General features: G+C 38.5%; 1 protein-coding gene across 3 annotated transcripts; it reads right to left on the bottom strand.

The window, feature by feature from the left end:
* Positions 1-46,991: 46,991 nt before the first annotated feature.
* On the bottom strand, positions 46,992-84,528 carry NMNAT3 (nicotinamide nucleotide adenylyltransferase 3). 3 transcript variants are annotated; one of them, XM_083364332.1, is made up of 7 exons: positions 84,490-84,528; positions 77,656-77,720; positions 71,428-71,605; positions 71,207-71,349; positions 59,666-59,849; positions 56,294-56,403; positions 46,992-47,354 (listed from the first exon to the last, which is right to left on the bottom strand). In XM_083364332.1, the coding sequence occupies exons 4-7, from the start codon at positions 71,313-71,315 to the stop codon at positions 47,014-47,016; spliced, it is 744 nt and encodes a 247-aa protein (XP_083220458.1). In that variant the 5' UTR covers positions 71,316-71,349; positions 71,428-71,605; positions 77,656-77,720; positions 84,490-84,528; the 3' UTR covers positions 46,992-47,013. The 3 variants fall into 3 exon arrangements, with proteins under 3 accessions (XP_083220458.1, XP_083220457.1, XP_083220459.1); XM_083364331.1 differs by having other exon boundaries at positions 71,207-71,605; XM_083364333.1 differs by lacking the exon at positions 77,656-77,720 and having other exon boundaries at positions 71,207-71,605; positions 84,438-84,501.
* Between the last annotated feature and the right edge of the window lie 59,651 nt (positions 84,529-144,179).

Raw genomic sequence — 144,179 nt, 5'->3', positions numbered from 1 at the left:
TCACTCATGCCCTGGATTACTGTAACGTCCTCTACTTTTATAAGAGGGCTTCCCTTGAAGAGTATCCAGAAGCATAAACTCATGTAAAATGCGGTGGCACAGACCGTTATGTCTTCTCTCAGAAGAGCACATATAATTCCCCAGCTCTGTGAATTGCATCTGCTGCCACTTTGATTCTGGAACTGGGTTGTCTGAGAAACTACCACCTCTCCCCAGCCTGCCCCATTTGACACAGAAATCATGTTGTGGGTACCATCTACCGAGACCTATATTTGGTGGGTCTCAGGAGGTGGATCATTTCTGCTGTGATATCCACTCCATCTCTCCCCTCTCCAAAGTTAGGTTAACTCCATCCCTGTTATCATTCTGGAAGTCCCTCAAGGCCTAATTATATCCAGGCCCATCTGAGCCTGGGCTTTCCAGGAAACGAAAAAATGTTCTCAGATGGCTCCATGTGGCTGATCTTTTTCCATGTGGTTTATATACTTTATATTTTATAGGGTTTTTCATTTTTAATAAAGACTTATTAAATAATATTGTACAATCATTGTTTTATATATTTGTTGCTTTAATTGATTATTGTATGCCACCCAGAATCAATTTTTGTGAAATGAGCAGCCACAGACAGACAGACAGACAGACAGACAGACAGACAGACAGACAGACACAGACATAGAGACAGAGACAGAGAGACAGAGACAGAGACAGAGACAGAGACAGAGACAGAGAGAGTAAGTGAGAGTGAGAGAAGGAGAGAGAGAGGAAACTTTTCTTTGTATTTTTTTCTGATTTCTAGGAGAGACTTTAAGGCAGAGAGAGCAAACAAGTTCAATTCAAAGGACACACAAACACACACATACTCAGGAATGGTGTCATATCAAGATTTCTTATTTAAAGGTAGAGTTATACTAGACATCCAGCAAAAGGACCTTTTTGTCTTCATGTACTCTTTCTGGCAGGCATTGGCAGGCATTGGCAGCCTAGATTTACATTATTTTTTGTTTCTTATCCAGCCCTTCAAATCTAGGATCGCCATATTTTGTAAATTACATCTTATCATTTCTATGGTGAAATTTGAAAGGTATGTTGTTATCAAAGGTAGCTTATGCTTTTGAAAATAAAGATATATCGGAAAAGTAATGCAATTGAAAAAAATTGTCTTGCAGTTAGTTTTTTGCTATAATTTTTGTCACAGATGCCAAGAACATTGGAACAGTTGTTATATCTTTCTTTTTGGTCCATTTGTCTTCTTATCCAATTGCTTGTATCCTCCTTTGCCAGTTCCGACATCAAGTATCCCTACTAAGAAACACATGAAACTAATCACACAAATCAGTCTGGAAATGCCCTTAGCAGATACCATATTAAAGTCCTATACCATAACACTACTTCTTAGTAAGTAGTTATATTTATTTTATATGGGTAGTCCTTGAGTTATGACCACAATTAAGCCCCACATTTGTGTTGCTAAGTGAAACATTTGTTAAGTGCGTTTGCCCCATTTTACGATTTTTCTTGCTGCACTTTCTTGTTAAGTGAATCATTGCAGTTGTTAAGTTAGTAACACAATTGTTAAGTGGATTCCCCATTGACTGCTTGTCAGAAGGTCACAAAAGTTGAGCACATGGCCCTGGGACCATCATAAATATGAATCACTGGCCAAGCATCTGAATTTTCATCATGGGACCATGGGGATGCTGAATGAATAAACCTTTATTGTCAAAGTACAACCACGTATACATTGAGATTAGCTGAGCCTCCCTTTGTGCTGCAACGGTTGTAAGTGTGAAAAACAGTCATAAGTCACTTTTTTCAGTGCCATTGTAACTTTGAACAGTCACTAAATGAACCATTGTAAATCAAGGACTATCTGTATAAAGGAACAATGCCTTTCTATTCTTACTTGACCATCCTATATTTTGAATTATATATAGATCACCAGATACACTATTTGATCTCTCTCCCAGCTTGGAGAAGTTTTAGATTAAGTCCCCTCTGTTTTTCTTAACTCATGAACTTTGTGCAGTGTAGCCCATTCTTCCTGTCTTGCTGCTGCTTCTGCTTACCAAAATGACTGTATGTTACAGACTTTCTAGTAAAAAAACTGATAGGAACTAAAAGATACTGTATATACAGTCAAAGCTTTGGATAGGGCTGCAGTTCACTGACAGAACATTTGCTTTTAATGCAAAGTGCCAGCTTCAATTGCTGGTATTTCTATACACTGTTAAGATGTTCTAATGGTCTGATTTGAGGCATGGCAAATACTTTTATTTTATGGACAGAAAAATTCAAGTCAAGGAGGTGACTTGATAGCTTTCAATGCCAAGCATTCTATCATTGGATACTGACAAAATAGAACAAGTATGGTATCATCAATGTAAATTTTTTTTACTAACCAGGTCAGAGTGTTAAAAAAAAGTGTTTTATTGCAAAGTTTCTGGGCAAAAGAATTTTCCTTTGATTATGACAGTTAAGTTTTTATTTTTTATTTTTTAAAAACCATAATAATAACAGTCACATTAGCAAGCACCCTCAAATGAAATTTAAATAGTCCCCTGTGATCAGGCTGTATGGACAACATATTATATTCAATTGAATAAATATGTATTAAAGTTTCTGCTCCTTTTTTGGCCAAAACCCCTTGTTTTCCATCACAATCGTATCTTGTCCAACTTTACTTGTCAGTACCTAATTTATATTTCCTGGTATTATATACTTTTTCCATAATATGTTTCTTCTCCTGTCAGATATCATTCTGTAATAAAGCTCAACATATTCAATATCCTGTTGATATTAGCTACCATAATCTCCAATACAGCAAGTCTACTGTATACTTGCTAAAGAAAGTGGGAATTTTAGCTAAATTCACTTGAGTAGCTGATGGGAAAATCTCTTCTAAAGTTTAAACTCATGGTTGATGCTTGGATCAGCTGAGTTTACCTAAGTCTTAATAACACCCAGTAATTCTAAATTGTTCATAAGTGCAATGAGGTAGTTCTCATCTTACAACCACAACGGAATCCAAAATTTATGTTGTTAAGTGAGACATTCATTAAGTGAGTTTTGCTCCATTTTATGACCTTTCTTGTCACAATTGTTAAATGAATCATTGTGGTTGTTAAGTTAGTAATATGATTGTTGAGTGAATCTGGTTTCTCCCTTGACTTTGCTTGTCAGAAGTTTGCAAAAAAGGAGCAGGTGATCCCAGGACACTGAACTGTCATATGTATGAGTCAGTTGCCAAGTGTCTGAATTTTGATCATGTGACCATAGGAATGCTGCAATGGTCATAGTGTAAAAAATGGTCATGTTACTTTTTTCAGTGATGTTGTAACTTTGAACAATCACTAAATGAACTGTTGTAAGTCAAAGATTACTTGTACTAAATTTTGCTTAATTAAATATGGCAGCTAATTAAAACAGAAAAATCTTTAAGAAAATTGTTTAAGAACAATTAACTAATGGCTAATAACGTTTTGTTTCTTTCAGCTTCCATGACAGTCCAAAGGCTGAATTGTTGCTTTTTCTCTCCTCATTTAACAGGTTGAAAGTTTAGGTTGAGAAATGTTCTTTATATCTTTATCTATTGCTCACATATTTCTTCCGGATGAAAATAAATTTTATAAACGGAACATGTGGAACATGTTCTTGGTATTTGCTGCAGAACTTTATTTTTACAGCACTAAAAACTGTCTAATCAGTTTATTGTCAAATATTATATTTTTCTTTTTTAAATGTCATATGTTTAAAGCAACTTATCAAACATAAAATCTCTCACACCTAAAGCAGTTTATATATTAAAAACCTAAGTTTATCTACAACCTTTTTTTACTTTTTTTCATCAAGGCTTAAGTGCTTCTCTTTTAAATACCCCCCCCCGTAATTTACTCTACTGTAATGCTAATCTTGCCCTGTGTTAAATGTCCCCAAGAGAAAAATATTTGGATCTAATTATAGTGGTAACACAATTCCCAACAATTTGTTTTACTTGGCTACTTGTTAATTTAACTACTTAAGACCGTTTCACAGAACAATTTTAAAGTAAAACATAAGATTGACAATTTACAGCCTGATGCTTTCACCACTATACCACACTTGCTCTGCATAACTCTAATTTCTTGCAGTGTCTTGAGACTAAGAAGGAATTCTATTGTTAAATCCAACACAATAGATAAATCCAAATGAAGCTAAGGGTCATTATTGATGAATATTTTTGAATGAGTCAGATGAGCAGCTTTGTATTACTGAATATAGAAAATGAAGCTGTTGATTACTTGATGCAAATAAAGGCTGTAATCTAGATGTCAACGCTGTGACAATTAAGAAATTGCAGCCATTTTACCTTTTGCTTTCTTTGTGCTTTTTTGTTGTTTGGGATTCTCAGATGTAGAAGGGGGGAAGGGGGAAATGCTTGAGCTTTTTCAGTTAGCTTAAACAATTGCAGCTGGGTGAGCTTCAAGGTCAATTCTAGATAAAGTTTTGGTGGGCTGAAAAGTAGGCAGGAGAGGCCCCCCCCATTAGATTAATTGGGGAATGTGATTTATGACAGCCTTTCTTGGGTGGGAATTGCAACTTGTTACATTGTATCAGAGGGGAGAGAATCTTAGTCTTGGGTTCAACTAAGTAAGTGCCGATACTTTGTTTCCTGAATAAAATGTTCTTTAAGGAAGAAATCTTTGCCTTGAAGTTCTTTTAAATGGCTTCATCTATCGGAACCATGACACTATCACTACATGTTGAGAAATAAATTATGGAATACATAGTAAAATACAATATGTAGATTAGTTTCTCTCGTTTGTTTCTGATCAAATATAAGAACACAGAAGGAATTTTATAGAGTACCATGTACATTTGGTAAATTTGATGACTGTCAGATAAATATGAAAACCAGCATGTAATCATTACTTTAGTCAGTAGTCTCATGCTTGTTAGGACAAAGTAGGGTTGTCTTCTACCAGTTCGTAGTTAGTTTGACTAGAGGTTGTACTGCTAAAAACAGTGCAAGAGAATGCAACCTAGTGTAGCTATATTGGTTGGGTTGCAGAATTAGGAGTTGTATGGGTTTTCCTAAATAACAAAGAGGACATGTTTGGACTTAATCAGTTATCAGTAGACTATCTCCTATGTTCCTAATGTTTCTACTTCCGGAGTTTGCTGTTTTCAGTTTTTGCTGTTATATTTTTTTCATATTCCCAGTCTTCCTTCTACCTATTTTTTCTCTTTTCCTAATACAACCCCTGGTATTTTTTCCCCTAGAACTGCCCTGCCTTTTCTTTGTGTTTCTTTTTTCATATGCAATCAACTTTCAAGCAAGTATAAGGCTCATGATTAAATTTAGTAAATGTTAATAAAACTTAAACCTATTCTGGCTGCTTATTGAGGTATCTTGTATTGTTTGTTTTAGACGCTGAGATGATATTGGTGATCCCAAAAAAAAAAAAGCAATCAGCAGTCAGAGTTAGAATAAAAACATTTCAGTGCAAATAGCCAGTGTTCTCATGGATGGCTGAGTTCTTGCTTGGATTATCTCAACAATAGCTTTAAAAAAACAAATAACTCTTGTAAACTGAATCCTTAAAGAAAAATGCTAGTGAATACTTAGGTATTCCATTTCTGTTAGTATCAAGGGACAGTTTCAATGTTAGCCATGATCTATAGTCAAAATTCTGTTGGGGTCAGTGATAATACTGAAGTTAGCTTCAGCTGTTCCTTAGGAATAATCTCTTTGGAACTACTGCAAAGTAAATATCAATCAGCTTGGGTCTTCATGGTCCAAGTGAACTTCACTCCTGCTGATGTTTTAGCTAAAGGCTTCTAATTAGTGCTAAATTACCAACTGTATCCAGTACATTAACACAGTGTCAATTAATTAGCATAAGATTAACATACATTTACTTTTCAATGAAATATGATTGCAAAAGAGCAAACTGTTTAGCAAAATTGAAGGCACCTGTGCTACTTTCTTTCCCTGCCATTGAAGCCTTCTCTCCAGCTGAGCACAGCAGAGGTGCCAATAAAGCTGCAGCCTTCATACTAGCGTGGCAGGTGATATGTGTTTCGGAGCTATAAAGCCAACAGCAAATTATCCCTACACTAGCCTAGGGGTATCCAACCTTGGCAACTTTACGACACGTGGATTTTAACTTCCTGAATTCTCCAACTAGCATTCTGGGAATTGAAGTCCACAGATCTTCAAGTTGCCAATGTTGGACACTCTTGCAATAGCCAAAGAAAAGTATGTGTTTTTCCCCTTCAGAAGAAGCAAATGGACCAAAAGATATGAAAAGGAGTATAGCAGCCCAGTAAGACAAAGCACAACAGAAAAAAGATGCAAGAACTCTACATGCTGGCAGTTAACAAAAAAAAAGAAGAAATCTCAGAGACTTAAGACAGAACAGGTTTAAGAAAGAAATATTGATGCATAATAGTAACAAGTATAAAACTAAGTATATAGGTAATTGGACTTCTGGTCCTGCATGCAGCACAGCAGTTGAGGGGTTCGGGACTCCGTGCCCTCCAGCTGGGTTTCTTCCTGTTAGGGGACCCTGAATGGGCCAGAGCTGCCCCAGAGAGGTGGCAATGAAGCAAGGAAGTCCCAGGGACCTTGGAGAGATGGTGGTTGACCCAATTGGTCCAGGAGAAGCCTTCCAGAAACCAACAGGAGAAAGGCTAGCCTAACTCCAGAGTCTAGCCCAAGCTGTGAGCAACTGAAGTCGAAAGCACTATTTTCAGCTGATCATAAACAGTGTGCTTGAATCTGGGTAAGAACATTGATTTTCTCTAAACTACCTATCAACTTTCCTGAAGGAGAGAAGTTCCCAAGAAGAAAACAAAAAAAAAACACAAAAAAACCCTCAGAGTGAAGGAAACAGTGAATTGAACCTTTCATGGAGGAATAAAATCTGAAAAATGAACCAGTGCTGACACCTACTGGTGGATGAGGATTATGGCAGTCATGGTAAATCTGGGGGAAAAAACCTAATCTCTACTTGTGACCTTCAAAGCTTTAACAATAGAGAACAGCTGTGTAGATAAAGTGAGACTTACAAACCTGAGGGAACAAAAAAAAACCTTTTCTGAACTCTCTGAACTATAAGTATTTATTCAACTCTGACACCAAGCTATTTCCGGTGTGTGTGTGTAGATTGTTATTGTTGTATAAAATATGTTGACATTATTCTCAGTGTCTATGGAGCTATAATTCCCTACAGGTAGTTGTCACTTAGTGACTTTTTCGGATATTGATTATTCAGTTGCAACAGTGCTGAAAAAGTTACTTTGTGACCAATGTCCATATTTACAACCTTCACAATGTCTCTGTCTGTATCTCTCAGTCTCATGTTATCCTTTGTAAAATTGTAAGCCAGTTGTGGTTGTATGATTTTTTTACTTAGCAAGTGCTTCACTTAAGGACTGAGTTGCCAGTCTCATCTACAGTCACTAAACAAAAACTGTGCAGCAAATATGAAATTATGGCAAAGTATTTAACTGTTCCATAAAAGTGGATTGTTTAATGTTGTGGCTGTACACCCACGAATTCAAACTAAATCAAATCTGAATTGGTTTCATAGTTGAATTCCCTGTGGACAGTTCTAGTATGTATTTAAATTTAGTATCCATCATATCAAATGTTATAATCAATAGAACATATATGTTTACATGCAGTAAGTTTCATCAACTTTAATGTGAATTTATATATTTCAGTTGAGAAAATTAGATGCAAGTTGATGTGGGCCATGGCTTCTTTTCTAGGTGTTACTGAAGAATATTTGTACACCACAGTATCTGTAGAGGTGGCAGCAGGCTCATTCATGCTGTCTGAACTTCTTGATCCCTGTGGTTAGTCTTAGCACTGTACCTTCTTAAATATTTGCTTACACTTGACACCACAAGCTCTAATTTCCTGAAAAGGAAATTTCGTTTTTAGCTGCTATTTATTCAGGTCTATACATTTCTCGTGCAAAACCTTTGCTCTCTGAGCTTGGTTATTTTCTTGCAGATGTTTCATTACCTAATCTATGGTGCTAGAAGTGACTACTAATGCTAGTAGTGATTGCTAGCACTAATAATGTTACCTAGTTTTGATAATAAAATGCCTGCAACCAAGTTCAGAGAGCACCAAGCAACCTTCATTTCAACCCTAAGCTACAAATTTTTTCCTCTATGTGTGACATTTCTTGTTTCAGTCCAACTCACCTTTCAGGATTGCTGTGAAGATACAATGAATATGTAAAACAAATGAAGTAAACTGGCTCAAATTCTTTCTTTCCCAAACATAGACATTTTACATGTAAGATTACGTATTTCAATTAGACATCATCTATTAAATGCCCTTGTGTGCAGCAATGGATTCAATTTTGCTGGATCACTTTTATTGCAAAATAATTTTGTAACATAGAATCACTTTTGAAATATCAAGTGCTATTTTTTGGAGATTTTAGAATTCCCTATTTACACTTAACATCAGCAGTCAGTAGCTTCAATGATACTTAAACAAAAAGTATCCAGGGACAAAGCATCAATAATTTTTTAAAAACCACAGTCCAGCAGACTTCTAGGTTAAGCATCTGTGCCCATTTGCAGCAGTGAGGAAGGAAAATTATTTGAACCCCTCTTGTCTTGATATTTTAAGTTACTTAACTATCCATTAAAATAACCCTTAACAAATAATTACAAGTATGTGGTTGTATTGCCAGCATGGTTATGCATTCTACTGAGTGGATTGAAATAGCAGCATCCGGCCTCAGTTATAATGTCTTGAGAATAAATTCACAGGTAGGAGGATGTCATTCCAAAGAAAAGGATCTTAGAATCTAGTCCTTGAAGAATGAACAGGTATCTTGTCACACCAAGAATGTACTTTTGGTTTGCGATGGTTGCTATTAGTTGGGTTTGGACTATTAGAGGAACACATAGATGGATAGGATGAAAATAGTAGACATTACACACTGTTCAGTTTATTTTATTTTATTTATTTTTATTTAATTTAATTTTTATACCGCCCTTCTCCCGAAGGACTCAGGGCGGTGTACAGGGCAATACAATAAAATACAATATATAAAAATTAAAAAAATATTAAATACAATAGTCCAATTTAATAAATTACCAAACGTTAAAATACCCCTAAACCCATCAGACCAGGCCGACTTGTTCAAAAAAATATGTTTTTAGGTCACGTTGGAAGGAGCGAAGGTCAGGAGCCGTCCGGAGCTCCACTGGTAAACGGTTCCACAGGTCTGGCGCACCCACAGAGAATGGGTATTTCTTGGAGGAATGGGTATTTCTTGGAGGAATGAGTAATCAGGATGACACTGGATGTTCCATTTATGTTGTTAAGCAGTTGGTTTAAATTAGGATGCCACAATGGATTTCTCATATCTTTCCCACAGACAGAGCTGAATAAGGCAGAGCTGAATAGTCTCAGTGCATTGATGAGGCAATAGAAAGGTTTTAGATTTATGAATTTATTGAAATACTTCAAGGACAAGGCAGGTCTGTAGAAAATGGATAAGCTACACTTAAACCAGAAGTGTACAAGGCAGGTGGACACATAAAATGAAAAAGGGGAAGAACCATTTTTAAATTGATCCCAGGAGAAAGCTGGCAGGATGGAAAGAGCTGATTTTGGAAAAAAAATATTCCCAGAAGAAGAGGATGACTTTTTGTGGAAAATGTTTAGAGCAGGGCTTTTCAACCTTTTCACCCATTGTACCACTTTTAGGATATGACAGTATCCGAATACCATCTGTCATCTAGCAAAGTGTCAAAAACTTGATGACCAAAAAAAAGAAGGAAAAAAGTGATGAAGTACAGGTAGTCCTCGACTTACAACAGTTCGTTTAGTGACTGTTCGAAGTTACAATGGAACTGAAAAAAGTGCCCCCCAAGCCACAGCCGCCAGAAATATGAATCAGTTGCCAAGCATCTGAATGTAAATCACAAGACCCTGGAGATGCTGCAACATTCCAGCTGATCGGCGCTTCTTCTGGGCTCAGCAGAAGTGCCCAGATCAGCGCTGAGCTCCAGCTGGAGCCTGGCGCTGATTCTGGCACTTCCACTGACAGCCCTGCAGCTCCAGCCATCTCTCGCTCAGGCTTGTGTGGTGCTACCACCAGTTGAGGTCATTCCCCTCCCCGCTACCACTTTTCTAGGATGGTCGCGTACTACCTGTCAGGTGCCAATGTTCCACAAGTGGCACCCGTACTACTGGTTGAAAAGCCGTGGATTTGAGAAATCAGTGCAGTCAAAGTCAAATCTGAGAAGGAATGTGCCACAGGAAATCCAAAAGGTCCTTATATGCCAATGCTAGGATTCTCCAAGCTCAAATGGAAGATTTGGAGTCCCTGAGCATAAAAACAAGTCTTGTAGAAATCTCCTGGAATGGAAACAATTTTGAAGAAAAAAAAAGCAAGAAGAAAGCTTTTAACTTTGCTGAAAAGAAACCAGCAGGGCTTCTCTAAAGCTAAACCTAGTCTCTTTAAGCTACCTTTTTCTGATGGTGTCAACAAGACTGCAAATCTAATAGATAGTGTATGCTTAGTTTTTCAAATAACAGAACATTTGATAATTCTGTCATCAAAGGTTCTGGGAGAAAATCCAGGCATTGGATGAAAGCACAGGTGGTCTCATCGTTTAGAAAATGATTAAAATACAGAAAGTAGAAATAAATGGATAGCTCCCTTTTTAAACTGTCTGTTTGGAATCACCCACTGTGGCATCCTGTACCTGTTAGGACTGGAAAATTTCTATTTGTACATATATAAAATGAAAACTATGGAATAAACAAGCCTTGTTTGTTTAAGATGGCAAAATAAAAATAAGATTGTGAAAGAAATTCACCACATTAAATAAATTGGCTAATGTAGTTCTGGGTAAACAAATGCACTTTAGCACAAATAATAACTAGGACAGATTTCTAGGTCCCTGGCTAGAACTTGAATAACCCAAGAATACCGGGCTAAGATGTGATTATTTTTTACTTGTTTTTCATACTTATTATTCAATGATGATGATGATAATCACATCAACAGATTCAGAATTTCCTCTTGTACATTAATTTGATCTGATTTGGTGCTGAAGGATCCTGGGAATTACAGTAAACCTGATAAAATGCAGGATGCAATTGCTCTAAAGAAAGGCAAATTCCATACTTTGTATTATTAGGAAGGGAACTGAAAACAGAACTGCAAATAACCTCCTTGCACAAATTCATACCTTGGGAGCAGTGTATATAGTTCTGGACACAAACCTTATAAATTGTAGACAATGAAAATAATTAGGGGACTGGAGCAACTTCTTTTGATGAAAGGTTGTGGCAACCGGGTCTCTTTAGGGGCCAATGTGAGAGGTAATGGAATAAGGACAGAGTTATATAAAATCATGCATGGCATCACTATGATGATATAAATACAAGTTTTTCTTTCTCACTCAGAAGTGTAGAAGTGAAATGTAATGCAGGACATTCAGGATTAACAGAAGCAAATCTTGCTTTTTCTCATAAAGACAAGAATTGGGGAATTCATTGCGCCAGCAGTAATGGAAGCTCATTTGGATGCTTTTAAAAAGCGACCAGAGATATTTATGGAGAATTATAGAATATCAATGGCTACTAATTCTGATGACTGTTTACTACCTCTTGAATCACGGCACTGTGCCTTAAATACTTGTTGCTAGAAGCAATAGAGGAAGGATTACTGCTGTCAAATCAAGGTTTCTGAACTTCTGAAATGCACCTGTGTCCTAGAATGCTAGATTGGATAGGCTTATACTCTGATTCAGCAGGATGCTTTTCATGTTATTTTCTCATGTCTTTGATTTAACACAAAAAAAATCAGACTTGTATCTCTATAGGAGAGACTTTAGACAATGGTACCAATATATTTTAAGAGATAAATTAGCTGGACGCTCTGAACATAATTTTCTCAGTCAAAATTGGAGCTTTTGATGTAACTTCTCAGAGAATAAAAACATTTCTGGGGTGAAGGACTTAAAGGGAATATGTGATCTGAATGGAATTTGAACAGGAAGGAGAGGAGCACTTTGGATTTAAAAATGGGTCAGCTGGAATGGAACTAGTTCAACAAAATAAAAAAAAGTAGAATGTCATGTATTGCTCTCTGTCATATCAAATGAATTCAGTTACAAAATAAATGCAGTTTGGATGTAAGACACTGCAGAGCAACACAGAAAAGGCTATCTATAGAAGAGAAAAATAGGCATTCAGTTAAAAAAAGTTATGAATAACCATGCTTGAAAAGAACAGAGAAATGAAATCTAGAATGCTATGGAAATTAACCTAAGAAAAATGTGTGCATTAATTGACTTGAAAATGCTGACTTGAAACTGAACTGCCTGGAAATAATCATAAACAAACCTCTCAAGCTTATGGCAGATCATTTGATAGACATTGCAAAAGGATTAATTAACATTTGGAATAGTGCCTGGCATTCAAGAAGACATAAAAATATTATTAGTGAAGCATCTTGGAATAATTCTTGTGTCAACTAGATGTTTTGCACATGAAAAGATTTTTTTCAAAAATACGAGATTTTTTTTCAAAAATACGAGTGTAGAGCAGACATTAAAATATATTAGTAAAAAAAGCATTCACATATTTGAAAGGTACAAGGAAAGAGAAATATAAATTTCAGAAGCAGTTTAGAGAAGTGATAATGCAAGCCTTACTAAGTATACTGAAAATACAACCAAGTGCAGTTTAAGACATAGAAGAGGTTATGGATACGACAAGTCCAAATTACATAGGGAATCTCAATTTTATTTGGATATGGTGAAGCATTAAAAGCTGAAATCTGACTATTTAAAGGATGATATTCTCTATTCTCAGCTACTAATGATTTTAAGTTCTGTGGTCCTTTTCTCCATCCCAACACATCATAATGACTTTCACAGTAGTGGGGTCCTACTCATGGAATGGCTGCCCCATGGAGCCATGGCTTGCTGTCATTTTGGTGCCAGCTTAACATGTTACTTGTTATATTTGGATTGGTTATTTTTTAAAATACGAAGTCTCTTCATATTTGAGGCTTTAGCATCTTCCTCTCTGTTGGCTTAAATATTTAGCTACCAATCCAATTTAAATACCTAAAGGTTCACCTGGATGCTTATGCATTTATTATCCTGACCTAATAAGGAAATGCATTTTATAAGCAGCAAGTTCTGAAAGTTAGTTTTGTAAGCTCTTGTGGGGAAGAGATCTTTCAATGCTATAAACAACTACCTGAGAAAGAAATAATACAGTTTATTAGGTGCTAGTAACTAGGATTGTCAGAGATAATGGCTGGAAAGAAAATGATGCTTTCAAAAGTGAATTGCTCACTTTCATTTCCAAAGCTATAAATAATTTTGATCTTAAGGGGAAAAAAGGAAGATTAAAAAGAACAGCTGCTCTTCCTACATTACGCACACACATTGTTTATGATGTACTGTTTATAGTATAAAAATAACTCCAATTCAAATTTTCTTTATATCACAACTGGTGTTAGGAATGTTCCTATTACATGCTTTCACTGATACAGAAAGATTGATACACCAGGAAAAAATGGACGATTTAATAGAATGCATTCTTCTATCTAGAACAGGGGTGTCAAACTCAATTTCATTGAGGGCCGCATCAGCATTGCGGTTGCCCTCAAGGGGCCGGGTGGGCGTGGCCTACTGGGTGGGTGTGGCCAGAGTGCATATGGCCTACTGGGTGGGCGTGGCCAGCTCTACATCGTTTGCATCAAGGGTTCCTATGGGGGCCTGGGCAGGAGTGGGACAGATCTGAGGGTCTCTGGCAGGAGGAGGGTCTCTGGGCCAGGGCCAAGGCAAGGGGGGGCGTTCCCTCACTGTTTCCAGGATGGCTTCACGGGCCACATGAAGCCACTTCGCGGGCCGGATCTGGCCCCCGGGCCTTGTGTTTGAAATGTCTGATCTAGAACAATGCTGTTTATGAAAGAATATAGAAAACTGTTGGTATTGCTGAGAAACATTTCAAATATCCACCTGTGCTTAATTACTCAGGAAGTCAGCACGATATTGATTATTGCATTCAGTAAATAAAGGAAAAGGATGGGAAAGAGAAGAAGAGAAGAAAAGATGGAATTACATTTTAAATAATTTCATATCTGTGCTACTGGGGTGAAAATGGTAAACTAAAAATGGCTCCACTAAAAGCAGAGCTGATGATTGTGAGTTGTCCAGCTTTTCATAATTACTAGCTGGACATGGAGAAGACTTGAGATCACCCACAAGTGCTCCAAAGAGTTGCTCCTTAAGGCAGCACTCTCCCACTGGCTTAGAGAAAGCCACCTTTGCTTGAATATGAACAGTGTCTTTATGGATATCGGGTTTACATACTTCCTTTTCTAATCATTTGTGGAAATTGCTTGTTAATTGCTTTTCAGCTTTTAGGAATCTGTGGACTGATAAATTTCAGACAGCATTCCTTCAATACCAAAAGAATTGATTCAAAAAGTACAACACATTTTAAATATAAATTTAAGTGCTTCAGATAAATAGGTATTACCTTGGTGGAAAAATTACAGGAACATGAAAAGAACCCTATAGAGGGCAGTGCTCATCTCCATTTCAAGGTGATTGAGCCAAAGCTGTCCAAAGACGTTTCCACAGTCATGTGAGCAGCATGAGATCATGGAGCAATGTTACCTTTCCATCTTAATAGTACCTATTTATCTACTTATGTGTGCATGCTTTTGAACTGCTAAGTTGGCAGGAGTTGGGGTGAGGATGGGAACTCAGCTTATCATGGGCACTCAGGTCTGGAACATGGGCTGCTGGCTTTCCAGCCAACAAGCCCAGGGTCTTAACCACTGAGCCACTGTGCCACCCCTTTAGAAACTAGAGAAACCAGAAAAAACTAAAGATTACAATTAAAGAATACTTACACTTGACTTACTGATACAGAACGGAGCCAAAAATGTTAATATTTGACGTACTGACAGGTATTTTTGAATAATGAACCCAGAAGTTAATTGTAAAAGAAACTCAAAGAGAGTCATTAGAGATAGATCAAATTTGAAAGATGTCATGGAACATGTTTTACTGGATAAAACAGAAACTGATCTGAAAGTGGATGTAAAAAAGATAGACCACAAGAATGATACGGAAAAAGATGCTGTATTGTGTATACAAATGAAATTGGGATATTAATAATAATTAAAAAGGATATACAAGTAGATCAAAAGAGTGATAATTTTCCTATATTGGATTTAAAAAAGAGATTTCTGAAAGATTCAAAGACTTTTGAGAACAGAAATAAAGAAAAAATGAAATCAAGAAAGACATTATCTGAAGCTTTTATTTACATTTTTATTTCTTGATTGTTATTTCAAATTGTTATTTCAATATTGTTAAAAGTAAAAGGAAAAATATAAAGTTGGCTTATTTTATCAAGGTTAAATTAGATGTTAAAATAGATTAGGACTGAATGACAAGAAGGCTTTAAGCATCTGTTTATAGATAAGAGATGATATATCAGAAGATGTTTGTCAGTTGTTATATTCTTATTTTCTTTCTTTTCTGTTTTCTTTTTATTCTTTCTTAGTTTTTACCTTTAATGGTAAAGTTTAATAACATTATAAAAAAATAATCATATCCTTACTAAGTGTATTTCATTTCCTTCAATCCATTGGCTCTAACCACGGTCTTCTTTTTCTCCTTTCTGCACTCAAAGAAATTTATCTCCATCCCATGTCACACATGTCTAATTAAAAACCAACCAACAAAAATAAACTGTAAAATATATTATTCTCACCCTTCCTTAAGTACTTTCAGGAAATAAAATTCAATATTTAATTTTAGGAGTTACAGCATCTTTAATAAAGATTGTATTAAAAATGAAAACTCTTTTCCCAACAGGATTATTGTTCTAAGATATATAAACTTCCCTTAATCCCATAAAAAATATAAAAAAATAAAAAAGTATTCAAATTAGATATTATTGAGTATAGCTTTTAATACTTTTCTTATATACATGTAACACCTCCCTTACTTAAAAATGATAAAAAATAAGACTTGGTGAACTGTTGTTTCCTGCATATACAGGAAATAGGCAGGCAATGGGAGATTATTTCTTGGTATCTGAAATTTAATTTGGTCTAAGTAATTAAAAATCATTTAAATTGAATTAAAATTTAAAAAAACTTAATATGTCATGTCAATCATGTGATTAATTAATATTCCATTTCTACTCCATAAAAATTACAAACTGATAATAATTTTGGGGAATATTCAGAAGTTGTACTTATGCATTTTTAGGCTCATACATCTGCAGTAATCCAAGATTATTTCAAAATGTTAACAAGTGTGTGGGGATGTTATACTATATATTCCACCTTTATATACTACATTTTTATTTCAGTTTCTGACACAACTACAGAAGTCATGGATTTTGCACAATAATTTCATGAAACATGTTTTATCTTTTTACACCCAAAGTGTACCACACATGTGTACTACAAGTTAGACAAATATCTCTGGCAAAATACTTCTTTCTTTTTTTAAAAAAAACACATTTAGAAAATATTTTTCTGCACTCTCTAAAATAAATCTAAATCAAAGTCACACAAGGCATGGCCCATGGAAACTAGATAAAAAATGCTTGAGTGTCAAGAATTTTAAGGTACATTGCTCTGAAACCTTTGAAACAGTATCAAAGAATATGTGAAAAAACAAATACATACATTAGGACAACATGCTACATTCATAAACTAATTATACATTTTAATTTATCCTACTAAATCCAGAAGAAGCTATTTCATTTTAGCATATATGCCCTGTATAAAATAAGATGGCATGGATTTGAAAGGAGGCTGCTTACTTTAGAAAGTTTGAACATGTTACATTTGCACATTTACTAATAATCTTCAGTGTTTTAAAACTCTGAAATGTTTCTTAAGATTTTATAGTATTCTCTATAGTAAACATAAAAGAGTCAGAACAATCAACAGCACATTTCTTTTCATCTAGGTTACCTAAATTATTATTTCCAAATCAGGTGAGAATAAAATTTCCTATAGATCCATTTAACCTATTATTAAAAAAGGACATTCTTTCAGTAGAGAGTTCCCTAATATGTTGGATGGATTACTTTATGAAATTAGCAAAATAATCCATATGATAGTCTAAGGGTCACAAAAGTATCTCTTAAATGCCTTTTTAAAAGAAAAAAAGGAACTCAAATTGCAATTCTGTTGCAGGCCAGTGCCAATGAAATATCTCGATCCCTGTATTTTTCAAAGACAGCTTTTCTCACATTCAGTAGACAGTCATCAACTAATAAATTATTTCATGAAAATGAAATGAATAACATTTTAGCTAAGTATTTATATTTTAAAGGCAGCAGTGGTGTTCTCTTTCCATGCTGATGTCTTAACTACAAGACAAATTAACCTTTTACAATGTTATTCTTGAGCTGTTAAGAATTAAGGATATGGAAAAGTGTTATATCTTCTTTTAATAGGCTGATGAGGGAATTATTTTAAATGATTTATGATGTTTAAATTAGATTTGGTTTTAATCTGTTTGCAAAAAGTGCATTTAAAAACAATAATCCTGAAAGTGGAAAAAATAATTTATTTTTATTTTCAAGCTGCCATATGTGAAATAAAAATAAAATAGCATTACATCAATAATCCATAATGCCATATGAGTTGATTACTTTATTTTAGGTACTAAAACTATTATCTGAGCACTCCCCACTTTTTTTTTACTGAAGCTATTTCTGAAAAATAGCTTTTTAGAGAGTCACATAGTACAGATTTAGTGCAGTAAATCCATGGGGGGGGGAGGGAGAGAGAGAGAGATATTCAACAATGCCTGTTTAATGTATGGATTTCATCAGTGGATCCGTCAGGCTTTCTACCAGTAGAGGGAACTCACATCCAGTATTTGCAAATTGAATAGAGCACCAGTTGACCCTGAAAAACTACAACAATTTTGATGGTTCTGTTTCATTAGTTCTTCCTTTTTAACAATTTAATATGGCTTTGGAAAAACAGAAATTCTAACCTATGATGCATTTTATTCTGTTAATACTATGTTGGTCCCAATGGATCAGTGCCACCAAGTTTCAACAGTGGCTAAAATCTGTTCCCTCCACTGAGTGTACAAAACCTAAGAAACGCTTCCAAAATAAAATATTACTTTAATTCTCCAATAATTTGGTTTCAAACATAGAATCAGATGATGTCTTTCATTTATATTCTCTCCATATATGATTCCACTGCCTTTCCCACATTATTTTTTTAATCTGTGAAGAAGAGGTATACAATGTGTTTTGATAATTCATAAATAATTCATTAATAAAATTCAGCCCTCTGTCCTAAGCATTTTTGTTCTACCAGCAGTTGTAGATCTGGTTTGAAGGTGAGATTCTCCTACAGAAAAGTCCATGCTGTCTTCTCCTTAAAACTTAAATTGTCAATGCTGAACATGCTAAGATCAATGAATGATGTCCTTTGGAAAAGAACTTTCATAGGGTTAGAGTCAAAAGAAATGGAATTGAATGGAGTTGGATTGCTTGGTTTATTCTGGTTTATCACTAATTTCCAAAGTTCCTATAAATCACAGAAATGTTAGCTTCTATTTTGCCCAACTGACCAGCCAACTTAGATTCTTCTTGCATTGGCGTATGTTCATACAGAACAAAGTACAAACAATATTTTAGACATACCCAAATATTTCTTTTTGCTGACAAAGAGTTAAATGGGAGACTAAGAAAGCTACGTTGAGCTTCTTTGCTCTCATCAGCTAGCCATACCCTTTGTGGGATTTGAACCTAGGCAGCCTGCAGTTGTATTAACTTCTAGGCCACCAGCTTTCCTCTCCTCTTTGTCAGCCAGACCAAGGGGATATATGTGTAAGTTTTTTCCCAGGTCAGACCAGTTTTATGCACCTTTGGTTTTTGAACTTGCTATACTGCAGCTCTATTATTGTGATTTCACACACACACACACACACACACACAGAGAGAGAGAGAGAGAGAGAGAGAGAGAGAGAGAGAGTCTCAGAGAGATGACTTTTTTCCATAAAGTTCTTCATGGCAAACTTTTCTTGTTTACATACTTCCATATGTTCAGGGAATGTATTTAGTGTGATATTCTGATAAATACAAGTTTTCATTGCATGAGACTACATACACAAGGGTTCACTAAGCAAATGTACACCTCAATAATCATTATCATTGATAGTTTCACCATAGGTAGAGTAATAAAAATAGTTATGTGCTTAAGTGTTTGTAGTGCTTTGCTAAAAAGCGTAATACCAGTGTATCATGGTTGCACTCTTTTTTTTATTGAAAAGTTTTAACATACAATTTTCCTTTAAAAATCCCCCCTTCCCCCTTCCTCCTCCCCCCCCTACCTCCCCCCCCTCCCCCCTCCCCCCCGACTTCCCAGAGCTAAATACAAGGTATATATATAAAAAGCAATCATAAACAATCATATACTAACAACTATAAACTCTAAAATCCATCACTCTCTAGCTTATATAGGATAAAACAAGCCTTAGTAATATTGAATATATATAAAAAGAAACTAAAATAAGAAAAGAAAAAAAAACGAAAGAAGACTTATTCAAATGCTACATAAAACTTCTTAACCCTATACTTGTTCTGGATAAACTCAATCCATTTTCTCCATTCCATAATATAGCGTTCTTGCGAATGATCTTTCAAATAGGCCGAAATCTTCGCCATCTCTGCCAGGTCGGAAACCTTTAAAGTCCACTCTTCTATGGTCGGCAGTTCCTCTTTCTTCCAATATTGGCCTATCAAAAGTCTTGCTGCCGTAAATCATGGTTGCACTCTTAATCATACATTCTTTTTTGGTATCAGTGAGGTTGTTTCACAATATATAGATTTAGAATTCAAATATAGACCAATTCTGTGTAAGTTTGTGGACCAGTTTAGATGTCAAATGTATGTCACATCCTCTGATTGTACCATTGTATTACTTTCTGCATACTCCATGGCATTATTACTTGCTTTTCCCCATTTACAGTCCTGCCTTCATAGGAATTTGAGAAATCAAGTGTTCTCCTGGCCTCTAATTCTTTCCAAACCCTTTCCTTAAAATGCATATAAAGCAATCATAGCGGTGTCAGCTCATTTTAAAACAAATGTAATTCTATTACTGGCAAATACTTTTAACTGACAAAATGACACAAATGAAAGTAAAAATGTTGTAGTTACAGTATCTAAACTCTTCCTTAGACACAATAGCAGTAAATTAAGAAATGGGGAAATAGTAGGAAATAAAAGCAAATACGCAAAAGCCTTGGCTATAGAACTCCAAAGGTTCCATCATTTTGGCTGAACTCATTAATGGTGTTGCTCAGCTACAAAGTTTGTATTTTCAAGGCAGTCTGTAACTCCACCCACAGCTGTGTAACATATAAATATAAGAAGCAAAATACATACTTTGTACATTATAATTTAAGTAGAAAAAAGAGGAAAATATATATGAAATCAAGCCATTTTCAATGCCCCAAATACATTGGAAAAAATAATATAATATGTGATTTAAGTGTATTAATTAATTCATAAACATTGGCATTTAGGATTAAGTATGGTTAAACAAAAATCATTATTCCTTTCTTTTACAATGCACATTTCAAGAAGGTTTAATCAGAAACAAGCCTTTTGGGATATATTCTGAGAGAGTAAAACTAATACTTAAAGAACTTCATTATTTTTTGTTAACTAGAATTTTGTTGTTGTTTAGAGACTCCTAGCCAGAAAATGTACATTTTCTTTAAAATGTAATTTAGCTTCATAACTTTTAGAATTAATATTGCTGCTTCCATTTTCAATTGGGCATGAAACATACTAAATCTTCCCTGCTGTCTTCCATCCCTTAAAATAAACATTGCTTTTAAAAATTATGATTGTAAGTATTTCCCATGATACTCAGCACTGCCAATAGGAGAGAGTAAAAATTGTCTATGAGAAAAATAAATAGGCAAGGTGGATACAGAGAATTTCTTAGAAGGTGGCATGTGTTTACCCTGGAGATAATACTTGCTTTGAAAAATACCAAACTTGAATATTTTCTGAACTTCAAGTGTATAGGGTCTCCTTTTGTTAGAGCATGTTACTTTAGAAAAAAAAAACCACAATATTTTTTAAGGAAAACATACTCAGACTTACTGTGATCAAGATGCTCAATAGATTCTTTTATAGGAAACTGTTCTTGGAATCCTTCTGGTTACTTTATGCTTTCTGGTGGTGCTACCTATTGCTTTATCACTTGAACCAGATATGTCCCAAGTGCCAACATCTATTAGCATAGTTTATGCTGGCTTAGGAAATATCTGGAAAACCAAAGATATTCAGTTTTTGTCTCAGGACAGCTACAACACAATTTTGGGATGGAGGGGCATTAATCTCTGTTGTCATGATCATACCTCTTCCCCATTGCTTTTGAGTTAACCACTGCCATCAATTTCTGCAGAGAAGGTGAATCTACTTGACCAGTTCAACCTTAGGAGTCTAATGAATGTACTCAAATTCCAGAGGGCACTGGAAGTGTATTGAATCTATGTTGATAGGTCTCCTGGGCTCTTAGGGGCCTAAGAGGGGGCAATGAGGGGGGGTGATGTCAACATCTAGCTCAAGAATCTAAATAAAACTCAAGATTAATTCTATTTCTGAAAATCTTATGGTTTATTAAATACACTGCATGGTTATGTCAAAGTAAAACTAACTCTGAGGTTCCCACACCAATTCACAGATTTAAGCAATAGTTTTTTCAGCTAAACCCCAATGTTTTACATAATCCACATCAACAAATCTACTTTGTTATGGGAACTGTCTGCTACAAATCCACACCTGTTCTGGTGTCCTTGACAAGGCTTCAGGCCTTGGTCTGTAGCTGAACTGAAGAAGTTTCTTTCTCCATCTACCCACTTGAGAGTAACACCACCCCATTTTATCTAAAGGCAAGTTGAAACCCAGAGGCATGATGCTGCCAAAGTTTCGTGCTTGACAGGCTACTTTTCAAAGTTAGAGTATATATGAATGTTATTGATTGCTATTGTTGGAAGAAAAGTCTTCATCATAGTTCCATCCAAGCTGGGGATAAACAACATGGCAACTGCTTTGGGAAGAGGGTTACAGTTTATTGCAGAGGAAAGCCAGACAGGAAGATGGATCCAGAAAAAAGGACTGACCACATGTGGGTAGTGGGTTTTTATACCCCCTGGACTCTATTGTTTGGTTATTTCCTGTTCCTGTTTGAGGCTATTTCCTGTGTGTCCTTAGTCCAGGTGGGCCCCTCTAGGAATCTTACTAGGAATCTTGCTGGTTGTGGGTATGGTATGTCCCAGCCCCTGCTTTCCTGGGGCTGGGGTATGTCTTTGTCTTTCCTAAGCATCTAGCTCCAACCTTCTTGATGGCTCACATTTGAACTGGTTTTCTGCTTTGGGGGAAGCAGAAACTATTAAGAAAACTCAGCATGTTTTCCTTGTTCTTCAATTTCTTTTTAGGAAATGTATTTTTTCTGCCCTTTTAGTATTTCCTTCTCTGGGGAGCTAACTTCCCTCACTATTTTTATGCCATTTGTGCTCTTTTTAATTTTGGTTGGTTTTGCTTTTTTTACTCTGTTAATCACCCAGAGTCATGTGTATGGGACATGAAGTAAATAAAATGATGTCTAGAGCACTGCTGACGTAAAATTAAAAACAAATTCAACTGGACTCAGATGAGAAACCATATTTGGGCCTCAAGTGTGACAGAATGGCAAATGACCAATTTTCTTACTTTAACCATGTTCTCAGATGTCCATCCAGCAGTTGCTAAACCATGTTAGGGAAAGATAGTCAAGAAAACTATTTTGGAGAATATAACAGGCATCTTGAGCATAAGCAAGTCTGAGGGGATGACTACAACTTTCTCCTGCAATATTATTTGGGATGTGTTTGATCCTAAAATGCAGAGAAAGTCTACAGAGTACTTTGTCTTGAACTGTCTTGAACTGTGAGGAACAGATGATGCAGTAGAAACACTATCCAAATGTTAGAGATAGTAAGAATCTGGATGGGAAGAACCAGGTAAAGTTTAATTCTAGCAAGGTAGAATGTTTCTGAATTTGTAAGCCACCTAATGCCAAAGAAATACCATCTTAGCTGTGGACAGGATTGTGCTCCTTCAAATATAACTTGCTTGTAAATTGGCTGTCCTCTTGAACTCATAGTTCCTAATTGATGTGCAGATGGTGACTGTAGCCAAGAAAGCCCTTTCACAGGTCCATCTTGTGCATTAATTATGATCTCTCCTAAAATGGAAAGTTTCATTCATTCATTCATCACAATCATCTATGCCTTGGCTATGTCCCTTTTGAGCTATGCAAGGCACTGTAATGGATTTGCACTTGAAAAGCAATTAAAAGCTATATCTGGTTCTAAAGGCTCTAAAGTAATTAATTACAGATGCATATTGATGTGACCACATAACACTACTTAGAAAGCTGCACTCATTACCAGTTAGCTTCAGGGGCAGTTCCAGCTGTTGCTTGTCAAATTTAAAGCTCTTTGTGGTCAAGACCTGGATATTTGCAGGACAGTCTTCTCACAACAATTCTTCCTACTCAGTAACATCTAAGAGGGTAGGCTTTCTGCATATTCCCTTGCTCATCTGTAGTGAATGTGTGTTTGTAATATGTAATGTATGTGTGAATGACTTTGGAAGATAGGCAACAAGGCTGAGCCAAGGAACTGATCAAATAAAAAGGAATTTAAACTGGAGAAGAAATATTAAGTGGGGGGCAATTTCAGAAGGTATCTTGGGCTGTAAAGAGAATGGGGGGCAGGAAGAAGTACTTTCAGACTTACACGATTCTATTTACGTTACCTTACAATAAAGTAGAACTTTTCGTTCAGACTCTTTTGTGGGCTGCAGTAAAATACATGGGAAAATCCCATTGAGAATGCAAATGAAAGTAGGGTTAGGGTTAGAGATAGGGATAGGGTTAGGGTAAGATCCCTTTGGAGTCAGGGCTGAAAAATGGTCTGAGGGCTAGATTCTAGGAGGTCCCTAAATGAAAGAGGACATAACAGCTTTTTGTTCAGACATGTTTGTGGGCAGCAGTTAAATACATGGGAAAATCCCATTGACAGTGAAAATGGAACTAGGATTAGGGCTCACATTAGGGTTAGGGTTAGATCCCTGTGGAGTCAGGCTGAAAAATGATGTGCAGGATAGTTTCTAGGAGGTTCTCAAATGAAAGAGAACGTAACAGGCTTTTGTTTGGACTCTTTTGTGGGCAGCAGTGAAATACATGTGAAAATCCCATTGACAATGAAAATAAAACTAAGGTTAGGGATCAAGTTAGGGTTAGTGTTAGATGCCTTTGGAGTCAGGGCTGAAACATGCTGTGAGTGCTAGATTCTAAGAGGTTCTCAAAGGAAAGAGGACATAAAAGCTTTCCATTCTGACTGTTTTCTGGGCAGCAGTGAAAAATGAAAGTCGGGTTAGGGATAGGGATAGTGTTAGGGTTAGACCCCTTTGGAATCAGGGCTGAGAAATGGTGTGAGGGCCAGATTCCAGGACAGTGATGGTGAACCTTTTAGAGACTATGCCCCAAAACCACCCTGCTTCCAGCCTGCCCCCGCTCTGCACTCTACATTCTAGGCAGTTCTCAAATGAAAGTAGACATAACACCTTTTCGTTTGGACTCTTTTGGCCACAATGAAATACGCAGTGAATCTAGCCCTCAAACCATTTTTGAGCCCTGACTCCAAAGAGATCTAACCCTAACCCTATGCCTATCCCTAGTTTCATTTTAATTGTCAATGGGATTTTCCCATGGATTTCACTGTGGCCCACAAAAGAATGTGAACAAAAAGCTGTTACGTCCTCTTTGATTTGAGAACCTCCTAGAATCTAGTACTCATACCATTTTTCAGTAATGACGCCAAAGGGATCTAACCCTAACCCTAACTTGAGCCCTAACCCTGACCCTAATCCTAGTTTCATTTTCACTGTCAATGGGATTTTCCCATGTATTTTTTGCAATCTGACAAGCAAAATCAATGGGAAAGACAGATTCACTTAACAATGGAGTTACTAATTTAACAATTGAAGTGATTCACTTAACTAATGTGGCAAGAAAAGCAAAATGGGGCAAAAGTCACTTAACAAATGTCTCACTTAGCAACATAAATTTTGGGCTCAATTCTGGTTGTAAGTCAAGGACTATCTGTAGTCATAGCTCTAATGCTACAAAGCTATTTAACAAAAAGTTATAAACAGTTATATACTGTATATCTGCAAGGGTGCAGAGATAAAATGTGTCATGGACTTGCATCAGATGTTCTTGTTTTGCGATGTTAACATGACTGGTCATTGTCCTATTTGCACATCTCATGGTCCTATCATAAACTTATTTAGTTTAGGCAGACTAAGGAGCCCATTACTGACATAACTGTTAGTATCTTCCAACTATGTCTAATGTTCTCCTAGGCAATTTACAATCAAATAGTTCAGGGTGGCTGTTAAGCTTGTAAGCCGCCCTGAGTCTTCGGAGAAGGGCGGGATATAAATGGAATAAAATAAAATAAATAAATAAATAAATAAATAAATAAATAAATAAATAAATAAATATCTATTTCATCTATAACACCAGAAAAATAGAAACATTTTCAAAAGATCACTACTGATTATCAGGACAAGGTGATACCAGAAGACAACAAAGACTCCAAAGATATTCATAAAAAACTTAAGAAACTTGATATAGTGTAGGAATTTGAGTGATGACAAGGCAATATTGAATGAACTGCTAGTAACCTTTGCACATTTATTAGGAAAAGTTTTAGGGTAATATTTATTCAACAAGAGATGTAATAGTTAGATGGGATATACTATAGGTGAGGGAAAGGAATTAACCTAGTTATATGGGATTTCAATGGAATAGCACTCAAACTAAATTAAAAAGTTATTTCATACCCTTAGCCTATCATTGTCTTCACCTCTAACTAAACTGTTCCCAAAATTTGATTTCTGGAAAGAATTAAGTTTTTAGTACTATACTCTTTGCTCTATTTCTTCTCTGACTCTTAGAAGTTTGATTATTTCATGTATACATTTAGTTCAGTAAAATATTAAGTCCTTTGGAAGTGCAATCACCTATTTTAAAGATGCTTTAAAACAAAGGTAAATGTAAAGGTTCCCCCGCACATGCGTGCTAGTCGTTTCCGACTCTAGGGGCCGGTGCTCATCTCTGTTTCAAAGCCGAAGAGCCAGCGCTTGTCCGAGGACGTCTCCGTGTTCATAGGGCCGGCATGACTGGATGCCAAAGGCACACGGAATGCTGTTACCTTCCCACCGTAGTGGTCCCTATTTTTCTACTTGCATTTTTCGAACTGCTAGGTTGGCAGAAGCTGGGACGAGTAACAGGCACTCACTCTGTTACGCAGCACTCGGGATTCGACCCGCCAAACTGCCAACCTTCTAATCGACAGGCTCAGTGTCCTAACCCACTGAGCCACTGCGTCCCTTTAAAACAAAAGGCACTACTAAAAATTGGTAATTTGACACTAAATTTTAGCATGGTTCTTTGAGTTTTGTTTCTATATTTCCGTTTGAAATAATACATAAAAAAGAAACTATAAAAGGAACAGGTTCTCTATTAAGTTCATATGATCCAGATGTTGTAGACATTCTTTTCATCTGTTCACACACTAACACTTGAAGTATTTTCTTTCCAGCTTTCTTCCAACCATACACCCATGGGAATGTAAAGTTGTAAAAAGACTTATGTTTAGAAGAATCGTGCGTATTCTTAAAGTGTGATTAGCACATTTCCTTCCTTACGCTTTCCCCATTTCTTTACAAGAAACTCATTTCTATTGAATTTTATCTAAATGCCAAATCATTACAAGTTATCAGCGTAATACTAATGCATCTTTGTAGATTATCTACAACCCACATTTAGCACTTGTAGAGATTACGGAGTCTGGTTGTTTCCAATTATTGTGGAACATGAATCAATTTCATTCCAGGTCTTCCTGCTTCAACTGCAATGGATTGTTTGTAACAAGCCTCTAATTTCTACCATGAGGATGCTAAGGATGTTAGCTAGACAAGTTAATGAGACCCGCAAGTACCAGGAGAGAGGCACAGCTGGATATGGTATAGGTAGGAAAGCGCGCGCGCGCACACACACACACACACACACACACACACACAAACACACACATTAAAGCTTTAATTTTTTTTATACTTCTGGTGGTTTAGATTCACTGATTAATTAGTTATTTAAAAATCTCTTTGAAATATGAGTCTAAATAATGGGACTTCAGAACTTCATACATGTAGCTGGATGAAAAGCAGAAAGTATATTTTTTAATTTTTCCTGCAGATACAGAGACAATTCATAACAACCAGATTACCACATGATCTTTAATACTGCTCCATAGGATATGCATCTTTAAATAATTTAATATCTCATTTGAGTATACATATCAAGTAGGAACTCTTCAGAGATGTTTCTTTGCAAACTTCTAAAGGTTTGGGAAGGACAAATGTAAGGATTCCTTCATTAGCAATATTTTAGTAAAACTTCTCTCAATATCTTTAAGCTGATAAATGAAATCTGTCTTTGTTGTTTTAATGTAGAGTTGGGGCTCTCCAGATGCTGATTACAATTCCAAGCAACCTTAACAGCATGATCAATAAAAGAGATGCTGTAGCAACATCTGCACAGCCATATTTACCTTCCTTAATGTTTCCAGAGAAACTTTTAGATTTGATCATGATACTAATATAAACATGTAACTGCAGAAAGTTCTATTGAATTTAATAGAATTTATATCTGAGAATATATTACATATACATTAAAATAACCAGAAATTGGTTGCAATTTGAAAAATATTTTTCCTTTTTAAAATATGTATTAGACTACATATTTACTACAATCATGTTAGCAGTTCTTGTTGGCCAAGAGAAAACAAGTGCATATAATAGGTAATTCCAAACAGAATGTAGCCACTGACTAAGTGTTGTACTATCCAACATGAAATAAGTTGTCATATTTCTGTGTACCGTATTTTCCGGCATATAAGATGACTTTTTAACCCATGAAAATCTTCTCAAAAGTCGGGGGTCGTCTTATACGCCCAGTCATCTTATATGCCGGAAAATACGGTAGTCTTATACGGCGAGTATAGCCCAAACCCTATATCCGTATTTTTCACGCTATAAGATGCACCTTTTCCCCCAAAAGGGGGGGGAAACAAGGGTGCGTCTTATGGTCCGAAGCTGATCCGTATGGCCAGCCCCAACCTCCGCAAGTGGAAAGCAAGGGAGATTGCCAGGAGCATGAATCGGCACGTGCTGAGAAACACCGATCTCACACTCCTGCAATCTTCCTCGCTCGCTTTCAGCTTCCCTTGCTACAAGAGAAAGCAGGCTGAAACGGAGTGAGGGAGATTGCCAGGAATGCGAATCGGCTGATCTGGCGCTGCTGCAATCTCCCTCGTTTCAGCCTGCTTTCTCTTGTGGCAAGGGAAGCTGAAACCAAGTGAGGGAGATTGCAGGAGCGCGAGATCGGCCGATTCGCGTTCCTGGCAATCTCCCTTGCTCCGTTTCAGCTTGCTTTCTGCAAGAGAAAGCCGGGCTGCAGGGCCGCCTCCGCAGGTACTGCTCTAACGTGGAGAGGGAAGGACAAAGAGGGAGGGAAGGAAGAAAAGAAGAAAGGAAAGAAAGGGACAATGGGAGAGGGAGGGAGAGAAAGAGAGAAAGAGAGGGAGAGAGAGAAGGAGAAAGAAAGGGAGAGAAATAGAGGGAGAGAGAGAAAGAGAGAGGAAAAGAGAGAGGGAGAGAAAGAAAGGGAGAGAGAGAAAGAGGGAGGGAGAGAGAAGGAGAAAGAAATAAAGGGAGAAAGAGGGAGAAATAGAGGGAAAGAGAAAAATAGGGAGAGAAAGAGGGAGAGGGAGAGAAAGGGAGAGAGAAAGGAGAGAGAGGAAAGAGAACGAAAGAGGGAGGGGGAGAGAGGGAGAGAAAGAGAAGGAGAGAGAAATTAAATTAGTAACATGATTGTTAAGGGAATCTGGTTTCCCCACTAACTTTGCTTGTCAGAAGGTTGCAAAAGGTGATCACATGACCCTGGGACAATGTGACCATTATAAATATGAATCGATTGCCAAGCATCCGAATGTAAATCACATGACCCTGGGGATGCTGCAATGGTCATAAGTGTGAAAAATGGTCATGTCACTTTTTTCAGTGCCTTCGTAACTTTGAACGGTCACTAAGTGAATCATTGTAAGCCGAGGACTACCTGTACTTTATCATTGTTTTCCTTTTTGGGGGGGTCAAGTTTTTGACACCTTGCTGGGCGACTGGTGGTACTCGGACATTGCCTTGTCCTAAAAGTAGTACAATGGATGAAAAGGTTGAAAAGCCCTGTTTTAGCATACCGGTACTATTTGGTTCAGAATATTTTTTTTCTTGTTTTCCTGCTCTAAAAACTGGGTCAGGTGCGTCTTATGGTCCGAAAAATACGGTAATTTAACAGGAAAAGTAGGGGGTCATCTTATACGTCCAGTCGTCTTATACGCCGGAAAATACGGTATATTTACCCATAGAAAAAATAACAGTGAGCATTACAATAGAATTCAAATAGCAAATATCATTTTAAGCAGAATACATATTTTTTGCACATTTTGCTTTTAATTCCAATGTTCTTTTATTGTTCATCTACTAAGAAAAGCAGTGTAATTAATGAAACCTGCAAATCAGCTATCTTCAGCCAAGTGCCCCCTATATATACCAGACTACAATATCCAGAATTCCCAACATGTAAATTCTGGGGATCACAGTCTAAGAATATCTTGAGGACAGCAATTTGGGAAGACTATTCTAAATCCTCTTTAGATGCTGTTTCTGTTAAAGATAATACAGCTTCTTTAGGGTTCCTGCTATTAAGCAAACTGTCACTGGTTTATGTATGCTTGAGACTATCAGCTCCAGGCAAATTAGAGTCTACAATAAATGCAAATTACACTAGTTATGATATTGCTTTCACTGTAGATTTATTAAATGGTGGAAATTAGTAAAAAACAAAATAAAGCTGTTAATCAGATTTGTGTACTTTCTTGGTGTATTTTGTCAGGGCCAAGAAGTGTAGACATATTGACATAAGGACAAGAATACTGATCTTTTCAGCTTACAGAGGTAATGGCTAAAGTAAGTGTTATACCAGTAAATGATGTATCTGCCCTTATGGTCTATAACAGGGATGTCAAACTGCCAGCCCACAGGCCAGATGCGTCATGCCGAAACTGCACCCTCCCCATTGCCAGCAATAGAGAAAAAGTTACAGTATGTCGTGAAACGTCATGTGACGTTGCGAGTTTGACACCACTGATCTATACGAAAAATCCTTTGGAACATTTATAAAACATTCCATATTTTATTTATGCTTTATTCACTGACCAAGTATCTAAAATGATCTGCAGGACCACTAAAATATTTCACTTCTAGCTAAAATGCAACTAAATGAAAAAAAAACTTCATCAATAACCACACACCTTTAATAAGTTTCACTTTGTACTGACCAAACATGCATTGGTGGTTTGCTTTTCTTCTTTTCACTCTTTAATTTAGCAGCTTTGCCCAAAATAGCATATCATAAGGGAGCCAATAAATGTTATATTAACATAATCAATAGTTCTGTAATCAACTTTGCAAACCTTAATTCAGGGCAGACTGGTCCAATATTTTTGCAGAATGCTATCATTTGTGGAGGCACACACTTGTGCTAGATGATCTAGACAATCCTAGACTATGCCAAATCCAAAAATGCCAGGGAATTTCTAGAAGCCTGGCACTCTGACAAATCAGCCATCAATAGACACATAGACATTAACAACATCTAGAAACTATGCAAAAGAGACAATTAACTAGCCCAAAAGAGAAAAAGACTCCAGTACCTTCCCACCAGTAATCAGCACTCAGAACAGCATAGATGAACTGCAAGATCAACTTCTGACCAACAATCAAGTAAACAATACCTCAATCTAGAAACTGCCAAAGAGCCATTAGTCAGCAGCCCAAACAAAGAAACTCTAAGACCACCCCCACCCACACAGACAGGCGAGATATCAGAATATAAATTGACAGCAAACAGCACTCTTACTAGCATTGATGATGTTACTTAGTCAGGGTAATGAAACGTCTGCAAGAAAACAAGCTCAGAGAGCAAGCTCAGAGAGCACCAAGGACCCCTCATTCTAGAATATGCTAAAATTACCCACCCACACAGACAGGCGAGATATCAGAATATAAATTGACAGCAAACAGCACTCTTACTAGCATTGATGATGTTACTTAGTCAGGGTAATGAAACGTCTGCAAGAAAACAAGCTCAGAGAGCAAGCTCAGAGAGCACCAAGGACCCCTCATTCTAGAATATGCTAAAATTACTAGAGAATACGTACTTGGTTATTTGTTACAAAACCTTGAATCACACGGAAAAAATATTCCTTGCTACATTAACTCTTGAACAACAGTTAGAGAGTCACGATAAACACAATAGTTCTTCTCAGAATCACTTGTCACAGCACTTTTTCCCACTCATATCAGACATTCTAGAAACGATGTGTCTAAACAATCTTTGCAGTCATGGTTCAGCTCAATCACATTATGTGCAAATGAGATTGTCAATTAGAGGTGTTTGCACAGCAACTTCACAGCTGCTCTAGAGCTGCTATGAGTGTGAGATTCGCAATTATCATTGCAAAGAGAACTTTTTCTTCAAAGGAACAATAACAGGAAAGAATCTCTGGCTGGGATAGTTAAGTGTTAGAGTTGGCTTGGTGTAAAGAACCAGGAGACAGCTTGAAAGAAACCATTATGCAAAGAAAACATTCCTTAACTCCTGGGAAGGAGAAAATATTAAGAAGAGCCTGCAGTTGTCTCCTCTCTGATTTAATGTTTTATACAAGAAAGGGAAGGAGAATAACAATCAGATTTGCAACATTCTATTATTATTAAAGTATAGTTCTGATCTTCCCAAAGAGTAATTTCTTAATCTGTTCTATTTGAAGAGTTGATACTTAATATTAAACAAACCATATTAAGTATGACTTAGCCAACAACCATGGTTAAAAGGCCAGGGACTAGCACAATGTGAAAATGAAGATATAATATGTTCATTTCTAAGTATACTCCTGTGAAGAGTTTACTGATACAGGATGCAGCAGCAGTACCTGTCATGGTAGTGGTGGAAACCCAAAACTGTGCAATGGTTTTGGAACTGTACAGAAAAGATACAGTGTGATACAAGATTGCTTGAAGATAATGGTAGATCTTGGCATTGCTACCTGTCTGTCTGCAGGACCCAAAAGTTTAGAACAGAGAAAACAAACCCAGATATCACTATAGCTCTTCTTGAACTAAAGAAGACAGGACCAATTTTTCTGTTAAAGGCAAAGAAGACAAACAAAGAAAAACCTCTAGTCAACTTCCTACTCCAACCCATCAGAAGCAAATATTCATATGAGCGACACTGAGTACATTTCTTTCCCCAGTATCAATTTTCAGTGTCTTCTAGAGTCATTCAACCATCGATGTACTTAAATAATATACAAGATTTCTGATACTTCAGGAAAGGCAGGATGCTGCTGACAATATTATGAATTGTTAGTAAATGAGTAGCCCATAGGACTGCCTTCTAATTGGTTTTCCACTATAGATGCTGCTCATCCATTGAAAATAATTATGAGCATTTCATCTGCAGCAACTTTAGAGTTCCACAGTTACTGGCAATAATGTTGTCCCCAAGAGAACCTTGATATAGCATTTATAGTGTATCACATTACATTTGCTGCATCATAAGATCCCTACATTGGTGTGGAAGAGCTAAAGGACTTATTCTGCATTTCTAGAATAAAAATTAGATTTTCTGACATAGGTACAATAACACCAAAAATTCATTTATTCTGAATATGTCACTGCTAACTGGGATGAATTTGACATGAATCTCACTATAGTTTCCATTATTTTAACTTGCATCCTTATAACATTAAATAGCAGAAATTGAAGAATGTCCCACTAGAGATGCCAATTTGCATGCCTATAAAAACTTCCTTATTAAGGTACGAATTTTATGTAAATGAGAATAAGAATAGCACAGGAGCCCAGTTGTGCTGGACCATGCAGCTGACCAGTCTAAAAATTTATTCAATGTGACATCCTAAAAGTAGGAAATGAAACTTAAATCAAGTAGACCTGTGAAAATCAAATCTGTTTGGAAAACTGAGGGAATTTGCTGCCCTAATTTGATAAGGGAAAACAAAGGCTGATGCCTATGCAGGAGGCCATCAAATTGTTAAATCAATTTAATTTATTTGTAAAATCAATTGAATACATAAGATTTGATCCAATAATAATTGAACTGGCTATGTGAAACAAACATCTCTACTGTAAAATTTATTTTATTTATTTTATTTTTTATTTTAATTCCATTTATATCCCGCCCTTCTCCGAAGACTCAGGGCGGCTTACAAGCTTAGCAGTAGCCTTCATTCTATGTATATGCCTGCTTATTAGGGCTTTCACACACCCCCAAGCGGCATTATTACAAAGTCAGCTTATTGCCCCCAACAATCTGGGTCCTCATTTTACCTACCTCGGAAGGATGGAAGGCTGAGTCAACCTTGAGCCTGGTGGGATGCGAACCTGCACTAATTGCAGGCAGCTGGTGTTACTTAAGGAGGCGTTAGCCCACTGCTCCACCAAGGCTCTAAAAAGCCACTTCTGTTGAGGAGCTGAACATCAATAACTAGCCTTCAATAACTGCCTCTAAATATGAGAATTCATTTCAGTGTTTACAATGTATATCTGAAAATGTTCTGGTAATTCTACAGAAGGGGAGTTTCTTAGGAGTGGAACAACCAATGAAAATAGTACTGTTTGTGGAATCCTTGGTCTTTTCTGACATTGGTTGTTTGCTTGCAGATGTTTTATTGCCTAAGTAAAATAATTAGTGCTAGGGTGTGTAGTGTCAAACTTGATCGTGTCACATAATGTCACATGACGTATTGTGATTTTTTTTGCTTTTGCAGGGCCAGGGTAGGTGTGGCCTACACATGACACATCCAGCCTGCGGGTTGACAATTTGACACCCTTGGTGTAGGGTTTGTTCACTGTTTATATATCGTAGCTTGCCCTGTCACTGTTAGTGGGGACATGATTTTCTTCTTGGTAATACTATTTGAAACAGCTGAATTCAAGATAGTATAGCCAATTCTTATCAGTTATGTTTTCTCCCTAAATAGGTCATTTTATTGCATGAAATTTAAACATTATGAAGGCACATTATATGCAAAACAATCCCTGGTGCTAGCAATTTTTAAGTTCGGCTTCTAATCCTAAATTAGAACTTTCCAGAAGAAGGCAGAACATGCAGTGAGTGGAATATTGCAAACATTTAAGAACCTTGCTGGATCAGCTTGACAGCTCATTTATAGTCACATAGTTGCCAACCATCTACATCTGGGAAACTCACTGTATATTCCATTCCTTATAATGTGGCTGCCTGCATTAATTGGATTGCTTATATGTATATATTTTACTTGTCCTGAGATTGTAGGGATCTAATAAAAGGAAAATTGTCCATAACACTTTTTCCATCTTGACCATTATATATAGCAATCTCTTAAAAATTACTAATTTATGGGACTTCAGGTTTGACATTGCACCGTAATGGGTGCACGAAGACGGGGCTCCATCTTCCACATTTGATTTCTCTCCACTGGGGACCCTAAAAAGGGATGAAAGTCACCCCAAACAGGTGACGAAGAAGGAGAGGACCCTCTTCAATCATGGAGGGGTGGCAGCCCTTCCACTGGATCTGAAGAAGCCCTCCAAATCAGTGGGGGAAGGACTGGCTAAATTTGTGTGGCCAGTCAGAAGCTGCTGACAACTGGAGAGAAGCACTAACTAGCAACGTGGACAGAACTGGGTGAGACTTTATCCTCTTTTTATGACCTTAACACTACTTTCCTGGAAAAAAGAATGCCCAAAGCAATGATCCTCCCCGATGAGAGAAGGAAGGGAAGTTATTGCCCAGTTCCCTCAGGAAAAGAAAAATGGAGAATTAATTGCTTTGGGGGAAACTACAAGATCAATTTTGAACTAATATAGATAGCTTTGGAATTTGGGGACTAAAAGTACCTTTGAGACTTCTTTTTTAGAAAAAATATTTCAAAGTTTGCAAAATAAACTTGGATTTGGAAAGCTGGAAGACAGTGTCAACAACATCTCGTGGCAAATTATGGCACTACAATTTATTATGCTTAAGGTAAACTTGGCTTGAAGCCCAGACTCAGATAAGACTCTTTGTTGTTCCTGTAAACTTTCACTTTTGCACACTGAAGCTGGGAAAAGGAAAAAACAAAAACTCTTGGGCTGATTATCTGGGTTGGGAACCCTATTGGACTATAAAGACTACATACAAAAACAAAATGAGTGTTCCATACTCAGCCTCAAATGATAAAAATCATCTTTAACACCTGTCTCCAAAACTCCCAGCTTGATATATCAACAAGAAAATGTTAATGAATCTCAGAAAGAAATTCTTTCTATGTTGAAATCAATCCAAGAGACAATTGTTTTATTTCAGGATGAGACTAAAAATAACGCAAATGAGATAAAAGAACAATTTTCTGGCGTAAACTTACAAACTAGACAATTACTGCAAAGAAGGAACTAATAACACAGAAAACAGAAGGAAAATTAGAAGAAACGAATCCAAAGATGGAGGATCGAAAGCACGGGTGTCAAACTCACCATGTCACATGATAATAATAATAATAATAATTTGATTTCTATACCGCCCTTCTCCCGAAGGACTCAGGGCGGTGAACAGGGCAATACACAATAAAAATATTATACAAAAATTAAAAAGCCATTAAACATTAAACAATGTGTCGCAATGTATCATGACTCTTTTTGCTTTGCTGGCAATGGCATGGGTGCGGCTTCAATATGATGAAACTGGCCCACGAACCGGCAGTTTGACACCCCTGACCTAAAGGAAGGAATTAACAGACAGATACAGACAAATGAAAAATCAGAAGATGCAGTGGTAAAACTGGAAATGGAAGAGATATCATAGTTGTCAAGATCTCAGAACACATTTAAGGATAAGGAAGAAGAGCTCATTGAGTGGATGATAAAGCTGTTAGGAGAAATGCTGAATATTGACAAACAAGAAATGAAAAGAAAAACTGAAGGAGAAGGATGGAAACTGTTTAATGAATATAAATGGGCATTCTTCCAAAAACACTTCAATCAAATTCTTTTCCTCATTCCAAACAATGTATACAAAAACAGAGGAAGAATTACTTGATGATTTAAATGTACCCACTTGGAAAGTTATTTGGCAAAGGAAGAAAGTTAGAGTAAGACTGAAGAAAATAGAGGTTTTGACCTATTAGATGGGATATTATACTACTAAACAGACGTTTGAATATGGCTAAGAAAATAGATAACTGTTAGAAATAAAAGTATTATAATTAGAAGGATAGGATTTGTAATTAGAATATTATACTTTGTTATGTGATGGGAAATATGAAAATTCTAAAAGGGTTTGAATAAGGGAAGCTTTTGGTTACCCAAATATAATTTACCATGAGAAAATTATAAATGATAGAGATATTTTGAACATTGATGGGAAATTAAAATTTTAAAAAAGCTGAAAAAAGTTGATATTGATTGAATAAATGGAGTTTAAGTGCAAATGCAATTGAGATATGTTTTGGCTAGAAAAGATACTATAATTGATACTATTAATATTATGTATAATACCAGAAAAATGTGATGAAGATGTCTATATTGAATTGTACATGTATTAACAGTAACAAGAATTGTATTTGCCCAATATGCAAAAATGCATGCTACTGAAAGAAGAGAGGAACAAGGAAGCCCTAGATGGTGTAATATTGGACTAGACTAAAAAAGTTATTATATACACTGAATTACTAATTGACCCAGACAACATATTGCTTATTAAGTACTTATGATTGTAAAATTAGAAAATTAATAAACTATTTACAATAAAAATTACTAATTTATAAGTAGAGTGAAAAGCTGCCATATTTTTTTGAATAAATACAGTAGATTTGGTTGTTTCAATATTGCCCAATAGTTGCAAATTACATAAAAACAGGAAAATACACAACATAAATAATGCATTGTACACATGAAACCATCAGCAGCATAGATGCTTATTGAATTTTCCAAGTTTAGGACAAAAAGGCATTTTTTTAACCTTGTAGAATAGAATTTTAAATTTGAAAATTACTTTTTTTTTGAGTCAGCAAGGAACCAATGGTGAAGCTAAACTGCAGTCACCGATAAGAATCAATACTCAAAAAGATGGCGGGTACTGAAAGCTCATTTAATATTGAAGGAAATAATTAAATGCATGATATAAAATTGTATGCAAGGCAATGTAGTTCATGGAAGATTTTCAAATCAACCATTTAGGTAAATGGTGTTTTCTTTTGCTCTTTATTGTTTGCATAAATTGCTTTTCGTATTCTAATAAAATAGTTTGGGCACTTTTAAAATGTAGAATGCTTACTGTGCAGCCTTGAGAAGGATAAAGTGCCAGATTATAGTGCTTAGTTGGTGTGAGCACAGGCAGGAATCAATTTTTAAGCACACTGTCATTTAATTTATTTAGAATACTTAATGATTTACCCTGCACATTTATTAGTAACTATAAACAAATTGCATTTTTGTTATGCATATTTAAAATCCATCTGCTACAGATTATAGCCAGGAAGAAACCTTTCCTTACCAAGTTTTCAAGAATCTTATTCTCTTCCTACGGCTATGTATCACCTCTATCTATGTCACTGTGTCAGGTACTTAAGGGCAGAAGTTAATGTTACAGGGACAGGGGAGAGCCATGATGAAGAGGATGGTAATGCAAAAAGCAAGGTCACCTTGCGCCTTTTGGCTGTTTTTTTACCTAAGGTTATTTGGGGAGCCAAGAACTTTTTGCACCAAGTTTTGTTTGGTATAATTGGAAATCATTGCAACAATTTTTGACAATCATGTTTTAGAAAAGAATATAGGACCACACACTTCTTCATTTCATTTGTAACGGAGCATTTCTTCTAGTGATTCCAAAGTAACTCATTTGTGACAAACCTGCCATAATGGAAAGTTGTAGCAAGTAAGAATGAAAATTAAGTGGCAACCAAGTATAACAGCTGAACCAAAGAAAAAAAGCAAATTAATCAGTTACAATTTGGCAGGCCAACCAATATAATATAGTGGTTAATAAATGATTAGAATTATGGAAGCCTGTTTCAGATTCTCCCTCAACCATGGAAGTCCTCTGAATGACTTCGGGACACTTGTTTTCTTTTAATCCAATTTACTTCATAGAATTCTTGTTGTGGACATGAAATTAAAATAATTTGCTTTGGGATCTCAGAGAAAAGGGGAAATGCTTGCAATCTATTAGTCCAATAAATCAGAAAATCTGGAAGACATTTCTAGAGAATGCTGGTTCTTATAATAAGTTGGAAGGGACCTTGGAGGTCATCTAGTCCAACCCCCTGCTCAGGCAGGAAACCCTATACCATTTCAGGCAAATGGCTGTCCAGTCTCTTCTTAAAAACTTCCAGTGTTGGAACGTTCACCACTTCTGGAGGCAGGTTGTTCCACTGGTTAATTGTTCTGTCAGGAAGTTTCTCCTTAGCTCTAGGTTGCTTCTCTCCTTGACTAGTTTCCATCCATTGCTTCTTGTCCTGCTTTCAGGTTCTTTGGAGAATAGTAGTATCAGTGACAACTCCTATTTTTATGGAAACAGCCATACTCATGGAGAAGAAGAAGGAGGAGGAGGAGGAGGAGGAGGAGGAGGAGAAGAAGAAGAAGAAGAAGAAGAAGAAGAAGAAGAAGAAGAAGAAGAAGAAGAAGAAGAAGAAGAAGAAGAAGAAGAAGAAGAAGAAGAAGAATAGTTGGAAGGGACCTTGGAGGTCATCTAGTCCAACGCCCTGCTCAGGCAGGAAACCCTATACCATTTCAGACAAATGGTTGTTCAGTCTCTTCTTAAAAACTTCCAGTGTTGGAGCATTCAGAACTTCTGGAGGCAAATGATTAATTGTTCTAATCATCAGAAAATTTCTCCTTAGTTCTAGGTTGCTTCTCTCTTTGATTAGTTTCAATCCATTGCTTCTTATCCTGCCTTCAGGTACTTTAGAGAATAGCCTGACTCCCTCTTCTTTGTGGCAACCCCTGAGATATTGGAACACTGCTATCATGTCCCCCCTAGTCTTTCTCTTCATTAAACTAGACATACCCAATTCCAGCAACCGTTCCTTATATGCTTTAACCTCCAGTCCCCTAATGATCTTTGTTGCTCTTCAGAGGACTGGAGGTCTGGAGCAACAAAGATCATTAGGGGACTGGAGGCTAAAGCATATAAAGAATGGTTGCTGGAATTGGGTATGCTTAGTTTAATTAAGAGAAGGACTAGGGGTGACATGATAGCAGTGTTCCAGTATCTCAGGGGTTGCGACAAAGAGAGAGTCAAGCTATTCTCCAAAGCACTTGAAGGCAGGATAAGAAGCAACGGATGGAAACTAATCAAAGAGAGAAGCAACCTAGAATTAAGGAGAAATTTTCTGATGATTAGAACATTAACCAGTGGAACAATCTGCATTCAGAAACTGTGAATTGTCCAACACTGGAAGTTTTTAAGAAGAGACTGGACAGCCATTTGTCTGAAATGGTATAGGTTTCCTGCCTGAGCAGGGGGTTGGACTAGATGACTAGATTCTTCAGGAAGACATTGTATCTTTTCTTCATACATTTAGACTGAAAGATTTTAAGCCATTTATAAAGAAAATATTAGTATACTATCTATTTAAAACCAATAAACTGTCATTCTTTTCATTTCCACATTACAATGCTGTTTTGATAGCCCAGTGTAAGGTTTCATTGCTTAGTGTCAAAACAGCTCCCCCCTGAGCTTCGGATGGCCCAAAATCTCCAATCCTTTCGCCGCGGCCTCAAAACACTCCTATTCCACCAGGCTGACCTGGACTGACAGGCATTTTAATTATATTTACAATTTTTAATTTATTTTTAGTTTTTAATTTTAATTTATTGCACAGATGATTTTAAATTTAATTTTTATCTTAATTTCTGTACTTATTATATGTTTTGTTGTTAGCCGCCCTGAGTCCTTCGGGAGATAGGGCAGGATATAAATCCCATTAATAAATAAATAAATAAATAAAATTCTAACGTATCTTTTCACCTTCTGTAATATGAGAATCTTTTGTTTTCTTAAGTATAGAATGAAGCAGTGCTTGCTCAGAATGTTTATTTCTTTTTCATTTATAAACCTTTTCCCCATTTAAATAGCTTTTTGTGGTTGGAAATTCCTTGATTCGTGTTTGTCTGAGACTAACAGAGCAGCATACAGTATTTTAGGCTTTGATTTAGCGAGCTTGTGCCACTAATTAATATTATTTCTTATGAAAGTCACAATACTGTCAAAAGGAAGACCTAAATTTTCACTTCCATTAAGCATGTTGTTTCTGATATAAGTATCTTTTCAAGAAAATGTGCATTCATTCTTGGTTTATTTAGTCATTAGTGAAAAGATAAAAGGAAAAGTAATAAATACCTGTTGCTGTCACTCAATTTATAACAAGTAGGACTCTATTCTATCAAAAATTCCATTCAGGTTAATAAACATACCTGAGAAGTGAAGGTCTGATTTGTATAATTGCCAAAATATGCCTAGAAACAACTTTTGTAAATTTTTGAATGTATTTGAGAAATCAAGAGTATTTTTATAATGCAGTTCATTGTATATGGATATAATCTTAATGCCACAAGATTTCCATGCAGAAACATATTTATAGGATAATCAGATGAACAAATATACCTAAGTATTACTTTATATAACTATCACAATGTGCCCAGAAACCACTTTGTAAATTTATCTATTTAAATGAAAAATCAAGGATTTTTTTTACAATGCTGTTCAGTATTACATGGAAATATCTTTAATGCCATCAAGAATTCAATGCAGAAATATATTTGTGGGTTTCTAACTTTAATGAAAAAATATATTTTGTACCAATTTACCTGGAAGTAAGGGCCACTGAATTTAATGTGGCTTACTGCTGAATGTTATATACAACTGTAAATTTCACCTGGTTTTTTTGAAAATACTGTACATAGTGGACTGAATTTTTTTGCCTAAAATGTAGCTGAATACCAAAGCAGGATTATCTGAAAGGTTTTGCCACAAAACCAGTGACAATAGTGAAATAGGATTTTTAAGCTAATAATTTAGTCCTACAGGAGCAACATTCTAAATCTTACCATACATTTGCAAATATCCACCCCTGTTAAATCCTCTTCAAATTCTGTCCCTATTTCAAAGTCCATGATGTAGTTTTTAAAACTGCTTAGGGTTTTAATGATCATATGGTTTCCAAACTGAATAATCTCTTTGTCAGGTTTGAGTCTACTGGCAATTTTTCTGACTGCAATATTTACACCTGTAAGAAAAAAAGAGGCTAGAACAATTTATAAAATTAAATGATACAAAATTTGAGGAAACACTGAAAACTGCTGCTGTTTAAATCTAAAATTCAAAATAGGTTAGTAGTAATTCATGCTTCCTTTTAAAATAAGATTACCACATCTGGCCTGAAAAAAAAAACAATTTCTAGATGAAGACAGAGAAAACTGGCTCTTTGCTGACTAAGTGTCCCAGATCTGGTTTCTTATTCTTTAACATGTGGAATTTATGGTTTAAATTAGGGGGAAAAATCTTATAATTTTAAACCTGCCCTTCCAAGTCATTAAACTTTATACCTTATGCCATATATGGAATAAATAAAGTTCTAGAATAAAATTCTGATAATTTTATTCTGGATAAATTTGAAATATTGCAATTGTATTATGTACTTTATGGATTTTATTTCTTTAAAAATTACTTGTTTGTAGTCATAAGAGCAATATTAATAAAGAAACTAGCTGAAAAGAATATTTTCATGCAAATTGCATATCTAGTGAAATCGTATAATTCAACCTGAGGCTCAAATAAATGAAAAAAGTGGAAAAAAAATCTTACCTAGAGCTTTCAAATACTCCTCAAAATTCTCATTACTGACCATTTTCCAATAACCATTGAAATCTGCAGGCATAGTCCTATTCGTTTTCTATTTAAAAGTCAAAGCTTTTGTCTAGTGTTTTAATTCTGCATCATCCAGCTCAGTCCTTTTTCTAGAAGCAAGTTTGAACTCTTAGTTTATTTTATCTGCTTGTCTAGCAGTACAGCTAAGCTAGTTCCTTTAAGCTGATTAGCATTGAAGTGTTATTTTTAGGTTCTTCTACAAAGCTGAACATTTTTGCTTGCGGGGTGGTTTGATTTCAATGGAGTATGTCACTCCCCTTCTACAGGACAGTTGTAAGGTCACTGATTATCTGGACAGGTTTTTGTTTTTAACAATGGCTGATTTTTGCTTTCAAATGACTAAAAAAAAGATGTCTTTTACCAATAGTGATAAATTCTAGCCGCTGTTTTGAGTGGGTATTTTATTTGACATAATAAGGATGATGCTGTATGATAGTCTTTAAAAACTTATTTCCAACTGCAAAAAGAGGTTACACCACTAAAAAGGAATTGTACATTCTTTTATGAATAACCAAATTTGTTCAACAAACCATGCTTAATGCAGTAATTCCTTAATGATATAAGATGGCAGATATTAACTAGCTAGTAAATAGATGCCTGAAAATGTGCCAGGCATTACTCATTCAACCTTGTATTATTGAACTAACACCCAGCATCTCTAGCAGAAGTGAGCATTTTATTAATCAGAACACGTTTTCAGCTAAGAGAATGTGAAGTCTTTTCAGGCTGAGGAATAAGCAGTACTTCACAGAAACCCATTAACTCCTGTGCAAGTAAGCAAGTAAAGAAAAAATACATGTTGTACTGCATTATTCAACAATATGCTGTTGCTTGAAAGGAATCACATTTTGACTGTAAAGTCTTCTCATCACTTAGCAATACAAAGGGAAATTTTAACAATCCTATTGCAGAACAAATGCTTTTCAGTGTAGCATGAATTCAAGATTAAATTAGTTGAATTAGTTAATATGGAATATTTCTTGTTGTGTCTAAATAAAGAGATCTTTGAAAAATGTTATAATCCAAGTTCCACTGAATTATATCAAGATAAATCATGTGTTTTTAATTTCATATATTCATTCCAAAGTCTTCAAGACTGAGCACAGTTATCAAGTTTACTGAATTTGATTCCTTTTATTTAAATCCTGAATCATTAATACTCACACCCATGCCCACACCATGAGTTGACAAGACTTCTGAAAAGAAATGCTTGTAAGACAATATAATTGTACGAACAAATGGCCTAACATGTTCAGAATAACATGTACCCTTTAGCTTCAAAGATGTAGAATCTGAATCCAGGCCTCAATATCAAAAGTCCTGTATTGTAGCTATAGGGTTCGAAAAGGCAATCTTCCTTTATCAGATGTTTATTTACTTTCTTTTTCTGTTTATCCTCAAAACAAAAATCTATGTTTTTTGAGAATGGCAAAGCTCAGACCAGCTATTTTAAGAAAGTGCATTGAAATTAGTTTCTGGAGCAAAGAAGTTTTATCAGAAACAACTAGCATACAAAATATTTTTTGTATAAAATTGTATAGAAACCAACATTTCTTTAAGCCTGAATTATATTCTGCCACCAGAAGACTGTGGAAGTATACCAAAATAAGTATCCTTCAGAATTTTGACTGATACTGTCTCCTCCTAATAAGAGGGTTGAAAATGTTTCTGTAAATGGTTTCCTTTTGTGAAGCAGGTCAAAGGAGAAAGAAGAGGGGGGAAAAGCTGTTTGAAAAGAAATGCTAGTTCCAGCTTACTTAAGACAATGTTTGTGCTGCTATCAGTTAGAATCAAGGAACAGGCAAATTTCTCCATAGCTTGCTGACTCCACCACTGAAAGGGAATATGCCCTTCAGCTAATCAACATCTTTGATTGGCTTTGAGGAACCCAACATTCACTGTTGAAGCACATATTCAAGTTTCAGGCAATGTTTTGCTTGAATAGCTTCCTGATGTCCTATAAGATGGAGCAGCATGCAACATTTTTTGTCTTCTGACCTTTGCATTCATGGTTAAGATACTTATATATCTGAAAATGAACTAATTTTCTTTGAATTTATTTGAAGGACTAAGGAAATGCCCATAGATAATAGATAGTAATTAACCAAAACTACGTAGCTTTTTTCTTTAATGTTTAGAAAATGTGAATGATGCAATGGCATAAATATAACCAGATAAGCCTTACAAATCCAGTGTTGACAAGCAGAATTGTTTCTTCTACTCTAACATGATAGTGGCTGACAATTTAATGCTAAAATAGGTCCATTAAGAGCATTGTGGCACTTGGTATGATGAAAGGTTTAGAGAAATAATTCAGGATGTATAAAAAAAACCCACACTGATATGTTAACTAAAACATTTTCCTCCAAAACAAAGCAAAATACCTTTTAAACTAACAAATTCTTACTTTACCATATTTCAATTAGGCCAAGGCTTCATTAAAAAATATTGTTTCCAATGTGTTCACAAGACTCCAATACTTTCAAGCTTTAGTATCATGAAATTTTCAAGGTTCAAGGTTTTGGTAATGGTTTTCAAGGCCCTACATGGCATGGGTCCGGAATACCTCGGGGATCACCTGCTGCCGGCATCAACTTCCCTCCGCCCTGTGCGTTCCCACAGAGAGGGCCTCCTCAGGGTGCCACCGGTCAGAGAATGTCGGCTGGTGGCCCCCAGGGGGAGGACCTTCTCTGTGGGCGCCCCGGACTTATGGAATCAGTTGCCGGTTGAGCTCCGGATGGCACCTGACCTTCGCTCCTTCCGACGCGGTCTGAAGACCTACCTATTCGAGCAAGCCGACCTGGCCTGATGGGGGATGTGCTGGGGTTTTTATTGGGGATTTTTATTATTCTACTGTTTTTAGCTCGGGCTCTTATTTAATTCTTTTTTAAATTTTTGTATTCTGTATTTTTTATGTGCCCTGTTCACCGCCCTGAGTCCTTCGGGAGAAGGGCGGTATACAAATATAATAAATGAAATGAAATGAAATCAGGTGAGATTAAATTGCTTTATTTATTCACTTTAATACAGGAACAGCATGTCAGGAATCTTGATTGTTTATGTAGAGTGAGGAAATCCAGTTTTAAATGCAATCTCGAGAAATTACAGAGCCTTGGTGGAGCAGTGGGCTAATGCCTCCTTAAGTAACACCAGCTGCCTGCAATTAGTGCAGGTTGCATCCCACCAGGCTCAAGGTTGACTCAGCCTTCCATCCTTCCGAGGTAGGTAAAATGAGGACCCAGATTGTTGGGGGCAATTAAGCTGACTTTGTAATAATGCCGCTTGGGGTGTGTGTGAAAGCCCTAATAAGCAGTCATATACATAGAATGAAGGCTACTGCTAAGCTTGTAAGCCGCCCTGAGTCTTCGGAGAAGGGCGGGATATAAATGGAAATAAAAAAAATATTTACATTGTTGTATGCAAATTTTGCATTTAGTGGATTTCTTCCAAATTATCTCTAATAGGTCTCACATATGCACACACACACACACTTTTGTCAATAGAAAACACACATACACTTCTGTGAATAGAAAGTAAACCAACTAGTGCAGGGGTGTCAAACTCAATTTCATTGAGGGATGCATCAGCATTGCAGTTGCCCTCAGGGGCCCGGGTGGATATGGGCTGGGTGGGCGTGGCCTACTGGGTGGGCGTGGCTAGAGTGCGTATGGCCTACTGGGTGGGCATGGCCAGCTCTACATCGTTCGCATCAAGGGTGCCTATGGGGGCCTGGACAGGAGTGGGACAGATCTGAGTGTCTCTGGAAGAAGGAGGGTCTCTGGGCCAGGGCCAAGGCAGTGGGGGCCGTTCCCTGTTTCCAGGATGGCTTCACCACATGAAACCACTTCGTGGGCCGGATCTGGCCCCCGGGCCTTGTGTTTGACATGTCTGAATTAGTGGGAGCTAAAACTGATGGCAGAAAAAGGCCCAATGGTCCATTGAGTCTGCCCTTTGAGTGTTTTGTTTGTTTGTCTGGGTTCACTTTCTTTTAAATATTTTAATTGTTAATTATTTTTATTTCATTATTTTTATTCTATTTTTTCAAATTTTTGTCAGATGATAAACATGTATTTATCCCAAGCATCCCAAGATAGTGATTGACTCACTATCTCTGCTGGAAGTTGGTTCCAAGCTTCCACTACTCTTTGTGTGAAGTAATACTTTCAGTTTGAGGTTATGTCCCAGGTTCTTGATTTTTGCTTAATACAGGTAGTCTTCAATAGTTCATTTAGTGACCGTTTGTAGTTACAATGGCACTAAAAAAACTTCACTTAATAATAATTGCAGCAGCCCCAATGGTCATGTGATCAAAATTTAGATCTTGGCAACTGACTGATATTTATGACAGTTGCAGTGTCCTGGGGTTACATGATCAACTTTTATGAACTTCTGACAAGTAAAAATTATGGGAAAGTCAAATTCATTTGACAACCAGGTTACTAACTTAACAACTGCAGTGATTCACTTAACAACTGTGGCAAGTAAGGTCATAAGATTCATTTAACAACTGTCTTGCTTAGCAACATAAATTTTGGGCTCAATTTAAGTCATAGGTTGAAGACAACCTGTATTGAAAAATTTTCCTTCTAGAACCTTATTCACACCCTTAATATATTTAAAGGTTTCAATCATGTTCCCCCTTTCCCTTCTGTACATATTCAGTTCATCCAATCTCTCCTGATATGTTTTGTCTCTCAGACTTTGCACCTTTTTTGTTGCCCGTCTTTGGACTCAGTCAATCTTATATCTTTTTTTAAGTGAAGTAAACAGCATGGACACTTTAAAGGACTACACCATTTTCTTTATTTCATTCAATCTTTTCGATATATATATTGTGTTGCTTAATATAAGAAATAACAGAGTCTGGAATCAAGTATTTCACACTTTGTCCTTTGCGCAAGGCACACCTTATGCTCGTAGCACTGATTTCATTTAGAACCCACTCTTTTACTAAGTGGATATTATGCTGGCAGTTATTTAAAAACTCTAAGTTAGTTATATACTGCGAAGGATCATGGCCAGCACGACTAACACAAACCAATCCAAATCTTTCCACTATTTCTATAATATGTTCTTTTTTCCAGAGGTTAGGTGTTTGAAATGTCTTCAGAACATCAGCTCCGCAGAGAAGTTTTAGCTCTGGAACAACTGCAAGAATGATGAGAGTATATTGTGAGAAATATTATTTTTATTGTTGGTTTTCTTTGTTGACATGCAGTCTTTGTTTAAGAATAAATATTAAAACTCAGTCCACCAATCTTTCTACTTTCCAAAAACCAAATGGCTACAAAGACTTTCTTAATTTTTACTATTTCCAATTTCAAATGAGAATTGTATATCTCCAAACTCCTTTTCCTCACATAAAATGTACATTCTCAGTGAATTTTCATCAGTGCTGATCACATAATATACATGAAGAACAATCTAATGACATTTCCCATTTATTTATTGAAAACAATTTTACATATGTACAGAATTACTTAGTAGCTGAATAGCTACTTTAATTAGTAGAGGTAATTTAATTATTGAAGCAGGTGTTATGTCATGTCATTACATTGTCACACTCACTTCTCCAACTAGGCCTTAGATACATATTAGTAGTTTATTTCACAAACAATCAAGGACATAAAGTTAGGAAAAGGTGCTAAGATGCATTGCTTTTCCTATACCCATCTTTCCACATACTCATCCCAAGTTACGATTTAGGAACAGCAACCAAATCTTAGTTGTACTGCCCCTTGTATTCTAATGTTTTCCTTTTTTAAAGCAGTAGAAATAAAGCTTAAGGTACCCCTTTTCATGAATACTTTACATTCAATACCATAACTTATTCTGCTCACTATATATTAGAACTCAGGTACTTTCTTTTTAAGTTTATATGCTCTTCCTTTCACTTGCTAAAATGCTGATATAAAAAGTACTGCTCCCACAGGAGTATTTTGACCATGCCTTAGCAACGTGGCAGTGCTGCTGCTTTATTGTATGTGTGTGTTGGGGGCAGGGGAAGGGTTCAAGATAGCAATGGGTGGCTCCCTGCTGTTCCATCCCCACATACCTGGCATCATTTACTTTTAGGAAAACCATCTATCAGTTTTTCTCTTGAGCACATGATAGGCAAAGGCTGGGCTCTGGGCTCTTCCCGTTTCTTCTTTCTCTGTTCTTCTTGTATTATAAACAGCCAATCATCTATTTAACTTTTATTTTGACAAATCAGTCCTTCAGTCCTCTCTCTCTCCTTCCTTCCTTCCCTTTCCTGCCTGCCATTGGTATATTAAAGTTCCTTTTTCCTTTATTGCCATTGGAATATTGATCTTTCAGTTTTCTAGAAACTTGACAGCTTACTATTTCTGTGATACAAATAGTCTATTTTTTGAAAACTGCTACACTAAAGAGCCCCACAAAGCCATTGCTTTTTTTATTCTACCATTGGTGTTGAACTTTGGTGTCGCTAGATTGCGTTGACTTCTCCCAGCCTGCCTTTCTTAACTTTGCTTTCCAGAAGAGTTTCGATTTTGTTTCCAAAACTGTCTGAATACATTTTTTCCAGGGTCACGGATGCCCATAGGAATGACAAGCCATTCTTCTTTATCATGCTATTCAGACATGACTCTGGATGATGAATATCCACAACTTTATCAGTCAGATAAGTCACCATGCACATACACCTTTCATGAAACACTTTATCCATGTTTCTAATTTTTAAATAGCCCATAAGCATAAAATTATTTACTTTCTGTGAAATATCATTGATATGACAGTATTTGGGTTCATCATCCAAAGATGGGATCACTCCTATGAAAAAATTATTTTATCAAAATGTCCTTCTTCCTTGTAACCCCTTTTCTTTAGTGCTAATCATCTACCATTTGGGAATGGACTCACATCCTATACAGTCTTGTCTACATTCGTTTTTCTATCTTAGCTACCAAGCTTTCAAGGGGACTAACTTCTTACAAAGGGACGCGGTGGCTCAGTGGGTTAGGACGCTGAGCTTGTCGATCAGAAGGTCGGCAGTTTGGCGGGTCGAATCCCGAGTGCCGCGTAGCAGAGTGAGCGCCTGTTACTCGTCCCAGCTTCTGCCAACCTAGCAGTTCGGAAGCATGTAAAAATGCAAGTAGAAAAATAGGGACCACTGCGGTGGGAAGGTAACAGCGTTCCGTGCGCCTTTGGCGTCTAGTCATGCCGGCCACATGACCACGGAGACGTCCTCGGACAAGCGCTGGCTCTTCGGCTTTGAAACGGAGATGAGCACCGGCCCCTAGAGTCGGAAACGACTAGCACGCATGTGCGGGGGAACCTTTACCTTTACCTTAACTTCTTACATGATAGCCAAGAGCAAACAGCACTGAACACAAACCCAGCTTATATGTAATATAGGCAGGTAGTAATATATTTCACACTTTTTGCTTGATGCAGTTCAGTAAATTGTAAAACAGCCCCTGCAGCACTGGCTTTGTACTTTTCAACAAGTTAGCAGACACTGTTTTATTCTTTAGGAATTGTCCTAAATGTTTGTTCTGTTACTCTTTTACAATTTGGAGTTTGTAGTCCTGGATTCTTCACACAGACACTAAATTCATTTTGGTGCTGACTTCTGGAGACAGTAGGTCAGTATCTTCACCCTCTTCCTGTTTGTTCTCCTTATCAAGTTACTAAAGTAATGAAAAGTTCTGATTTTCCTTTCTTTTTCTTTTGTTATAAGAATATAAACAGGGCCTTGTTGATTCAGACCATTCTGCAGTCGGATTTCAAAGTGGCCAAAGAAGTCTGCTAGTCTCTCAGCAGTTGGCCTTCAAAGGACATTAGACTGCCATCAAGGCTAATAGCTATTGATCCCCATGACTTTCATGAACTGATCCAACCCTTTTCTGAGACCACCAAGCTGCTAGCCAGCATCAGATACCTTGGTAGTCAATTTCAAATTTTAATTACGTGTTGTTTAACAATATTATTTCTGTTTGTGTGTACCAATTCTTCCAGGATCCAGTTTCATTGGTTTTATTTTGGGAAGAGGAAAACAGCTTCTCCTTGTCTACTTCATTTGCACTACGCATAATTTTGTATGCCTTAATCATGTGCCCTCTCATTTGCCCAAATGTTGCAACCTTTCCTTGTAAGGAAGCTGCTCCAGCCCCTTCATCATCTTGTCTGCCCCTCCTCTGAACTTTCTATAGCTCTACTATACCATTTTTGAGCTGTACACAGTAGGTCAAATGTAGACACAACACTGATTTATTATAAGGGCATTATGATACTGACATCTTTTTTTACAATGGATTCCCAAAGAAATATTTGATGGGGCTATTAAAGGTTTTTTGAAAATTAGTTAACTTTATTGTATAAAACTGTCATTTTACTGCTATATCTGCTATACCGTTTTATCTGAAGAATGGAATAAAGATGCTTTATATAAAATGAATATTTAGTTAAGCTTCTGATTTCTTGAAAGTTATTGCTTGAAAATTTTTGTCTTGAATAGGTCATTAGTCCACCTAAACCACAATGCATCATGGCTTCTCTAGAAACTCTTTTCCAATATTCATTGGCTACAACCTTTTATATGGAAATGTCAGAATCTAATCCTGAATTATAAACTTAATTGCATGCAGGATGTTTTCACATAGGAATGTGATTAGAAAAGCTCCTTAGAAATTGCATCTTATATTAGCCTAAGGTACCCCCTAGTTATGGATTTTTAATTTCAATTGCAATGAATTCATTGAGACTAAACATATTAGTTGGGTTTATATTTTGAAAATAAACAGATCACTTCAAATGTACTAATATTATCTCTTTTTTTAAAACAACAGGAAAAATACAAAATCAGGAAGGAGAGATTAGGAGATATCATAGGCATAAATCAGGATATGTACTAAAGACTGTATGGCAGGTTTCTCCTGAGTAAACAAAATGAAGATCTTTGAGAGGTGACATTAAATGACATGATGGATAAAAGATGTATTTCCTGACAGAATAAAACATGAGAAAAACAGGGATCTCTTTTTAAAAAAATCAAATATTGATATGTAGCCAAAACTGAACAACTAAACAGCTTTTCAAAGAAGGCTGACAAAAGAACCAACTTCAATAGAAAGAAAAGTGAGTATATAATATCCTTCGATTTTTGAGAGCTACTGTTAAATAACGATCTTGCACTTTCACAACAGATAATAGCTTTTGCTGAAGTCAAGTGCCTATAATAATAATACTCCAACTCTTGACCCTTTGTTTTTGTACACTTTTCACCGGTATTATCAGAATCAATACTCATAGTGCAAAAGTTATTATAACACTCTCTAAGACCTTTCCAGAAGCTTAGCCAGGTTAGACAATGTAGAGATCACTAACAGCATGATAGAAACAGCTAGATTTAACACTCAACAAGATCTTACTAAGAGGCAGAACTCTCACACAACCATGGAAACAACATATAACTTATATGGCTGAGTTGAAATTAAAATAGATATTCCATCTTAAAGAAATAACTGTGTATATAGTACTAAATTAGTGATCCTAATTAGAAATGTGAAGCACTACAATAGTAATTTGAAGAAAAAAAGATATAAAACAGTCAGAATCCTTAAAAATGCTTGGGTAGATTTTTCTTCTTTTTGAAGGCAAACTGCAAATAACTGAAATCTTCTCAAGCTGTTAAACTAAGAATGTAGAAATAATGTTTTCTCAATAGGCTCAAAAACAAACTTTGAGGACTGTGTCATACCTAAGAAAAGGAAATTTTACAACACCTCAGTTCTAACTTTACCAGCTAGCAAAATACATTGTTGGATAGAGCTGTGCATAATCAGTGTTGAAAGATTCTACCAATATTTTAAAAACTGGTCCTGACATGTTTGATACCCAACAATTATTTTACCCATACATACAATCTCCAGCTTTTAAAGCAGACAGTCTAAATATGAAAGACTGAATTGGTAAAAATATGCATAGATAAATCATATAGACATTTTAAACAAGTTGGACTTCTCCTACATTTTGAGGTTCAGCTCCTGTTACTTTTTTACTATCTTTTATTTAATCTATAGAACAGCATCATTTTACTGAATATGTTTATTGAATAGGTTTCAGACTGAAAGATGGAATGTTTTCTTTAGCCAGATGAATTCAGATGTTTAAGTTTTTCTCAGAAGGAATCAGGTTATTCATAGAACCTTAACATAGGCTTAGAACAGCTTTATCTTTTTTTCAAGGAAAGTTAAAGAATATATTAAGTTATACTTTATAATTTGGTCAAAACCTGTCAAAAGACCCTTTCTCTCCCTTCAAAGGCATTCTAGGACAGACATTGTGTGACTTGAACATTAGTTTTCATTTGTCATTATCTTGATTTTATGATTATTGGACAGATCTCTTACATTTTATTTTTGCCTCCAATGCAAAATATAACTTGGTTATTACACTGTTGTTTAGCCTTCACATTTTGATGCAGTTACTATCTTCTAATTATCTGGCTTAATCTTCAAGTACTACATATTCTTTATATGCTTTCATTGGTTTTCTATTGTGAACTATAGGGTAGAAAAAAAGTGACTGTACATTGTACTAGGACTACTTTCTATGACTCACAACACAATTATTAATACAAGATACAAGACATACAGAAATATTTAACATCAGGCAAGCCAATCAACAGCATGCATGGGATTAAATATAATTTAGGAGTAATAATTTTGAAATCACTGGTTGCTTGTAGGTAGTTGAAGTAGGATTTTACTGTGAGCTGGATCCAAAGAGAAAAGGTAACTCAGATAGTGTGATAATACAAGCTACAACTCACAATTTCTCTTAGAATCTAGATCAAAGTACAACTCTTCTGAAAAACCTTTATCCTGGCTTGACTATGTAGTTTAAATGTTCATTTAAAGTACCTACAGTGACGAGTGAGCACAACTAGGAGAAATACACATAGCTAAGAAACATAAATATTGCTGTTATCTATAGTATTTTATGTGCTTTCCAGGAGTATATTATTTGAAGGAACTGCTTGTCCCCAGTTATGTCATCCCATCTCATTAAATCTAGCAGGAAAGTCATGTTCCAGATATTAGTAAGTGCCATCTGATGGAACCCAAGAAGAGAGAATTTTTTGCCATACTGTCTACTCTCTGGAGCATAATCCCTCAGCTATTAAATTGGCCCCAATCCTGCTGTCTTTCAAGATTGTATCATCCAACTTGGGAATTTGGATGCACAAGCACAGCCATCCATGGGTATATTAATCTTTTTTTTTGAACCCTACCGTGTTTTCCCGAAAATAAGACCCAGTCTTATTTTTTTTGGCCTCCAAAAAAGGCACTGGGGTAAGGCTTATTATTTTCATGTACAAAAGACAGAGAGCGCGGGGGCCAATGGGGAGCACTGCTACAACTGGCCCTGCCCTCTTCATCCCACTGTCTGTTTGCCTGTGACTGCAACGAGCCAAACTCTCAGCACAGCCCAGTCTCTGCCGTTCTGCCTGCTGGCCCTGCTGCTGATGGGACATTTCTTGGCTGCATCATGTGCCATTGGTTGGCCATGCTACGTCTGGCCTCATGGGGCTCTTGGCCCTCCTAGCCATGTTGCTCTGGGCTGCTCCTCCCTGATGTGGGGCGAGTTGGCTCAGATCTTGTTTGACCTCCAGAGCGTCTCCCTGCCACCAGCCTGTCAAGGCCCCTTCGCCAACAGTCACTGGTGGAACTGCACCACCCACGCCTCTGCCTTTGGTCTGAGCGCCAGCCTGCACACCTATTAGATGCTGCAGGCACTGGGCTACAGGCTGAGCCTGGCATTTTTCGGGCGCTGCAGCTCTCGTCCCAGCTGTGTGAGGCGGACATGGGTGGGCCCTGGCCGCTTTTGGCCTCTACCTCACCTGCAGCTACTCTGCCACCAGTTGCTGCTGCTGACTCGCCTTCCGCCTGGTCTGGCCACCCCAGTCCATTCATGAGGTAAGGCAAGGCAGGTGGCAGAGGTGAAGCTGTTTCCCTCTGCCTGCCAGACTCCTGCCAAAGCTGCTCAGGGTAATGTCTGAAAGCAGCCAGGGGCAGCCCAACGCCTGCCTTGAATAGCCGGCATGAGAATTGAAGTGCCCGCCAGGGCCCAAAGAGTGTGGAGTTGCTAATGCCCCTGCAGAGCTGGAGACTGCCACACCCTCCTCCCCACCCAGATGCCCTCGCCTCTCTCAATCGTTTTTTTCACTAACTTGCCTTTCAGCTGCATCATTTTTCTCTGTCCATTTCTTAGCCACCACTACATGGTGGGACTAAAAAGAAAAAGTTCAGACCTTCCAACTTCTCACAAAAGAAAAAAGATATTGTGAAATTGGAAGGTCTGAACGAACTTTTTTTTTAGTCCCACAAAAACACAGCGGCAGCTGAGAAATGGACGGAGAAACACCATGTAGCTGAAAGGCAGGTTAGTGAAAAAATGCTTGGGGGAGGCTCAGCCTGTAGCCCAGCATCTGCAGCACTGAGTAGATTGTGAAGGTTGATGCTCAGACCGAAGGCAGAGGCACCATTTCATTGGAAGATCTGGGCCAACTCACTCCACGCCATGCAGGAGCAGCCCAGAGCAGTGTGGCCAGGAGAGAAAGAGCCGTGAGGTCAGAAGCAGCACGGGCAACCATTCAGGCAGACGGCACCCAACACGGCCAAGAAATGTCCCAGCAGCAGCAGGGCCAGCAGGCAGGGTGGGCAGAGACCAGGGCGCACTGAGAGCTTGATCTCGGGCACCGCAAGCGGTGAACAGAGCCAAGGTCAGGCAGGGCAGTGGCAGTTGCACAGCAGCCACATGGCCAGAGCAAGGAGCTGCTCTTTCTGATCAGTTTCCAATCATTGTTTTTTGTTTTGCCTTCTGGTGCTTTGGAGAATAGTTTGACCCTCTCTTCTTTGTGGCAACCCCTCAAATACTGGAATTCTGCTATCATGTACCCTATTTCTTCTTTTCTTCAGACTAGCCAATGCATTATGTATGCATTGTTTCTATAGTTTTGTTTTACAGTGTTTTAAATTGTTGTTAGCTACTCAGATTCATGAATTTGACATAGGTGCCCATATAAATTGAATTAATCAATCAGCATCAAGCTAGAAAGCAGAAGACTGTGAATTCAGTTTCCATCTGAGCCATGAAAGCCAGCTGGGTGACTTTGGGCCAATCACTCTCCTTCAGCCCAACCCACTTCACAGTGTTGTTGTGGAGAAAATAGGAGGAGAAAGGTGTTTTGGTTGCGTTCAATACCTTGAGTAAATTGTAATAATAATAAAGATGGGATACAAAATAAATAAACACACACACATAGTTCATACAGTACCTATATGCATAGATATACATAAGTAGGATATTCTCACATTATTTGAGCTTATTTAAATATTTCATTTAGGTCTTAGTGCACTACTATGCATCTTTAGGGATGTGGTGGCTCAGTGGGTTAGGACGCTGAGCTTGTCGATCAGAAGGTCGGCAGTTTGGCGGGTCAAATCCCGAGTGCCGCGTAGCAGAGTGAGCGCCTGTTACTCGTCCCAGCTTCTGCCCACCTAGCAGTTCGAAAGCACGTAAAAATGCAAGTAGAAAAATAGGGACCACTCCGGTGGGAAGGTAACAGCATTCCGTGCGCCTTTGGCGTCTAGTCATGCTGGCCACATGACCACGGAGACGTCCTCGGACAAGCGCTGGCTCTTCAGCTTTGAAACGGAGATGAGCACCGGCCCCTAGTCGGAAACGACTAGCACGCATGTGCGGGGGAACCTTTACCTTTACCTTTACCTATGCATCTTTATGCACATTCATTAGAACATGAAAAAATACACGCAAAGGGCTTTCCCACTGGGAATCCAATAAAGGCAGAAATCTCAGATGCTTGGGATCAGCACTCTGTAGGGAGGAGGAAGATATTCATGATATTAGCTTCACCCTCCCACTTTGCCCTTCCATATATACACATTTGAACATGGAAAGCTCAATTATAGTTGGTTCCTTGATCATTAGCTCTAGCTAACAAAATTTTGAATGTCTGACGTCAGCCATACGTGTCTACTAAAGTAACAGGCTTTTGTCACTTAACAAGAAGTACTACTTAAGTTACAGCATAAACAAACCTGTCACTGATGATCCGATTGATGAATCAGTTGCTTCTTCTTTGGACCAAGAATTTTCTCTACACAGTTTTCTGCTATTGTGTAATTTAAGTAGCTCTTTGTAATGACGCCTGTACAAAATAAAGGTCTCAATATAAGGTAATTCTCTCAGGGATATATTTTGTGATTATCTTCTATTGGCACTTTCTAAAATTCAATCGGCTTGTTGCCAACTTCAGGTCAGAATTTAATGATAGGGTTGGAGAATCTGCCAGATTAATTTTGTCCATTGCAAGATGTGTGCAAACAGTACTTCACACTCTTGTTCAATTAGAATAACTACTGCCCATTTGTTATTTATATAATCTCTTAGGAGATAGTATTTCGTTCAATCACTTCTTAACAAAATAAATAAAATGATTTTCATGTATTGCTTTAAAAGTTGCAATGAAATCATCTAAGCCAATTAAATAATTGTTAACAAATGCTTATAATTTAAACCAGATGCCAAATATCTGTCGGCTCATGTCAAGCTTTGTGGTGAATGCTGACACTGTACCAAAAAAGTACAAGAGTTTCCCAAATTCTAAGAATTGCCTTAAATGCCCAGCTTCCCAAAAGGCAATGACTAAAAATAATATTTCTGTTCCCATCTATTCTGGGAAGTATGAGGACCTGGGCTGCAAAAGCAAAACTATTTGTCCCTCTAATGCTTTCAACATTATGTAACATAGTGCTGTGTTTTAATTTATTTAATTTCTAACCCAACTTTCTGCCCTAGTGATTACTTGCAAATTTCAAAACAAAATAGATTATCACAAAGAGCATGTTAAAATTAACAGTACCTTAGGTGCTAAAATATTAAGCCCTGTTACTTAATATTAGTCTATCTAATTTGATATCATGAATGGATGAAAAATCTAGTACTACCTGTTCAGAGAAAATACTATGCAATTTGAGATTTTGAGAATGTAAAACGTCTTCTCTGGAATAATGAATAATTAAACTGGGAAAATATGTTTTGATGTCTTGAATAACTTCATAGCTAAATGTAAGTTGATGTAAGATTTAATCTTATTTAAAAACCATTTGAGTTCTATACACATTATAGTACTTACTATATTCTGTTACTTTACTGGGTACTATTTTATTTCTTTTTTTTGACATTGATTTTGTTAATTAGCTATTTTTATTGTTATGTTGACACATTTTTTGGACAGAAATGAAATGACTAATACTACTCTAAGTTGTAAATGGTATACTAGAATACATGTTGAATCTTTGTACACTGTCCAGAATCACTTGTTAGACTGACAACCATATCAATCATATCAGCAAGAGTTAAGGTACATTTGATGTGCTGGTTTAGTGCAATTTTATGGATATCCAACCATATTATATTTGCCTACGTTGTTTTTCCCCTTCTTATTATATTTTCTACATTTCTTTAAATTGCAAAAATTGCAGATATCTGTATCTTAAAAAAATGAGCCAAATGAGTCCCTGAAATAGAAGGTGCTGTAAGGCCCTTCAGTTTAGGAACTTAGTAATTGCTGTCTACACAAGAACTACATGGCTTACTAAGGGCTAAACGAAAGGGATTGTTAGATCTGAGAGCAGTGGAGGAACTAATAGGAATGGAACAGATGGAAATCAAGCAGGTCAGGACTTTTCAAAGGCCTTGGCCATGTATTAAGCAACTTCCCTTGTGCTGACAGCAGTATGACAGACGGCAGTAGATTTCCTGCATGAAAAGCAAATCATTTTTCCCAAGCAAAGATATGTTACGGTACTAGGAAAAACCCAGCAAGGATTACAAGTCAAGTAACTAGAAAAAAAACCTTGTTATCAGAGTATAAGTTATATATAATTGATCTACATGGTTTCTTATAGAAATTTAGAATGAAAAATATACAGAATCTTGCATTTCAGTAATCAAATGAATATCAGAACTATCTTCTATTTTGGGATCTAGATATGAAGCAAAAAAATACTAAACTTAGGTATTCTCTTGTGTCAAGGGAAATGTTATACAGGTAGTCCTTGAGTTATGAGTGTCATGGAGCCTCCCCATTGCACTCGTAACTCAAAAACTCGTAGAGTGAATCTCGTACCTCAAGCGAGATTACTCCCTTGTTCGTTAAAACATATGTGGCTTGTTAAGCGAACATGAGGTATCTCAGGGTGTGGAAGGTCATGGAGGGCCAAGTGATGGAACAGGCCCCCAAGGCCTCCCTAACCCACTAAGATACCGCATGCTCCCCCCTCCCTTCCTGCCATACCAGACTCACTTGGAAAAGATATGTCTTTTCTCTGTCCCAGTTCCTTCTGCCGCCTGGATCTGAGGCTGGAGATGCTTCTGCAGCCCCTCCATGGCCCGATCCAGACTCCGGAGGCCTTTTCCAGGCTATTGCTACCCAGATTTGAGGTAATGGAATGCTTCTGTGCCTCTCGCCGCAGCCCAATCTGGGGGCATTTTTCAAGCCACTGCCGCCCGAATTTGAGTCCAGGGAATGCTTCCGTACCCCCCCTGGCTCAATCCAGGTGGCAGCAGCCTGGAAAAAGCCACCCGGGGGGGGGAAAGCATTCCCTGGACTCAAATCTGGGGGGGGGGCAGGGACCTGGAAAAGGCCTCCAAAGCCTGGATCAGGCCATTGGGGGGGCGTGGAAGCATCCCCTGGCCTCTGATCCAAGCTGCAGCAGCATGGAAAAGGCCTCCAGAGCACCAATCCAGCCTCCGTAGGCATGTGGAAGGATCCCCCAGCTTTGGTTCCATTCTAAACTACCATGTGATCACACGAAATCAGTTGTGTGAGATCTCACCCAACTGATCTCGCATGATGTTGCGTTACTTTAGGCCTCCATTCTCCTCGAACGCACCGAAGGCCTGGAGCAGCCAAGAAAGCGAAGGATCTCGATCTTCGTAGGGTGAGTATTGAAGGTCTGGTGCTTAGGGAGACCTGGGATAGGTGTGGGGAGGGAGGGAATAACCAGGGTGAATGTTTCAGAGCCACTGTGGTCACTCATAAGGGAAAATGACTGCCGTGATGCTGCAATATTTGTAACTTCGGGACTTGCTTGTAAGCACTATGGGGCGCTCATCAAATAACTCTGAACAAGCGTTAAGCGAACATTCATAACTCAGGGATTACCTGTAGCCAACTCTGAAAAGAATAAGAATTTTGAAAAATGGAATGTCTGATTGGAGGTGGAGGGAGTGTTAAAAGTGTTGAAAGTTATTAGTCTATCTTCTATATATGAGAGGACTCTTACTTACAATCTGTTTTATTCCAAGCAAAATAAAGTTTGCTAACTTCTTTGCTTGTGGATTATATCTTTTACTAAAATATTTGATTAAATTCTATCAGTGCCAGCAACTATCAGTAATATTACCTTAGTACTATGAGAGTCTCAGTCCACTGATTTTGCTCGCTTTCCCAAGGATCCACTCTGATCCAGTCGGATGTCTCAACTGCAAGCCGAACCATTGCAATCCGATGCTTTGCTGCAACCAATCCTTCCTTCCCATAGTTGTCACTAACTGGTGAAATTATACCTTCTATCACGTGGTATTTTCCTTGATAGAGAAAAAAATACAATCCAATGTTTTATATTTTTTATTGTAATAGTGATAAATGACAGACTGAGAAATTCTTCACTGTGTGAACAATAAAAATGATAGTTCCTTCTTTTCTGCAATTAAACTATTGAAAGTTCTATTACTGAAGTATTAAGTTATTTATTTATTTTAAATATCTATAGCCACCCATCTTATACTGAATTCTGGGGTACTCCAAAGCAACAGTTAAAACAGCATCTTCAGCAACTTTAGGAATGCTAAGATGATTACAATTTGCCCTCACAAGAAAATGTATGTATGTATGTATGTATGTATGTATGTATGTATGTATGTAATATATGTATGCATCTACCTATATATTAAAATGACAAATAGTACCTTAATAAAGTTTAACAAGCAGTCTACCACAAAAAATGATTATCCAACAAGTATTTGGGATGAAAAGCCAGTCTTAAGTGCTCTTTGGAAGGCTAGGATGGTGGGGGCCTGACAAACCTCAGGGTGTTTCACAGGACAGGGGCTGCCATGGAAAATTTATTTATTTATTTATTTTATTGTATTTATATACCGCCCTTTCCCGAAGGACTCAGGGCGGTTTACAGGGTGATTAAAATGAAAAATACAAGAGTTAAAAACAATTAAAAAAAATTATATCAATCCCTGAACAAATAAAATGCATGATCCCCAGATCTCCAAGTAAGACAATATTTAAGAGACGGATTAGGAGCATGCGCACCATCTCCAATCTGTTAGGACAGGATAATGTCCTTAGGGAGAGGTGGTCTTGAAGATAACCTGGCCCTGTGACCTTACTAAAAAGAAGAGCAGATAATCATAAATCACTCTGCAAATGGAAATATTTTTCATGTATAATGTATAGGATTAGAACAATTTAAGATTGGGTTAATGATTAATTCAAATATGTACCAGAACTATAAGAACAGCTTCAAGATAGCCTAGCTAATGTACACTTTATCAAATAACTATTTGCTTCTTGGTAGAATGCATTCTTGTTAAATTCTTGTACTTATTATAAAGTACTGTGCTTTAAAATGTTTTCTGCAAATCTTCATAATAATGTTAGCCAGTGAAAAAAGTAATTATCACAGATTTTTAGACCATGTGTGAAGAGCTACAAGGGACTAATTTAATTAATATTATGTGCTGTCATCTCTCTATCTATATGAGTGACAATGTTAATTAAAAGGTAAAGTCAAGGATCTTCAAAAATGTACTGAAATATAATTAATTAATGTCTACTTCAAGACAGATGCTAAAGTTCACAATTCAGATAAATAAAAGCCACTATGATGTTTAATAACACTTTTTTCCTATAAATTATAAAACTGGATAAACAGCAACGTATACAGGAAAACCAAACTCCCTGAAATAATATTCCTGTTTCCCCAAATTGAGCTGAAGTTACATTTCAAGTTATATAAATCTAAGTCATAAAATAAATATTAGATTTTAGCCCACTTTTCTTCCATGACTTAAAATAGCAGCTCCTCCTACCAATGTTTCTACAATAACAGTTGTGATATTTTTCAGGTCAGAGTGATTTTGCCAAACTTATTTATAGAGTTATTTTTTGAGGCTTTGCAACATGTATTTGTAGAAATGAACCATCCCTCCTTGAATCATTAAAGTAGCTGCAACTTTTGAGATGTTCACATAGCTACTTGGAAAACTGTCCTTGTCAGTCTCTTTACTTTTGCTCCTTTGCTTTTTGCTTCACTTGTCACATTTAACACACATTTGAATGCTTTGCATAGTCCTACTTAACATTAGTCTGTCTAGCTTGGTACTATGAATGGATGAGAAATCTATACCACCCATAAAATACTATGCAACTTGGATTTTTAACTATTACTGACTATATATATATATATCTTTCCATGAAGTCACTGAAGTGTACAATTTAAAATAAAGTAATCCTCATTTAATGAGCCACTCATTCAGTGACCATTTGGTCACTGAACAAGTAATACTTATGACTGGATCTTATAAATATGGCTGGTGCAGTAACCCTGCAGTCATACAATAGCGATCTGTAATCTTTCCTGTCAGCTTCCCACATGCAAAGTCAATGAGGAAGCAAGAACCTGGAAGTCACATGAGGCCCTTCCTTAATGACCCAGTCAGGTACTCACTTAATAATGGCAAGTGTATTGCTGGAACTGCTGTCATTAAGCAGCACAATCACATGGTTTTTGAACTTATGAGTATATTGCTTAACAACCAAGTTCTTAGTCCCAATTACCATTGGTAATTGAGGACTACTGTAATTTTTCTCATCTTAACATTTTCTTCAGGAATGCATGGTACCAGCTTACTATTCTGCTGCCTTCCATTTGGACATAGTTATCCCAAATTAACACACACACACAAAAAGGCTATCCAGAAATTTTCTCAAAGGGCTGATATTCCTTGAGTATTGATGGCATGGGCTTCCTGACCTTTTAATTTAGGCTGCATTGGTAGCTATAGTGGAACATAGCAAAGAGAAAGCAAAAACATTGTTAAATAAACTATCCTGCTTTAAGAGGCAAACCAAGTAAAGCAATAAGACAAACGTTGCAGTAATAATAGAAGATAATTAAGCAGCTATTACAAATATAACCAGGAGTTTTACATAAAAGACCAAGAAGAATTTACAACATGGAGGAATGGGCAATACAAATTTCATTTCAGAACTTTCACTGAGTTCAGTCAAAGATAATACTTAAGAAATTGAGCCCAGCCTACAGCATAAATATTTATTTGATTTATTTGCCACTCATTGCAAAGCAATTTCAGGTAACTAAGCAATAAAAAACACTGTATAATAACAAATAACAAAGATGATAAAAGAACATGAAAACATAAACAAAGGAAATAATGGCATTTAAGGGCAAATCAGAACAAAATTACACAGCTCATCAGTTCAACCACTTCCAAATCCTCATGACATTTCTCCTGGTGAAATAGTGTTTAAAACAGCATGTGATACAATAGAGAAGGCACACTTCCTAAGTCCCACTAAATCAGGGGTCCCCAACCCCCAGTCTGTGGACCGGTACTGGGTTGCAGCATGCCAGCAACAGGCCGCACAAACAAGCAAAGCCCCATCCATGGGATGCAGGCAGAACACAAAACCATGGCCCCTCTGGTCCATAGAAAAACCTCTCTCCACATAACCGGTCCCTGGTGCCCAAAAGGTTGGAGACCTCTGCACTAAATGACACTCTTCAAGCAACAAGATGAGCAACATGCAGATCTAATGATATTGTTAGCAACAACTAGAGACATGCTGTCCCTTAAATATCCTAGCCCATTTTAAAATGGTTTTACTGGTGACAACCAGCATTTGAATTGCACCTCAAAAGCTATTGGGAGCCAATTCTGCTCATGTAACAAAAGTATAACATGGATATATTGAAGAATGCCCATAATTTCTCACACCATTGCATTTTATAATAGTTGCAAGTTCGGATATTCTTAAAGGGCAGTCATACGTATATCATATTACAATAATCTACTCATAAGCATGAGTGTCTTGTGCCTCTCTTGTGCCTCTCAATACAGGAAGGGATGAAATTGGTGTATCATACATTGATGTACTATATAAAGTTTTCAAAAAGCCTTGAACAGCTGCTGAAAATCCAGGAGGATTCCCAAGTTTGCATGGCAGTTCTATCTGAAGTAGTGTTATCTCATCCAGAACTAAAGATGGAAAACAACTGGATTCAGAAAACCTAAAACTTAAAGCTGCTCAGTTTACTAGGCCTGATCTGAGCTCAATTATTCTCTATACATACATTGCAGTCTTCAGACACTGAGATAGGACCTCAACAGCATTTCTTAGTCAGCTAAAGTCAGAGAAATACAGCTGGATGTTATCAACACACATATTTTCCATAAAATGGGAAGGCTGGAGATATTCTAGAAGTCTAGTGATTGTTTTTTGAGGAAAGAGTGCACAATACAACAAGAAGCATACTATTAGAGCTTTAAATGCAATTTCTGGAGACCAACCTTCCATTATTAAGCAGTTTTTTTTAAAAAAAGAAAGCTAAACCAAGTATAAATGCAACATAAAAGCAGTTCGCACCACTTCGGCATAACCGGTAGCTAATTTTTTGTTGCTCAGGCCCAGAATGGACTTCCGGAAGTGGCATCCACACAAGAGAACCAGTTGTTCATATATTTGAATCCCACCACTGCATAAAGGGTTTTACATTTATGTTTAAAGAAGCCTATGCATTTCAGAAGTTTGAAGATGATTCTGTTGCAAGACTAAAGAGTTATTAAATGAAGCTCTAATCTTTTCTTTACATCAGAGCTTTTCAACTGGTGGTATGCATACCACCTGTGGTATTTTGCCATGTGGCAGGTGGTATGCGACTGCTAGCCAAGTATAGCAGGGGAGGGGAATGAGCCAAAGCGAGCCAAGCCTGAGAGAGAGGCAGCTGCAGGACTGTCTGGGCTCGGCAGAAGCCCCAGGAACCGGCAGGGCTCCAGCTGATTGGTACTTCCAGATGCAGCGGGGAGGTGGAGGTGAACTGAAATATTCTCAATAGAATCCTTGAGAAAATGAGGAAGAGAATAGTAGTACATGGACCATTTCCTTCGTTACCTGAAATCTCAAAAGATGTTCAGCATCTGTTTGAGGATTAAAGGGCAATTTCTAATGAATGTTATCAGAACTACATCTTGCCGCTAGAAAAACCTTTTTATGTCTATCTAGTAACAATATGTGCCATCTTTTTGATTACAATACAAACATGTCAAAATACTACATGAAGAATAAAAAGATAAGAATCTAAATGTTTCTTGGGGTTCCATGGATAATAATATTTTCCATTAACATCAAATTTTGGGAGATTTTAGTATTTTAAATATGGTCTTGTAATATTGTGTCTGTGTGCGCTATGTGTCTGTCCAAAAATGTCAATATATATATATAAGAGCTCATATAAATAAATGGCATTCAGAATGTGTCAAGCACTAGCTAAATCCATTTTTGTATCTCTATATTAGACATTGTAAGATTATTCTTCATCAACTGAATTAGATATTAAGGTAGTGATGTAGTAACGAATTACATAGACACATAGCTTTGAAATTTTAAAAAAAGTCTTCAAAATCCGGATGGCCCCCGACCTTCGCACCTTTCGGCGAGATTTAAAAACCTATCTATTCCAGCAAGCCGGCCTGGCCTGATAGATTTGGGGTTTTATTTGTAGATCTGGGGTTTTATTTGTTTTATTGTTGGTTTATTGTACTTTGCTCTGTACACCGCCCTGAGTCCTCCGGGAGAAGGGCGGTATATAAAACGAATAAATAAATAAATAAATAAATAAATAAATAAATATGAACAAGAATCTGAAAAATGTTACATTGCAAATGCTGCCTCTAAAACTGAATTTATTTAGTAATTATATAATATTAAAGAAAAACTAAAAGCAAATAAGTTTTATATGCCAAGAGTGTATCATAATACAGAGTATGGGTTTAACTATTCTTGGTAAGATTTTATTTTCAATCAATAAGAATAAAGCTAGAAGGAACCTTGGAGGTCTTCTTGGAGGTCTGTTCAAGAAGGAAACCCTATACTATTTCAGATAGGTGGCTGTGACCAGTGATGAAGCCCCTGCAACTATTGAAGGCAAGCTGTTCCACTTATTAATTGTCCTCACTGTTAGGAAGTTTCTCCTTAATTCCAGGTTGCTTCTCTCCTTGATTAGTTTCCATTTTTTGTATCTTGTCTTGCCTTCTGGTGCTTTGGAAAATAAGATGACCCCTCCCCCTCCTCTTCGTGGCAACCTCTCAAATACTGGAATACTGCATCATGTTCCCCCTAATCCTTCTTTTCTCTAGACTGGCCAAACCCAAATCCTGCAAGCATTCTTTATATGTTTTAATCTCCAAGTCTTTAATCATCTTAGTTGCTCTTCTTTGCATTTTTTCCCAAAGTCTCAACATCTTTTTTGTAACGTGGTGACCAAAACTAGATGCAATATTCCAGGTGTGGCCTTACTAAGGCTTTATAAAACGGTACTAATACTTCATGTCATTTTGATTCTATGCCTCTGTTTATACAATCAAGGATTTTATTAGCTTTTTGGCTGCTGCCACACACTGCTAACTCATGTTTAAGTGATCATCCACTAGGACTCCAAGATCCCTCTCAGTTACTGTCTACTCTGTACCTGTGCTTTTGGTTTTTCCTGCCTACGTGTAAAACCTTGCTTTTCTGCACATTAAATTTCATGTTATTGAATAGGGTTCATTGTTCAAGTCTGTCAAGATCTTTTTGGATCCTGATCTTGTCTTCTAGGGTGTTGGCTATTCCTGTCAGCTTATTTGATGAGTTCGTCTTCTATTTCCTCATCTAAGTCATTTATGAAGATATTGAAGAGTAATGGCCCTAAGACTGAACCTTGTGGTATACCGCTGCTTACTTCCCTCCATGTAGATGTAGTACCATTAAGAACTACTTGTTGAGTATGGTTTATCAGCCAGTTACAGATCCATCTGGTGGTGATGCTGTCTATCCCACATTTTTCTAGTTTATCAAGAAGTAAATTGTAGTGAACTTTGTTGAACGCCTTGCTGAAATCTAAGTATACTATGTCCACAACATTTTGCTGGTCTACTAATTTAGTCACTTTGTCAAATAATGAAATAAGATTGGTTTGGCATGATCTGTTTTTAACAAACCTGTGCTGGCTACAAGTTATAACTTTATTTGTTTCTAGATGTTCACAGATCGGGGGGGGGGTTTGGTATTTTTTCCATTATCTTCCCAGGTATTGATGTTAGGCTGATTGGTCTGTAGTTTCCTGGCTCTGGTTTTTTCCCCATTTTTGAAAATAAGAACCACATGAGCTCTTTTCCAATCCTCTGGTAGTTCCCAAGTGCTCCAGGATTTTTTAAAGATATGGTTTAATAGTTCTGAGATAATTATTTGCCAGCTCCCTCAGAACTCTGGGATGTAAACCATCAGGTCCTTGTGATTTATATTCATCAAGGTCAGGCAGGTGTTCTCTTACCATTTTCTTTCTTATTTTAATTTTTATTTCTAGCCTGTCTTACAGTTATGTTTTTGGTAGGCTGGGCTATAGTTTCTTTTTGTGTGAAGACTGATGCAAAGAGTCAAGAAGTTCTGTTTTCTACTGCTTATTACTTTTTTTATTTTTTAAAATCCCATTTATATCCCGCCCTTCTCCGAAGACTCAGGGCGGCTTACAATCTAAGCACAAATACTTCCTTGCCATCTTCTCTCTTTAGTGGACCGATTGTTTCCTTGACTTTTTTCTTGTTATTTTAAAATATTAAATGCTATGGCATATTTGTATAATCATTTATTCCTTCCATAAAAGGGAGGATATTGAAGGAAATGGTTTTCTTTTTAAATAGAATATTACCAGATTTAACACTTTCAGCTTCAACTAGGACTTGCTGATCAAGTCTTGGTAGAGTTACATCCATACATTTAGCATCCATCTCAATTATTAAAGAGGTGAGCAACTCTTTAGTTCTGTATTTTCTCCCCAAATGCATTTTACATTCTTTTTTTTATAAGTTTTTTATTGATTTTCCAATATTACAATAATATCTTTAAAAAGCAACATGGTGTCTGGGTTACAATAGTTCCATTTCGTACAAATACATATTATTACAAATCTCCAATTTATTATAACCAAAATTTCCTCTCTTTTTTCCTTTGATACATATTATCTCTTATCTAAATAAACATACTTATTTTTATCCATCAGTTATTAAGTAGTTTTCTTACATTTATCAATACTTTAATATGTTATATTTTAACATTCCATCTTTAAGACATCAAACACCTTATATATTTTTCCAGCTTTAATTTTGCATTTATATTAAAATTAAATGTTTGAAAGTTTCTCAATTTTATATTTCTAAGTGACCTCCCTTCCCTTTACACAATTTCTAATACCTGGCGATATAGATACACTACTTATCTATTTCATTTCCATATCAACCAGTTGATAAAACAATATAATATTCTTGTTTTCATTATAATTTCCACATATTAAAAATTAGCCAAAAATTTCTCCCATTTCAACATTTAATATATCCTTTCATCTTTCATATCACTACAACCATATATTGATTACATTTATATCATTCTTAACATATATACATCATAATCAATTTCATTTAAACAGCTCAATATTTCAATTTAACAGTTAATATTCATACATCTCAGTTTGTTTTTATTTTTTATTTTTTTAATTAGCTAGCATTTTAATCTACTCATCAAAACACTCTCATAATCCAAGTACAATCCTGTCTAATCTGGTATTCCGTTTCAGGCCTTAGATATGTCCATTCTTTTTCAGTCTTATTCTTGCTTTTTTCCTTTGCCATATGATTTTTCGCTTCTTTGCTTCAGGGTCATGAAAGAATTCTTGTATTGTTATATCGTATTGAAGTGGTCCTCCAGTCTTCCTTTTTGAAGGGTTGAGGGGTCTGATGAAAAAAACAAATCCTCTCATTATTTTCATCTTTTGATATAGTTGTCCTGGACTATATAATTTCTCTTCCATTCGTTTCTCATTTTTATCTTCAAGTGTCTGTGTTTGTTGAGTAGTTAATTCTTCCATCAATGTATTTAATTGTTAATTTTTTTTCTGTTGTGTTCTGTCCCAATAAATTATTAGTTGTAGTAAAAATTTGAGTTTGCTTCTCCAAGACGCTTTCTGTTTTTTCCCCAAAAGCTCTTATTTCATCACTAGCTGTAGACAGAAACTGATACGTTTGGTAGGATAGTTTCAACATAACATAGATTTGTGTTTGCATTTCTTCCATGGCGGAGTCTCACATCTGGTATTGAAGGCTAGTCTTATCTTGTTTTTCTAAGGAGCCAGCCAAATCTCTTCTCTCTGTTTTTTTTAAAGAGTATCAAATTGCAATTTCAATTTCAATTTTGGCCACTGAGTGTCCCCCAAGCGCTTAGAGAGTTTCTTTTCTGTTTCTTTTGGGGGGTATATGTAAATCTCTTTCAATTATTTCTTCTATTTTGGAAGAACAAAGCCAAATTTTCAAATATGAGTAGGAAATAAGAAGTATATAATCAAAAGCTTTTAGTCCACAAGTTATAAAGTTCTAATTGAGATCAATTCGTTTTTTTTCCAATGTTTTTTTTAAATGCCCCTGGAGGCTAGATTGCCGGTCTCTTGAAGGGAGGGTTGAAACTCCCCCCCTCCCTCTCCACAGGGGGGGGAAATACTTAGCAGCTTATTTAGGTGAAAGGAAGAAGATTGGAATATCAGAGAGGAATCTTACCAGTCTCTTCCACATTGCTTTAATGTTGCCTGGTGGTAGGTATGACTTCGGCTGTCTGCAGCCTAGTAACCGGCCATGTTGCTATGGCCAGTCTTTCATCCGCCGGTTCAAAGGGAATGCAGGCACTAATGGGGGGGTTGCAGCTCCCCCGCATTTCTGCAAAGGCCCCTTCTTGCTGGTCACCCCTCCAGGGTGACTCTTCGGCCCTTTTAGGGCCCCCCAGCGATGCAAAACTGGACGTGGAAGACGAGAGCCGTCCTCCAGACATCCATGTCGGGTGCGTAGGCAAACCGGAAGTCGCATTTTACATTCTTCCCATTATTTCATTTTACGAGAAAGATTTCATTAAAAGTAAAATATATAGATCATTTCTGACTTTTTAAATCATAGCAAGTTGTGCAAGATAATAATGTTCAGAAGAATACATGAGTGGAGAGTGTTAGCGATAAGAGACTGCCAAAAGATATTGGCATCAGATACCATCAGTCAGTACTAAGAGTCATTCATAGAACAATAAATTGAATCACATTGAAAAAAACCCTAAACAAGCGTAAGGAATGGAAAATAAATAAGGTTGCACATTATTAATAATAAAACACAATAGTATGTATTATTCACTAAGATATAGACCTATGCATTATATTTAAGAAATCATTACAGAAAATTCATCCATTGGTATGAATAAAACAGAACTTTATTAACATGCCTGAGTTTTTGTTCCTTAACAGAAATTAGAGATAATGAAAGAAATACTATGTTAAATGGTAATATGAAACAATTATTTCTTCTATCCCCTAAAAGTGAATAATTCAAAGGAAACTCTAAGAGAGAATATGCTTCACCACAAGCCCATGACTTTGCACGATGAGATCGAATAAATTTCAAAACAATCTTATTTCCACCCTGTTCTGTTTACACATGGGAATTATAGAATAAAACATTTGTAAGAACCTTGTATAGCTTCATATAGCTCTCTATCTTGCCTCAATAAAAATATTTAAAAAATAAGTAGCTTGCTCTGAGTGGACGGAAAAAATGGTTTACAGCAATTTTTAAAAACAGTATAGGTTCTCTGCTTTGAGAATAAAAAAAACACTTTAAGTCATCTAGTCAGGAAGACATCCAGGGTATCATTTGATTCTAGCAGTTTGTAAGAATTATCTTCTATTTCCACAACTAACAGAGATATCAATATATTCATTATTTGCATCATCATCAAAAAGTGAAACTATAAGGTTCTGGTTAACCTTGAAATTTAAGCCTTAACTGTGAATGACTTTATGTATCACTATACTATTAAAACAATATTTCCTAATTGCCCATCATTGACTGCTATTGCTTGTGAACTATTTCCTGATGCTTTCCAAGCATTCACATCTTACAGTCCATTTATCAGTGATATTGAGACTGAATGAATCTGCTCATCCATATCTTAGATCATTGCTAGTGCTTGAGTGAACATAACCCAGTCAACTACCTGGATCATTAGCTACTTGGATCTCATTACAGCAGAACACACAAGCAGCTAAAACATGGTTTTTCCTCTTCTGTATTTTCTATTTTGAAGAAACGGTTCAAAGTCATAATGAATACATAGAGGCTTTTTTCTGATTTCTCTTCCTAGTTAAAATTGCAGACTGTATCACTTCTTTAGCTTAAGTGATAAAATTAGCATACAGATGTGACATTGCAGTTTAAGTGTTTCATGGCACCTTGAAAAGAGAAAGAGAGAGCATCTGGGAGAAGAGTTAAGACCCCTTTCATCACAAGTTAGTCTGCAATTATTCTATTGAACCATTGGCAAAACTTAATTATACTGACGGGGAACAATTTTATATTTGCTTATCATCAGTTTTATTTCAAGAAGTAAATGTGTAAACTTTCAATTTAGATGCTGTGAAGTACTTGGTCTAAGTTTTGAACTTTTAATTAACAGAAATTAAAATGTGTTGAAACAATGTGGAATGTTGCCCCATTTTTGGAGATAGAAATGATTCCTTATTGCAACATAGCATATTCAGTTTTTGGAAACTTTAAATAAAACTAACCTGTTTGATGGAGGTGATCTCTTGCTAGTTCAAATAAACGCATGTGCATATTTGTTATAGGATTAAAAGAGCCACAGGCAAGAAGAATGAGGGGTGTCAGATGTTTCATTGAACCAAGTAATTTTCAATAGCACACCTCTCATCTGGAAGGAGAAAATAACAGTTGCAACAATTCATTCAGGTTTCTCAATTATTTTTGAAAACAATAAATAATTAATAACCTGACTTCCAGTGAAAGAAGATTCCACAAGGCTGGCACCATGGCAGAGGAGACCGCCCCTCCTGGGACCTGCCAGTTGCAATTGCTTAACAGACAAGGTCCACAATTATCAGCACGATGTCAAAATAATTCAGAAGAATGATGACAGGTTCAGAGAAAGACAACAAAGATGGACGTGACTAGGGTGAAACAAATGGGTATGTTTAGAGTTAAGAAGAAAACAAAGATGTATTAGACGTAATAACCATTCTTCAAACACCTAGAAAGATGTCATACAGAAGAAAGTCAAGATCTTTTCCTTATTTTTTCCATAGCGCAAGACAAAGAATTATGAAAAGTTATAGGAAGGCAGATTTCAATTAAATGTTAGGAAAAAAAATTAACAACAGATTTAATAATGATACAACTTACCCAGGCAAATGAATTCACACGGAGGTTGATTTTTTTAAAATTTGTGCACTGTGCAGGCAGTTGGATTTGATTCTTTAAATGTAATTGGTCAATTATATGATTCTGCACAGTTGCACAGATAATTGGTACCTGAAACAAAATCAGGTCAGGATTCGAAGAATTGTTCCATTCCCCCATAGTTTTCTATCTGCATTTCATCTTTCTCAGCCTACCATGTCTATCAAGTTCAAATAATTTTCCTTGACCTTTTTGTCCCATTCCTTTAGGCTTAATTCTAAAGCTATTTTGCATTTCCAGAAACTTTTGGGGTTTTTTAAATCAAGCCTGCTGTTAATTTTCTCTTTGGCTACAGAAATAGCATATTCTGAACACTGGGAATAGTAGGAACATTTGAAATAGACTTATATAACCCACTCATGTTATCTCTATCTATATACCCAAAAGATTTCTACATAAAATTCTTTCTATCTATAAGACTGAATAATAGAATAACAAAGAAAAAAGCAAGGGTGGAGAGAGACACTTTTCAGGTCTCAGGGAAATCTAATGCAAGGAAAACCTCTTCTGTAACTAGCTTTCCACAAGTTAAAATAGAATTTCTTTGTTTAAAGACAAGACTGGCTTATTTATTTCCGTCTGAGAATGTTTCCTTAACTATGCTAAAGAATACAAAATAAAAGTACATTTTCTTTCACCTCAAGCCCAGAATACCAAATTGTTTCTGATATTCAACAATGTTCTCTGCAACTGTTAGTATGGCACTGATTCTTCTCAAACAGAAAAGAAAAAAAATAAATGTCCCTAGAATCCTCAGCTGAACAATTTATTGGGTGTTTTTCATCTGTCTTCATATTCAGAAAGCAGTTTGCTGCTACATGGCTTAGAGGTTGCTGCTTATTCTAATATTGACATCTCTTTATAAGTAATTATTCTTCCAATTTCCATCATAAAAATTCTATTAAATTTGGGATCTTTAAATATAAACCAATCTACAGAAAATCCATTGTATTTTAAATAAAGACACTGAGGTAGAACATTAGATCAAACGAAGAATCACAGCTGTAAGGATTATTGCTTTAAAGAAATACTTTAGAAATATAACTTTTTCTTTGGTAGTTACAGAGCACTGATAATGTGTGTACAACAATGAAGAAAGCAAAACAAAGCCTATGGCTAAAAATACTCATTTCTGCTCAGTAAGTATGTCAAATTAAGCATCCACATGGCTCCAGAAATCCTATACTGCAATACCACAAGCTGAACATACTGTTCACAAATTTCCCAACTATATTGCTGCTATTCATTTTGCATGATCTTGCATGCTTGTCAGACATGTCAAACTTGCAATGTCACGTGACGTTGCGCAATATACTGGGACTGTTTTGCCAATAATTTAATTTAATTTAATTTAATAATATTTCTATACCACCCTTCCCCCGAAGGACTCAGGGCGGTGAACAGGGCAAGAATAAAAATACAGGATTACAAAAGTTAAAACAAGATTAAATAAATGCCCATATACTAAAATACATCTTAAAAACCCAATAAAATAACAATAACAAACCCCCCCAATCCCCTCATCAGGCCAGGCCAGCTTGTTCAAAAAAGTATGTTTTTAGCTCGCAGCGAAAGGAGCGAAGATCGGGCGCCGTCCGGAGCTCAACCGGTAGCTGATTCCATAGCTCCAGGGCGCCCACAATAGGGTGAGCGCGGCTTCCGCGTGACGCATCTGGTCCGTGTATTGGTGACACCCGTGGCTTAAGTATTTAATTTTGGCTAATACAGTACTGGGAGCCAAAACAGTTGTGGGAGGCATTACATTTCTATCTAAAGAAAGGTTAGGAAGAATCTATACAATATTTTATGAGTATGTGAGGAAAGCTAGATAAACTATCCTTATTTCATACTTCTTTAACCAACTGTTTGTATGACTATCCAGTATTAGTCTATAAATAATGCATAAGTGAATGCTTATATTTTAAAGGTTCACAAAATAACAGTGAAGATTATGAATTATGTAATTAAACATTAAAGCAAGTAATATACATAGCCCACTATCTGATACCAAAGAGTCAAAATACTACAGAAAGGGAGAGAGATAGTCACAGACTAGTTCTAAGTGGTGTCTAATTTAAGCATCACATCCTTCATACTGTATTAAGTGATCTTTTCAGATCCTGAAATCAACTGCCAGCCAACTGATTTGTCCTTTCCTTTCCTTTTATGTCCTCCTTTTGTACTGGTCCTCAGTGTTTGTGCATAAACAGATTCTGATTATTTTAATCAGAAAGCAAAGACTTTATTCTTGTGAACATGTTTATCTTTCATCTTCCACAATATGACAATTGCATGGAAGAATATCCAGAAAAAAGGGAATTCTTAAAAGCAGGGACCGGATAAACCAAGAGGAGGAAAAGTATTCCTGTAGCAAGATAATTTCCCTGTGTGGCAAAACCAGACTTAGTCATGTAAACATCACGAAATGTCAGGCCTAATGGAAACACTTGAATGCAGGAATATCTGCCATAGCTGAAAACATATTAAAGAACAGAGTTGTTAAGCTGTGAAGGAGGAGGTTGTTGGACATTGCTGGATCTGCTTTTGCACAGTATGGCCTGTGCATAGGTGATGGAATCTATAGCTAAAGAACCAACAGGAATAAGCAAACCATGGGTGAGGTTTGCTGAAAGATTAGCTGGAAGAAAGTAGGGCTGCTTTTAGAGAACATCACTAAGAATAGCCAACAAAAATTCTGGAATCTAGAAAGGAATTATTTTTTCTTCTTCCCACCCCCACCCTCCTGAGTCAGGATACTAGTCATCCCTGAAGTGAAAGTACTAATGTTCTGTGATTAAGACACTCTAAAAAGGCTCCATTTGGAATTTTCTGTGTAGAATTGCATGTGTATAATTTGTTACACCAATGTCATTTTACTTACTGGGAATATGCATAAATTACATATCTAAAAAATCACAATAGTAAACACTATAATTTAGAGAAAAACAATCTGCAAACTTTGTGTCCCTTTTTAAAAACCTCTTACAAATACATAGTTTGATCAATATAGAAATTATAATTCAGCTATATTTTAAACATGTGTTTATGAATTCAGGCATGTGTCCAAGTTCATTTACCCAAATTTGTTACAAAATTTAAAAATTCATTTTTTCAAAATCAGATATGTAGACTTAGCTGGGTATTAACATTAATAGATCAAAATGATATGGATGGTTAAATCAAAATCTTTTCAGAGTGGACATTAAGTTTTTAAAAGTTTTCTCTGTTAAACTGCAAATTGTGTTTTTTATCATCTCTATCATGGGAGTTGGGCAAATGGGCGTATATGCTGCTAAAATTTGATTTTAAAGCTCTGATAATTATTTTTCAGTTGCAGGCAGACCAATGGCCATTTTATATTTTTAATAAAAAGCAGTGGTTTTAATCAGTAAATGGTAATAGGTCATCCATGGGCATAACTCATAACAATCAACTTACACTCTATTTTTCTATCTTTAATATTAAAGGTCCAAGAGGTTAATTGAGAAAGGAATTATCTGTAGAACAGTCTACAATTCCAGTTTAGCATTGTATCTGACAATGTTAGTTCAAACTTAACACTCCAAAAATATATTTAAAACAAATACTCCAAACTCAAGAATTTCATCTCTATATTTAATTGTAAAATTACTTTAATCTTAACTTGGGGGGATGGGGTGGGGGGGAAAATAGCAAAAAAAAATTTATATATATTTGATCAAAACTGCCAGATCTACCATCACACTACTTCAGCCCTGCTTTGCTGTGATGGCATTCTGCCATAAAAGGAGGGAGGAGAAAGTAGGGTAAAGTTAGGAGTGGACATTAAAAGTTTTTAAAAGTTTTCTGTGTTAAATTGCAAATTGTGTTTTTTATCATTTCTATCGTGGGACTTGGGCAAATGGGCATATATAAGGAACCAGAGGTGCCAACCCGAGATAAGACACAATGATTGAAAGATCCAAGGACTTAGTTGTGAGAATGGAATGCAAACGGCCTCTAAAGAGGCGCCAAATTTTAGAACTCTTACCAAAACACCTAGTTTGAATACTATTGGGGCATTAACGAAATGATCAAAGGGGGAGGGCCTGGGAGAAGGGAAAATCACTGGGTGTATGCAGGAATATTCAGATCGGGCTTTGCTTATGCTGTAACCACTTTGCTTTAGTAAAAGTATACCTTTCCCTACAAATGGAGCCGAGGGTCTTTCTTTCCTAAAAGCCCAAGTTGGGACATGCCTGATGTAAGCTCAGTTGCATCTTGCTTTTAGATTCTCCCATCTTCACGGAAGATTTCAAAACTATGTTGCAAGAGTAGACTAGTAGAGATAGCAAGCTTTCTTATTTTAGCATGGCATCTTATCTGGCTAGGGAGAAAATGCAAGTCACAATGAAAAGAGTTATTTTCCACCAGCTATTTCTCCCACAATGAACACACTGGGGTTCACTTTGCGTATTCTTTTAAGAATCCTATTCCAAACACTTGCTCTCATTATTTTTACATGTACTTTTCACTATTACTCTGAAAATAATAATAGTCCCATGAATGTCTTTGACATTCAACTGTTTTTGTGTTTATGTCAATTGTTAACAAACTAAATACCAATGAGAATGTAATTAAACATTTAACTTTAATTTTAAAAACACACCAGTTGCAGTACTGATTTGGTATACATTATTACATTACCTCAGAGGCTTAATCAAGCAAATTAAGCTCCTAGGTACCCTTAGAAAATATTAAGAAATAACTAAAGTGATATTTACCACTTTATCATGTTAAATAATTTTGACATAGGCATAGTATTTCATAATTTATATACACTATATAGATGGACACTTTAAAAGCTTTTTGGCAGATACCGGTACTTTCCTTTAAGGTTTCCCCTATAAAATGTACATACAGTCAGATTGAATCTACTGACAACCTGTCTCTCTATTAGGATTTCTGAACCCATTTAGTAACTATTTCTCCCTCCAGGTTAGTCCTGGAAAAACAGAAGGGAAAATAATTTAGATCTTTCTATCTCAAGCCCAGTAATACAGACCATAGCAAAGTTTGGCTAATTTTAAAGAAAAAAAGAGAGAGAGAATTATGCAATCACAGCTCGCATATGGGTGAGATTTAACGAGAAATATCCTTGTGAACATGGCACTACATTCTTAGTTAAAAAGTTTATTATTTCTTAGTTTGTCATAGAACCTACCTAGGACGCAAACATATAATTAATAGCAAGGATGGACACATCTAGATATACTCAATGAATCTTAATTTTCAGTAGTTAGGCATAAGAGATCAATACTCAGAAAAATCAAATAATTACACTCAAAAATATATAACAATTTAAAGATGATCTCTTAGATTTTCAAAATCTCTGGACAAAACCCCCAAATTTATAAACAACTATTTGCAACATATTTCATACTAAAATCGTTTGACGTTATTTGCCCTAACTGCAACTACTTCTTTTCCTGTTATAATTATTTATAATTTCTACTTCATGGTGAGCATAAATTAGCTAGGGCTGAACAATGAATTCCATCAGTAATCCAACACCTGCAGAGAAAAGAAATTATTGAATGCAACATATTAATGTAAGGTGTCTATAGCAGCAGGAGAGACAAAATCTAAATTTTGTTTTATAATAATATTCAGTGGCAAACAACACTTTACACATTAATGCAGTATAGCCCGTGTAATGATTTATATGAGTGTGTGTTAGACAGAGTTAATGTGAATTTTAAATAAAAAGGAGCTGGGAAGGTTTAACCTTTTCTTTACTCACAGTTTTTATCTTCCAAATTCTGACTGTAATTCTTCTCTACTTTGCAATATTCTAGAAACAGACATCTAGAATAAATAATGTGGGATATAGTAATTAGAAAATTATAGGACGAGGATAATTGGTTCAGAAAATCTCAAGCCCAGTAATACAGACCCATAAAAATAGGCTACATCAATCTATTTTTCACCACTGTAATTGAAATGTTATCCTATTCTGGGACTAAGCAAGGAAGATCCGAATACCTTATTATAGTAAGATAGAACTATGAAATAAAATAAGCAGGACTCAGTTCGGGAATATACTACTAGAAAAGGTAGACTAAATACTGGAAACAGTCTATATTTTAGACATAGGCCAGTTGTTTCAACTTAATAAATTTAAGTTGTATGGGCTATTTGTATTGTTATTACTATTGTTATTTTAGGTATAATTAAGCTAAGTAAGATATTCTATTGATTGAAGTGTGGAGACAAACAGTAAAGGAATAAAGGGTGGGGTGCGCTGGTTTAAAGAATTATTCAAAATGACGAGTATTCCAAACCTATCCAAGGTAGGGACAGCGAAAAAGGGGGTGCAGATTGCCTCAGCTACCTCAAGTCCATCAAGTCAAAAATCAATTGATGAGCTTTTGCAAAGAGAAAGGTCTAATTCATTTAAAGACCTACAGGTTATGTTACAAGTGATGCAGGAGGCCATGACTAGAAATCATGAGGAGTTGAGGAAAGAGATTGGAGAGGTGAGGAACGACACAAGCAATCTTAAAGAACGGATGCAAACAATGGATGGAAGACTGGAATTGTTCCAACAGCAGATGGCAAAGAATGAACAGAAATTACAAAAGATGGAGGAAAGGATGGAAAAGGAAAAAAAAAGAGTAGAAGAAATAAATGAGAAGCTAACCAGAGCGAACAAAAAACTAGAAGCAGCAGTCATCGCCCTAGAATCTGAAAAAGCTGACCGATACCTACGGTTTCAGAACATAAGAGAGGAAAGGGGAGAGGATTTATTGGAAATGATGATGGACTTACTAGCAAAAGCTCTGGGAATAGGGAAAGAAGAAATGCTGAGTGAAATAGATGAGGTCTATAGGATCCACACAAACTACGCAAGACGACATAACCTGCCTAAAGAGATTCATGTTAGGTTCGTAAAAAAGTCGATTAGGGATGAGATTCTCCACAGAGTGAGAGATGAGCCATTAGAATGTAGGGGAAAACAGCTGATTGTTCTAAAGCAGGTGCCGAAAAGTTAGAGATCTACGAAGACCCAATCACTTCTTGACAACGAAATTGACTAGATATAATGTTAACTTTCGATGGTTGATTCCAGAGGGAAATACTGATTTTGTGGCAGGACAAGAAGATTAGAATAGATACTCCAGATAAGGCGGAAGAGTTTTATAAGCAAAATTTTAGCAATGAAGAAGATCTAGAGAGAGATGTCGAAGAAGTGAGGGAGTCAAGGTTGACTAGAGCAGAAGAGGGACAACAGGGAAAAACAAGAAGTGAGAAGAGCGAGGAAATAGTAAACTATGAAAGGAAACAACAAGAGTTGAGACAGGAGCCAAGGGAGACTAGAGTAACGAGGGGTATAAAAACTAGATATAAGTAGAAACATGATGGGAGAACTCCAAATCCTATCTTTGAATATTAATGGCTTAAACTCTCCTCAAAAAAGGAAAAAAAACCTTTAATAAATTGATCAGAAGAAATTTAGATGTTATAGTTATCCAAGAGACTCACATTAAGGAACAGCATAGACAGGTGTTGGAATGCCCTAAACTGGGCAAGATGTTTGCATCTTTATCACAGCACAAAAAAAGAGGAATAGTGATATATATCAGAGAGTCAATCTTAGCCAAGCAAATTTATAAAGATACAGAAAGTAGGATTTTGGTAGTGATGACAATTAACCAAAAACAAATAATATTAGTAGGAATCTACGCCCCAAATGAGGGGCAAGAACAGTTCTATAGGAAACTATATAATATACTATGGGCAATAGATTGTGAGAACATCTGTATTATGGGCGATTTTAATGCAATAATAGACAGGAAGGTAGACTATAAAAGCAAGGAAAAAAGAAAGGGACCTAGAAGAATATTGCCAAAAGTTTTTTTTTAAGATGGTGGAAGAAATAGGGATGCGAGATATTTGGAAAGGAACCAAGGGGGAAGCCAATACACGTACTATTCGAGTAGATATAAGACGTGGTCCAGGATAGATATGGTTTGGGTATTGACAGAACTAATGGGGGAAATGGAAATAGAAATGAACCTTGGGAGGACCACAACCCGGTGAGAATTAGGTGGAGAGGGGAAAAAAATAGGCAGATGGACACTAAAAATAGCGATTATTAAACACAAAGAATTTAAAATAAAGCTGGAGGAACAGCTAAAGTTGTTCTTCCAGGAAAATAAAAGAGGATACGAATATACAAAATTTATGGGATACAACGAAGGAGTATGTGAGACGAATGGCTATAGCTTACACGGTAAGAGAAAATAAAAAGAAACAAAAGGGAAAACACCTAGAAGGGGAATTCCAAAGATTAGAAATAGAACTACAACACAAGCCCCAAAATGAAAGCCTGAAACAACAAATGGATGTGATTAAACATAAGCTGACCACTCTTGACAAAGAACTAGCACAACAAATTAAAAGGAGTGGCCAGAATTTCTTTGAGAATGCGAACAAGCCAGGGAGATGGTTATTGTATAAGCTAAAGAAGCAGAGAGAAAAAGAAGCTGGATTAATAAATTACAGGACAAAGAGGGAAATATACAACATCAAAGTGAAGAGAAGAAAAAGATAATTCAAAATTACTATACGAAACTATATGAGAATAAGTGGGCTATGGATGAAAAAATACTTCAATGTTTAAAAAAAGCTGATTTACCAAAAATTTTGGATGAAACAAAGTGTATGTTAAATGCGGAGATAACAATGATTGAATTAACTGAGGCATTGAAAAAACAGAAGAACAATAAAGCACCGGGCCCAGACGGATTGCCAGTAGAAATATACAAAGAATTTCAAGATTCATTTGGCAAAATATTACTGGAGACATTCAATGCAGTCGTAAAAGAAGCAAAAATGGCAGCATCCCGGATAGAAGCAAACATTGTGCTGATCCCAAAAGAAAATTCAGACTTAACAAAAATCAATAATTATAGGCCAATATCGCTTTTAAATTTGGATTACAAAATATTTATGGCAATAATTGTGGGAAGGCTAAAAAGATACCTAAACGAATTTATACATGTAGATCAAAATGGTTTCCTATCACGAAGGCAAATTCAAAACAATATGAGGACGATTTTGAATATTTTGGAATACTACGAGATTCACAGTGAAAAACAAGTAGCTCTGATGTTCTTGGATGTACAAAAAGCCTTTGACAACGTAAACTGGAACTTCACGTTGAGGCAGTTAGGCTATATGGACTTTGGCGGAAATTTTATAAATATATTCAGAGCTATATACGATAAACAAGAGGTGAGAGTTATAATCAATGGAGAAGCGACACAAAGCTTCCAAATTAGGAAAGGTACAAATCAAGGGTGTCCGCTCTCACCGCTAATGTTTATACTAACTCTCGAAGTACTGACTAGAATGATTCAAAAGGAAAGTCATATTAGAGGCTTAAATATTAAGAAACCTACAAACTGCAAGCATTCACGGATGACCTTTTATTTATCTTAGAGGAACCACTACATTTGGATACAAGACTTGTGGAAATATTAGAAGAATATGGAGAAGTAGCTGGACTGAAAATCAACAAAGACAAAACGAAAATGATAGTTAAAAAACATTAGTACACAGAAAAATGACCTAGTGGAGAAAGTAAATATACAAATAGTGAAGAAAGTTAAATACTTGGGAGTACAGCTAACAGCAAGATGTATTACAATTAAAGAAGATAACTATATTAATTTCAACAATCAGATAAACAAAGATTTAGAAAGCTGGAAAAATTTGCAATTCTCATGGGGAGAATTGCAGCAGTAAAGATGAACATTTTACCTAAATTACTCTTATTTCAGAATGTCCCCATAAAATTAGAGAAAAATATTTTGTAAATTTGAATAAAATAATATTGAAATTTATTTGGCAGGGGAAGAAATCTAGAATTAAATTAAAACTACTACAAGAAGCCAAAGAGAGGGGGATTCGGACTACCTGATTGGGAGCTGTACTACCAAGCTGCAATCAATACTCACCTGGGTGCGGGATTGGGTAAATTTAAAAGACAGAAGGCTATCAACTTTAGAGGGTCATGATTTACAATCTGGATGGCACACATTTTTGTGGGATGAGAGATATAACGTTCATCAATACTTCCAGAGACACCATATCAGAGCAGCATTACTTAATGTGTGGATTAAAGTTAAACAACAGAACTATATAGAAATACCAGTATGGCTTTCAACACTGGAAGCGCTAGTGCATCCCTCCAGGTTAGTCCTTGGGAAAAGTAGTTACATACAAAGATATTTTAAATGAACAAGGGGAACTTAAATCTAGACAAGAGCTAAAAGAAAATGGGGTACAATTGGAATGGTGGGTGTACTTGCAAATCCAGTCACATTATAAGAAAGACAAAAAGGAATGGGGTATACGGAGGGATCTGATTCGGCTGGGCATGCTTCTATCTGACAACACTAGATAAAATATTATTAGGAATGGAGGAGAAAGCAATCAAAAGAACATATAAATATTTTTTGTAATATAAAATGGAAGAGGAGCAGGTAAAAGAAGTGATGATAACATGGGCCCAAAATTTCGGATATAATATTGATTTAGACAAATGGCAAACTTTATGGGAAAGAAATAGAAAGTTAACCTTGGCTACCTCATATAAAGAGAATCTGTACGAAATGTTTTACAGGTGGCACTTCTCCCCAACAAGAAAGGCAAAGATGAGAAAAGATATATCGCCACAATGTTGGAAGTACAAGAAAGTGTTAGGGACTTATTATCATAGTGGTGGACTTGTTCCAAAGCAAAAGAATTTTGGCGGTTATGGTATGTTGTAAAGATTCTGCCAAATATGGGAAATATCTTTGCAAATCACCAGCACTATAGTACGTTTTAAGGCAAATATGGGCTCTTGTACAGTATATATCAATGAGAAATGAGCCAGTTTGGGCCAGTGGTTAAGCCACAACCTAGAAATTAGGAGATTATGAGTTCTAGTCCTGCCTTAGACATGACGGACAGCTAGGTGATTTGGGGCTGATCACTCTCCAGTCAACCCACCTCACGGGGTTGTTGTCATGGGGCAAATAGGAGGAAGGAGTATTAGATATGTTCACTGCTTTCATTTATTTATAAAAATAATAAATGTGGGATAAAAAAATCTTAAATGATTATGGAAGAATAAAATCTGGTCTGCATACCTTTCCAAATTTTGCTCAACCCTATCTATTATATCCTTTCATCAAAGATTCCCATGCCGGCACAATTCTATGTCAGATTAAATCAAGTCAAAAATCCAGGTTTTGCATGGAGGACTGACAGATATGTTTGTATTCTGACAGGTATGACCAGCAATTAAATGGATAGGAAGAGAAACATTTTCAGTAACTAAAGCATTTTCAGTAACTAAAGATTGTATTTTAAAATACTAAATAATTTACAATTTCCTTTTAAAAAAGGTTTGGTGCAGAAAAGGATTCAGATCATTTTTATGCATTTAAATATTTGTTCCCACTTTCAAAGCAGTGATATGGCTAACTTTCAGCCTACATTTTTACCCTCCACACAGAAATACTCTTTTTTAAAAAGCCTTTCTAGAATCACTGGGTTAAGATTTTAAGAACTAAGATGTTTCCTTTTCTGCAGGATCAAACTACACCTACAAACTCTTTTAATTCTGCACAAACATACATTCTAGAGCTCAAGATCTTATAAAAATTTCACTAGTTTAAACATGGAAAGAGCTAGCAGATATCTTTAAGACACAATTTGTATAAAACTTTTATATTTCATTCTTTCCTGTTTTTATTTTAGTGAAAACCCTAAAGGTAGCATATGCTGCACAGAAGGGATGATATTAATTTAACAGATAATATTTCAATGATTTATAAATGTAAACATGCATAAAACAATATAGAAGCTTGGTTAACATCACAGATAGCATTGAGATATTAAATAATTTCAAAAATGACAAGCTTCACTTTGCTTTGTATTTTGCACTAAAGATTGGTACTAACAATCTGCAGTAAGGTCTGGTGTGCACAGATATCAAAAATATATAATTAATAACCAGTTAAAATAAACAGCAAATGTTTTATCCGCTTGAATCGACTGGGCTCTAAATTTATCTGAAGTCCTTGTAAAGGTCATTAATCCAGATGAGAAAAGCCATTTTTTAAAGTCACAGTGGCTTCTTATGGCCACTGAAGCGCCGGGCCCTTTTAACAGCCGTTAGCCCCATGCCTTTATGAAAGCGTTTCTTCTTCGGATTGCCTCTTAATCCCGAGGACATCCCAGAACTCAGCAAAGTTGTTTATTTTAAATGTTCTTTTTTTGGTCTGCTCTAAACTGAAACCCTGCCACTTTCCCAGGCTGCCTCTGACCTAAAGGCAGAGAGCTTTTTAAAATGTCAAGTGGAAAATCCAAGCCCGTGCGGGCCCTCAGGCTCAGAGGAAAAGGCTTGTCCCTGATGCTGAACGGTTTATTTTCACTTTTGAAGAACAGCCCTTCCTGGCCGGTCCTAGCCTCCGCTTACTTAACGCAGGGAAAGCACGGTCACAAACCCGCTTTCCGAAGCCTCACCCTGCACCTCCCAAGCGGAGGATAAGATTTGAACCGTCTTGTCCTCCCTTACCAGCCAGCGTCAACGTCACTAACCTCCGCCGAGTCTTTTCACCTTCCCGAACTTGAACATAGTTCTGCCCCTCGAGGGGTGGTGCTGCTCCCGGACAGGCAAGGCGGGGTGGGGTTTGTGTGAGGCGAGCCAGAAAGCAGAATTTTTGAACGTAAACAAACATAAACTTAATTGGGTCTTACGCATGGTTAACAAATCCTATTTTCCTCGCTTCTGATTTATGCGTTCAGCGGGGAGTGCAAAAATAGTTTCTAAATTCTGTAGTACGCGCTCATTCCGCTGTACCCAGTATTTTTTTTCCTAACGAGAAATATAACAAAGCACTTGTTGGGGGAGAAATTTTGAGTCCAAATATTGTACTGGGAGATCCATGACTTCGGAATAGAGTGAAGCCAATGTCCTGGATGAAACCAACCCATACCTTTGTGTCCCTAAATTTCTCTTCGTCTCACAGTCCAAGAATGATTGTCTTTGGTCATTGTTAAACTGGCATTTCCTTTCATCTCTTACTATACCTTCTTCCAAGGGGAATGCAAAAACATAATCTGTTATCCACCAATTAGTTTGGAAGGAAGGGAATTACTTCAGCGATCTGAAACAAACTAGAGTGGTAGGGTACAGTTCAGATAGTGAGTCAGTAAATGCCATGCCTGTATTTGTTTATTTACACATACTTTTCTGGTAACACTTGAGGAGCACTTCAGCTCAGCAGCTCTGAAACTGGATTTGTTGCCATTTGAGTTTCTACAAACTGGAAATGAACAGCCATAGAGTTGGAAGGGATCTAGTCCAATCTTCTGCTTGGTTGAAGCATTTCTGACAAGTTCCTATCTAGTTTGTTTGGAGATTTCCAGTTTTTTTTAAAACAACTCATTGCATAACATCTAACTTCAATGGGTGATAGTTTATACAGTCAGGAAGTTCCTCCTGATGTCTAACCTGAACTTATTTTCTTATAAGTCTTAATCCAATGGTTTTGGTTTTACTCTCTGAGGCAATAGAGTTTAAGTCCACTCTGTCTTCTGGGTCAAATATATTTGAACATTGCTATATTATCTCCCCTCAGTCAGTCTTCTGAAAGCTAAACATACTCAGATTGTTTAGCTGTTTCTCAAAAATCTTGGTAGTCTTCATATTTGGTAGTCGTCTTCTGAACTCAATTTTGACTTTCTTCAATATCTTGCTCCAATTTATTATTGCCTTTTTTAAACTGGTGTACTCAAGAGCTGCATGGTCCAAATGGGGTATAAACAGCAGAGTGGAGTGAACTAATTCTTGTGATTGGACTCTGGGTTCCAGTTGACGAAAGCAAGATAATATTTAACTTTTTAATGAATAAATCATAGGACTGGTTTAACTTTCACACATACTATTTCCCAGTCAGGTTTTTCCCTCCCTGTACTTTTCCCTTTCATTTTTCCTACCATTACATTTCTCCTTGTTAAATTCTATTCATTTCAGCTCATTGCTCAAGGTTATCTAGATCTCCTTTAACATAATAGCATTAGATCTTCAGTCAGTTTAGTGTCATCTGCAATTTGATAAGTAACTTCTCAACTCTATTATCCAAATTATTGATAAAAATATTGAATAATGTGAAGCCTGGGAGAAGCCCTGTAGCAGTATCCTTGATGAAGCTGAATGAATACCTTTAAAGACCATTCAGCCAACTATGGATCCAACTAATAGTTATACCCCTAGCTTACACTTTCCTATTTTATTAAAGAGAATCTGGACATATAGAATACAAAATAAAACAGTTGGTAAGAACTTATTCAGGCAGGACATCCTATACCATTACAGACAAATGGCTGTCCAACAAAATGAGTGCCAGGAGACACAGTATTCTTGAAATGTTGTGTCTACAATAGTTTGGGCACAACATTTTAGGAAGAACGTGAATTAATTATAGTGTGGCCAAATGAGAACTATCAAAATGATAAAGGTTTACATTATCATGAAGCCATAGACTTAAGTTACAAAGAAGCAGATTTTAATTCTACATAAGAAAGAATGTTCTACCAATAAATATTCAAATGAAATAGGTTGTCTCAGGAACTGCTGGACTCACCTTTCTGAAAATATTTAAATAGAAGCTAAATTGATATCTCTTGGGGATGCTAAAGTATTAGATTTCTACACTGAGTAGAGGACTAAAGTTTTTATTTATTTATGGGATGTACTTTTATATTGCTGCAATTCAAAAAAAGACTTTTGGCAGCTTTCTCTGAACGGATACAGATTAAAATATCCATGGCAGGAATAAAGCCACTACAAACAGAATAAAAATAAAAACCATACAATCTAAATTATAAATAACCTAAATAGAAATAAAGACAGCAACATTCACATTAGGGGAAAGCTCTTCCAAGCAATTATATTTTGAAAATTTCTAAAAGACCAAAAGGAGGGGGCCACTGTGACCTCTTCAATGTTTTTTTGCGTCAGTCCATGAAATCTGAAAATATGGAATTTAAGCTGTTTCTCCCTGATAGATCTAAATAGTCAGGCCATGGAATGGTATGTGGGAATAACCTTGAAGGATGAGGGAAAGAAATGCTGCCCAGAAAATGATTAGACAAGAGAAATAAGAGCTCCCAGTGGCTTAACAGCCAGAGAAAGAAACTTAGGAAAGACCCACCCTAATTGATAGGCTGTCAAAAGTGACAGTGGGAAATGTTTACTTTCAGACTTGAAAAATTCTGTTAATATAGCCTTAGTATAAAGTAATATTAGTTCATCTGGTTGCCTTTCCTGTGTTGTTAACCTGGGGAAGGTTGGCAGGCCAATGTTGATGGGAAAATAACTTTTTATCACCTTAAATTGGAGCTGGAAACCAATTGGCAACAAATGTAGGGTCTGCAAAACTGGTCAAAAAGTTCCCCGTTGGGAGCCTGAAAGGATGCTAACCACTGCATTTTAGATCAGCTGCAGTTTCTGTATGCTCCTTAAGGATAGCCCCAAACTCTTTAAGGATAGCCCAAGAAGAGGGCACTAGTTTAACCTGGTGGGAATAACTATAACAAAGTTCTCCTTCCCAGGTAACTCTACACTTGGTGTACCAGCTGAAGATAGGCTTGGGTACCTGTGTTGCAAGAGTAGCCGTGAATTCAGAAACACTCCCAAGTTGCAAACTTTTCCCTGATGGATAGTGCCTGCCTATGAAGGAATACCTCTGACAGCAACAGAGGCTGCCAACATATGAATAGCAGCTTTGTCTTTCTACGGTTCAACTTCAATTTGTTATCTCCCAATCAGATCATGACAGCCTCCAGACAGTATCTTATTCATGGCCTGGAGTAGCAATGGGCAATATTAGCATATTGATGATATCACATGCTGAACTATTGAGTGACCTTTCTTAGTAACTTTGTATGGATATTCAGAAACCAAAAAAAAAGTACTCACTCCTGTGGCACCCTTCATGACAGGGGTCACTAGGCTCACTTCTTTTACCCCACCAACAGAGACTGGAACTTCCCATTAAGAAAGAAGTGAAACCATTGTGAAATAACATCTACTACCCCAGTCCTTGCAGGTCGTCCAAGTGATACTGTGGTTGATGGTATCAAAAGCTGTGTTGCAAGGTTGATCCACCACCACTATCTCAACAAACTTTCTAACAACACTGGGTCCAAAGATGCCCTCTTCAAGAATGGAATGTTAGAACCACAACAGCCTCTTACCAGCTCTTTCTAGAAATTTCCTGTCCTCTAATAAGACAATAACAATTTCATGGAAAACAACCCTCCCAAAGTTCCCATACAGGTTAGAAGAACCATGGAATCCAGTTGGCAGTTGCAAAAAGATAATTGAATAGCATCCTCTCCATTTTATCAAAATATTCTCATCCCAATGGGCATCCAATAGCAACTGTTACTGTTCCACAAGGACTAACCATTAACTCCAATCTCCGTCTCCCTCTCCCTACGTCTCCTCCCTCTCTCTCTTTCAGTCTCTCTCTCTCCTTGAGCTATTCCTTCAACAAAAATATCTACATGTGAAACCTTCCCACCACCACTGAAACCCTCCCATTAGCCTCAGAAGACAGTGAAAGCCTATCCTAGTTTGTCTTTCACAACAGATAAGGTTTTCAAACCACGCTACCTCACTTTCTATAAAAAGAGAGAAAAGGTAAACAAACTAGAATAGATGAAACCTTTCCAAAATTAACATTCTCTGGGCATTACCATTTACTCTGTGGTATATTCTCCTCTTGCTGACTTGTTATTTAACAGTAGCAATGCTAATAGCACTGAGAAAAATCTTTGATTTGTTTTTTGCTGTCCTTGGCAGAGCTGTTAATAGGCAGAAAGACAAAATGGAAGCAATGCTCTTGAAATCCTGGATCATCAAAATCAATTAAAGTTTAGCTATTAACTTCATGGGCTCCTTGCCTTTGTTGAAAGCCATATATTTTCTGTCTCTCTGTGAACAGCAGGAGACATAACAACAATTTTAATTTTCTTAATCCACAATTAAAAAGCACAAAGGGGTGGTTTAATGACATCTTAGAAAAAAATAGCTTCCCAGTTGGCATCTGAATTTTTTTTTCTTTTAATAAGTTCATTACTATTTAGCTGCCACTTAATTTCAGTTTTACTACTTTTTGAAGGGAGGTGTCTGAATACTTTATTACAGTTCTACTAAATTTCTGTTGTTAATGTGATTAATCACAGGCATTACTTCAAACCATCATGGTTTGGGAAACACAAATAGAAATTCTCAGAAAACAAATGAACAGACCATATACAAGAGTCTCTAAATCAATAATAAACCCAACAATTAAGTCAGTTAGCATCACCTCTGTTATGATTAAGTTGCTTTAAAAACTATTCAAACTTTTAAAACATGTGAAAAAAATGTGAACTAATACAAAGCAGATGTTATTGTAAATGAGTGCTCACCTTTTTACAAAACCTTTAAACCTATACCAGGGGTCGGCAACCTCGGCTCTTTTATGACTCGTGGACTTCAACTCCCAGAATTCCTGAGCCAGCATAGCTGGCTCAGGAATTCTGGGAGTTGAAGTCCACGAGTCATAAAAGAGCCGAGGTTGCCGACCCCTGACCTATACAGAAATACACACTGAAATTGTTCAAGTAACAGTTCAGATAACATTGGTTTGAAAACATGCTAGATCAATGTAATCTCATTGCTTTTTCAGTCAAGATAAATATACAGTGATCTTTTTTTCTAAATTATGATATATTTCTGATAATTTATGTTGATTTGTTTATGTTTGTAGAACAAATGGTGTTGTTGGAGGATTGTCTAGTTTAATTTTCTCTAAACAAAGAAAGAGCGAGACTTCAAATTTGTTCTCCCAATACAGAAACTTGTGCTTACTCTTTAAAACCCTTTCCAGATTCAGATGTTAACAAGTATTCACCTTATAAAATATTCACAGTTTAAATAGAAGTGTTTATCATATGCAACCAATATAATACAATGAAAAATAAGATAGTAAATAATGATAAAAGACTGAGAATAGGATTTATGAGACAAGGAAAAAAGCAATATTTACAAAGTCAAACAAATACTATTCCAATGACTCATCTGCAATAGTGCTTTTTAAAAATGTTTGGGAAATAAAGAATATCAATGGTATTTTATTGCTACAGGAAATTTTATTTATATCAACTTCAGATTTTTATTAGCATTTTATATGTTAAGACAGTAAAGTACACCATTACTGGAATATAGAATCAGGGTTCTAATGCAAATATTACTTTTCTATTGATTTTTAGAGATTAGAGTTTATTTCATTGGATTTCTTTTTTAAAAGGGATAGCATTAAATCTTTGTCTTTTATGCTAATCACATTTTTAAAGTATGCTTTTGTAGGATGATTTGTTTATTTTTTCCATTTATATGGTCACCCATCTCTAGGCTAACAGAATTAAAGCAAGATGAGATCATAAAAACAATAACAAATAAATAATTACAGGAGACAAGATGAAAACAAAATCACAGTCAATATAAGCAACATACAGACTCAACTAGATAGCCTGGGCCACAGGCTCTGCAACAAAACTAGCTTTTTAAAGTTCATATGAAAAGCCAGTAGAGACAGGGCAAGCCTAATCTCTGGGGGAAAGATATTCCAGAGGGCAAGCACCACAACAGAAAAGGCTTTCCTCCAGGGACCCACATTCCTAAAGGATGAATCCAGCGTATGCCTCCATGCTGGATCTCACAGGATAGGTAGGTTACAACTTGGGCACGGCAGTACCTACCATCTTATGAAGGTGCAATACATCCAGACTCTGTTCCTTTCAAGATTTAGAAATAATTGCCTGAACATTTTTAATCAGATGCTTTCTTCTTCCAATAAATGTTCAGCAGTCACAACTTGTGGCACCTTGCTTGGCTGCGGTGCCTTGCTTGGTGGCACCTTGCTTGGCTGTGGCTGCTTCAGCTCTCAAAAGTGTGGGGGTTAGGGAGGGAAATGAATGATCTGGATGCATCATTGATTTGGCTGTGAAGATGGTTACCAGCATCAAATTCCTGGCTGTGCAGCTAACAAGTAGGCTGGCTTGGTCGCTCAACAGTGAGAAACTGGTGAAGCGGGCACAGCAGTGCCTGCATTTTCTGCATCACATGAGAAAAGCACATCTTCCTTCCCCTGTCCTGACCACTTTCTACAGGGGGACGATCGAGAGCATCCTGTCATACAGCATCACAGTCTGTTGGAAACATCACTGCTTCAGACAGGAAGGTGGTGCAGAGAGTGGTGAGGATGGCCGAAAAGATCGTTGGCAGTTCCCTCCCCTCCATCCAGGAGATAGCACAGAAGCGTTGCTTGAGCAGGGTCTGTAAGATCATCTGGGGCTTCCTTTTCACAACTTGTTTTCCTTGTTACCTTCTGGGAGGAGGCTTTGTGGAATCCGTAGCAGAACATCCAGATTCAGCCATAGTTTCATTCCATAAAGCTTCCTCCTTCTGTTATATATTCAAGATGGACAGTATTTAATATTTATTTGTTATGTAATGTAGGGGTGTGGGTTTATACATATGTTGTACATAGTATGATTAGGTGTGTGTCATGTATGTGCTTCACTTTGAGAGCAGGCAACTAAATTTTATTTTTGATTTGTGCCGTTGTGCCCACAGTAAAAAAATGACAATAAAAGTTATCTATCTTATCTGGTGGCACTTTCTTTTGTTTTTAATAAAATCTCGATACACATATTTTGACATTACACTGTGGCTGGTTTCACAGGGTAAGTTCATTGTGTTAAGCCACAGTGTGTTGAACAAAACATGATGGCATAGCCTGGCTTGCACATAAAGCAAACTTTAAGTGACAGGGTTAACCCAAAGAGCTAAGCCAAAGCAAATCTCACATGTCAATATGTTTTTTCATGCCAACAGGCATCTGAGTGGAGTCAAAGAGACTTGCACAAGAGACCTGAAGTGATAAGTAGATTAAGAGAGGAAAAGTCAAAGAAGCAAAGAATATCAAGTTTAAGACTAGTTTTTTCCCCCTAACCATTCTTTTTTATCAGTCAATTCACCCAATAGTCATAGGAAGAAGAAGTACAGCAGTGATTACAATGACAAGGAAATCTATGGCTGCATTAATTCTGGAAGCACAGCTACTATAAAATATTAATAGTGGGATATATATTAGGTATTATATCAGAGGATGATGATGATTATGATTACATGCCATGGAATTTTTATCAACTATTAATAATTTTTCCATGATGATCTGTTCCCGATCCTTCAGCTATTCCAATGAGCAATATGCTCATTGCTACTGTAACTGAGTATATCTACTTGCTTCTGCTTGTCTTCTTCTCTTTTCTTCCATTTTCACAACAGTAGAGTCTTCCCTAGGGAGCTAGTTTTTTGTATAATATGTCTGAAGCAGGTTAATTTGAGCATGGTCATTTATGCCTCATTGGTAATTCTGTGTTGATTTGTTCAATGATCTATTTGTCAATTGTCCTGGCTGTCCATTTGGAGTCTTCTCTAACACTAATCTCACAAGGATCAATACTCTTCCTATCTTCATTCTTCCATTTTTCCCCCAGTTTTCATTTCTGTAGAGTGTCACAGGAAATACCCATGGCTATCATGAATCTGATCTTGGCATAGACACAATATGGTATTTGAATATCTTTCTCAAGGCTTTATTGTTTGCTTTACATAGCACAAAGAAAAACTGATGAGCCTATGGTTGGTGTATATTATTATTATTACTGATCATATAATCAGTCAGATGTTTAGACTGGATTTGGCATTTTTATCCACCTATCGAGTCATTCTCAAGGATGAGAAGGAAATGTTGTTTGTTGGTATTAAAGGTATTGTTGCAGGATATAAGCTGTTTCAAATAAAGCTTAATTGTCTTTTGCAATTAATTAATGATTTTGTCAATACTGATAATGTTCAAGTGGTGCTCCAAATGTTTTAGGATTGCATCGAAGACACCTTTTACTACTGGTACTATTTTTGCTTTCTTTTGCCACAGTCATTCTACTTCTATTTGCAGGGCTTTGTATTTTGTGATTTTTCTCTAGTTCTTTCTCTAGTCTACTGCTACTCCCAGGTACTGCCACACCCATTATACTGACATTTTTGTCTTTCTTATCAACGGTTGTTAAATCTGGGGATGGCAGATGCCTGCCTGTTTAAATTCTAAAGTGCCCGAGTATTTAATTTCTTCATTTTCTATCACTTTATCTATTTTGTAGTCCTACCAGTTCTTGCTTTCAGGCAAATGATATTTCTTGCAGATATTCCAGTCCACAACCATTGTTACTTTGTCATGCCTTTCTTTGTAGGTAATCTGTGCAACCTTCTTGCAGCAGCTAACTATATGGCTGACTAACTTCAGATTTTTTTTACCGAAGAGCCATTTGTTATTGCTGTTTTCTTAGTTCTGGCTTTGTATGCATTGTTCTTAAGGCTTGATCTTGTGCAACCGGAATTAGCCCTTCTGTCGCTTTCTCAGTTTTACTGCTCTGAGCCATTGCCAGGTTTATTGTTTTTATTTATATAATAAATAAAATTTATAACACTTGTAACTGAAAGTACCATGCATAATGCTACCATCTCCTATTTTCTGCAGACCAGTTTTGCTCAGAAACAAAATGGCTGTCCCAAAACGCCTAGTTAGTTTTCATGCCTAACAGAGAACTACAAATCACAATCTCCAGGTTTCTAATCTGATATCTTAGCCACTACACCAAGATAGCTCTGATTTCCACAGTACTGTATTAGGATTTCCACCACTTAATATTCACATCACCCACACACTTTTCTGACAGTGATTTACAAATGTAAAATGGGGAAACAGTCTAAGAACAGAGGGAAAAACTAGAGCTGCTGAATTCTGGAAGTCCTAGTACATGCATTGTCTGCACTAAACTTGTTTATTCATCAGTCAAATTCACTGATATAAACTGCCTTCAAAGGTCAAAATATGTACGCTGATGTTTTACTATATCACATTTAAACTATTTATTTACTTATTTATTACCTGAACTCAGGTGTATTTTCCTTTCTTAACTTAATGATGCCGAAAATCTTTCTCTTATCTGTCTAATGGACTTCCTCTTTTCCTTCTACCCTCATCCAGCAGAATGAAATTAGTCAGTTTGTCATCAATTTGTTAGAGAAACTATTTTTTTCCTATTTTTTTTTAAAAAAAGCAAATCTGGACAAGTACCCACAATTTAATTTGGATTCCTAAGAACAACTGCAATTGTAGGCCCTTGCTGTTTCATTGCAAGTAGTACCCTTTTCATATTGTGTATACAGTTCCAAAAATGTATTGAAGTGGTTTGTGACTTTATTTTACTTCCTTTGCCATCCTGTTTACCACAGACATTGTTACTTATGACTAATTAATTCTCCAACTCATTTAGTTGATTACTTTCTTTCTTTTATACATAGCTCTGGGCCAAACCCCAGAAAAATTCATGACTTCCATTTGGATTCTCCCATGTCACATCGAAGAGTTACAGCCACACAAAAATATTTATTTCTTTGTAATGGTTTTTCTTTATAAAAGTAATGAGAAGATGGAAACCTGTTCTCTTTAAAAAGTAATATCAGCTATAACAAAATTATAGTAATTATTGGAATTGTATTTCTTTATAGCAGTTATTTTAATTTAGTGTAATAAAATGTAACTAGTTTTATTACATCAATTAGTCCATTTATAAAATACAAATTTCTAGGTATCATTCATAATGCAGTAACCATAAAGTACAACTGGAATCACAACTCATCAAATTCAAATTATATATGAACATTTTATACTTTCACTGCTATAAAAATGTAAAACAAAATTCCTCATTAGTACAAGTCCATTGGTCTGCTTGAAAATGACTCATAAATAAGCAGTCATGTCAGTAAGGAATGCTGCATTAAGCTTTATCTGTCCATAATTTTATTCATCATCATGCCAGTATTTTATATTTTTAATCATAAAAAAGAAGAAGAAAAGATTAGTCAGGAGTTCTGTAGTCAGAATGCTCTGGGGTGAGATTTTTATATATATATAGCAGATACCGTTTAAATTTTGTTTAAACAAAAGGATTGGTTAAAATCTAAAAATTTATACACTCCAAAAATCTATGCATTTCCTAGTAGTACCGGTAACTAGTTAACCACTGTAAATTCCACTTATTTCATATAAAATCTCTGCACCAATGAAATATCCCTACCAATTAGATGACTTTAAAAAGCTGATCTTCAAGATTAATCCCATTATGAAACTATGATCAAAATTTGGGAATAGCTGATATTTTTTTTCTATTTAAGTCATTGTCTATACCTTTAAATTTTAATTATCTTGTTAATTACAATTGAGTATTGTCACTGTGCTTATTGGAAGTGTACTGGTTGTTTATGGTATAAAATTTATGATAGTTGATGGAGATTTGCAAAACAGAAAATACAGTAAAATAAAGAGAGACAGAGCTGATGTTTTCTGGTTTAGAATATGGAATATCTCTGCTTAAGAACAGAGGAAAACTACAAATTACAAGCAGGAGTGCCAATTACACAGTCTCTCTGAAGAATGCCAAAGATCAGCAGCCGTACCAGAAGTTCAGCATTTACTGTGATCCTGCTCAGAAGTTTTCTTGAACTTCTGTGAGGCTTATGAATACAGAAATACTTCAGAATTTTAATTATATTTTCTACAAATTGTCAGCCAATCAACTGAATTAGCCAAGAAAATATTTTTCTTTTCTCTCCGATCTGTCTAATTTATACTTGTAGCATAAATAAATATATTAGCACAAAACAGAAAATATTACCTTTTGGGGGGGGATTAAAGATTATTGGTGATATGTATTGTAGCTATAATGAGGTTTCCTTAATTCAGGTTAAGTGCAAATGTAAAAGCAATGAAAAAGATTTTGCATTTAGACCCAGACCCTGTTCAAATACCAGATGGCAACTCCAGCACAATTTTTGCAGCAAATGAGATGATTACTGCCTGCCTCTGGAGAAGTAGAAATGCCAGATTATTTCTTTCTTTCAGGAGGTAACTTATTGCCAGTCACTAAATGGCTTGTCTGGATGTAGCTAATTCAAAAGCTGACAGTAGCAACTAACTGATGTTCATCCTAATTATTTCTTTAGAAGTCACTGGTGAAATGAAGCCTTAAAGAGGAGCCTTCTCATAAAAGGACAAGAGAGTTATCTTTGTATTATCATTGGTTCAAGTTTTAAAGCTGAGATAATGCTAGATAATTTTGCACTACAGTGTGGGAAGAATCCAGAGAAAGAAATATTTTGGGGAATATTAAAAATGCAGAATATTATATTTTCACAAAGGATCTTAAAGGCAGAACCCCCACATTCCCAAGTCTCTCTGCCCCAAACAGAAACTAGGTCTGCAGAAATGCCGATGTGATAATCTTGTCAGAAAGATTGGAGCCAGGATGCTTGAATTCGAAAGACAAAGATCCCTAGAATCAACAATTCCTCACACACACACACACACAAAAATCCAACACAAGACATAGCCATCAGCCACACCCCAGGGAAGCAGGATATGACCTTTGGGACATAATAAGATTAACCCACCACCATCAGAATACCAGAAAAGCACACTCAGACTCAGGTCAAAGTTCATGCCACAGGAACTACTCCAGAAAAAAGCTCAAGAAGGTATAAAAACCCACCACTCCCTAATACATATGGTCAGGTTTCCCAGAGCCATCTTTTTGTCTGGCTCTGCTCTTCAATAAGCTACAACCTTTTTCTAAAGCAGTCTCCATTTTGTTTATTTCCTGCTTGGATTGGACCCTGATGAAGATTTTTCTTTCCACAACAGTAATGTGTAAAAGTACCAAAAACATCCCTGGTATGTATAAATAGGATTCCATTAATAACTTTTATGTTTAGGGTGGTCATACAAATTGAATCCAATGGAATGTATGGAGAATGAGAAAAAGCACATGGGAGTAAACACTGCTAAAACATTGCATTGTTTAACAAAATCTTTTTAAATTAAAGTAGAAAACAACTCAATAAAATAGATATATTCAATATCGTATTTCTAGACCAATAAATTATAATACTATGTTAACCATCATCTCAGTGCAGTAGTTAAAAGTAAAGAAACAGTTCTGCTCTGGGATTACAATGAATTCTTGAAATTTATTTTCAGAGCCAGCCGTCTCCTGCGGCTTCCAGTTCTCCTCGCATGTGCAGTCCCCCCCCCAAAAAAAGTGGGACTAAAAAAGTTCAACCAATCAATTCAAACTTCTCACGAAAAAAACTCGCAAAGTTTGAATTGATTGGTTGAACTTCTTTGGTTTGTGGGACTGTTCTTTGAACTCCACATGGCAGCAGCGGAGGAAATGACTGGAGGACTGCTGGAAAGGTGAGTGAGCCCATTTCCCATCTGCTGCGCCTTCCTCAGGCTCCCCTCCTCCGAACACACCACTGCCATCTCGCCCGACTCTCTCCCCATCCCACTCTTTTGCAGCAGGGCCATCCGGCCATTTTTCCATCTGCTGCAACTTCCTTGGGCTCCCGTCCTCCGAACACACCACTGCCGTCTCACCCGATTCTCTTTCCACCCCACTCTTTCGTGGCAGGGCCATTTGGCCCTTTTCCTGTCTGGTGCAGCTTCCTTGGGCTCCTCTCCTCTGAACACACCACTGCCATCTCGCCTGACTCTCTCCTGACCTCACTGGGTGAAACAGTGGAGGAGGGGAGCCCGAGGAAGGTGCAGCAGATGGAAAAATGGCCGAATGGCCCTGCCATGAAAGAGTGGGGTGGAAAGAGAGTCAGGCGAGATGGCAGCAGTGTGTTCAGAGGAGGGGAGCCCAAGGAAGCTTCGCAATGGTGCTCAGAATAGTGGGGAAGGGGGAACGTTCTAGGGAGGGAGGGAGAGGAAAGCTTAATAGGGGTGCGGGGGGTGCTCAGCCACCCTTCTGGCTTCTGCACCGGGGCTGCTACCATCTTTGCAGTGGCGGTGGTGGCAGCGGCGCCATCGCTTTCCATGCCGGTCCCATTGCAAGCTAGGTGTGCCCCTGCATGCTCACAGGAAGGACAGGAAAAAGGGGGTGGGCTGTGCCAGTGTCAGGGTGGGGGTGGGGGGAGGAATAAGGAATGCATGGGGAGGAAGAGTCGGAATCCAAGGTGTTCAAATCTGGGTGGGCTCCCAGCAAACGTGCCAAAGAAGTGATGGGAGAAGGAAGAGAGGAAGAGAAACAGCAGGTGGGGGGGGAAAAAGTGCCCCGTTTCTTCTTCTTCTGGCACAAACTCTGTGCTCAAGCTGGAATGGGGAGGGGGATGAGGAGGAGGAAGAGGAGGAGGAGGAAGAGCGGTGTTTGACAAACTGCCAGTCAAACTCTTTGGGAGAGGGGGTGCAGGATGGGGAGGAGGGCAGCTTGCTTTGGAGAGGGAGGGAGGAGCCCTCCTTATCTGCCTTTCATTCTCTCTTTCTCTGCCCTATTCCCCTCACTGCTCCGCACTTCCTCCTCCTCCTCCCCAAGTAAAGTGCATGCAAAAATCCCACAAAAACCTGCAAATCCCGCAGCAAGCTGAGATAGACAAGTCTGAGCAGCAGCCTCGGAAAATTTGCTGCAGCAGCCCCTTCTCCCCATTGGCCTCCTCCTCCGCTCCCTCGGAGCAGTCTTTTCCAAGGGGAGGGGAAGCCAGGATGGCAGAACCATCCATACCAGAGCTGGATGGAGGCAGGGCCAGTGCATTTTCTCGCCTTAGGCTCCACTCTTCAATCAAGTGACCTCTCGCCTAGACTACTGTAATGCTCTCTACATGGGGCTTCCCTTGAAGACTACTTGGAGGCTCCAACTGGTACAGAATGCGGCCGCGGGAGTTGTCTTGGGAGTTTCCCGGTACTCCCATGTTACACCTTTGCTCCGTGAGCTGCATTGGTTACCAGTTGTCTTCCGGGTAAGGTTCAAGGTTTTGGTTATGATCTTTAAGTCCCTACATGGCATGGGTCCGCGATACCTCGAGGACCACCTGCTGCCGGCGTCGACTCCCCTCCGCCCTGTGCGTGCCCACAGAGAGGGCCTCCTCAGGGTGCCTCCGGTCAAGGAATGTCGACTGGTGGCCCCCAGGGGGAGGGCCTTCTCTGTGGGTGCTCCGGCATTATGGAACCAACTGCCGGTTGAGCTCCGGACGGCATCAGACCTCCGATCCTTCCGTCGCAGGTTGAAGACCCATTTATTTGAACTAGCGGGTCTGGCCTGATGGGGGTATATGGGTTTTTATAGGTTTGTTTTATCATTCTTGTTTTAACTTGGGCATTGATTTAATTGTTTTTTAATTTTTGTATTGTTATTTATATATGCCCTGTGAACTGCCCTGAGTCCCTTAGGGAGAAGGGCGGTATAGAAATCTCAATAAATTAAATTAAATTAAGTACCCTGTTGTGCGCATGTGCATGTGCGTGCGCATGCGCACACACATTTTGCACCTCCTCAGTTTTTTTTTTGAGGGAACCAGTTCCGAGTGGCTCTTTCACTGTTTCAGGTTGCCGACCCCTGAGCTAGGTCAATGCAATACTTAGCTGATCCTGTTATTTTTGATATTTCCATTACATTGAATCTCTTTTTTTACCAAGTGCTTGCTACTATAACTTGTGATGAGAATTTCCAATCTATAGCTTTACCTGAATAAAATGTGTGTGTGTGTGTGTACGTACACACACACACACACACACACACACACACACAGAGAGAGAGAGAGAGAGAGAGAGAGAGAGAGAGAGAGAGACTGACCACTGTCCTTTTCAATGTGCTTGGAAATCTTACAGAAGTCTTTGAACAGCACATTTTTCATCCTGCAATACATCTTTGTGGACAAGAGATTATCCTGCCTGATTAGAAGTTTTCTTTCAATGCATGTAACCCCTGTAGATAAAGTTTAACAGCTTCCTTTACATAAGTATATTGAAATTCTGAAGCCAATTAAAGAAGCAATATTATTCTCAGAAATTTAGAACTAAATTGTAGTTCTGTAGATAATATTTTAAGAGTTGCCAAGAAATATTAAAAAGGAATCCAATCAGGTACTAAAAGTATAATCTTCTCTGAGACAAACTGTCATTCTAGTAACTACGTTGAAACAGTCCTTGGCAACACTATATGGTGGTTTGCATTTGCCTCCTTAAAAAAAAGCAGCACCTTAGTCTAGACTTCATTCCAGGGATTCCCTGGATACTAACCAGACTAATTACGCTTACATTCTGAACATAAAAAAGACAACATAGAAGGATTTTAAAGGATAGAGTGAGAGAAAGAGAATTAATTGCTACCAAAAATAGAAGTGAGATACATCTACATTGCACATATACTGTAGTTAGCTGAAATGTATTAAGATATATGCTGACATATATCAACATTTTGTGAGTATTAATCTGGGTTGCCAGCAGATATAGATGAGCTAGTGTAGCACAGTTACAGTAAAAGTTGAAGAAGAATTTCCATTATTGCTAACAAATATGAACACAAGAATCTGGACAAACAGTAGATGGCAGTAATGAAATAATATAAAACTCCCTCTTTTTGCTGTCTTCTGTAAACAGTATGGATTTTTTCAGTCCAAAGATGGTAGCACTAATATACATCTTAATTATTTCTGTCCAAATAGTAAATTTTTTACTATTTTGGATAGAAATAATTAAGCTGTGAAAATTTTACTACGGTATTTTCTTTCCAGTATAGTATTTGTTATATTTCCAGGTCTTCCATTAAATGCACTTTATCTTGTTTTTCTTCAGGTTTTTTTACCTGATTCTTTTCTGCAAGAGAAAAATAATCTGCAAACAGATTAAAAAACACAATGTACTGCATTCAGTCTGCATAATTAAGGCCTTTATATTTAGTTCATGCATCACCAAGGAATACAAAGGATCAGATTCAAACTGATAATGCAATCTGTCCCAGTGTGAAATCACAGTAGATCAGAAGCTGTGATCCCAGAAAATAAATGAAGTTCCTGTTGAATAAATATTAGGAGTTGTTAATCAATAAGCAGGAATGGTATTTGTCAAACAATAGAACATCATGTGAAAAAATCCTGCTAATGAGAATATGCAAGGGCATGAGAGCAAGATTCACCAGCATTATGTAATAAGACAATTTGAAAGCTTTTGTGCACTGATTTCTAGACCAATGGTTTCCAACTGTTGGGTCAACCACCATGCAATTTGAAGTAGGCTAAGGCTTTTGTTTTTTCTTTAAGAGAAGACTGTAGAATTATTCCTATCATCTTCTGGATATATAAAATGTATGCAAGGAGGAATCAGGGCTCCCTCTGGATGTAACACATTGGGGTTTATTTGACTCAGAACAGCATCCAGAATTTATCACTGGTGCAAAATGCAATGATTAGGAACCAGTGGGTTACTAGACACAAGATAAAGGAGGGCCTCTGCTTTATAGATTATTTATTTATTTATTAAATTTTTATACCGCCCTTCTCCCGAAGGACTCAGGGCGGTGTACAGGGCAATAAATATCAAAATATAAATACAAAAGTTAAAAGAAGTTAAAAGAATTAAATAATCATGCCCAATATAATACAATGCTTAAAACTATGTTAAAATTAGATCCAACCCTAAACCCATCAAACCAGGCCAGATTGTTCAAATAAATAAGTTTTTAAATCGCGCCGGAAGGAACGAAGGTCGGGGGCCATCTGGAGCTCAACCGGCAAGCGGTTCCATAGGTCTGGCGCGTCCACAGAGAACACCCTCCCCCTGGGGGCCACCAATCGACATTCTCTGAGGCACCCTGAGGAGGCCCACTCTGTGGGAGCGCACTGAATGGAGGGAAGTTGATGCCGGCAGCAAGTGCTGCCGTAGGTAATCCGGACCCATGCCATGTAGGGCTTTATAGGTCATTACCAGCACCTTGAATCTCACCCGGAGGGCAACTGGCAGCCAATGCAGCTCGCGGAGCAGAGGTGTAACATGGGAGTATCAGGAGACCCCCAACACCACTTGCGCGGCTGCATTCTGCACCAGTTGAAGCCTCCGAGTGGTCCTCAAGGGCAGCCCCATGTAGAGAGTGTTGCAGTAGTCCAAACAAGAGGTCACGAGTGCATGAGTGACTGTACGCAAGGCATCCCGGTCTAGATAGGGCCGCAACTGGTGCACCAGGCGAACCTGGGCGAACTGGCGCAACTGGCGCACCAGGCGAACCTGATTCTGCAGACTTCTAAAAAACTGTATTTTTAAAACTTGGCAACTTTAAGATAAGTGGACTTCAATGGCAGCATGAATTCCACATATCTTAGAGTTACCATGGTGGCGCAGTGGTTACAATGCAGTATTGCAGGCTAACTCTACTCACAGCCAGGAGTTCGATTCTGACCAGCTTGAGCTTAATTTAGCCTTCTATCCTTCCAAGGTTGGTAAAATGAAGGCCCAGATTGTTGAGGGCAATATGCTGATTCTGTAAACCACTTAGTGAGTTCTGTTAAGATTTTATCAAAGTCTAAAGTACATATGTAAAGCTGGCATTGACAGAACACAATATATCAAGTCTTGATCCATTTGCCTTTGCAACGTGGATACAAATCTATTGTTCAGGGTCAGATGAGCCATGGAGGTCCCCTTAAGCTTAAGGGCTTGCCTGGCCCAAGTCTCTAACTGGCAATCCTTTATGGATACCCAAAGAGATATAGCCAATTATAATTGCATTAAGGCCTTAAAGATTGAGAGAGGAACGTGTGCTATTGGTTTCAGAAACTTATACTGTAATAGCTTGTATAGAGAGATATTTTTATATTAGCACACCTGGCTAATCCAGAGCAGCATACCCAAAGGTTTGATCTTGACTAGCTGAAATATGAAGATGGTAGAGGACAGGAAGGCCTGGAGGAACATTGTCCATGGGGTCGTGATGGGTTGGACATGACTTCGCAACTAACAACAAGAAGCTGAAATGTATTTTATGTTAAAGATGCTCTTAGAGCCTTTATAGCCAATATTCTGGCTTGATTGCCCCAACAAGGTAGAAGATTGGAAGTAAATGCCTACATGTTTAAAAGATTTCACCAGAACAGGTTTTGATGATGTTCTTGCTTTTTCTATACAAACTATTTTATTTTATTTTTTTAAGAATTGTGCTTTCATTCTGGTTTGCTTGTTATTTCTCAGATAGAAGAATTTAAGATTTCCCTGCTGTAAGAGAGATATGTCTTTCTACAGCCTGAAAAAAGCTTTTATTCTGCATTGTTCCAATGTTATGAAATGCATTTCCCCAGATATTGTATTTGGTCTCCGCTGGCAGCCTTTAGGCTATCTATAAAAATGCACTTGTTTTCCTAGGATTTAAAAAGTAAAATGATTAGCATTAATTTTAACCTGCCTTTTAATATTTTATATTCTGCTTTTGTTTTTCAGGTTTCTTAGCTGCCTTAATTATTCACTAAAAATAATCATAGGTTACCAGCCAATGAATATTAAAAAATATAATTTGGTAAATATTTTTGAGAGTTCTAGAGATCATATTCAGCCTTGGACTCATAGCTTATTTATTCTTATTTTTATTTTAGAGTATTGGCTATAATACTGGTATGCAGATACCATGAAAGTTTTGTTGAAGGTATTCAATTACCCCAATCTTTTTATCCTTTCCACATATTAGCTGATTAATATCATAAAGCATAATGGAACCTAGGAGGGGCAAATAAAAAGTGCATATTTTTCCCTGCATTACACAGTGCACCTTTCTCTTATAAGCAAAGTTTTGGCTATCTGGTTGCAACTCTCCAGTCATAATGTTTTATATTCTAGGAGCTGCAGTATAAGATATCTGAAGCAAGTTATGGAAAATTGTCTTAGAAATAGGAGAAAGATTAAAAGAATGACATATCCTTTTGTTCTCTTTTTGAAAAAGCCTTTGCTGCAAGTCTTCTTGTAGAATCTGAGTGGAAATAAAGTTTCTAGAAATCCATTCTAGCTATAAAAACATTTGCAATGAAAACATTGCCAATTGTGTCCTTATCTATTGAATTCAAAGCCACTAAAAGTAAAATTTAAGCAAAGAAAGGTACAGCAAACAGATTGTTGGGAAAGGGCTGGGTGCTTTTATGATCTTTTATTGCAAGGTTTATGGTCTTGCAAGTGATGATAAAGGTAATCAAATCTCATGCTTCGGAGGGTATATTGAAGAGTCATTTTCTTCCCCCAATGCAAAATTTGGCACTCCACAATGAAGTAGAATGTACGTTAAGTACGGTAATTGCTTTCATCGGAATTATCTGTTAGAGGCCACAAATGAAGGCTGTATCCATCTCTTTTAATAACCTTAAAATCAGGACTTTCATTCTTACAAAAGGAGGATCAAAACACCCCATTCGTTGAAAATCATAGAACAGGTATGTCATCAACTATCAGAATTACAGTATATCAGCTTTGTCTAGGGAAGGTCTGCAAAAGTATAAAGGTCTGGACTTTATCTGCCTAAGGCAATCCTTCATATCTGTTACTATTTAAGGTGGTAGTTTGTCTTATATATGACATCCACTTATGCCAAACATGAATTTACATGAGAAGGTTCAGTATACAAAGGTTATTCATATATAAGGCACCAAGTAAATAATTTTGATAAAGCTATAGGTGACATAGAAGAGTGGCCTAAAGTTTTAGAAGATTAATGTGCAGGAGATACTGACCACAGTTATTTTTTATCTGATGCTATCCCTACTTTATGACAGGTTATCATTTAGTTTTTTCCCCTGTAGAGGTTAATAGGATAATTCATTCCTATGGGAGAGAAGAAAGGAGCTGTGGTTGGAGAGATATTGCATGAAGGCTGAATGGCTGTTCACATGCTCTGGTAAGCTATGATATGTTAGCCATATTTTTAATAGAATAAATGACAACTGCAAGAATTTGTATATTGGGCTAAAACAGAAAATTATGTCTTGCAAACTACAATACCTAGCTTTGTTAGCTCATAAGCTAAAGCCAAAATAAACTCCATTATGATTTAGTGGTCTGTGGGAATTCATCTATTGAATTTTAGGACAGAAAGTAAATGAACCTGGCATTATATTAGGCAGATAATACAAGTGGCAAAGCCTGGCTCTCTTCAGTAATTATCTTTCTTAAAGAGTCCTATAGTTTTGCTTAGTTCATATGTCATACTAAACCAAATTGTGGTGTATTTGTTATTTGGCTCTATGCATTGTACAAATACAGTCAAAGTTTATTTTGATTTGATGTCACCAGATAACTCTGGGGAGCTCACAATACAACAAACCAATATAAAAAGAATGTAACAGAGACAACAGAATTAGACTTGGGCAAAGAAAACAATGCTGATATCAGCAAACTTCAAAATGTCCTATCAACAAAATGGGCCTCCAATCCTTTATGGCTCTTTGAAGCATGAACAGGATGGGAATCATTCAGATCTTGGGAGGAACCTCATTTCAGAGGTTTAAACCACTGTTCATAGATTAGAGAATTGCACAAATCCATTCAGTCATAGATTATCCCAACTTAAAAAAAATATCCTATAAACTTAGCATGCTCTGTGAACCAACCTGGTATCTTACAAAATTAATGGGACTCATCATCACTATGCAGAACTTTGATACAGAAAATTAGGAGCTTGGCCTTTCTTGCCCAGGCCATTCTCTAGTCATAATTTTATGGTGAGCAGTAATCCGCATTTCTGTGAATTTTAGTATTGGAGCTATATGACCAGTATTTTTTTCATGTATTAGTGCACCTGAGACTGGGAAGAGACAGAACTCTTGGCATTAGGAGCCAAGCATAACCAAGTGGCTTTTAGACCTTTTAGACCTGACGTTTATTGTTTATTGTTGGACAGCTCAGTTACATATGATGATCCCTATTCTCCTTTGTGGATGACTGAATTACCCTTTTGTGCAAAACTAAGATAAGCTTCTCTGTTTTGATTGGAACAAAATATGCTATACGAAATAAGAGAGAGATTGGAGTAGTGATTAAGGTACCAGACTGGGAGATTATGAATTCTAGTCTTCCTTTAGGAACTGAAGCAAGGTTGTTGTGAAGGAAAAAATAGGCAGCTGGGTGGCTTTGGGCCAGTCACTATTTTTCAGCCCAACTCACCTCAGAGGTAGTTATTGTGGGGGAAATAGGAAGAGGAAGGAATATCAGATATTTATTTATTTATTTATTTATTTATTTATTTATTTATTTATTTATTTATTTATTTATTTATTTATTTATTTATCTATTTATTTATCTATCTATCTATCTATCTATCTATCTATCTATCTATCTATCTATCTATCTATCTATCTATCTATTTATTTAATTGGATTTGTATACCGCCCTATTCCCGTAGGACTCAGGGCGGTTTACAGGGCAGTTAAAACCATGAATACAAAAAATTAAAAACAATTAAAACAATTAAATTAAATTCAAGTCCCAAGAGTAAATCTAAAACCCAGTTAAATTAACAACCCCACAGTCTGTTTGCTGCTTTGAGTTATTTATAAAAATAATAAAGACAGATAAAAATAGAAAAAAAAATAGAAAAAAATGCCATTTAGATGTTAATGACTTCATATGTTTCATGTGCAACATCTCCAAATATAAACTGTGATTTATACATTTATGGTGTTTGCTGTTTGATATAAAAGGGATAATGGCATTTTTTAAAAGCTGCATTCTATTGAACATATTGCTTCTGTTTTTGTTTGAAGGTAGATTACAGTATATAAATTTCCTACAACGTATCAAATTGCTTTTTGAGGGAACATAATGCATAAACTCACTTCCTGAACATTTATGCTGGTAAATCATGTGTATTAATAAATCATTGTTTGCATCTACCAGTTTTAAGTTCCTATTTTCCAAGGCAGCTTGGATTCAATATAACGTACTACCTTGTATGCTACATAGAAAGATGTCTTTGATTCATTGCATGAATATGCTGATGCACAGACAAAGGTGAATTAATTCCAGACAAAAATACTTTGATGCTCTATTAAATAGTCAATTATTATACAATTAATGGCATCTTTGTGTAGCAATACATAGTAGAGATGTGCAGTAAGTGCAAATTTTGTTCCTGAAAAGAAATACTACTGGGCAGTATATAAAACAGGCAATATATATACAGACAATGCAAACCAGGTTTAAACTTTTAAATAACATCATTACATTGCCGGTTATAATGTGTTTTCTTCCATAAAAAGGACATTTTATTGCACACTGAAAAGAAATAAGGAAAAGTGCTTTGTCTGGAATGCAAATATTATATTAATAAGAATCCTCTGGAAAACAACTTAAATTGCTCATTAGAATTTAAAATTTAATACATTTTAAGAGGTAATATATCCTTGATAACATAAAATTGTTTCTTGCTATACGTGCTAACCTGTAATGGAATGTTACAGTGATGGGAAAATTGGCAACAATAATGATTCCAAAAAAACCAGTTACAATAATCAGAAAATGCCATGTATTATATGGGATATTTATTTATTTAAAAGACTTATTTAGCTGCTCATCTTATGTACCATAATCCTAAACTCTCATAACAACATAAACATTATAAAATACAGAAAAAAGTCTAATGTTCCAAAGGCAATCTCCTCTATTCATATTCAAATATATTAGGCTCCAACCTCATCTTAGCCTGATACTTATGAAGAGCCAGCTACTCAAGGCCTTCTGGGATCATGAGAACTTGCCAAATTTCAGGGGACAGCATATTCCACAGAGCAGAGACTGCCAAAGAGAAAACGTACTTCCTAGGACTTGTAATAGTATTTAAGGGAAGGCACCTGGAACATACAGTACACTCCCTATCAGACTTGGTGGAATGGGCAGATACCTTTCAAGAGAGATCCCAAAGGTGCTTTTTCAGAAGGCAACTGGACTTCATTTGTTCTTGTTACAAGACATTTCATCCACAAAGCTTCTTCTTTTCTGAACTGAAGAAGCTTCTTGGATGAGAAGCGAAAGTCTACTTTAAAAAAAGAAAAAAAGAAACTCCAGTTGACTTTTGAAAAAGTACCTTTGAGACAACCATGACCTGGATGACTGAGAATCTCCATAGACGCTTCCAAGATAGGTGGTCTAACAGTTAACCTTGCCCCATATCATTCAGGGCTTTAAAGGTGATGACCAACATTGGGAAAGAAACTATAGACCAGCACAGTTCACACAGTAGCATTGTAATATGGACAAATCATGTAATGGCCAGAATTGTGTATCCCACTGCCTTCTGGACCAATTGTAATTTCCAGATAGTCTTTAAGGGCAGCCACATGTAGAGAATGGATGCTCATAAGTATTTATTTCTTTAGTCTGAAGAAATGTATTTTACTATCTCCTGTTTGTAAGACCTAGGCTTTAGTCAGAGGATTTATCTGAGCTTTTATACCAAAGAATGTGTTTGTGTGTGTGTGTGTGTGTGTGTGTTTGTGTGGACATCCAGTAATAGTTGTTGTTGTTAGCTGCGAAGTCATGTCCGACCCATCGCGACCCTATGGACAACGTTCCTCCAGGCCTTCCTGTCCTCTACCATCTGCTGGAATCCATTTAAGCTCATGCCTACTGCTTCAGTGACTCCATCCAGCCACCTCATTCTCTTTCGTCCCCTTCTTCTCTTGCCCTCAATCTCTCCCAGCATTGGGCTCTTCTCCAGTGAGTCCTTCCTTCTCATTAGGTGGCCAAAGTATTTGAGTTTTAGCTTCAGGATCTGGCCTTCTAAAGAGCAGTCAGGGTTGAACTCCTCTAGGACTGACCGGTTTGATCGCCTTGCAGTCCAAGGGACTCGCAGGAGTCTTCTCCAGCACCATAGTTCAAAGGCCTCAATTCTTTGGCGCTCAGCCTTTCTTATGGTCCAGCTTTCACTGCCATACATTGCAACTGGGAAGACCATAGCCTTGACTATATGCACTTTTTTGACAGGGTGATGTCTCTGCTTTTTAGTGTGCTGTCTAGATTTGCCATGGCTTTCCTCCCCAGGAGCAAGCATCTTTTAATTTCTTGGCTACAGTCCCCATCTGCAGTGATCTTGGAGCCCAGGAAAATAAAATCTGTCACTACCTCCATTTCTTCCCCATCTATTTGCCAGGAATTGAGAGGGCCAGATGCCATGATCTTGGTTTTCTTAATGTTAAGTTTCAACCCAACTTTTGCACTCTCCTTCTTCACCTGCAACAAGAGGCTCTTTAGTTCTTCTTCACTTTCTGCCATTAGAGTGGTATCATCTGCGTATCTTAGGTTGTTGATATTTCTTCCAGCAATCTTAATTCCAACTTTTGATTCATCTAGCCCTGCCTTTCTCATGACGTGCTCTGCATATAAGTTAAATAGGCAGGGTGACAGTATACAGCCTTGCCAGACTCCTTTCCCAATTTTGAACCAATCAGTGGTTCCGTGTCCAGTTCTCACTGTTGCTTCTTGGCCCACATATAGGTTCCTCAAGAGACAAATAAGATGGTCTGGTATGCCCATCTCTTTAAGAACTTGCCACAGTTTGTTATGATCCACACAATCAAAGGCTTTAGCATAGTCAATGAAGCAGAAGTAGATGTTTTTCTGGAACTCTCTAGCTTTCTCCATGATCCAGCGTATGTTGGCAATTTGATCTCTAGTTCCTCTGCCTCTTCGAAATCCTGCCTGCACTTCTGGTAGTTCTCGATTCACATACTGCTGGAGTCTAGCTTGTAGGATTTTAAGCATAACTTTACTAGCATGTGAAATGAGTGCAATGGTGCGATAGTTTGAACATTCTTTGGCACTGCCTTTCTTTGGAATTGGAATGTAAACTGATCTTTTCCAATCCTGTGGCCATTGTTGAGTTTTCCAAATTTGCTGGCAAATTGCGTGTAGCACTTTTACTGCATCATCTTTTAAGATTTTGAATAGCTCATCTGGAATACTGTCACCTCCACTAGCTTTGTTGTTGCTCAGTTTTTCTAAAGCCCACTTCAAGTCACATTCTAGGATGTCTGGCTCAAGGTCAGGGACCACCTCATTGTGATTATCAGGGACGTTAAGCTCATTCTTGTATAGTTCTTCTGTGTAATTTTGCCATCTCATCTTAATCTCTTCTGCCTCTGATAGGTCCCTGCCATTTTGGTCCTTTATCATGCCCATTTTTGCATTAAACGTTCCCTTCATCTCTCCAATTTTCTTGAAAAGATCTCTGGTCCTCCCTATTCTATTGTTTTCTTCTATTTCTTTGCACTGTTCATTTAAGAAGGCATTCTTATCTCTTCTAGCTATTTTCTGGAATTCTGCATTCAATTGGGCGTATCTTTCTTTTTCTCCCTTGCCTTTCACTTCCCTCCTTTCCTCAGCTATTTGCAAAGCTTCCTCAGACAGCCATTTTGCTTTCTTGCATTTCTTTTTCTTTGGGATTGTTTTAGTTGCTACCTGTTGTACAATGTTGTGAACCTCTGTCCATAGTTCTTCAGGCACTCTGTCTATCAGATCTAATTCCTTAAATCTATTTGTCACCTCTACTGTATATTCAACTGGGATATGATTTAATTCATACCTGAGTGGCCTAGTGCTTTTCCCTACTTTCTTCAGTTTAAGCCTAAACTTTGCAATGAGAAGCTCATGGTCTGAGCCACAGTCAGCTCCTGGTCTTGTTTTTACTGACTGTATAGAGCTTCTCCATCTTTGGCTGCAGAGCATATAGTCAATCTGATTTCTGTGTTGACCGTCTGGTGATGTCCATGTGTAGAGCCGTCTCTTAGGTTGTTGGAAAAGAGTGTTTGCTATGACCATCATATTCTCTTGACAAAATTCTATCAGCCTGTGCCCTGCTTCATTTTGTACTCCAAGGCCAAACTTGCCTGTTATTCCCGTTATCTTTTGGCTTCCTATTTTAGCATTCCAATCCCCCATGATGATAAGGACATCATTTTTTCGTGTTAGTTCTATAAGGTGCTGTAGGGCTTCATAGAACCGGTCAATTTCATCCTCTTCAGCACTGGTGGTTGGGGCATAGATTTGGACTACTGTGATATTGAATGGTTTGCCTTGGATTCGAACTGAGATCATTCTGTCATTTTGAGGATTGTATCCCAGTATTGCTTTTCCTACTCTTTTATTGACTATGAAGGCTACTCCATTTCTTCTGAGGGATTCTTGCCCGCAGTAGTATACCTGATGGTCATCTGAATTAAATTCACCCATTCCTGTCCATTTTAATTCGCTGATACCTAAGATGTCAATGTTCAGTCTTGTCATCTCTTGTTTGACCACGTCCAGCTTTCCTTAATTCATGGATCTTACTTTCCAGGTTCCTATGGAGAAAAAAATCTTTACAGCATCGGACTTGTTCTGAACCAGCCCTCTTCTGGCCTTGTAGTAAGGCAAACCCCTATTCAGAAAGAAGAGTCTGGAGAGCGTCCAAGGCTAAAAGGCATCTGCCAAGATTTAATTACGCAGTTAACAAAAACACTAGAGCTTGTCTTCTCAAGCGGAAAAGTTGCTTTCAGCAACCAGCCCCTCCCCAAACACTCCTTTTATAGAGAGCTCAGGGCGTGGTCTCCCTGTGCCTCCTCCTGAGGAGTCCCACAGCCTTTCTTTGTTTGTTCCTGCTCGACTGCCTCCTGCGTCGGGCGTCCTTGAACAGGGCCAGCTGTGGGTCATCTTCCTCCGCACTCTCGGGCTCACGCAGCTGAGAAGAGGTCCCCGGCTGAGGGCTCTGCAAAGCCTCCAAACCATCATCAGCCGGTTCGTTTCCCTCCTCCCCCTTGTCTGAGTCATCCGATACATCGGAGACGGCTGTCGGACCCACAGGCTGGCCCTGAGTCACAACACTATCCCGCACCGCAGGGCCCTTCCCCCGGGTCTGCCGATCCGGATGCTGTCGGGATGGGAACTGTTCGTGAAAAGCAGTCACCAACGCAGGGGCATGAACGGCGGTCGCGTCTTCCCATGTGAAGTCCTCCGGCCCGTACCCTTTCCACTCGATCAGGTACTGGAAGCGACCTTTCAGCCAGCGGGAATCCCTGATGCTGGCGACCTCGTACTCGGGGGTGCTGTCGCCATCACGAGGTCCTGATGGGGGAGGTTCCGCTTGGCGAAGTGGACAAGCCGGTTGTTCGGGGACCAACAAGGACCGATGGAAGACGGGGTGCATGCGCAGGGAACGTGGCAGAGTTAAACGATAGGCGACCGGGTTGATGACGGCCTCGACTGGGAACGGTCCAAGGTAACGGTGGTCCAGCTTCCTCGCCGGCCGAGTGGATGGTAGGTTCCTGGTGGACAGCCAGACCCGATCCTCCACCGATAATGGAGGCGTATCCCTTCTCGACCGATCGTCAAACCTCTTGTAGTCGGCCTTGGCCTTCTCCAGCTGCCGTCGCACCAACCGATGGATCGCCTGTAATTCCGCCATGAATTCGTTCGCTGCCGGCTCCGGTGAGTCCACGGGAGAAAGGGGGAAAAACCTGGGGTGATAACCCACGTTGGCCAAGAACGGTGTCATCTGCGTGGAGGTGTGCTGCGAGTTGTTAAAGGCAAATTCGGCTATGGCCAAATAGTCCACCCAATTGTCCTGCTGCAGGTTAACATAGCAGCGCAGATACTGCTCTAAGATGCCAATGACCTTCTCGGTACCCCCGTCAGTCTGAGGATGATGCGCGGACGAGAGGCAAACCTTAATGTCCAACGCCCGCATCAACTCCTGCCAGAAGCGGGCTGTAAACTGGGCCCCCCTATCGGAGACGACCCTATCGGGAAGGCCGTGCAGCCGGAACACCTGTTGGATGAACATGCGACTAGTGGCGCGAGCTGACGGTAAGCCGCGACAGGGGATGAAGTGCGCCATCTTGGTCAACATGTCCACCACCACAAACACTGTCGTGAAGCCGGAGGATGGGGGTAGATCCATCAGAAAGTCCATGGACACAGCCCCCCAGGGTCTCTTGGGCGTTGGCAAAGGCTGCAGTAAACCAGGCGGGGCCCCTGTCGCTGACTTGGCCTGCCTGCATGGGACGCAGGAGGTGACATAAGACTGGACATCGTGTCGGACTCGGGGCCACCAGAAGGTACGGGAGACCAGGTTCAGAGTCTTGAACAGGCCAAAATGCCCTGCAGCCGGGTTATCATGACATTGGCTGAGGACGAGTCCCCTGAGTGGCCCTCCTGGAACATAGAGCCGGTCACGATAATACAGGAGTCCATCCGTGACCGACCAAGGCGAATCTGGCCCCACCTCTTCCTTCCGCTGAGCCACCCACGCCTCCTGCTGCTGCGCCTCCCGAATCCGAGCCCGTATATCCACCGGCTCCCGCACCGCAGCAAAAGACTCGACGGGGATCACTGTCCTGGGCGGAAGCTTGTCTTCCACTCGGGTGTACTCGGGCTTCCTGGACAGAGCATCCGCTCTCTGGTTGTGCCCGCTTGGTATGTACCGCACCCGGAAGTCAAACCTCGCAAAGAAGAGGGACCACCGGATCTGGCGTTGGTTCAAATTCCGAGCGGTCTGCAGGCTTTCCAGATTCTTGTGGTCCGTCCGGACCTCGATTTGATGCCGCGCCCCCTCCAGATGATGCCTCCAAGCCTCGAACGCCGCCTTGATGGCCAGCAGCTCCTTCTCCCAGATGGTATAGTTGCGCTCCGAGGGGTTCAATTTCCGAGAGTGATACGCGCAAGGGAAAAGGGTACCGTTGGGCGTCGCTGCCTGGAGTAACACGGCCCCAATGGCAATGTCGGAGGCGTCCGCCTCCACGACAAACGGCCGTTGCGGGTCAGGATGCTTCAAGATGGGCTCCTTCATGAAGGCGTCCTTCAAAGCTTGGAACGCCTGTTGTTCGGGGGCGTTCCACTGGAACCGAGGCTTCTTCTGCAGGAGCCGGGTGAGGGGGGCTGTCAAGGCAGCAAAGCCAGGGATGAATGTTCGATAGTAGTTGGCAAATCCAAGAAGTCGCTGAACGTCCTTCACGCGACGCGGGGGTTGTCAACTCTGCAACGACTCAACTTTACTCGGTTCCATGGCAATGCCCTCAGGAGAAATGCGATGACCCAGGAAATCGATGGTCACCTGGTAGAACTGGCACTTCTCCAACTTGGCAAACAGCCGATGTTTCCGGAGGCGCTGCAGGACCTGACGGAGATGCTGATGATGCGTTTCACGCGACGGGGAGTAAATCAGGATGTCGTCCAGGTAAATCACAACAAACTGGTCCAACAGATCCCGAAAGATGTCGTTCATAAAATGCTGAAACACAGCGGGGGCGTTGGTCAGGCCAAACGGCATCACCGTGTACTCGAAATGTCCATAGCGAGTACCAAACGCCATCTTCCACTCATCACCCGGCCGAACCCTGACGAGGTTGTAAGCTCCACGCAGGTCCAGTTTCGTGAAGATCTTAGCCTCCCGGAGTCGGTCCAAGAGCTCGGGGATGAGGGGCAGCGGGTAGCTGTTACGCACCATGATGGCGTTGAGTTTCCGGTAGTCACAGCAAAGCCGTAACTCGCCCGACTTCTTTTTGACGAAGAGCACGGGCGCAGACACTGGCGAGGACGAGGGCCGGATGAAACCACGAGCCAAATTCTTTGTCAGGAAGTCCCGCAATGCAGCCAACTCGGGCTCTGACATGGAGTACAAACGCCCCACTGGGAGAGGCGCATCAGGGACTAGATCAATGGAACAGTCATAGGGCCTGTGCGGGGGTAATTGGTCCGCCTCTGACTCGCTGAACACATCAGCAAAGTCGGACAGTTCGGGAGGCAAGGAAACCCCTGGGGAACCCTCCACCTGGCCGGCACAGATATGGCGGGTGTGATCCACGCACTGCAAACTTGGGAAGGTGACCAAGTTCTGAGACCAATAGATCTGTGGATCATGCGCCCGGAGCCACGCCAATCCCAAGACCACGGGGAAGTGCAGTTCCGAAGTGATGTAGAACTGGATGGCCTCCACATGAGAACTGATGGCCATACACACGGGTTGCGTGGCGGCCGTAATAGGCCCGGACAGGAGCACTCGACCATCGATGGTCTCCACAAGCATGGGCGGATCCACCGGACACTGGGGAACAGCCCATTTGGCCACGAAGGCCGAGTCCATAAAGTTAGTGGTAGCCCCAGAGTCAATTAAGGCATGGACCGGAATTCCCTCTGGCTTGCCAGGAAGGATCAGACGTGCCTCCAAAATCAAATGCCGTGGAGGTTCACAGGCACCGTCAGAACGGCGTCGCTCGGCGTGGTCGTTGTGGGTCGCCCGATCTATCACACCGTCTAGATCGGGCTCGGGCCGTTTCCCGACAGCAAAGTAGAAGACTTTCTCGGGGCCGGCTTGGTCACTGATGCCCGCTGATGCTTATTTGGACAAGAAGCAGCCAAATGTCCAGGGTCCCCACAGTAAAAACACAACCCCCCCGATCGTCGTCTGTCCATTTCCGTCACCGATAGACGGGACCTGGCGGCACCCAGCTCCATTGGCTCCTCCCTCAGGACTGGGGGCTCACGCACAACAGGAGCGGCAGGGGTCTGTGGGGTGGCACGGTGACTCTTTCGCTGCTGCAGCCGGGCATCGATCCGCAGACAAAGATGGATCAGCCCATTCAGATCTGAGGGAATGTCCACGCGGGCCAGCTCATCCAACATCTCCTCTGACAAGCCATCCTGGAAGGCATCCACGAGCGCAGCCTCATTCCAGGCGGAATCCTGGCTAAGCAGCCGGAAATCGCTGATATAGGCCTGTAGAGGGCACTGACCCTGCCTCAAAGCTTTCAGGCGTCGGGTGGCGGTCTGCGCCTTAATCGGGTCCTCGTACATGAGGCGCATATGGTCACAAAACCCCCCAAAGTTATCCAACAAAGGGCTAGGCTGTGCCAACAGAGGCGTGCCCCAACGAGCTGCATCTCCCGACAGAAGGCTCAACACGAATCCCACCTTATCTCGGTCAGTGGGGAAATCAGCTGCTCTCACGCTGATAAAAAGCTGGCATTGTCCCAGGAAGGCAGGAAACAGTTCTGGATTACCAGCAAATTTATCCGGCATAGCTATCTGACATTTCCTCCTGGGTGGGGGTGCAGCATGTACCTGAGCTTGCAGTTGAGCCACCTGAGCTGCCAGCAAAGTGAGTTGCTGGGTGAGCTGGGCATTCTCGGCAAGAAGCTGCTCCATCATAGTAATAAGGGGTGGGTGGCTGAAAGCAAACTGTTCTGAACCAGCGCTCTTCTGGCCTTGTAGTAAGGCAAACCCCTATTCAGAAAGAAGAGTCTGGAGAGCGTCCAAGGCTAAAAGGCATCTGCCAAGATTTAATTACGCAGTTAACAAAAACACTAGAGCTTGTCTTCTCAAGCGGAAAAGTTGCTTTCAGCAACCAGCCCCTCCCCAAACACTCCTTTTACAGAGAGCTCAGGGCGTGGTCTCCCTGTGCCTCCTCCCGAGGAGTCCCACAGCCTTTCTTTGTTTGTTCCTGCTCGACTGCCTCCTGCGTCGGGCGTCCTTGAACAGGGCCAGCTGTGGGTCATCTTCCTCCGCACTCTCGGGCTCACGCAGCTGAGAAGAGGTCCCCGGCTGAGGGCTCTGCAAAGCCTCCAAACCATCATCAGCCGGTTCGTTTCCCTCCTCCCCCTCGTCTGAGTCATCCGATACATCGGAGACGGCTGTCGGACCCACAGGCTGGCCCTGAGTCACAACAGGACTTTCCTTTCACCACCAAACACATCCACAGCTGAGCGTCCTTTCGGCTTTGGCCCAGTTGCTTCATTCTTTCTGGCACTACTAGTACTAGCCCTCTGCTCTTCCCCAGTAGTATATTGGATGCCTTCCAACCTGAGGGGCTCATCTTCCAGTGTCATATCGTTTTGCCTTTTGGTACTGTCCATAGGGTTTTCATGGCAAAGATACTGGAGTGGGTTGCCATTTCCTTCTCCAGTGGATCACGTTTTGTCCGAACTCTCTGCTATGACCTTTCCGTCTTGGGTGGCCCTGCACAGCATAGCTCATAGCTTCATTGAATTACGCAAGCCCCTTCGCCACGACAAGGCAGTAATCCATGAGGGGGCCAGTAATAGTAAATGATGCAAAAAAATCTTGTTGAAGTTGCTAAATTAATAGCAAGTCTCCAACCTGTAACAAGAAGGGTTTAGACACTGATTTGCTATCCAGACTTTCATGTCTGGCTGATGTAGTGAAAATTTTTCATAACATAATAACAATGCAAAGTCTGGATATGGATGACAAATGAAAATTAATTTGTGATTCCTTGTAACTTTTACAGTGCTATCTATAAACTTTTCAGAATTCATATACCTGCCAGGACAAATTTACTAAAAGATAATGAAAATGGTTAGAAAACCCTACCCAAAAGAAGGATAATCTTTAGTTATGCTACTGTAGTTTATTCTACACTTGACTCTTTTCTACACTGATGATGTAGACCTGTCACACCTTTTCATAGTGGTTTGAATTCGAATCTATTGAGCCAAAGTCCTGAGAAATAGTAGTAGATGTTCCAGGTAAACTATGATCTCTGCTGGAACAATATATTCTGAGTCTGTTGTTCACTGGATGCTAATCCTTGAACTACTTAGCAGACATCAGCCAGGACATAGATTGAGAAAAGAATTTGAACTTTCTTTAGGCCTTAAACTATTTCTCAGGAAGGAAGGATACTGGAAGTTGTTGAAAGATAGTTATTGTGATGCCTTCAGGTGCACTGAAGAATGATCCCAGGCTAACATGGCAATAAAATAGGCATCCTTCCTGTAAGTGAAAGGAAAATATCTTAGCCTATGTTAGCACTCAGAAAATGTATACTGTAGCTTGAGACCACTGTAACTCCAGTCTCTTGTACATACTTTGAATAATACTGATTATAGTTGAAGAATCATGAAACTCATGATTTAATGGTGAAAAATATTGGAACTAGAGATTAGCTAGCAGTGAAAAAGCTGATCTCTGTGGTGAATACAGTATCTGTTTTTAAATATGGTTGTCTGAATATATTAATACAATGCTTTCCACCAAATAGACTGTAGATCTAATCAAAATAAATATTGGTCTGTTTTCAAGATAGTTTAAATAGATTTTCCATACCATATTCATAGCTTATTGATGACAGCTTTAATGAAGGCATTTCAGATTAGGAGAAAAATAGGAAAGATTGGAATATTAATGTTACTAAATTAAAGGAATAAACATATACATGACATAGTTTCTAGCAACAGTCTCTAAATAAAAGCTAATTAACTTCCAAAAAGATTTACTTCTTATACACTTATTAATATTTAGTATATCCTTATTTTTTATTATTTATGTTGCAGATTTACTTACTTACTTACTTACTTATAAAATTTAGGCATCACCATCTAATTATGACATAACAGTTTTTCAGAAAGAAAATGCCAAAAGGAAGAATGCCAAACTTTATGCAAAATAGACCTTAGTGCTATCCTTTGAAATTGTGCAGATTTCTTCAAAAAAATCTACTAAAGCATAAATAGAAAATACATGTAGTTCTACCCCAGGAATATATTTCTTCTAGTCTCAGAGAGGACCGTGGTCCTTAGGTGAAGTGATTCTTTACAGTTTAATATATAAAAAACTATTTTCAGGTGTAAGAGTACCCTTGATTCATTTTACTGAAGCAATTCCCAAACAGAAAAAAATGATCAGTGATAATACATTACATGGATTTTAGAAAATAATACTGAAATATGTATTAACTATTATAGATACTTGATTTCTATAAGATAAATAATTTTCCTGGTGAATGTTTAGTTTTTCTAGTTGACAGCCAAACATTATTTCCATACTGCTCATTACAATTTCAAATGATGCCCCTTGTTCATTCACATTTTATGGAGAGTCTAAATGGAAGGAAAGTCTTTATCAGCTTTTCTGCATAAGCACCATGGATACCTAATGAAAGAAGATCCTCCTAGACACAGGAGCCATAAAACAATGTTGAGTAATTTTCATACTCAATACAGCAGGATTTCACTTCAGAAAAGAAGTCAAACAGAGGCTTAAAGATCAGTGAATGGTTGAGTCATACTCGTCATATTTTTCTCTCTAGAGAAGATGCAGCAGTAAACCAAATAGGTCAATGTCTTTGTATAAGAGACCATCTATTTCATTAGTTGGAAGAACTTCCTTCCTTCCTTCCTTCCTTCCTTCCTTCCTTCCTTCCTTCCTTCCTTCCTTCCTTCCTTCCTTCCTTCCTTCCTTCCCATCTACCTTTCTTCCCTCCTTCCCCCAACCCAGAAAAGTACAAGATATAAATAAGACAAAATTTATGGCCATAATTCAAGGGTCTTCAAACTTGGCTCTTTTATGACTTGTGGACTTCAATTCCCAGAATTCCTCAGCCAGGCATAAGACCCCTGCCATAATTTTTAATATGCAAAATATGAACTGCAAAAAATGAACATGCAGCAAACCTGAAAATGCATCACAATTAATTTTTAGGATTAAGCTAACATGTGGTGATAACTGTAGCCTGCAGTTATTTTTGTTTTATATCACAAATTCTATATGATAATGGAAATATAAGTTCACATCACTTCTGAATCTAATAAAGATATAAAAAGTTGAGACACAGTCGCGACTGATTGCGGGCTTGCAGATTCTCTGCACCCCCGTAGCTAATTTCGCCCTGCCTGGGGACCCTAAATGGGTCTAAGTCACCCTGGAGAGGCGATGAAGAAAGAAAGGTGCTCCAGTGATTCTGGAATGGCAGCAGCCATTCCGTTTGACTTGGGGAAAGCCTTCTAACCTGACAGGAGAAAGGCTGGCTGTATTGCATCAATCAGCCCAAGCTACTAGCAACCGAAGTCCAAAAGCACTAACCTGCACAACTGTGAACAGCATGCTTGAATCTGGGTGAGGAATTTGATCTAAATTTGATATAAAACCTGAAATTTAAAACTTAAATCTGGATAAATCTAAAATTGAATGGTTAAGACTCTCATTTTAAAGAGAGTTCATTTTGGAAATTGAAAAACAGTTTCTGACACCTAGAGGTGGATGAAGACTATGACAACTATGACTTTAATATAAGACTTGGCAAAACCTGGGAAAAGCTAATCTGTGTTTGTGACCTTCAAAGTTTTAACAACAAAGAACAGTTGTGACAAAAAAAGGACAATAATCTGGGATGTAGACAAAGAGAGAATTGTAAATTTCAGGAAAAAAAATCTTTTTTGAACTATTTGGATTACAAATATCTATTTAATTCGGACTCTAAAGCTATTTTCAGAGAAAAAAAGGAAGAGAAAAACTCAAATTCTTGGCCATCATGGATCAGAGATATGTAGAAAGAACATATCAAGAAAACATAAATACTTCACAGGAGGAGATATATAGCATACTGCAACTAATTCAAACAACAATGACTTTAAACCACAAAGAAATCCAAAATAACTTTGAACATATCAATCAATCAATCAATAAATGGATATAGAATTGAGAATATAGACTTAAAGATGGAACTTAACAAAACAAGAAAACATGATTCAATCCTTGTGGAAAAAAATTCACAAGAATTGGAAAAAACAACTTATCCCTTAAGACTGCAAAATAAATCTGAGAACAAGAAAACAGATTGGATAAAATGGACTGTAGAGATGTCAGGAACATAGGAGAGAAAGGAAATGATAAGAGAAGCAGAGAGAAAGAAAAAGAAAAAGATTTTCAACAAACGTGGAAAGGCAGAAGCCCATACAAAGACACTTCACCTGATTTACTTTTTATATCTACAGCAACATTTATGAACATATGGAAAAACGTTTTGATTCAGCAAAATACCTTGATTAAGAAAGATACTGGGCAAAGGAAAAAGGCTAAAGTAGAAACCAAGAAAATAGATGATGGGACTTACCAGAAAGAATACTTTAAAAAGAAACATTTGTTTGAATATGGTTAAAGTAATAGAAAAGTTTTGGAATATATATGCTATTCTAAGAGGGATGAATTCCCTAAATAATATAGTATTTTTTCCCCTTTTTTATTCTCTTTCTTGATACAAGTAATATAAAAAAGTTGAAATGACTTAGATAAAGAAAATGTTTTAGATATTTAAATGTGATTGAATTAAAAAAAATTATAATGGATAAAAATGTTTTGAATAAGAGTTAAAGGACTAGATGTACTAAATGAAATGTTTAAAGATTAAACATATTTTTATTATGGTTAAAAAGAATAAGAAATTTAGGAAATAAATATATATTAGCTTAGGAGGGATATATGTATATACAGTATTACATAGTATGTTATTTTTTATGTTTCTTTACTCTTGCTCTCCTTTATTTTCTTTTCTTTTTTTCATTGTTTTATCTATTCCTTAAGAAATGTGACATGGTTTATATGGAAAAATAGAATTAAATTTTTAAATGTAATTAATTTTTGAGAAAATCTTAACCAGTAAGAATACCTAGAATTTGGTGGTAGAAACAAACTAAAATAAGGACTGTAACAGGATCTATGATAAGGCAACCAGAATTATTGGATAGAAAAGAAATATCATATTGATGTGATTATTATTTTTAGGAATATTGGGAAAAATTATATATTTTTCGCAGTCGGTGTTGACGGGAGGGCAGAGATCCACCCCGAGGCCTCTCATTTGTGGAGTTCCTCAGGGGTCGGTTCTCTCGCCCCTCCTGTTCAACATCTATATGAAGCCGCTGGGTGAGATCATTCGTGGTTTTGGGTTGGGGTATCATCAGTACGCTGATGATACCCAACTTTTTCTTTCCACCCCGAACCAACCCAGCGATGCCCTCGCCGTGATGTCCCGGTGCCTGGAGGCGGTCCAGGTCTGGATGGGGAGAAACAGGCTTTGTCTCAATCCCGCCAAGACTGAGTGGCTGTACATATCGGCATCTCGTGTCAACCAGACTATTCCATCTCTAACGATGGGGGGTGAGGTGTTACCCCCTGTTGATAGGGCTCGCAAATTGGGCGTCCTCCTGGATTCACGACTCAATTTTGAAGACCATATAGGAGCCGTGACCAGGGGGACTTTTGCCCAGGTTCGCCTGCTGCGCCAGTTACGACCCTATCTGGACCGAGATGCCCTACACACAGTCACTCATGCGCTCGTGACCTCCCGTTTAGACTACTGCAACGCTCTCTACATGGAGCTGCCCTTGAGGACCACTCGGAGGCTTCAGCTGGTGCAGAATGCGGCCGCACAAGTTGTGATGGGGGTCTCCTGATACTCCCATGTAACACCTCTACTCCGCGAGCTGCATTGGCTTCCGGTTGCCCTCCGGGTGAGATTCAAGGTGCTGGTGATGACCTATAAAGCCCTAAATGGCTTGGGTCCGGGATATCTGAGGGAACACCTGCTGCTGGCATCAAGTTCCCTTCGTCCAGTGTGCTCCCACAGGGAGGGTCTTCTCAGGGTGCCACCGGTAAGAGATTGCTGGCGGACGACACCCAGGGATAGGGCCTTCTCAGTGGGGGCGCCTGCCCTTTGGAACCAGCTGCCAGTGGAGCTGAGGACTGCCCCCGACCTCCGTTCATTCCGCCGGGACCTGAAGACCTGGCTCTTCGAGCTCTCTGGCCCAGGCTGAGGATTAATCTTATTTTAATTAGGGTTTTATTTATACAGGGACAAATATAATTTTTTTAAAAATTTGTTTTTAACTTTTGTATCTTGGTTTTTAATTACCCTGTAAACCGCCCTGAGTCCTTCGGGAAAGGGCGGTATATAAATGTAATAAAATAAATAAATAAATAAATAAATAAATAAATAAATAAATAAATAAATAAATAAATATTTAATTATTATCTATCAAAACAATAAGAATTGTATTAACTCAATGTTTGCAAAAGAGGATATTTTGGGAAAAGAGGAAATCAACTAAAACCATTATGTGGATTATGGATTATAGAAATAAATTGTTAATGATTGTTTTACAAATGTAACCCAGACAACACACTGTTCACCAATTATTAAGTGATTTATGTTTTTTTTTAAAAATCAATAAAATATATTACAAAAAAAGATATAAGAAATTGATTAAATAAACAACCCCCTGTAAGGTCCTTCATTCTCAGTTAAAAGACACTCCATTTCACTAGGTCACATAAAGGCAATTAAAAAGAAAATGAAGAAGGCTTCATTTTGTCAAGTTTCTGCTTTTAGAAATGAAAATGTTGAGTTTCTGTAATTCTTGTCACCATATCCCTTTCTTTTCAATCAATCTTGCTAAAAAGAGTCTGTGAGAATTGGAAAAGAATCACTTTTACTTTTAGGCAACCATCAATGGCTTGATGATATCATACAGCTGAAGCTTGGCTGACTGATTTAAAATACAGCCAGCTGACTGATTTTGATATTGAGTAGGACTTGCAAAACATTGAAAAAGAATGTTTCAGGATGTACCTTAACACAAACAAAGCACTTCTATTTTAGCCTATTACAGAACTGCCATGGCTGGTTTGAAACTGTCCCTGGTTTTCAAAATGGTAATGTCAGCAATGCAAATGCATGTGAACCTAGAGACAGCTAGGGACACTTTTGAAGCAGCTACAAGACATTTGCAAAAGTTGTGATTACTTTAATGGTGCAAAAAGTGATGTATTATTTGCACTAATAAACATTGTGAAACTTCGATTTTTAATCCAGTGCTAATATTCAGTTATCCTCAATAGTATGACCAGCCAAGGAAGATTTTTTCTGAAGAGAAGAAGATGCTCAAGTATTGCTATATGGTCTAGGGCAGGGATAGGCAACCTCGGCTCTTTTATGACTCATGGACTTCAACTCCCAGAATTCCTGAGTCAGCTATGCTGACTCAGGAATTCTGGGAGTTGAAGTCCATGAGTCATAAAAGAGCCGAGGTTGCCTACCCATGGTCTAGGGCAATGGTGGGATTCAAATATGTGAACAACTGGTTCTCTGTGTGGATGCCGCTTCCGCAAGTCCATTCTGGGCCTGAGCAACAGAAAATTAGCTACCGGTTCTGCCAAAATACCTTGGGGAGCACCTGCAGCCGGCGTCAACTTCCTTCCGCCCAGTATGCTCCCACAGAGAGGGCCTCCTCAGGGTGCCACCGGTCAAAGAATGCCGACTGGTGGCCCCCAGGGGGAGGGCGTTCTCTGTGGGTGCACCGGATTTATGGAACCATCTTCCGGTCGAGCTCCGGATGGCGCCCGATCTCCGCTCCTTCCGGCGCGATCTTAAAACCCATCTCTTTAAACAAGCTGGCCTGGCCTGATGGGACGGGGTGGGATTTTTATAAATGAACTTCAATTTTAATTTGTATTAATTTATGGGCATTGTTTAATCACGTTTTAATAATTTTTAATTTTTGTATCTAGTTTTTATGTATTGCCCTGTTCACCGCCCTGAGTCCTCCGGGAGAAGGGCGGTATATAAATTAAATTAATAAATAATAATAAATAATAAAATGCTGTGAACTGGTTGAATCCCACCACTGGTCTAAGGTGGACTAAGGGTGCCTGACCTGCAAATGAACAGAAGGAATAAACTATGAAACATGTATCTGAAAATGCAGGAGGCTGCATATAGAAAATTAATCACAAAACTTTTGTTTTTAAAAGCAAGTTCAACATAAACAGATTTATTTTTGACCTCAGTTTCATAGAAAAGCACTATGCAGAAGATTTGGGTGCCCATATTGCTTAATTTTTATATTAACTCTATGACCAACTGTATAGCCATGTCATCCATGCTTTATATTAGCAAGAAAAATTATCCTTATGCTCCTATATGGGGATGATGAGGCTATCATTTCTTGCACTCCATTATGCCTTAAAAGAACACTGCAATCCTAATTATTTTTTGGGGGAAATAGAGCAATTATTAATTTTCAAAGAACTAAAGGTGATGATATTTATAAGCAGAACTAAAAAGTAACTACTTTATAGTACAGTGTTTGAAATACCAGTTTTAGGAGGTTTCTTTTTACAATAGAAAGGTTGTTTTTCTTATTTCATGTGAATCTACATCCAATCCAAAGATTTGAATTTAAATCATAGATTGACTTCTTGAAAATGGGAAAAAACTTGGAATGGAAGTTTCTAGTAGTGAAACATCTAATCAAAACACTCTCATGGAAATTATATTGTTTTAATGTAATCAGTTCATTTTAATGCTATCATGCCTCTCCTGAAATTATAAACTACTCTACGTCAACTGTACCATTTGGCACATTCAACAAAAGAAACTCCCAGCTGTTTAGGATGACCAAAAGTGTAGCTTTATTGAAAGATCCATCTAGGCACAGCAGAAGCAAAGTCAGCTCTAGGATTTCCCCAGAAAAACCCATATAGGTAAAAAAACCCTTTCGCCCCTTCACTCACAGTTCATAGTTCATCAATTCAGTTCAGTTCTTTTGTTTTGGGGGAAAAAACTGCGTGGCTCAAACATTTTTCATAATGTGACCTTGGTGGATAACATCTCGCCAGCAACAGAAAGCTCTTATGCATTCCATAGCTCCCCCCCCCCAGGAATTCACCAACCCTCCTCCTGTCACTGTTTGGCAAATTGGGAGTGAAACCAGGTGCAGGCAACTATGGAGATCAGTCAGGTTTGACACTAATGGACCGGATGCGTCATGGCGAAACTGTGCCCACCCCATTGCCGGCAATGAAAAAAAAAGTCATGCTACGTCGTGATACATCACGTGATGTTGCGCGTTTGACACCCCTGCTCTAAAGGTTACATTTTTATTTAGTTCAACATGACTTTTATTTCTCCACCAATTTTCATTCAGCTTCTCTTTTTACCTGTTTTTAGTCTGAGATTTGATTTCTGAAGTGATTGCAAACTCCTGTAACTTTGAATTTGTTTCCATCTTTGTTAATTCCAGCATAGATTTTAGCTTTAGAAAAGTTGCTTATGAAAAGCAACTATGTTTCTATTGGTATATGAGTGTATTGGTGTATGTGTGTATGTATGCATGTGTGTGTGTGTATACAAATACACACACAGATAATATTTTGAATTAAGATAAGACTGAAGGATCTTGCAGTTTCATTCACACTCAGTGGAGCATGGAAATTGGTATGTCAAGTCTCTTGGCTTAACACTTCCATGACATGAAAGCACTAAATATCTTAGTCTTTCCTATTATATTCACTTACAGTTTAGACCCCAACTTCTTCATATTTCACTTCAACATTTTGAAGGGCTAAGTGCACTGTATCTACCCAGTAATTCAACATATTCAGTACTTGCAAATATTTACTACTGATGCACCTAATGATAGAGTTATACACATTTAAAAAAATGTTTCAGGCATGCTTTGGATCTTATGCAAATGGTTCACTGCTTTTTAGAAAAGCAGCCACATATTCATGTTACATATTCATGAAGAAGCCTGAAAAATACATGGCTGTTTAAATAGCAACAGAGAGGTGCTGTGGTTTTCTCTGCTTTTTGGTTGATGTTTTCCCAATTGTATTTTAAAGCAAGCTCTAATAAATATCCATATTTTTTTTTAAAAAAAATACAATGAAATCTTTGGAAAAATACTAAGGTGCTATGTTTTGCCTAAGCCTACAAAGATCAGAATCCCTGTGATATTTTTTGGAAGTAAAAGTTGGATTTTAAGGAGCAGAATAAAATCCGTATTGATTCTTTTCAATATTACAGTTGAAGATGACTCTAGGGAATACTATGGAAAGTCAAGAAAACAAATAAATTAAAAAGCAAATTAATCTATTACTCAAGATACAAATGATCAGGCTCAAATTATTATATTTTCAGCACATTATTCAAAGTCTCTTGAGTAGTCTGTAATGCTGAGAAAGATAAAATGGAAAAAAACAGAGATCAACTAGTAGCAGGGCAGGTGGGCTTGATTATTGCAAAAATGAGTGTGCCCTTTGGAAGACGTGATGGGCCAAGTTGGGGGTAGAACATCCTGGAAAAGGGCTACCTACATATGTGTTTATTAAGAATACTGATTGAATACTGATAATAATCATTCAATGCAAAAGAAAATCATTGTATGCAATAAAGAAATATTCTTTACAATCAATAAGGCTGCCATGGCAAAAGAAAACACATTAAATATCATCTGGGTCATGTGACCTTCATTAGAATAAACAATAAGAATTTAGTACCTTGAGAAACGTTTCCTGCATAAATGAATGCAAGAACAATGAAGTAAATAATGAAACAAACCTTTAACTTAGATTTGGTAAGTAGACTCTTTCTACCAGTGGAAATGAAGGTACTATCACTAATATGAGCAAATACCGTATATACTTGAGTATAAGCCGACTCGAGTATAAGCCGAGACCCCCAATTTCACCCCCAAAAACTGGAAAAAGTTATTGACTCGAGTATAAGCCGATCTGCCGTTCTGCAAGCCTCTGCCGCCAGCAGAGGCTCGATCCGCCATTTTGCAAGCCTGAATACACAGGAATACCCTGTGTGGCCGCGGCTCGTCGGCAGGTCTCCGTTCCTCCTGCCGACCTTTGGGGAGGTTTGGGCGCCTCCCCAAACCTCCCCAAACCTCGGCAGGTCTCCGTTCCTCCGCGCAGAACTGCCGACGTTTCGGGAGGTTTGGGCGCCTCCCCAAACGTCCCCAAACCTCGGCAGGTCTCCGTTCCTCCGCGCAGACCTGCCGACCTTTGGGGAGGTTTGGGCGCCTCCCCAAACGTCCCCAAACCTCGGCAGGTCTCCGTTCCTGTTTGGGGAGCTTTGGGCGCCTCCCCAAACCTCCCCAAACCTCGGCAGGTCTCCGTTCCTCCGCGCAGACCTGCCGACCTTTGGGGAGGTTTGGGCGCCTCCCCAAACCTCCCCAAACCTCGGCAGGTCTCCGTTCCTGTTTGGGGAGGTTTGGGCGCCTCCCCAAACCTCCCCAAACCTCGGCAGGTCTCCGTTCCTCCGCGCAGACCTGCCGACCTTTGGGGAGGTTTGGGCGCCTCCCCAAACGTCCCCAAACCTCGGCAGGTCTCCGTTCCTGTTTGGGGAGGTTTGGGCGCCTCCCCAAACCTCCCCAAACCTCGGCAGGTCTCCGTTCCTCCGCGCAGACCTGCCGACCTTCGGGGAGGTTTGGGCGCCTCCCCAAACGTCCCCAAACCTCGGCAGGTCTCCGTTCCTGTTTGGGGAGGTTTGGGCGCCTCCCCAAACCTCCCCAAACCTCGGCAGGTCTCCGTTCCTCCGCGCAGACCTGCCGACCTTTGGGGAGGTTTGGGCGCCTCCCCAAACGTCCCCAAACCTCGGCAGGTCTCCGTTCCTCCGCGCAGACCTGCCGACCTTTGGGGAGGTTTGGGCGCCTCCCCAAACGTCCCCAAACCTCGGCAGGTCTCCGTTCCTGTTTGGGGAGGTTTGGGCGCCTCCCCAAACCTCCCCAAACCTCGGCAGGTCTCCGTTCCTCCGCGCAGACCTGCCGACCTTTGGGGAGGTTTGGGCGCCTCCCCAAACGTCCCCAAACCTCGGCAGGTCTCCGTTCCTGTTTGGGGAGGTTTGGGCGCCTCCCCAAACCTCCCCAAACCTCGGCAGGTCTCCGTTCCTCCGCGCAGACCTGCCGACCTTTGGGGAGGTTTGGGCGCCTCCCCAAACGTCCCCAAACCTCGGCAGGTCTCCGTTCCTCCGCGCAGACCTGCCGACCTTTGGGGAGGTTTGGGCGCCTCCCCAAACGTCCCCAAACCTCGGCAGGTCTCCGTTCCTGTTTGGGGAGGTTTGGGCGCCTCCCCAAACCTCCCCAAACCTCGGCAGGTCTCCGTTCCTCCGCGCAGACCTGCCGACCTTTGGGGAGGTTTGGGCGCCTCCCCAAACGTCCCCAAACCTCGGCAGGTCTCCGTTCCTGTTTGGGGAGGTTTGGGCGCCTCCCCAAACCTCGGCAGGTCTCCGTTCCTCCGCGCAGACCTGCCGACCTTTGGGGAGGTTTGGGCGCCTCCCCAAACGTCCCCAAACCTCGGCAGGTCTCCGTTCCTCCGCGCAGACCTGCCGACCTTTGGGGAGGTTTGGGCGCCTCCCCAAACGTCCCCATACCTCGGCAGGTCTCCGTTCCTGTTTGGGGAGGTTTGGGCGCCTCCCCAAACCTCCCCAAACCTCGGCAGGTCTCCGTTCCTCCGCGCAGACCTGCCGACCTTTGGGGAGGTTTGGGCGCCTCCCCAAACGTCCCCAAACCTCGGCAGGTCTCCGTTCCTGTTTGGGGAGGTTTGGGCGCCTCCCCAAACCTCCCCAAACCTCGGCAGGTCTCCGTTCCTCCGCGCAGACCTGCCGACCTTTGGGAAGGTTTGGGCGCCTCCCCAAACGTCCCCAAACCTCGGCAGGTCTCCGTTCCTGTTTGGGGAGGTTTGGGCGCCTCCCCAAACGTCCCCAAACCTCGGCAGGTCTCCGTTCCTGTTTGGGGAGGTTTGGGCGCCTCCCCAAACCTCCCCAAACCTCGGCAGGTCTCCGTTCCTCCGCGCAGACCTGCCGACCTTTGGGGAGGTTTGGGCGCCTCCCCAAACGTCCCCAAACCTCGGCAGGTCTCCGTTCCTGTTTGGGGAGGTTTGGGCGCCTCCCCAAACCTCCCCAAACCTCGGCAGGTCTCCGTTCCTCCGCGCAGACCTGCCGACCTTTGGGGAGGTTTGGGCGCCTCCCCAAACCTCCCCAAACAGGAACGGAGACCTGCCGAGGTTTGGGGACGTTTGGGGAGGCGCCCAAACCTCCCCAAACGTCGGCAGGTCTGCGCGGAGGAACGGAGACCTGCCGAGGTTTGGGGAGGTTTGGGGAGGCGCCCAAAGCTCCCCAAACAGGAACGGAGACCTGCCGAGGTTTGGGGACGTTTGGGGAGGCGCCCAAACCTCCCCAAAGGTCGGCAGGTCTGCGCGGAGGAACGGAGACCTGCCGAGGTTTGGGGAGGTTTGGGGAGGCGCCCAAACCTCCCCAAACAGGAACGGAGACCTGCCGAGGTTTGGGGAGGTTTGGGGAGGCGCCCAAACCTCCCCAAAGGTCGGCAGGTCTGCGCGGAGGAACGGAGACCTGCCGAGGTTTGGGGAGGTTTGGGGAGGCGCCCAAACCTCCCCAAACAGGAACGGAGACCTGCCGAGGTTTGGGGAGGTTTGGGGAGGCGCCCAAACCTCCCCAAAGGTCGGCAGGTCTGCGCGGAGGAACGGAGACCTGCCGAGGTTTGGGGAGGTTTGGGGAGGCGCCCAAAGCTCCCCAAACAGGAACGGAGACCTGCCGAGGTTTGGGGACGTTTGGGGAGGCGCCCAAACCTCCCCAAAGGTCGGCAGGTCTGCGCGGAGGAACGGAGACCTGCCGAGGTTTGGGGACGTTTGGGGAGGCGCCCAAACCTCCCCAAACGTCGGCAGGTCTGCGCGGAGGAACGGAGACCTGCCGAGGTTTGGGGAGGTTTGGGGAGGCGCCCAAACCTCCCCAAACAGGAACGGAGACCTGCCGAGGTTTGGGGAGGTTTGGGGAGGCGCCCAAACCTCCCCAAAGGTCGGCAGGTCTGCGCGGAGGAACGGAGACCTGCCGAGGTTTGGGGAGGTTTGGGGAGGCGCCCAAAGCTCCCCAAACAGGAACGGAGACCTGCCGAGGTTTGGGGACGTTTGGGGAGGCGCCCAAACCTCCCCAAAGGTCGGCAGGTCTGCGCGGAGGAACGGAGACCTGCCGAGGTTTGGGGACGTTTGGGGAGGCGCCCAAACCTCCCCAAACGTCGGCAGGTCTGCGCGGAGGAACGGAGACCTGCCGAGGTTTGGGGAGGTTTGGGGAGGCGCCCAAACCTCCCCAAACAGGAACGGAGACCTGCCGAGGTTTGGGGACGTTTGGGGAGGCGCCCAAACCTCCCCAAAGGTCGGCAGGTCTGCACGGAGGAACGGAGACCTGCCGAGGTTTGGGGAGGTTTGGGGAGGCGCCCAAAGCTCCCCAAACAGGAACGGAGACCTGCCGAGGTTTGGGGACGTTTGGGGAGGCGCCCAAACCTCCCCAAAGGTCGGCAGGTCTGCGCGGAGGAACGGAGACCTGCCGAGGTTTGGGGACGTTTGGGGAGGCGCCCAAACCTCCCCAAACGTCGGCAGGTCTGCGCGGAGGAACGGAGACCTGCCGAGGTTTGGGGAGGTTTGGGGAGGCGCCCAAACCTCCCCAAACAGGAACGGAGACCTGCCGAGGTTTGGGGACGTTTGGGGAGGCGCCCAAACCTCCCCAAAGGTCGGCAGGTCTGCGCGGAGGAATGGAGACCTGCCGAGGTTTGGGGAGGCGCCCAAACCTCCCCAAACAGGAACGGAGACCTGCCGAGGTTTGGGGAGGTTTGGGGAGGCGCCCAAACCTCCCCAAACAGGAACGGAGACCTGGGGAGGTTTGGGGAGGCGCCCAAACCTTCCCAAACGTCGGCAGGTCTGCGCGGAGGAACGGAGACCTGCCGAGGTTTGGGGAGGCGCCCAAACCTCCCCAAAGGTCGGCAGGAGGAACGGAGACCTGCCGAGGTTTGGGGAGGCGCCCAAACCTCCCCAAAGGTCGGCAGGAGGAACGGAGACCTGCCGAGGTTTGGGGAGGTTTGGGGAGGCGCCCAAACCTCCCCAAACGTCGGCAGGTCTGCGCGGAGGAACGGAGACCTGCCGAGGTTTGGGGAGGCGCCCAAACCTCCCCAAACGTCGGCAAGTCTCCGTTCCTCCGCGCCCTGCCTGCCTGCTTCTTTCCGCTGCGGAAAGAAGCAGGCAGGCAAGGCGCGGAGTTTGGGGAGGTGCGCGCGCACCTCCCCAAACCTCCCCAAACTTCGGCAGGTCTCGGACGGCGGTGGCTTGGGAGAGGTGCGGGCGATCCCGGAAGCACCAAAGCCTCGGCCGCGCACAAGTCCTCGGTAAGTTTTTTTTGTTGACTGGAGTATAAGCCGAAGTGGAATTTTTCAGCCCAAAAAGTGGGCTGAAAAATTCGGCTTATACTCAAGTATATACGGTAATCAATGAGATAAGTTAGCAAAATTAGGCTAAAGAACCAGGGCTAACATGTATTACAATCCAAAGGAAGCATTATAAAATTAATAAACAAGTCAAAAGAAGAATACACATACAGTATACAATAAAACAGGAAAATAAAGAAAGACAGATTTTAATCAGTTTCACTTTTTCTGTGGCATGGTAAGAGCGTTTGTGCATTCAGGAGATTTAGCATCCTAAATTCTTTGTCTTTGAATAGCAATAGTGCAGAACTTATCTCTCCTCCAGCAGTTTCTGCAGACTTTTCCAGCAAAAGGAATAACATTTTCTCTTCATCTGACCTGCCAGAACAATTTAATAACGGGCTGGCAATTAGGTCTGAGCATCAGTCTGTATAAGGAGATTGGAGGGAGCATATAAGGAGTTTAGTTTTCAAAAAATAAAATAAAATTCTTTATGTTTTAACAATGGCAGCATAGAAAAAAATGGCAAAACAGGTAGGCAGCTTAGAATATTAGTTGGAATGTAATTTCCAGCTTCTGCAATATCAACAATTATAATCATTAAAATTTCCTGGTTTGTTTAAAAGACTTTATGATTTTATTTTCCATTAGTAGCATATATTTTTCTCCTCTTATTATTTATCATATTAATCATATCATTCTGAGTTCACATGTCCTGTTAAAATTTTGTCAGTTAAGATGTCTAAGCCACCTTTGCTCCATCTTTTCTGGTGAAAATGTTTTAAAGATGAACTTTCCCTGAATGAGCTACCCTGAGGCATTTTTAAATGGCACAGTTGCTTTCAATAATGCCACTTAATTTAATTTTTCAAAATACAAATTAGATAGTTGCTGAAAGACAAAAGTCTATAACCTGCCTTCTCATATAATTGCAGAATAATCTTGTTGAGATGAACTTTGACACACTCTCTGAATTTTTACAGTAACTTGAGGTCTAAAAAGGTTTTGTTTATCTACTTTCTCTGTATATCTCAAAAATGTAATTTTTAAGGGCTGCTAACAATATTTTCCATATATACAAGGAGAATTATCTTATTTTTTTTCTTTAAAAACTCCTTTTCTAGATTCAGTCCAAAGTTCTTTAGGTGTATAAACATAAGCTATTACATGGAGCAAGATGCAGTGTTTTTTCTTCGGTTGATACAAAAAATTCAACTACACTGTAAAGGAATCACCTTTAAAAATCTATGTCTCAACTACAGCCCGTAAATATCCCATAAAAAGCTATTTAGTGAGATATCTGTAACCTGAACCAATAATGAAATCACTTTTTCTTCACCATGATTAAGATAATAAGAAACCAGTTGCTGTGCAGGTTCTGAGATTTTGCTTGATAAAAAAATACAGGAAACCAGAAGATGCCTTTAAGCTTTATGTTTTTATTCAGCTGAACAAAGACGGGCTCCTCTAAAAGAGAAAAGCCCCAAATGACAATAAATCCTTGTATTTATTCTTCCTGATTACATAAGCAATCCACCCAGCAAAGCTAACACACATAAGATAAAGTCTGGCACACTGTAGATAAGAAGGGAGAAAGCAGAAGTAGCTAAAAATGTTCCCTTTTGGGTGTTTTCCTAAAGACATTGTACGTTCCCGGGTAGGTTAGGACATTGGGTGTTTTGCTTGCTGTCCTTTCATGACCTTGCATCCATGACTTTGCAAGTGCCCAAAGACAGCAGGGCCATCTGCATGTATTCACAACTGATACTTCCTATGCTGCCTCCTAATTCCGGGTCAACATAATTCCCTTTTCATACTTTGAACAGTGCACAGAAGTATGATCATCAAACTGGAAAGACACAGGATAAACTTCTGCAGCATGTGGACCACATTGTTGAGGACAGGCAGAGGTGAGCAGGAGCAAGTAGTGAAAGATATAACAGAAAAAGATAACAAGGAACACCACAAAGTGAAGACCAATAAATAGTTCCCTAAACCATTCCCATCCCAGGAGCCAGCTGGTAAGGAGAGAGAATTTACTACTGAAGATTCCCCATACAGCATCAGTGAAAATCTCCAGTTCCTCAGGGTGATTCTTGATTCCTCCTTCCATTGATATGACTAATATTAACTTGATAATCAGTGAAAAAAATCTGAGTGGACCAAAGCACACACCACTGCTTTGCTGCTAGTACCATATCTAGTGTTTGGCGATTCTGTAACACTACTTCCCTTATTTTTCCCTGTTCTTTATTGAATTGTGTAAATGCCTATATGGTGTGTTTAAACATTTCCTCTGTCCAGCCACCTAATTCTATAAAAGTTTTACAATTCAAATCAACCCCCATAGCTGGGATTACTGCTCGTGCAATGGCATTTCCTAGGCCATGAGGTATACATAATGGTGTTCAATATGTTCTTTATGCTCAAGGTGGTCCTTGTCCCATCGACTGTGTATGCGGAAGTTCCAATCATTATGTCAGATGATACAAACTGAGGAAAAGATCATTCCTACAGTACATGTATCTAATCAGTAAGCTGGCAAAGATTTGTAGGCAAACAGACCACAAAGGAACCACCAGTCCGGGTGGTTAGCCAGATAAATGCCTTGTTTGCCTGCTAACCCCTCAGGCATAGAAGCTTGAACACCAGACATATAAGCTATAAGTCCCATTGCTGCAAATAGGCTATAAACAGCAGAGGGGTCCTTTTTGTAGTCAAAATCAAAGGTCTGATGACATTTATGCCATCCATCCCACATGCTAATACTCACCTTCCATGTGACTATGCAAGGTGCATAAATCCCTAACTTATCTGGAAGAAGAATTAAAATGACTAAGGCAAGCTGCTGCAGGGTGCCATATAGTTGAGCAATCTGCAGCTTTCCTGCCCCCAAACCCAGGGAGTGCCTAGCCCCTTGTGACAATGATCATGCTGAACATAGAGGCTCCCAGAGGTGTAGCTTCCATAACCAATACATGAGTACCAGGCACGAATTTAGATCCAGGATCAGTGTTTTGGGGAGCATCTGGCTGAAATCCTATTTGCCACACAAATATCAGGATCTGCAAGGTAGCTCTGCAAATGCAAATTCCCAAAAGACAAACTGAGGTAATTTGAGAGTTTAATTTATAAATAGGGACTGATCTTATCATGGAAGCACAGTTGGTGCTTTCACTTTCACATTATAAGAGGCAGAATATAGCTGCAAAATGCCACTATCGATTAAGAAATTGATTGGCAAAGCCAAGGAATGGTAGACAGAAAAAGTCTTTTTTGTCAATTAGTCAAAGGTATTTGACTAATTCTCATTCAATAGATTAAAGCAAATTTGCATTGAAATTTCTTTCAAATGAGAAAGAATTTCAATGAAAATTTCCTAAGTGGCATGTAGTATTCTTGCCCTTGTTAGTTATGAAATAATTAAAGAATATGCATGCACATTCTATCTTTCACTGCAAAATAATTTTCCTGAAATTTACAGAATTCATGATTTCCCAGGCATCAACAGGAGATATCACCTAATATCCCACCATTAAATTGAAAATAATAATGATAATGATAATAATAATAATAATAATAATAATAATAATAATAATAATAATAATAATAATAAAACAATAATATTAATAATAAGTTGGAAGGGACCTTGGAGGTCATCTAGTCCAACCTCCTGCTCAGGCAGGAAGCCCTATACCATTTCAGACAAATGGCTGTCCAGGCTCTTCTTAAAAACTTCCAGTGTTGGAGCATTCACCATTTCTGGAGGCAGGTTGTTCCACTGGTTAATTGTTCTAACTGTCAGGAAGTTTCTTCTTAGTTCTAGGTTGCTTCTCTCCTTGACTAGTTTCCATCTGTTGCTTCTTGTCCTGCCTTCAGGCGCTTTGGAGAATAGCTTGACTCCCTCTTCTTTGTGGCAGCCCCTGTGTGTGCGTGAAGGTGTATACTGTGAGTAGCCAAGATGGCTTCAGAACTGAAGATGAGAAAGGTCATCCTACTCTATATAAAGGTATCACCAAGGACAAAGCAAAGTATGACCCAAGTATAAAATGCTTAATTCTACAAGCAAAACTAAACCATTATATTAAAATATAAAATTTTATGAACTCAACGTAAAATACATATAAAAAACAAGGTACACATCACTATCCAGTTGTTCCTTGCCAATCTTATGGTGGAACCACCAACATGAAATATAGTTCTGATACCTATTGATTGTTTTGGTTAAGGAAATGGAAGATTTTCACCCAACTCTTACATTTTTTATTACTAACACAATTGGTTTCTTCTATTGTACTTGGTTCATTTCACTGCCTAAATGATTGGTTGGCATTCTTCTCCATTGTCTGGATTTATTTTGAACAGCATTAATAAACAGCACTGGTGATATTATCTACCGGTAGTTTGTTAATGAAATGTCTGCAAGTGAACCACCAAGCAGAGAGCATCATGGATCCCACAATTCAACCCTGAGCTACAAATATTTTCTTTTATTGTTTTGTTTTTAACTTACATTAAAAAGGCAGTTTTGATTTGCAGCTTTCTCAAGCAGAGAGAGCTTTAGTACATTCTATCTAATAGTAGTTTACAAAGTATTCTTTCTTCCCAGACAGTGGCGTAGCGTGGGGGGTGCAGGGGGTGCCGGCCGCACCGGGCGCAACATCTGGGGGGCGCGCTCGACGGCACCGGGATCCGGCAGGGCGGAGGCACCGGAGCCCCAGCTGGGAAGGGCCTGACGCCCCACGGCGCACCACACACACACACACACACACAAACACACAAACACACAGTGTGACTCCTCCTTCGGGCCGCTCCACCTTCGCTCTGGCGCTGGACGGAAGCCTTCTCTCCCTCCTCCCCCCCGCAAAGGAGAAGGCGGCTCCTGAGCGTGCACAGAGCGCGGCCCTCCTGCAAGCCCGGGGCTCCACTGCGGAGGCTCTCCCAAGGCGCTCCCGGGGTTGCCAAAGGCGGGGGGGGCGCGGCGGGGCTTGAAAGAGGGTGGATTTCCCGCGGGGGGAGGATCGCTGCAGCGTCTCTCCGGGGGTCCCTGCTCTGGAACGAAAGCTGCGTCGGCAGGTTGCCGATCCAACCGTGCATCGGCGATCGGGACCGCCCCCCCGACACACATCGCCAGCAGCGAGAGTTTCCAGCCAGGCCGGCGAATCTTTGGGGTGAGGTGCCAAAGAGAAGGAGGCGGCTTGGCTTGGATAAGCAGCGTCTGGGCAGAAAATAGGTCGGGCGCCACAGCAAGTATGAATTCCTGGGGTTCAGCCTAAGCAGACAAAGCTGCAGGGTGGGTTGGTTGGCTTTTCCGGCTTTGGAATGACCTTGGGAAGCTGAGGCATTGTAAGTTGGAAGTCATTGTTTGTCGCCTAACATGTTGGGTCAACCCCACGCCACATGCTAAGCCATAAACCGTGGTTGGTATCCAGGGTTTAGGACAAGATGGAGAAAACTAGCCAATTGTGGGATCATAAATCTTGATGAAGCCCATCATCGCTCCATGTGATGTATGCACTCAATCTACAAACGTAGTCCAAGCCTATTCACATCTGTTGTAAGGTCATTCTCTCGTGGGGTTTATCCTGACGTCCACTAAGAGTGGAACAAACATGCCCCATTAACCATTTTCAACGCCATGTCCTCTCTTTGTCTCATCCTAAATCACAGCTGAGGCACCTTAAAGTTGCCTTGTTTCAGTTTTAAACTAGCATTTTCCCTCTTCTCCAGAGACCCTTTTTTGCCTTGAACCTAACTCAGGGGTAGGCAACGTTGGCTCTTTTATGACTCATGGACTTCAACTCCCAGAATTCCTGAGCTAGTGGAAGAGACTCGAGTGCTAAAATCCACAAGTTAGGGGGCGCAAATTACTTGCCTTGCCCCGGGTGCTGACAACCCACGCTACGCCACTGTTCCCAGATGCTTAAGAGACATTTAGAAGGTTTTTTATATTTTTACTATTGTTAATTACATGCCATCAAATTGGGCTTGATCCCTGATGTTTGTATGCATAAATGCCCTTTAACCTGACTTATAAACCATATTTGTCTTAAACATATTCCAATGATCATCTTAATTCTGTCCATCCATCTTGTACTAAACACTTTTATTCTGTTATGTGTATACCACCTGCCCAAAAGATGCAAATTTTGGCTTACTAATCATTGGCTCAGAAGAACACTTAGTCTTTGTTTCATCCATGCCAATTAAATTTAAAATCTATAATATTCCTACCAATCACTTTCCATTCTATAATACAATCTTCTTCCTCTTCTTTCTCTTATATTCCACAGGCATACATTATGTTAGAAAAGCTATTCCTTAATTGCTTGATCTCTGATGTCACATAAATATACTTATCTTTCATAATTTTGATGTCATTGCCTTTGCCCTGAGGATAACTCTATTAACTGCCCTAGCACATTGCCACCTGGATCTATTCTGAACAAAATTACCTTCATTGTTTTGCAGTTAGGTATAGGAGAAGGACAAGAAGAGCCAGGGGAGGGGTAAAAAGAGGAATCAGTTTGGAGTTATTACATAGCCACAAATCAACTACCTTTGATTGCCATTGAACCTTATCTGACCATTAATTGAGAAGATTCCTGTGCATAGTTTTTAGCAATAAATCAGTAAAATTGAAAGTTTACATGTGGACCTGATTTTTTTGTGCCTGGAAGCTGTAAATTGACTAAATATGCTAGTTGTAATTATCTGGTCTCTTGAAATTCATTTTTAACTCTCATTTTGCAGTTGTATTCACAATAAGCTCTTCCAAATCCTTACTTTAACTAAACAACATCATCAATTCATACTTTGACTTCCAGTTTAGATTCCAATCACCACAATGTTCTCCATTCTTCATCTGTAAGTTTTCTGCAAGAAAAAAATTTCATCTTTATCTTGTTATTTTTATTCCAAAACAATCTTCCTGCAGTTCCACAATTGAATACAATAAATTGGAATAAAATGAATATAGTACCAATAGACACCAAGGTTTCTATAGAAACATGTAAACTGAGATTTCAGTTTTTGTTCATACTCTTTTCAATATTTGGAAACAGCTATTCCTCATAAAATATGCCCATTGATAAATTTTAATATTTGTATCATACAGAATAATGGTGACAATGGTTGAAAATATTGAGCATATGGGAAAGAATACAAGTTGTGAAAACTAATATAACTTCATGACTGGTATATGTTTTTAAGAGACATGACTATGTTAATTGCATTAAAATTTACATTTTAAAATAATATTAATATCAGACTTTTGTTTTGGAGTTTGTTTTATTGATTTTGTACAGTTTCATTTGTAAATATATTAAAGCAATAGAATAAATAATAAAAAAGTAATTCTACATTTGTCCAACTTTTACATTCCTATATTTTTATTCATATTATCATTTTTTGCTATTTGCTGTAGAATTCATTGTTGCACATGTATTAGGTGTATGCATGTTTATAATAGATATGTTAATGTTATTCACTAATTCTAAAATATGTGTTCCCGACATGCCAAATGCATTTTAGCAATATTTTTGAACATCATTTGTATGTTGATTCTTTGTATGATTTCATGTCTTGAATAGCATATGATTAATCATCTGATTTAAACCTGTTCCAATTCAGTTTTGTTCCCCTATTTCTATAAAATCTAGGTTGCTATGCTTCATTTCCATTGTATTAAGAAGAACTTCGATTTGTCATAGTTCTCTATACCATGTTCCAAGTCTATGTGTCCTTGTAAAATGAGAAACTCTTCTATTTCATGGTGTCAGCTGTCAATATTCCTTGTAGTTTTCTTCCACCATATTATAACATTCAGTTTTCTTTCTCTATGTTTCATAGAGTGTCTTCTAATCTTGTACCCAACGTGCCTAATCATTTTAGCAATGTCCATAGAATGGTCTTAAAACATAGATAATTGTGTTGATGCTTTCTTTGATGCTTCTTCCTCCATATAACCTGGCCTTTTTGAAGTTTGCAAACATTGTAATTATTTTAGTTTTACATCATTCCTTTTGGCAGCACTGATCAGGATTTGTAAAATGTTACTACTGTGTACTATAAACAGTTTTGATGAAAAGGAAGGCCAGGGCTTTTGTTTTTTTAATTATTTAATCATTAATCAATATTAATTATTTTTTAAATTATTTAATCATTGCTTTCATCTCTCCCATGAGCTCAAAAAGTCATATTCTTTGTCTGTGAATGCTTTGTAATTAAAAAGCCTTGAAACTGGAGATTCTTTGTCATGTGGGAGAACTTACATAAATATAGAAAACTACAACAGAATATATTATATTGCTATCTTCTAGTCTCTAGTCACATTAGAATTTCTAACTCACATTGCATTTTCTAAAAATGTAATGAAAATCTTAGTCTTCTTTAACTAACATATAAGAAACCTTATTATGAATTTACCAATGACCATAGCATTCCTCTATTGATGAACCTTTTTGCTTCAAATTTACTACAGGCAATAATGCTGAACTTATGAATAAACTCATTACTATTTTAATATCTAGGGTGTCTAAAACAACATTGTATGGTATGCAATACCCTTGGGAAACTTTCTTGTATTGGGCATTATGAAAAGCAGTATTATTTAAAATTATTTTACAGTATTCACTTTTACCTTTTAGCTCTCATATTTTATAAAACATAGCTAGATATACCAATATAAGTATTTTATGAAGTTTTATAATAGAAAGTAGTTGTAAAAGGATAGCATGTAGTAACAGGATGAATATAAAAATGTTTCATTTCCCAAGTCTTTTTTTTCCTTCACAGCTGAAAAATTTATGGAATTTAAAAAAGTTGGATGTACTACGGGTAAGCAGTCTACCAGTCCACTGAGCCCAGTAAAAAAAATCTGTTGCTAATAACTTGCTACCAGAGAAGGCACAAATCTCATGAGGGAATGTCTATATATAAAATTATAGTGGCCATTAAGTATTAAAGGGTTTAGCCATGTTAATTCAATGGTTTTGAACAAATTGCCATATCCGCCACACAGATCACCAACACTATAAATAGGTTTCAGGCCCTCTCAGAAGATATCATGTCACAGAAAATATGGTGATTCTTGAGAAGTATGTTTTGCTGGAAACCTGAACTAGACTGGAGATTGCAATTTTTAAAATTCCCTATGACCCTCTATACAAGTGAAAGTTGGACTTTGAAGAAGCAGGATGGGATATTGGTATAGGTTATGAAGACACCTGAGAATACCATGGACAGTCAAACAACAAGCAAATGGATCGTCAAACAAATTAATCCAGAGTTTTCACTCGAGGCACAAATTATCTCACTTCACACACTATGTGAAGACCCAGCTCTCTAAAAAAGGCCTTAATGCTGGGAAAGGCAAATAGACCTCAGTGGAATTATATCTACATGGAGGAAAATATGCAGTGGTGTACCCCAAGATTCTGTCTTAGGTCCAGTAGCTTCATAAACAATTTAGATGAAGGGATAGAAAGGAAAACTGATCAAATTTGCAGATGACACTAAGCTAAAGGGAATAGCCAACACTTTAGAAGATAGGTTTAACAGCCAGAAGGATTTTGACAAACTTGAACTCTGGGCCCTATTCAACAAAATGCAATTCAGTGTTGATAAAACTTAAGTAAGAAAAAGCAAATGTACAGTTATAGAATAGGCTGTGTACATAGGGTAACAGCAGTAACTGTGAGAGGGATCTAGGAGTCCTAGTGGATAGCCAGTTAAATATGAACCAGTGGTGTGTGCTGAAGTTGCCAAAAAAGCCAGTGCATTTCTAGGCAGAGGGATACTATCAAAGTCATGAGAAGTGTTAGATCCACTTTATATTTCTTTAATAACACCACATTTGGATCACTGCATCGAGTTTTGGTCACTCTAATACAAAAAAGAAGTTGAGACTATAGGAATAGTGCAGAGAAGAGCAAAAATGATAATTAAGGGGCTGGAGGCTAAAACATATGAACAATTGCGGAAAAAAGGGTATGTGTAGTCTAACAAAGAAAAGGATTAGAGATGTCAAGATAGTAGTCTTCTAATATTTGAAGAGCTGTCACAGAAAAGACGGCGTCATCTTTTTCTCCAAAGCACCTGATGACAGGACAAGAAGTAATGGATGGAAACATATCAAGGAAGTATACAACCTAGAACTAAGGAGAATTTTCCTGACATTGTATTAACCAGTAGAACAGCTTGCCTCCAAAAGTTGTGAGTGATCTATCACTGAAGGGTTTTTTTTTTTAAAAAAAGATTGGACAGTCATTTGTCCAGAATGGTATAGGGTCTCCTGCTTGGGTGTGTGTGGGGGGGATTACATGACCCCCAAGGTTCTTCCAACTCTGTTATTCTATATTCTGTGTTAGCCTCCCCAGACAAAAAAAGACATATTAAGGTTCTTCTAAGCAGTTTTCTTTATTGTTCCTCACAATTGTTGCCAAAACAAGGCAGACTACTTGTACCATTACACACATTTTCTGAGAATCCCTAATAAGGCAGCGACTTAAATCTCTTTCTCCCACACAAACATTCTATAGTTTTTTTTGCTGTTCTGCAATGCACTACCCCACCCCTAAGAATCCAGACTACATTCTGTCACAGAACCAAAGAGAAGATGTGTCCTTGACTTTGAGAAAGTAAATGAGCCCTTCCTAATCCTATACCACTTTCAGAGGGTATGGACTCTGTCAGCTATCAGGTATACAAATGCTTATCTAAATAACAAACAGGAAAAATCTTCATAAGATACATTCATGGATATAAGTTTGCAAATTATTGTAGATTTTCTTTATTGTATCTTCAACCATGACTTTCCATGTTGCTGAAGCAAAACTCATTCTGCAAGTTATGCTTTTGTGACAAATGTATTGCTTGAGTCCTAGTACTCTGTATTCTGATCTTTGGATTATGTTCTTAAAATTTTATCTTTTTTGGATGTGTGTGCTTTGAGGCAGTTTTTTGACTCCTAGTAACTGCCTGGACAAGATCCTGAAGTTTTATTAGCAAGGTTTGTTGGAAATGGCTTGCCAATATTTCTTTCCAAGGGCAGAGAGAGTGTGATTGGCCCAAAGTCACGCAACTGGATTTGTGCCTAAAGGGAGACTAGAACTAATCATCTCCTGCTTTCTCTGATTTAACTGCTATATCAAACTGGCTCTTTTTTGTTATCTTCTGGGGCTTATATACAGCTCCAATCCAAGAATACTCCATACCACCAGGACTACATTTCAGCTGATCACAAGTTCTTGTACTGCTATTCAATGATTCATTGACGAAATGAAAACAGCTAGCTGAGTGCCACAATCAAGTGTGACTCCATTTGAATTTAAAAATGTAGGAATTTATGGAGTTTTTCTGCCTGAGGATATACCATGTCATGTGAAATGGATTTCATACCTGTTTTTTCCCCCCAGAATATTCACACCTCATGACAGAACCACCAATATGAAGATGAATTATGTCTAGTTAAGTTTATTGTGAACTGTGCAGTTATATATTTGGTTCAGCATTACAGCTTGACATTTTCCAAGAAAAAATAGAAAATGATCTTCAAAGGCAAATTTGGTATATAGAGAATTTGGGCACCAGAAATGAATTCTACCTACTTAATTTTGCTTAGACGTTCTTATTATGTAACTCCTCCGAAAAGGTTGCAGCACCTCAGAGAGCTATCATATGCTGAAATTGTGCCAAGCTCTCTTTAGTATGATAGTTGAAGCGCAAATCTTCTAATATTGCCCTGTAATAAAAAAAAAGAAAAGCTGGACATTAGTGCTTGAAAGTTCAAGAGCTGAAAAAAAGTATAGCATCTATTAATAATTTTTTTCAGATTTAATTTGCTACAATTCCATTGGAAGTGACGACTAAACCAAATATCACAAGAGGAAACCTTATGGAAAAATCCCCATAAACACATATTTGTTAACAATTCTGTTTTTTGCTAAATATGTTCCAAAGATAGTCTAATACAAAACAGAGCCTAAATAACTGCAAATGCTCACTCTGAAGACCTAAATAGCCCACAAAGTGCAATGGCAAGCAAAATGTCATCCATTATTTAGACTGTCAACCACACAACTGCCTTTAATTTAAACTATTGACTTGAGATAATTGGAAGGACTAGATCCGAAAGGTTACTAGCTTTGCTTCTTATACTGAGCAAGATTTCAGATTTAATTTTTCATAAAGAATCTTCACAGGGAATTGGCATTTGATTTTATACTAGTCACATATAATACATAGTTCAGAATTTTAAACTGTTGTAAAATGCAACTGTTAGTTGATTTTATTCTATGCATTAGTTCATTTATGAATATGAAGTTGTTCAATACCAATGTGGTATATAGAAGCTAATACATTGTATTAGGACTAGAAAAAACCCAGGTCTGAGTCTTAAATATAAAGATAGGGATAGAAAATAGAGATATAAAGATATAATATGACCACCCATCTCGTATGCATGACTC

The sequence above is a fragment of the Vipera ursinii genome (assembly GCF_947247035.1).
Source record: "Vipera ursinii genome assembly, chromosome: 5".
Lineage (NCBI taxonomy): Eukaryota > Metazoa > Chordata > Lepidosauria > Squamata > Viperidae > Vipera > Vipera ursinii.
The sequence above is the reverse complement of the archived record's forward strand: the minus strand, read 5'-3'. Positions and strand labels throughout refer to the sequence as shown.

What these genes read in the sequence shown, in the direction of transcription:
- NMNAT3 (XM_083364331.1), bottom strand. Translation starts at nt 71,315, where the DNA reads ATGAAACATCTGACACCCCTCATTCTTCTTGCCTGTGGCTCTTTTAAT. An exon ending in AGATCACCTCCATCAAACAG is followed by an intron (nt 59,850 to 71,206) that starts GTTAGTTTTATT and finishes TTCTCTATCAAG; the next exon opens with GAAAATACCACGTGATAGAA. An exon ending in GAGACTCTCATAGTACTAAG is followed by an intron (nt 56,404 to 59,665) that starts GTAATATTACTG and finishes TATTTTGTACAG; the next exon opens with GCGTCATTACAAAGAGCTAC.